At 49.3% G+C, this 143725-nt stretch overlaps 3 protein-coding genes across 7 annotated transcripts in view; 1 reads left to right on the top strand and 2 right to left on the bottom strand.

Annotated features, from left to right (window-relative positions):
• LOC144595713 (anion exchange protein 3-like) overlaps positions 1-39218 on the top strand; it is a 50147-nt gene extending 10929 nt beyond the window's left edge. The window contains exons 4-18 of one of the 2 annotated variants that reach the window (XR_013547531.1): positions 1713-1902; positions 5396-5504; positions 6594-6778; positions 11023-11242; positions 13677-13886; positions 16697-16845; positions 19328-19522; positions 21871-22059; positions 25140-25229; positions 29154-29320; positions 30246-30499; positions 33786-33955; positions 34759-34932; positions 36488-39053; positions 39120-39205. Coding sequence is in view for 1 of the 2 variants with exons in the window: in XM_078403261.1 (XP_078259387.1) it covers positions 1713-1902; positions 5396-5504; positions 6594-6778; positions 11023-11242; positions 13677-13886; positions 16697-16845; positions 19328-19522; positions 21871-22059; positions 25140-25229; positions 29154-29320; positions 30246-30499; positions 33786-33955; positions 34759-34932; positions 36488-36565 (2380 nt within the window). In the remaining variant the exon portion in view is untranslated. Of the gene's footprint in view, positions 1-1712; positions 1903-5395; positions 5505-6593; positions 6779-11022; positions 11243-13676; positions 13887-16696; positions 16846-19327; positions 19523-21870; positions 22060-25139; positions 25230-29153; positions 29321-30245; positions 30500-33785; positions 33956-34758; positions 34933-36487 lie in introns of both variants that reach the window. The other variant, XM_078403261.1, reaches the window with a different exon arrangement.
• Positions 39219-52219: 13001 nt separating this feature from the next.
• catip (ciliogenesis associated TTC17 interacting protein) lies at positions 52220-93143 on the bottom strand. The gene is made up of 16 exons (XM_078404356.1): positions 93133-93143; positions 82815-83092; positions 81699-81782; positions 80514-80597; positions 79422-79505; positions 78080-78163; positions 76272-76358; positions 74376-74661; positions 68733-68918; positions 66649-66704; positions 64074-64160; positions 61933-62100; positions 59478-59602; positions 55798-55874; positions 55424-55512; positions 52220-52460 (listed from the first exon to the last, which is right to left on the bottom strand). Exons 2-16 carry the CDS (start codon positions 83079-83081, stop codon positions 52251-52253), a joined length of 1974 nt encoding a protein of 657 aa, XP_078260482.1. The 5' UTR covers positions 83082-83092; positions 93133-93143; the 3' UTR covers positions 52220-52250.
• Positions 93144-100850: 7707 nt separating this feature from the next.
• pnkd (PNKD metallo-beta-lactamase domain containing) lies at positions 100851-140752 on the bottom strand. Of its 4 annotated transcripts, none has more exons than XM_078403258.1 (9): positions 140580-140752; positions 127853-127968; positions 120988-121100; positions 119623-119681; positions 118477-118569; positions 113138-113301; positions 106709-106795; positions 103854-103969; positions 100851-101679 (listed from the first exon to the last, which is right to left on the bottom strand). In XM_078403258.1, the coding sequence occupies exons 1-9, from the start codon at positions 140732-140734 to the stop codon at positions 101506-101508; spliced, it is 1077 nt and encodes a 358-aa protein (XP_078259384.1). In that variant the 5' UTR covers positions 140735-140752; the 3' UTR covers positions 100851-101505. The 4 variants fall into 4 exon arrangements, with proteins under 4 accessions (XP_078259384.1, XP_078259385.1, XP_078259383.1 ...); XM_078403259.1 differs by lacking the exon at positions 140580-140752 and adding an exon at positions 140342-140391; XM_078403257.1 differs by lacking the exon at positions 140580-140752 and adding an exon at positions 136974-137150.
• Between the last annotated feature and the right edge of the window lie 2973 nt (positions 140753-143725).

Genomic DNA, 143725 nt, shown 5'->3' with positions numbered 1-143725 from the left:
TTGGCGTTGAGGGCAATCTAATTGTGGGGTTCGGGGGGGTAAATATCGAGTAACATACCCGGGAGTGAGTCACGGGCTGGGCTACTATCACGGGTTCATAAGGAACTTCATATAGACAATAGACAATAGGTGCAGGAGGAGGCCATTTGACTGCCATTCAATGTGATCATGGCTGATCATTCTCAATCAGTACCCCGTTCCTGCCTTCTCCCCATATCCCCTGACTCTGCTATCCTTAAGAGCTCTATCCAGCTCTCTCTTGAATGCATTCAGAGAATTGGCCTCCACTGCCTTCTGAGGCAGAGAATTCCACACCTTCACCACTCTCTGACTGAAAATGTTTTTCCTCATCTCCGTTCTAAATGGCCTACCCCTTATTCTTAAACTGTGGCCCCTTGTTCTGGACTCCCCCAACATTGGGAACATGTTTCCTGCCTCTAATGTGTCCAATCCCCTAATTATCTTATATGCTTCAATAAGATCCCCCCTCATCCTTCTAAATTCCAGTGTATACAAGCCTAATTGCTCCAGCCTTTCAACATATGACAGTCCCGCCATTCCGGGAATTAACCTAGTGAACCTACGCTGCCCGCTGAGCCCGCGCTGACCAACGGCTACCCCTTCACACGAGTTCCGTCCCACGCGCACGAGGGTCAATTTACAGAAGCCAATTAACCCACAAACCCGCATGTGTTTGGGATGTGGGAGGGAACCGGAGCACCCGGAGAAAACCCACGCAGTCGCAGGGAGAACGTGCCAACTCCACGCACAGACATTAGCTGCGTGGGTCAGGGTCAAGCCCGGGCCTCTGGCGCTGCGATGCCATCGGCCTGTAACTCACGCCCAGGAATGTGTACATGTAAACATATATACTCCATCTATATACTAAAACTCTCGTTTGTTATCTTGTTTGTGACTGAACTTCAGCCAAAACGGTGTGAATGATCAGCCATGATCACATTGAATGGTGGTGCTGGCTCGAATGGCCGAATGGCCTCCTCCTGCACCTATTGTCTATTGTCTAAACCAGCATCTGCAGTTCTTTCCTACACAAATTGTCCTTTAAATGTTGTTAAAGTACCAGCCTCAACTACCTCCTCTGGCAAATTGTTCCATACACCCACCACCCTCTGTGTGAGAGCCCCTTCCCACAAGCTCTTAATAAGTCTCCCCCCCCCCCTCACCCTCAACCTATTTCCCCTTTTTCTTGATTCCTCTACTTTGGGTAAAATACACTGTGATTCATCCTATCTGTGAGCTACAGGGAGAGGTTGAGTAGGCTGGGTCTCTATTCCATGGAGCGCAGGAGGATGAGGGGAGATCTTATAGAGGTGTACAAAATCATGAGAGGAATAGATCGGGTAGATGCACAGAGTCTCTTGCCCAGAGTAGGGGAATCGAGGACCAGAGGACAAAGGTTTAAGGTGAAGGGGGAAAAGATTTAATAGGAATCTGAGGGGTAACTTTCTCACACAAAGGGTGGCGGGTGGAAGGAAGGAGCTGCCAGAGGAGGTAGTTGGGGCAGGGGATGTCCTAACGTTTAAGAAACAGACAGGTACATGAATAGGACAGGTTTGGAGGGATATGGGCCATACGTGGGAACCGGGGTAGATGGGACGTTGTTGGCCGGTGTGGGCGAGATGGGCCGAAGGGCCTGTTTCCACGCTGTGTCACACTATGAGTCCATGACTGTGGGGCCACTTCCCTTCCAGCCACCCTAACGATGAGAAAGAAGGCGGCTTCTTCCCGCGCTCTGGAACCAGCAGCATGTCCTCCGTTCTGAGCAGCCACCATCTTCACCACGAGCACTACCCCTCCAAAGACCAAATCATCACCCTGCCCCTGATGGAAGAGGACCACGTCGAGACTGATGATTCCAAAACGCCGGACTCCGATTCCCAGGTGAGTCCGACTTCAGTGGGATTGTCTCAGCGGCACCCGGGAGGAAGTGGCATAGAACATGGACGTTAGATCATAGAGCATAGTCCATGGACCATAGAACATGGACGTTAGATCATAGAACATAGACCATGGACCTTAGAACATGGAGACGTTAGATCATAGAACATAGTCCATGGACCATAGACCATGGAGACGTTAGATCATAGAACATAGACCATGAACCATACAATATGGACGTTAGAACATAGAGCATAGACCATGGACCATACAACATGGACGTTAGAACATAGAACATGGACGTTAGATCATAGAACATGGACATTAGATCATAGAACATAGACCATGGACCATACAACATGGACATTAGAACATAGAACATAGACCATGGACCATACAACATGGACATTAGAACAACGCATGGATCATAGACCATGGACATTAGAACATAGAACATAGACCATGGACCATAGAACATGGACATTAGAACATAGAACAGACCATGGACCATACAACATGGACATTAGAACAGAGCATGGATCATAGACCATGGACATTAGAACATAGAACAGACCATGCACCATACAACTTGGACATTAGAACATAGAACATAGACCATGGACCATACAACATGGACATTAGAACATAGAACAGACCATGGACCATACAACATGGACATTAGAACATAGAATATTGACCATGGACCATACAACATGGACATTAGAACATAGAACAGACCATGGACCATACAACATGGACATTAGAACATAGAACATAGACCATGGACCATACAACATGGATATTAGAACATAGAACATAGACCATGGACCATACAACATGGACATTAGAACATAGAACATTGACCATGTACCATAGACCATGGACATTGGAACAGCGCATGGATCATAGAACATGGACCATAGATCACCTCCTGGAAGATAGCGAATGTTATCCCACTTTTCAAGAAAGGAGCGAGAGAGAAAATGGGCAATTATAGACCAGTTAGCCTGACATCGGTGGTGGGGAAGATGCTGGAGCCAATTATTAAAGACGTAATAACGGTGCATTTGGATAGTGGTAAAAGGATTGGTCCAAGTCAGCATGGATTTATGAAAGGGAAATCTAGCTTGACTAACCTTCTGGAATTTTTATAGACAATAGACAATAGGTGCAGGAGGAAGCCATTCGGCCCTTCCAGCCAGCACCACCATTCAATGTGATCATGGCTGATAATTCTCAATCAGTACCCCGTTCCTGCATTCTCCCCATACCCCCTGACTCCGCTATCCTTAAGAGCTCTATCCAGCTCTCTCTTGAATGCATTCAGAGACTTGGCCTCCACTGCCTTCTGAGGCAGAGAATTCCACAGATTTACAACTCTCTGACTGAAAAAGTTTTTCCTCATCTCCGTTCTAAATGGCCTACCCCTTATTCTTAAACTGTGGCCCCTGGTTCTGGACTCCCCCAACATTGGGAACATGTTTCCTGCCTCTAACGTGTCCAACCCCTTAATAATCTTATATGTTTCAATAAGATCCCCTCTCATCCTTCTAAATTCCAGTGTATACAAGCCTAGTCGCTCCAGTCTTTCAACATAGCGGACGTGACAAGTAAAATGGATGAAGGAGAGCCAGTGGATGTAGTGCATCTAGATTTTCAGAAAGCCTTTGATAAGGTCCCACACGGGAGATTAGTGGTCAAAATTAGAGCATATGGTATTGTGGGTATGGTGTTGACATGGATAGAGAATTGGCTGGCAGACAGAAAGCAAAGAGTAGGAATAAACAGGTCCATAAGGCAGCAAAAATAAGGAGGCAGATTATTATCTCAATGGTGTCAGATCAGGTTAAGGGGAGGTGCAACGAGACCTTGGTGTCCTTGCACACCAGTCACTGAAAGGTGGCGTGCAGGTACAGCAGGCAGTGAAGAAAGCTAATGGCATGTTGGCCTTCATAACAAGAGGATTTGAGTACAGGAGAAAAGAGGTTGTATAGGGCCCTGGTGGTATGCAGTTGTATAGGGTCCTGGTGAGACCACATTTGGAGTATTGTGTGCAGTTTTGATCTCCTAATTTGAGGAAGGACGTCCTTGCTATTGAGGCAGTGCAGCGTAGGTTCACGAGGTTAATCCCTGGGATGGCGGGACTGTCATATGAGGAAAGATTGGGAAGACTGGGCTTGTAATCACTGGAGTTTAGAAGGATGAGAGGGGATCTTATAGAGACGTATAAAATTATAAAAGGACTGGACAAGCTAGACGCAGGAAATATGTTCCCAATGTTGGGGGAGTCCAGAACCAGGGGCCACACAGTCTAAGAATAAAGGGGAGGCCATTTCAAACTGAGGTGAGAAGAAACTTTTTCACCCAGAGAGTTGTGAATCTGTGGAATTCTCTGCCACAGAGGGCAGTGGAGGCCAATTCACTGGATGAATTTAAAAGGGGATTAGATAGAGCTCTAGAGGCTAGCGGAATCAAGGAATATAGGGTGAAGGCAGGCACGGGTTACTGATTGTGGATGATCAGCCATGATCACAATGAATGGTGCTGCTGGCTCAAAGGGCCAAATGGCCTCCAATACAAAACATCACCAATCTATGTTGTCCACAGATGCTGGCTGACCCACAGAGTTATTTACAGTGTCTGGGTCTATAGTGTCCGGGCCTACAGTGTCCGGGCCTACAGTGCAATCTGGGCCTACAGTGTCCGGCCCACAGTGTTCTGGCCTACAGTGTCCGGGCCTACAGTGTCCGGGCCTAGTGTCCGGGCCTACAGTGTCCGTGCCTACAGTGTCCGGGCCTACAGTGTCCGGGCCTACAGTGTCCGGGCCTACAGTGTCCGGGCCTACAGTGTCCGGGCCTACAGTGTCCGGGCCTACAGTGTCCGGGCCTACGGTGTCCGGGCCTACAATGTCCGGGCCTACAGTGCCATCCGGGCCTACAGTGTCCGGGCCTACAGTGTCCGGGCCTACAGTGTCCGGGCCTACAGTGTCCGGGCCTACAGTGTCCGGGCCTACAGTGTCCGGGCCTACAATGTCCGGGCCTACAGTGCCATCCGGGCCTACAGTGCCATCCGGGCCTACAGTGCCATCCGGGCCTAATACGGGACAAGGGCATATTAGGACATATGGGCCTATGGGACAAAACAATTTAGCCCAAAATATGGGATGTCCCGGATAATAAGGGACAGTTGGCAACCCTATGTCCTCCAGTGATGCAGACTGACCAGTTGAGAAACTCAAGTGTCTTTGCTTGGTGGTTGAAGTGGGTTTGGGTCTGAAGAGTTTGTGGCTCTGCGCGCTTCCATGTGTACGCTGGTTTAAACCGAAGGTAGACATAAACTCAGCTGAATCCGAAGAAGGGTCTCGACCCCGAAACGTCACCCATTCCTTCTCTCCAGAGATGCTGCCTGTCCCGCTGAGTTGCTCCAGCATTGTGTGTCTGTCTTTTGTGAGCCTCCGTGCCTTTGCGATTTGTCGCAGATGTTTTCCGCTTTGCAGAACACCATGAGGCATCCGTCACAACAGAACGAGAGACACAAGACCAAGTCGGAGCTGAAACTGCTGAAGCAGATCCCGGATAACGCAGAGGCTACAGTTGTCCTCATCGGTACGTTTTCCCCTGTGCCAAAGGAGAAACAACCAACACAATGCTTGCAGTAGGCTCGCGTGGGCGGTCACGGTGGCACAGTTATTATCGTGTGGGCGGTCACGGTGGCGCAGCGGCAGAGTTGCTGCCTTACAGCGAATGCAGCGCCGTTGACCCGGGTTCAATTCTCCCCGTGACCCGCGTGGGTTTTCTCCGAGATCTTCGGTTTCCTCCCGTGCTCCAAAGACGTGCAAGTTTGTAGGTTAATTGGCTTGGTGTAAATGTAAATTGTCCCCAGTGGGTGTAGGATAGTGTTAGTGTGCGGGGATCGCTGGGCCGCGTGGACCCGGTGGGCCGAAGGGGCCTGTTTCCACGCTGAAACTCTAAGCTAAACTAAACTATACCTGTATCAAGGTACAGTTCATTAGTTCATACATCATGGGAGCGGAATTAGGCCATTTGGCCTATCAAGTAGTGGTAGAGCTACTGCCTTACAGCGCCAGATACCCGGGTTCGATTCTGACCAAGGGTGCTTGTCTGTACAGAGTTTGTACGTTCTCCCCGTGACCTGCGTGGGTTTTCTCCGAGATCTTCGGTTTCCTCCCACACTCCAAAGACACGCAGGTTTGTAGGTTAACTGGCTTGGTAAATGTAAAAAGAATTGTCCCTAGTGGGTGTGGGATAGTGCTAATGTGGGGGGATCGCTGGTGGGCACGGACTCGGCGGGACGAAAGGGCCTGTTTCCGCGCTGTATCTCTAAACTAAACTAAACTCGTGATTTTGTAGACCTCAATAAGCTCACCCCTCTGCCTCCAGAGAACTAAATCCCAGCATAACCGAGGAAAGCATTCGGTGCCTGGGCAAATGTAAAAGTTGTCCCTAGTGGGTGTGGGATAGTGTTAGTGTGCGGGGATCGCTGGGCGGCACGGACCCGATGGGCCTGTTTCCGCGCTGTATCTCTAAAACTAAAAACTAAAATTGAGCCTTGATCTGAGAAGTCCACTCTCCGCACAGTTTGCAGAAGGGTCTGGACCCGAAACGTCACCCATTCCTTTTCTCCAGAGATGTTGCCTGTCCCGCTGAGTTACTCCGGCATTTTCCTATTTGCAGGGACCCTGGCCTTCTTGGAGCAGCCGACCATGGCCTTCGTTCGTCTCAGCGAGGGCGTGCTGCTGGACTGCGTCCTGGAGGTTTCCGTCCCCGTACGGTTCATCTTCGTCCTGCTGGGTCCGTCCCAGTCCAGCATGGACTATCACGAGATCGGACGAAGTATCTCCACGCTCATGTCTGACAAGGTTAGCTTCCCATCTCGTCTTACGGTGGCTCAGCGGTAGAGCTGAGGCCTTGCATCGCCAGGCACCCGCCTTCCATCCTGACTCCATTACTCAAGGTCCGACGTCCAGTCAGTGTTCTGGAGCAGTTCCCCAGGCTCACCCCCGGGATGGCGGGACTGTCATATGAGGAAAGATTGGAAAGACTGGCTAATGGCATGTTGGCCTTCATAACAAGAGGATTTGAGTACAGGAGGAAAGAGGTTGTATAGGGCCCTGGTGGTATGCAGTTGTACAGGGCCCTGGTGAGACCACATCTGGAGTAATGTGTGCAGTTTTGGTCTCCTAATTTGAGGAAGGATGTCCTTGCTATTGAGGGAGTGCAGCGTAGGTTCACGAGGTTAATCCCTGGGATGGCGGGACTGTCATATGAGGAAAGGTTGGAAAGACTGGGCTTGTATTCACTGGAGTTTAGAAGGATGAGAGGGGATCTTATAGAGACGTATAAAATTATAAAACGACTGGACGAGCTAGATGCAGGAAAAATGTTCCCAATGTTGGGCGAGTCCAGAACCAGAATAGTCTTAAGAATAAAGGGGAGGCCATTTAAAACTGAGGTGAGAAGAAACTTTTTCACCCAAAGAGTTGTGAATTTGTGGAATTCTCTGCCACAGAGGGCAGTGGAGGCCAATTCACTGGATGAATTTAAGAGAGAGTTAGATAGAGCTCTAGGGGCTAGTGGAATCAAGGGATGTGGTGAGAAGGCAGGCACGGGTTACTGATTGTGGATTACCCCAGTGCACCCTCCACCAGCCCTTGCTCCTTGCGTCTGACATCGCCAGCTCCCTTAGGGGTGCCAACTATCTCACTCCCAAATAAGGGAGAAGGTGACGTCGCCGCCCCGCGCCCCACGTGACCTCACCCAGCCAGTGGCCACGTGCTCCCGCTCCACCAATGGCGGCCGCCCGGGCCGGGAGGCGGGTTGCTATGCAACCTCCGTTAGGCAGCGCCCGGGCCTCCGGGCCTACACTGTCCGGGCCTACACTGTCCGGGCCTACACTGTCTGGGCCTACAGTGTCCGGGTCTACACTGTCCGGGTCTACACTGTCCGGGCCTACACTGTGAAGAGAAAAAGATTAGTTAAAACAAATGTAGGTCCCTTGCAGTCAGAAACAGGTGAATTGATCATGGGGAACAAGGACATGGCAGACCAATTGAATAACTACTTTGGTTCTGTCTTCACTAAGGAAGACATAAATAATCTGCCGGAAATAGCAGGGGACCGAGGGTCAAATGAGATGGAGGAACTGAGTGAAATCCAGGTTAGTCGGGAAGTGGTGTTAGGTAAATTGAATGGATTAAAGGCCAATAAATCCCCAGGGCCAGATAGGCTGCATCCCAGAGTGCTTAAGGAGGTAGCCCCAGAAATAGTGGATGCATTAGTGATAATTTTCCAAAACTCTTTGGATTCTGGAGTAGTTCCTGAGGATTGGAGGGTAGCTAATGTAACCCCACTTTTCAAAAAGGGAGGAAGAGAGAAAACGGGGAATTATAGACCAGTTAGTCTAACATCGGTAGTGGGGAAAATGCTAGAGTCAGTTATTAAAGATGGGATAGCATCACATTTGGAAAGTGGTGAAATCATTGGACAAAGTCAGCATGGATTTATGAAAGGCAAATCATGTCTGACGAATCTTATAGAATTATTTGAGGATGTAACTAGTAGAGTGGATAAGGGAGAACCAGTGGATGTGTTATATCTGGACTTCCAGAAGGCTTTCGACAAGGTCCCACATAAGAGATTAATATGCAAACTTAAAGCACATGGTATTGTGGGTTCAGTATTGATGTGGATAGAGAACTGGCTGGCAGACAGGAAGCAAAAAGTAGGAATAAACGGGTCCTTTTCAGAATGGCAGGCAGTGACTAGTGGGTAACCGCAAGGCTCAGTGCTGGGACCCCAGCTATTTACAATATATATTAATGATTTGGACGAGGGAATTGAATGCAACATCTCCAAGTTTGCGGATGACACGAAGCTGGGGGGCAGTGTTAGCTGTGAGGAGGATGCTAGGAGGCTGCAACGTGACTTGGATAGGTTAGGTGAGTGGGCAATTGCATGGCAGATGCAGTATAATGTGGATAAATGTGAGGTTATCCACTTTGGTGGCAAGAACAGGAAAGCAGACTATTATCTGAATGGTGGCCAATTAGGAAAAGGGGAGATGCAACGAGACCTGGGTGTCGTGGTACACCAGTCATTGAAAGTAGGCATACAGGTGCAGCAGGTAGTGAAGAAAGCGAATGGTATGTTGGCATTCATAGCGAGGGGATTTGAGTATAGGAGCAGGGAGGTTCTGCTGCAGTTGTACAGGGCATTGGTGAGACCACACCTGGAGTATTGCGTACAGTTTTGGTCTCCTAATCTGAGGAAAGATATTCTTGCCATAGAGGGAGTACAGAGAAGGTTCACCAGATTGATTCCTGGGATGGCGGGACTTTCATATGAAGGAAGACTGGATAGACTCGGCTTGTACTCGCTGGAATTTAGAAGATTGAGGGGGGAATCTTATAGAAACTTACAAAATTCTTAAGGGGTTGGACAGTCTAGATGCAGGAAGATTGTTCCCGATGTTGGGGAAGTCCAGAACAAGGGGTCACAGTTTAAGGATAAGGGGGAAGTCTTTTAGGACCGAGATGAGAGTTTTTTTCCACACAGAGAGTGGTGAATCTGTGGAATTCTCTGCCACAGAAGGTAGTTGAGGCCAGTTCATTGGCTATATTTAAGAGGGAGTTAGATGTGGCCCTTGTGGCTAAAGGGATCAGGGGGTATAGAGAGAAGGCAGGTATGGGATACTGAGTTGGATGATCAGCCATGATCATATTGAATGGCGGTGCAGGCTCGAAGGGCCGAATGGCCTACTCCTGCACCCACTTTCTATGTTTCTATGTCCGGGCCTACACTGTCCGGGCCTACAGCGGCTCCCCAGGCCTAATACGAAACTGGGGCAGTCCCGTACGGGACAAACCAATTTAGCCCAAAGTACGGGATGTCCCGGCTAATACGGGACATGTGGCAACCCTAAGCTCACTCCTGGTCCCATCGACCGATGAGTTGCGGGGCGGGTGGGCCGGGCCTATCGGGAGGTCCTCGGTCATCGGATCGCAACAGGCCATTTATTTATTAGTTTGATTGATTGTCACGTGTACTGAGGTACAGTGAAATTTTTTTTTGTTGCAAGTAGACAATAGACAATAGGTGCAGGAGGAGGCCATTCGGCCCTTCTCACCAGCACCGCCATTCACTGTGATCACGGCTGATCATCCACAATCAGTACCCCGTTCCTGCCTTCTCCCCATACCCCCTGACTCCGCTATCTTTAAGAGCTCTATCTAACTCTCTCTTGAAAGCATCCAGAGAATTGGCCTCCACTGCCTTCTGAGGCAGAGAATTCCACAGATTCACAACTCTCTGGGTGAAAAAGTTTTTCCTCATCTCCGTTCTGAATGGCCTACCCCTTATTCTTAAACTGTGGCCCCTTGTTCTGGACTCCCCCAACATTGGGAACATGTTTCCTGCCTCTAACGTGTCCAATCCCTTAATAATCTTATATGTTTCAATAAGATCCCCTCTCATCCTTCTAAATTCCAGCGTATACAAGCCTAGTCGCTCCAGTCTTTCAACATACGACAGTCCCGCCATTCCAGGAATTAACCTGGTGAAGCCAAGTAGAAAGACTATGCGTGATTACAATCGAGCCGTCCACAGTGTAGATACAGGATAAAGGGAATAACGTTTAATGCAAGGTAAAGCCAGTAAAGTCCGATCAAGGACTGCAGATTAGTTTATTGTCACGTGTACCGAGGTACAGTGAGAAGCCTTTATGTTGCGTGCTAACCAGTCAGCGGAAAGGACTACATGATTACAATCGAGTCGTCCACGTTGTACACAGATGCAGGATAAAGGGAATAACGTTCAGTGCAACGTAAAATCCAGTAATGTCCGATTAAAGATAGTCCGAGGGTCACCAATGAGGTAGATGGGAGGTCAGGACCGCTCTCTAGTTGGTGAGAGGACGGTTCAGTCGCCTGATAACAGCCGGGAAGAAACTGCCCCTGAATCTGGAGGTGTGCGTTTTCACACTTCTGTACCTCTTGCCCGATGGGAGAGGGGGGAGAAGAGGGAGTGGCCGGGCAGTGGGGGGTGAGACTGGTCCGTGGTGAGATCTGGAGGCATGAATCTCCAGGGAATGTGTGCTCCTCTGCAGGAGTTTCACGATGCGGCCTACCTGGCCGATGACCGGCAGGACCTGCTGAACGCCATCAATGAGTTCCTGGACTCCAGTATCGTCATCCCGCCCCTGGAGCTGGAGGGCAGGGATCTCCTCAGATCAGTCACCACCTTTCAGAAGGAGATGCTGAGGAAGAGAAAAGAGAGGGAGCAGAAGAAGTCCATGAAGAAGGAGGAAACCCCGTTCGATGCCACAGGTGAGCTTGTAGACAATGTGAGATGAAGTATAACGTAGCAAAGATGAGCGGGAAGCCAGGGGATTGGGACTCTTTTTAAAGAGCAACAGAAGATAAATAAAAAGGCGATACGGGGAGAAAAGATGAGGTACGAAGGTAAGCTGCTCTCAAGAGAGAGCTAGATAGAGCTCTTAAGGATGGCGGAGTCAGGGGGTATGGGGAGAAGGCAGGAACGAGGTACTGATTGAGAATGATCAGCCATGATCACATTGAATGGCGGTGCCGGCTCGAAGGGCCGAATGGCCTCCTCCTGCACCTGTTGCCTATTGTCTATTGAGACAGTGGTCAGCGTCAGGAAGCCTAGCGGTATACATACCCCTCTGCAATGATGGCGCCGAAGTAGAGAACGGGGTAGACAATAGACAATAGGTGCAGGAGTAAGCCATTCTGCCATTCTGCCCTTCAAGCCAGCACCACCATTCAATGTGATCATGGCTGATCATTCTCAATCAGTACCCCATTCCTGCCTTCTCCCCTTACCCCCTGACTCCGCTATCCTTAAGAGCTCTATCTAGCTCTCTCTTGAATGCATTCAGAGAATTGGCCTCCACTGCCTTCTGAGGCAGATAATTCCACAGATTCACAACTCTCTGACTGAAAAAGTTTTTCCTCATCTCCATTCTAAATGGCTTACCCCTTATTCTTAAACTGTGGCCCTTGTTCTGGACTCCCCCAACATTGGGAACATGTTTCCTGCCTCTAACGTGTCCAACCCCTTAATAATCTTATACGTTTCGATAAGATCCCCTCTCATCCTTCTAAATTCCAGTGTATACAAGCCTAGTCGCTCCAGTCTTTCAACATATGACAATCCCACCATTCCGGGAATTAACCTAGTAAACCTACGCTGCACGCCCTCAATAGCAAGAATATCCTTCCTCAAATTTGGAGACCAAAACTGCACACAGTACTCCAGGTGCGGTCTCACTAGGGCCCTGTACAACTGCAGAAGGACCTCTTTGCTTCTATACTCAACTCCTCTTGTTATGAAGGCCAACATTCCATTGGCTTTCTTCACTGCCTGCTGTACCTGCATGCTTCCTTTCAGTGACTGATGCACTAGGACACCCAGATCACGTTGTACGTCCCATTTTCCTAACTTGACACCATTCAGATAATAATCTGCCTTCCTATTCTTACCTCCAAAGTGGATAACCTCACACTTATCCACATTAAACTGCATCTGCCATGCATCCGCCCACTCACACAACCTGTCCAAGTCACCATGCAACCTCATAGCATCTTCCTCACAGTTCACACTGCCACCCAGCTTAGTATCATCTGAAAATTTGCTGAACAGTTAACTGGAACCACTTACTGTCAAAAAACATTTAAAAAAATTCACAAGAGCTGCAAAGATTGCAGAAAGGTGGCTGAGGCAGGTTAGTTGCAGCTGAAATTCTACATTGATAGTGCATCTAGCACGCACTTGAATCTCAAGGCAGAACACACACCATGTGCCTATCTTAGCTCTACCGGCCCGTGCCACTGAGCCGCTCAGAATAAGCTTGAGGAACTGAATTGTGGGCGCAGCCCAGACCATCACACAAACCAACCTCCCTCCCACCGACTCCATCTACACCTCACGCTGCCTCGGCAAGGCCAGCAGCATCATCAAGGACCAGTCTCACCCCGGTCACTCCCTCTTCTCCCCTCTCCCATCGGGCAAGAGGTACAGAAGTGTGAAAACGCACACCTCCAGATTCAGGGACAGTTTCTTCCCAGCTGTTGATCGGCCTTTACTGGCTTTATGTTGAACTAAACGTTATTCCCTTATCCCTTTACAAGGATGTTGTCAGGTCTAGAGGGTGTGAGCTACAGGGAGAGGTTGAGCAGGCTGGGTCTCTATTCCTTGGAGCGCAGGAGGATGAGGGGTGATCTAAAAGAGGTGTATAAAATCATGAGAGGAATAGATCGGGTAGAAGGACCTCTTCGCTTCTATACTCAACTCCTCTAGCTTTCCATTCTCTAACATGCCATTAGCTTTCTTCACAGCCTGCTGTTCCTGCATGCTATCTTTGAGTGACTGATGCACTAGGACACCCAGATCTCTTTGTACATCCCCATTTCCTAGCTTGTCACCATTCAGATAATTCTCTGCCTCCCAGTTCTTGCCACCAAAGTGGACAACCTCACATTTATCCACATTAAACTGCATCTGCCATGCATCCGCCCACTCACACAACCTGTCCAGGTCACCCTGAAACCTCATAGCATCCTCCTCACAGCTCAGCTGCAAATTTGCTAATGGTACTTTTAATCCCTTCACCCAAGTCATTGATGTATATTGTATATAGCTGCGGTCCCAGCACCGAGCCTTGCGGTACCCCACTAGTTACTGCCTGCCATAGTTGTTTTGTGAGTTGCCCCAAACCCGCTCTCTGTTGCTCCCCAGATCTGTGCTTGAATGTGCAGGCGGAGGCTGAGGACGACTCTCTGGAGAGGACCAACCGCCTCTTCGGCGGCCTGGTGCGCGACGTGAGGCGGAGGTACCCGCAGTACCTGAGCGATATCCGTGATGCCTTCAGCTGCCAATGCGTGCCCGCCATCATCTTCATCTACTTCGCTGCCCTCTCTCCGGCCATCACCTTCGGTGGCCTCCTTGGTAACTCTCTCTACCCCTCTCGGGGGGCAGGAGGGCAACATGCACGATGCTGCCCCACTCCTCCCCCCTCCCTCCTCCCTCCCCTCCACTCCCCTTGCCTCTTTCCTCCCTCCCTGCTAGCGTTAATAATATAATAATAATAATAATAATAATAATAATAATAATAATAATAATAATAATAATAATAATAATAATAATAATAATAATAGTCTAGTTATTATTATAATATTATATTATTTTAATAATAATAATATAATAATAATATAATAATAATAATTATAATAATAATAAAATAATAATAATAATAACTAGACTATTATTATTATTATTATATTATTATAATAACTAGACTATTATTATTATTATTTTATTATAATAACTAGACTATTATTATTATTATTTTATTATTAGTAATAATAATAACAATAATAATAATAATAATAGTTATTATTATTATTATTGTTATTATTATTACTAATAATAAAATAATTAGTATCTGGAGAGGACCAACCGCCTCTTGGTATTAATAATATTATTATTATTGTTATTATTATTACTAATAATAAAATAATTAGTAATAATAATAATAATAGTCTAGTTATTATTATTATTATTATTATTATTATTATTATTATTATTATTATTATTATTATTATTATTATTATTATTATTATTATTATTATAACTAGACTATTATTATTATAACTAGACTATTATTATTATTATTATTATTATTATTATTTTATTATTATTATTTTTATTATTATTCCTGTAGGCCTGGACACTGTAGGCCCGGACACTGTAGGCCCGGTTGCCACTGTAGGCCTGTACACTGTAGCCCTGGACACAGTAGGCCCAGACACTGTAGGCCCGGACACTGTAGGCCCGGGTGCCACTGTAGGCCTGTACACCGTAGCCCCGGACACAGTAGGCCCGGACACTGTAGGCCCGGACACAGTAGGCCCGGACACTGTAGGCCCGGACACTGTAGGCCCGGACACTGTAGGCCCGGACACTGTAGACCCGGGTGCCACTGTAGGCCCCGGACACTGTAGACCCGGACACTTTAGACCCGGGTGCCACTGTAGGCCCCTACACTGTAGGCCCGGACAGTGTAGGCCCAGAGCCCCGGGCGCCGCCTGAGGGAGGTTGCGTAGCAACCCGCCTCCCGGCCCGGGCGGCTGCCATTGATGGAGCGGGAGCACGTGGCCGCTGGCTGGGTGAGGTCACGTGGGTCACGGGGCGGTGACGTCACCTTGTCCCTTATTTGGGAGTGAGATAGTTGGCAACCCCTACTCCCCATCATCCTCTCTTTGGCCTTCTCGGTAACTCACTCTGCTCCTCCCATGGTTGGACTCAGCCCTACGTTCCTTCCCCTCCCTCCTCTCTCCCCTTCCTCCTCCCTCCTCTATCCCTCCTCTCAACCCTTCCTCCCTCCCTCCCTCCCTCCCTCCCTCCCTCCCTCCCTCCCTCCCTCCCTCCCTCCCTCCCTCCCTCCCTCCCTCCCTCCTCTCAACCCTTCCTCCCTCCCTCCCTCCCTTCTAGTTTAGTTCAGTTCAGACATACAGCGCGGAAACAGGCCCTTCGGCCCACCGGGTCCGCGCCGACCAGCGATCCCCACACATTAACACTATCCTACACCCACTGGGGACAATTTTTACATTTACCAAGCCAATTAACCTACATACCTGCACATCTTTGGAGTGTGGGAGGAAACCGAAGATCTCGGAGAAAACCCACGCAGGTCACGGGGAGAACGTACAAACTCCGTACAGACAGCACCCGTAGTCGGGATGGAACCCGGGTCTCCGGCGCTGCATTCGCTGTAAGGCGGCATCTCTACCGCTGCGCCACCGTGACCGCCCATAGTCCTGTGACTCTAGGCCCAGTCTAACCTGTGCCATATATTTTATGATCACATTGTTCTACAATCTTGAGAGACGGAGAAACTCTCCAGATTTTAGTTTCGTTTGGTTTAGTGATACAGCATTGAAACAGGCCCTTCGGGTCACCGAGTCAGCACCGACCAGCGGTCACCCTGTACACTAGTTCTATGTTCTCCCACTTGCCCACTCCCTACACACCAGAGGCCACTTACTGTGGGCCAATTATCCACGTCTTTGGGATGTAGGAGGAAACCGGAGATCCTGAAGAAAACCCACGTGGTCTCAGGGCGAACGTACAAATTCCATACAGACAGCACCCGTAGCAGGGATCGAACCCAGGTGTCTGGAGCTGGAAGGCAGCAACTCTACCGCTGGGCGAGCTTGCAAACTCCACGCACACACACACGCACACACACACGCGCACACACACACACATGCACGCACGCACACACACGCACACACACAGAGACACACGCACACACGCGCACACACATGCGTGCACACACACACACACACACGCACTCACATACATACACGCACACATACACACATGCACACACACATGTGCACACACACGCACTCACACAGGTACGTGCACACAGGTACGTGCACACACACACATACATACATACAGACACACACATGCACACACACGCACACACACACTCACACAGACGCACACATACCCACAGACACGCACTCATACACATGCACACACATACGTATAGACACACACATGCACAGACACGCACACAAACACAATGCGCACAAACACTCTTGTGCACACACACACACTGCATGCACACACACAGACACACATACAATCGCACACACGCCCGAGGTCAGGATCGTACCGTGTTCTGCGCCGCTGTGAGTTTGACGTCATGCGCTGTCCTCTCATGAAGGGACCTGCGTCTTTTCCAGGGACAAAGACTGAGGGCCTGATCGGCGTGTCGGAGCTGATTGTCTCCACCTCAGTAATGGGCGTCTTCTTCTCGCTGATGGGGGCTCAGCCCCTGCTCATCATCGGCTTCACCGGACCCCTGCTCGTGTTTGAAGAAGCATTTTACAACGTAAGAGCGTTTACTTACTCTCATTCTGGAAGCGGTTCCTTGTTTGGTTTTAGTTCAGTTTAGTTAAGAGATGCAGCCTTCGGCCCACCCAGACCAGCGATCCCCGACCCCCCCCCCCCACACTAACGGCGGCACTTTGGCGCAGCGGTAGAGCTGCTGCCTCACAGCGCCAGAGACCCGGGTTCGATCCTGACTACGGGCGCTGTCTGTACCGAGTTTGTACGTTCTCCCCGTGACCTGCGTGGGTTTTCTTCAGTTTCCTTCCACACTTCAAAGACGTGCAGATTAATTGACTACGGCAAAAATTGTAAATTGTCCCTCGTGTGCGGGATTGTGTGAGTGTACGGGGTGATCGCTGGTCAGCGCAGACCCGGTGGGCCGCAGGGGCCTGTCTCCGCGCTGCATCTCCAAACTAAAACCAAGTGTTTCTCCAGGCTCTCTCTCCCTCTGGGATATCCCACCTGAGCTGCCACCTTCAGTCGAGTGAGAACGTGGACCACGGCAGCATTTCCAAACTTGCGGCCGGCTGGATACAGTTACAGTTTAGTTTTGTTTATTGTCCCGTGTACCGAGGTACAGTGAAAAGCTTTCTGTTGCGTGCTGCCCAGTCAGCAGAAAGACAATACATGATTACATTCGAGCCGTCCACAGTGTACAGACACATGACAAGGGAATAACATTTAGTGCAGGTAAAGCCAGCAAAGTCCGACTAAGGATAGTCCGAGGGTCACCAATGAGGTGGATAGTAGTTCAGGGCCACTCTCTGGTTGTTGTAGGATGGTTCAGTTGCCTGATAACAGCCGCGAAGAAACTGGCACCTCACCTTTAACTAGACAGATGCCAACTTAGACTCTGAGGAAGGGTTCCAACCTGAAACGTTACCTCTCCATGGACCCACCGAGTCTATGCCAACCAGCAATCATCCCGTTCACCAGCTCAGGGTGGCACAGCGGTAGAGTTGCTGCCTTACAACACTTGAGACTCTAGTTCTATCCTGACCACGGGCGCATAAGAAAAAAAAAACGCAGATGCTGGTTAAAATCAAAGGAAGACACAAAATGCTGAAGTAACTAAGCTGGACAGGCAGCATCTCTGGAGACAAGGAATGGGTGACCTTTCTGTCTGAAGAAGGGTCTCGACCCGAAACGTCACCCATTTCTTCTGTCTGAAGAAGGGTCTTGACCCGAAACGTCACCCGTTCCTTCTCTCCAGAGATGCTGCCTGTCCCTCTGAGTTACTCAGGCATTTTGTGTCTATCTTCGATTCAAACCAGCACCTGTAATTCTTTCCAACACGCAGTGTAGTTCAGTTCAGTTCAGTTACATAAGTACAATCGATCCATACACAAGTCTAGCGGGTAGTGCAGAGAGAAAGCAAAGAGAATGCAAAATATTATATTACAGCTACAGAGAACGTTTCGTGTAGTTTACTGTCACGTGTACCGAGGTACAGTGAAAAGCTTTTGTGTTGCGTGCTAACCAGTCAGGGGAAAGACAATACATGATTACAATCGAGCCGTCCACAGTATACAGACACAGGGTAAAGGGAATAACGTTCAGTGCAAGGTAAAGCCAGCAAAGTCCGATCAAGGATAGTCCGAGGGTCACCAATGAGGTAGATTGTAGTTCAGCACCATCTCTTTAAAGTCCAATTAAAGATAGTCTGAAAATCTCCATTGGTGTAGATGGGCGGTCAGGACCCCTCTCTAGTTGGTGAGAGGACGGTTCAGTTCCCTGATAAGGGTCCCGACCCGAAACGTCACCTATCCATGTTCTCCAGAGATGCTGCCCGACCCGCTGAGTTACGCCAGCACTCTGTGAAACATCACCTATCCATGTTCTCCACAGATGCTGCCCGACCCGCTGAGTTACGCCAGCACTCTGTGAAACATCACCTATCCATGTTCTCCACAGATGCTGCCTGACCCCCTGAGTTACTCCAACACTTTGTGATTCTTTTTTCTCTGCAAACCAGCATCTGCAGTTCCTTGTTTTCTACAAGGGCCTTGACTAATGTACAGGTGAAGGTAGAAACAAAATGCTGGAGTAACTCAGCGGGACTGAAACTGTGAAGAAGGGTCTCGACCCAAAACGTCACCCATTCCCTCTCTCCAGAGATGCTGCCTGACCCGCTGAGTTACTCCGGCATTTTGTGAAACGTCACCTATCCATGTTCTCCACAGATGCTGCCTGACCCGCTGAGTTACTCCAGTATTTTGTGTCTACCTTCGATTTAAACCAGCATCTGCAGTTTTCTTCCCTACACATAATGTGTACAGTGTTAGTGTACAGGGTGATGGCTGGTCGGCGGATAGTTGAGTTGAGTTGAGAGACACAGCGCGGAAACAGGCCCTTCGGCCCACCGAGCGATCATGGTTGCGGGCTGGCAGGTTAAGAGTTAACTCTTCTCTCTCCCGTTTCCTCCCATTGTCTGAACCTTCCCTCCCGTTCCCCACCAACCTGCGACCCAACCCCATCACCAGTTCAGCAAGGACCAGCATATTGACTATCTGACTGGCCGTGTGTGGATCGGGTTTTGGCTCATGTTCATTGTGCTCATCACAGTGGCTTTAGAAGGCAGCTTGCTGGTCCGATACGTCACGCCCTTCACTCAAGAAATCTTCGCCTTCCTCATCTCCGCCATCTTCATCTTCGAGACCATGAAAAACCTGCTGCTGGTAAGTACAGGGACCTCACGAGGCATCCTTAGGCTTGTATACACTGGAACATAGACGTAGGCTTGTATACACTGGAACTTAGACGTAGGCTTGTATACACTGGAACTTAGACGTAGGCTTGTATACACTGGAACTTAGACGTAGGCTTGTATACACTGGAACTTAGAAGGATGAGAGGGGATCTTATTGAAACATATAAGATTATATGTCCGGACAGTGTAGACCCGGACAGTGTAGACCCGGACTGTGTTGGCCCGTTTATTGTAGGCCGGAACAGTGTAGGCCCGGACAGTGTGGGTCCGGACACTGCAGGCCCGGACATTGTAGGCCCAGACAGTATAGGTGCGGACAGTGTAGTCCCGGACAGTGTAGGCCAGGACACTGTTGGCCAGCACAGTGCAGGCCAGGACAATGTAGGCCCGGACAGTGCAGGTCCAGACACTGTAGGCCTGGACGCTGTAGGGCCTGAGGCCCGGGCGCCGCCTAACGGAGGTTGCATAGCAACCCGCCTCCCGGCCCGGGTGGCCGCCATTGGTGGAGCGGGAGCACGTGGCCGCTGGCTGGGTGAGGTCACGTGGGGCGCGGGGCGGTGATCTCACCTTGTCCCGTATTTGGCAGGGAGATAGTTGGCAACCCTCTCGCTGCAGTAGCAGAGTTGCCGCCACACAGCTGCTCCCCGCTAAGCGACAAGAGTAGGAAACGCTGGTGCTGGAGAGGGTCCAGAGGAGGTTTACGAGAATGATCCCAGGAATGACTGTGTTAACATATGATGAGCGTTTGTGGGCACTGGGCCTGTACTCGCTGGAGTTTAGAAGGATGAGGGGGAACCTCATTGAAACGTACAGAAAAATGAGCGGCCTGGATAGAGTGGATGTGGAGAGGATGTTTCCACTAGTGGGAGAGTCTCGGACCAGAGGGCACAGCCTCAGAATTAAAGGACGTTCCTTTAAGGGCGTGCAGCGTAGGTTTAGTAGGTTAATTCCCGGAATGGCGGGACTGTCATATGTTGAAAGACTGGAGCGACTAGGCTTGTATACACTGGAATTTAGAAGGATAAGAGGAGATCTTATCGAAACCTATGAGATTATAAAGGGGTTGGACACGTTAGAGGCAGGAAACATATTTCCAATGTTGGGGGAGTCCAGAACAAGGGGCCACAGTTTAAGAATAAGGGGTAGGCCATTTAGAACTGAGATGAGGAAAAACTTTTTCAGTCATAGAGTTGTGAATCTGTGGAATTCTCTGCCTCAGAAGGCAGTGGAGGCCAATTCTCTGAATGCATTCAAGAGAGAGCTAGATAGAGCTCTTAAGGAAAGCGGAGTCAGGGGGTATGGGGAGAAGGCAGGAACGGGGTACTGATTGAGAATGATCAGCCATGATCACATTGAATGGCGGTGCTGGCTCGAAGGGCCGAATGGCCTCCTCCTGCATCTATTGTCTATTGAAATTTCTTTAATCAGAGGGTGGTGAATCTGTGGAATTATTTGCCACAGAAGGCTGTGGAGGCCAAGTCAATGGATATTTTTAAGGCAGAGAAATGGATAATTGATTTGTAGGGTGTCAGGGGTTATGGGGAGAAGGCAGGAGAATGGGGCTGAGAGGGAAAGATTGATCAGCCACGATTGAATGGCGGATTGGACTTGATGGGCCGAATGGCCTAATTCTGGTCCTATCACTTATGACCTTATGAAAGTGTTTAGGTGAGTGGTGGAACAGAGGTTGAGGGGAAGTTGATGAGAAGATGGGTGGAAAAGAATGGGATTATCATAAAATGGGTGGGATCGATGGTCAAGTCTCAAGAAGGGTCCTGACCCCCAACATCACCGATCCATGTAGAAACATGTAGAAACAGCAGATGCTGGTTTACAAAAAAAGGCACAAAGTGCTGGAGTAACTCAGCGGGTCAGGCAGCATCTGTGGAGAACATGGATAGGTGACGTTTCACAGAGTGCTGGAGTAACTCAACGGGTCAGGCAGCATCTGTGGAGAACATGGATAGGTGACGTTTCACAGAGTGCTGGAGTAACTCAGCGGGTCAGGCAGCATCTGTGGAGAACATGGATAGGTGACGTTTCTGGTCGGGACCCTTCTTCAGACTTCTGAAGAAGGATCCTGACCAGAAACATCACCTGTCCATGTTCTCCAGAGATGCTGCCTGACCCACTGATTTACTCCAGCATTTTGTGAAATAAATACCTTCGATTTGTACCAGCATCTGCAGTTATTTTCTCACGTCTTCATTTGATTCTGGGTTCGGTTCTGACCTCCAGCCGCCATTGGTCTCTGTTGATCGTACCTCTCTCTCTCCCCCCTCGAAACTAAACTCAACTCGACTCAACTGTCCGCAGGTTTTCACTCAGCACCCCCTTCTCAAGGCCTACCCAAACCTCCCGTTCCCAGCGGGCAACTTCACGGAGGAGATGATCGTTCTGATGCAGCCCAACACGGCTCTGTTGTCCCTGGTGCTGATGGTGGGAACGTTCTTCACCGCCTACTTCCTGAGGAAGTTCAGAAACAGCCGCTTTCTCGCGGGGAGTGTGAGTATGGGCGATGGCGACCATCTATTGTCACGTGCAGCTCGGATGGGGGCCAGTGAATGTATTTGTAAAGGAATTGTCACAAAAGCACAGACAAGGTTCGAAAAACCACTCGCTCCTTATACTTCCCCCCCCCCTCCCCCACCGGCTAGCGGTTGCCAACTATCTCACTCCCAAATAAGGGACAAGGTGACGTCACCGCCCCGCGCCCCACGTGACCTCACCCAGCCAGCGGGCACGTGCTCGCGCTCCACCAATGGCGACCGCCCGGGCCGGGAGGCGGGTCGCTATGCAACCTCCGTTAGGCGGCACCCGGGCCTACACTGTCCGGGTTTACACTGTCCGGGCCTACACCGTCCGGGCCTACACTGTCCAGGCCTACACCGTCCGGGCCTACAGTGCCCTGGCCTACAGTGCCCGGGCCTACAGTGCCCTGGCCTACAGTGCCCGGGCCTACAGTGTCCGGGCCCACACCGTCCGGGCCTACACTGTCAGGGCCTACAGTGTCAGGGCCTACAGTGTCCGGCCCTACACTGTCCGGGCCTACACTGTCCGGGCCTACAGTGTCCGGCCCTACACTGTCCGGGCCTACAGTGTCCGGCCCTACACTGTCCGGGCCTACACTGTCCGGGCCTATAGAGTCATAGACTGATACAGTGTGGAAACAGGCCCTTCGGCCCAACTCACCCACCAACAATGTCCCAGCTACACTAGTCCCACCTGCCTGCGTTTGGTCCATATCCCTCCAAACCTGTCCAACTGTTTCTTAAACGATGGGATAGTCCCAGCCTCAACTACCTCCTCTGGCAGCTCGTTCCATACACCCACCACCCTCTGTGTGAAAAAGTTACCCCTCGGAGTCCTATTAAATCATTTCCCCTTCACCTTGAACCTATGTCCTCTAGTCCTCGATTCCCCTACTCTGGGCAAGAGACTCTGTGCATCTACCTGATCTATTCCTCTCATGATTTTGTACACCTCTATAAGATCTCCCCTCATCCTCCTGCGCTCCATGGAATAGAGACCCAGCCTGCTCAACCTCTCCCTGTAGCTCACAGATAGGATGAATCACAGTGTATTTTACCCAAAGTAGAGGAATCAAGAAAAAGGGGAAATAGGTTGAGGGTGAGGGGGGGGGGGGGGGAGACTTATTAGGAGCTTGTGGGAAGGGGCTCTCACACAGAGGGTGGTGGGTGTATGGAACAATTTGCCAGAGGAGGTAGTTGAGGCTGGTACTTTAACAACATTTAAAGGACAATTTGTGTAGGAAAGAACTGCAGATGCTGGTTTAGACAATAGACAATAGGTGCAGGAGGAGGCCATTCGGCCATTCGAGCCAGCACCACCATTCAATGTGATCATGGCTGATCATTCACAATCAGTACCCCGTTCCTGCCTTCTCCCCATACCCCCTGACTCCGCTATCCTTAAGAGCCCTATCTAGCTCTCTCTTGAATACATTCAGAGAATTGGTCTCCACTGCCTTCTGAGGTAGAGAATTCCACAGATTTACAACTCTCTGACTGAAAAAGTTTTTCCTCATCTCCGTTCTAAATGGCGTACCCCTTATTCTTAAACTGTGGCCCCTGGTTCTGGACTCCCCCAACATTGGGAACATGTTTCCTGCCTCTAACGTGTCCAACCCCTTAATAATCTTATAGTTTTCGATAAGATCTCCTCTCATCCTTCTAAATTTCAGTTTACACCGAATTTAGACCCACTGGGGGGAATGTCCCCCCATTGACGAACTGTACACTGCAAGGGCCAGGAAGCGAGCGGGCAAGATCATCTCTGACCCCTCTCACCCTGGCCACAAACTCTTTGAAGCACCTCCCTCTGGAAGGCGACTCCGGACTGTCAAAGCAGCCACAGCCAGACATAAAAACAGCTTTTTTCCCACAAGTAGTAGCTCTACTCAACAACCAAAGTCTGTCATCTCTTTTTGTTCTGGTTTATTTCACTCACATGTTTGAACTATAATGTTGTTATTCTGAATGTTTTAATGTTTTACGCTTTATTCTTAATTGTTTACTGTATGTTCGTCTCGTTACTTGCGAGCGGAGCACCAAGGCACATTCCTTGTACGTGCACATACTTGGCTAATACAATTTATTCAATTCAATTCAATTCAAAATGCTGGAGTAACTCAGCGGGTCAGGCAGCATCTGTGGAGAACATGGGATAGGTGACGTTTCACCGAGTGCTGGAGTAACTCAGCGGGTCAGGCAGCATCTGTGGAGAACATGGGATAGGTGACGTTTCACAGAGTGCTGGAGTAACTCAGCGGGTCAGGCAGCATCTGTGGAGAACATGGGATAGGTGACGTTTCACAGAGTGCTGGAGTAACTCAGCGGGTCAGGCAGCATCTGTGGAGAACATGGATAGGTGACGTTTCACAGAGTGCTGGAGTAACTCAGCGGGTCAGGCAGCATCTCTGGAGAACATGGATAGGTGATTGAATGGCGGAGTAGACTTGATGGACCGAATGGCCTAATTCTGCTCCTATCACTTATGACGTTCTGAGATCCACCAAGGGCACTGAGTGGAGAGGTTTAAGGAGAAGGGGATAAGATTTAAAGTGGGACTAGGGTAGCTGGGAAATGTTGGCCGGTGCGGGCAAGTTGGGCTGAAGGGCCTGTTTCCACACTGTATCACTCTGTGTCTCTATGACTCTACTTCAGACTGAAATATAGAGTTGGGGGGGAGGGGGGGGGTGGAGGGGGGAGAAGAGGAATAAACTGGAGGTGAGAAAAGTCAGAACAAATCATGTTGCAGTTGTATAAGTCTAAGGCATTGGTGAAGCCGTATTTAGAGTAGTGTGTTCTCTTGCCCAGAGTAGGTGAATCGAGGACCAGAGGACATAGGTCTAAGGTGAAGGGGAAAAGATTTATATAGGAATCCGAGGGGTCGCTTTTTCATTCAAAGTTGAGATGCTGTGCCTGATCACCGAGTTCCTCCAGCACTTTGTGGTTTTGCTCCGGACTCCAGCATCTGCAGTTCCTTTTGCCTCCAGCTGTCCCGAGCTGTGTTCCAGGTGCGGTCCCGAGCTGTGTTCCATGTGTTCCATTCCTGTGTTCCAGGTGCGGCGGGCGATCGGCGACTTTGGGATTCCCATTGCGATCCTGGTGATGTTACTGGTGGACATCTCAGTGCCGGACACCTACACAAAGGTAACCGGTCACGTGCCGAGCTGTTAGAGCAGGAAGAGTGTGTGACAATGCTTAGGCCCCTCGCGGTTAGCACAGAGCACGTTGCAAATACGCTTGGGTGGCGCGGCGGTAGTGTTGCTGCCTCACAGCGCCGGAGACCCGGGTTCCATCCCGACTACGGGCGCTGTCCACACGGAGTTTGTACGTTCTCCCCGTGTCTGCGTGGGTTTTTCTCCGAGACCTACAATGACCTCAGAACCCATAGATAGAGCTCTTAAGGATAGTGGAGTCAGGGGTTATGGGGAGAAGGCAGAAATGGGGTACTGATTGAGAATGATCAGCCATGATCACATTGAATGGCGGTGCTGGCTCGAAGGGCCAATGGCCTCCTCCTATTGTCTATTGTCTATAATGGCCCATTGAAAAAATATATATTTTAATGTAAACGGTTCGCTTGCAATCATGTTTTGTCTTTCCGCTGACTGGTTAGCACGCAACAAAAGCTTCTCATTGTACCTCGGTAAACTAAACTCAACTAAATAGGGGTGGAAAGGTAAGGTAAGGTTGGGCAGGCTAGGACTTTATTCCCTGGTGTGCAGGAGGCTGAGAGATGATCTTATAGAAGTTTCGTTTAGAGATACAGAGATACAGCGCGGAAACAGGCCCTTCGGCCCACCGGGTCCGTGCCGCCCAGCGATCCCCGCACACTAACACTATCCTACACACACTAGGGACAATTTTTACATTTACACCAAGCCAATTAACCCACAAACCTGCACGTCTTTGGAGTGTGGGAGGAAACCGAAGATCTCGGAGAAAACACGCGCAGGTCACGGGGAGAACGTACAAACTCCGTACAGACAGCACCCGTAGTCGGGATGGAACCCGGGTCTCCGGCGCTGCATTCGCTGTAAGGCGGCAACTCTAACGCTGCGCCACCGTGACCGCCCTCATGGTGTTTAAGATAATGGGGGGGAATAGATAGGGTGAATTCACAGTCTTTTCCTCAAAGAATATGGGGAATCAATTACCAGAGGACATTGGTTTAAGGTAAGGGGGGACAGATTGGGACCGCTCTCTAGTTGGTGAGAGGACGGTTCAGTTGCCTGATAACAGCCGAGAAGAAACTGTCCCTGAATCTGGAGGTGTGCGTTTCCACACTTCTGTACCTCTTGCCCGATGGGAGAGGGGAGAAGAGGGAGTGACCGGGGTGAGACTGGTCCTTGATGATGCTGCTGGCCTTGCCGAGGCAGCGTGAGGTGTAGATGGGGGCGGTGGAGGGAGGGTGGTTTGTGCGATGGTCTGGGCCACATATTCTTTCTTCTCTTCCCTCACTCCCTCTCTCCCCTCTCTCACTCCACTCTTAGTGCAGTTTTGGTCTCCTTATTTTGACGTCCTTGCAATTGAGGCAGTGCAGCGTAGGTTCACCAGGTTAATCCCCGGGATGGCGGGACTCATATGAGGAAAGATTGGAAAGACTGGGCTTGTATTCACTGGAGTTTAGAAGGATGAGAGGGGATCTTATAGAGACGTATAAAATTATAAAAGGACTGGACAAGCTAGATGCAGGAAAAATGTTCCCAATGTTTGGGGAGTCCAGAACTAGGGGCCACACAGTCTAAGAATGAAGGGGAGGCCATTTAAAACTGAGGTGAGAAGAAACTTTTTCACCCAGAGAGTTGTGAATTTGTGGAATTCTCTGCCACAGAGGGCAGTGGAGGCCAATGACTCTGAATTTAAAAGAGAGTAAAGGGCCTGTCCCACTTTAGGCGATTTTAAGGCGACTGCCGGCGATTGTCAAATTCGTAGCAGATCGCCGAACTTTTCTTTTACCCGACGACAATGACCACGACAATGACCACGACAATGACCACGACAATGACCATGACAGTGACCACGACAATGACCACGACAATGACCACGACAATGACCACGACAATGACCATGACAGTGACCACGACAATGACCACGACAATGACCACGACAATGACCACGACAGTGACCACGACAATGACCACGACAATGACCACGACAATGACCACGACAATGACCACGACAATGACCACGACAATGACCACGACAATGACCACGACAATGACCACGACAATGACCACGACAATGACCACGACAACGACCACGACAATGCCGAGTCAGGTCGAGATTACACCGCCTTCGGAAACATCGCAAAATTCCCACGCTGTCCTAATTTTCGCTGAAATCACTGACATGTCAGTAAGTACTTGAGAGTTTTGAAATAAAACATCTTGCCCGGGTTACTTGAAAACCAAGCTTCACGGTAACAAGGAAAAAAAAATGGATTGACTTCCAGTTTACTAATAGCAGTATTAAAAACATTAATTTAAAAAGTGGTTAAGTGGATTTTTGTGAAAAGTGTGTGGGCATTCTTTGAAAATGTACGGGAGATGCATATCTGGTTTCTGAGTTGCATATCTGGGTTGGGAGCCCACTTTAAATGTAATGGCTGATGGCCATAAACATTGCGAGAATCCCCACGCTTACCTGATCAAACAGTCGCCTCCAATCTACCTGTCAAATGTCCCGACGGTAAATAAATTGGTTGAACACAAGCATTTTATGGTATTTTGAAATGACTTTACTAATTTTAATATTACGTGCTTCTAAATGCATCTAAGAGAAGCTAGCAAACCTGGGGCCAGCGTGCGACAGACAGCGCCCGCAATAAGCTACGATACCTGGCCACAAGCCAGCTGTCGCCGAGAAATTTAAAACCGGATGATTTCTCAGTGACGCGCTGAGATACACTACGATCCTTGCAAGACTCCTCACGATCATGCCCACGACATCCGGCGACAGCCTAGTCACCGGCAGTCAATAGACAATAGACAATAGGTGCAGGAGGAGGCCATTCGGCCCTTCGAGCCAGCACCGCCATTCAATGTGATCATGGGTGATCATTCTCAAACAGTACCCCGTTCCTGCCTTCTCCCCATACCCCCTGACTCCGCTATCCTTAAGAGCTCTATCTAGCTCTCTCTTGAATGCATTCAGAGAATTGGCCTCCACTGCCAATTCCACAGATTCACAACTCTCTGACTGAAAAAGATTTTCCTCATCTCAGTTCTAAATGGCCTACCCCTTATTCTTAAACTGTGGCCCCTTGTTCTGGACTCCCCCAACATTGGGAACATGTTTCCTGCCTCTAACGTGTCCAACCCCTTAATAATCTTATACTTTTCGATAAGATCTCCTCTCATCCTTCTAAATTCCAGTGTAGTCAAGCCTAGTCGCTCCAGTCTTTCAACATAAAATCGCCTAAAGTGGGACAGGCCCTTTAGATTAGATAGAGCTCCAGGGGCTAGTGGAATCAGGGGGTATGGGGGGAAGGCAGGCACAGGTTACTGATTGTGGACGATCAGCCATGATCATAATGAATGGCAGTGCTGGCTCGAAGGGCCGAATAGCCTCCTCCTGCACCTATTTTCTGTGTTTCTAATTTTTTAATCACTCGGGCAACACGGTGGCGCAGCGGTAGAGTTGCTGCCTCGCAGCGCCAGAGACAAGGGTTCGATCCTGACTACGGGCGCTGTCTGTACGGAGTTTGTGCGTTCTCCCCGTGACTGCGTAGGTTCCCTCCCACATCCCAAAGACGTGCAGGTTTGAAGGTTAATTGGCCCCCCTGTAAATTGTAAATTGTAAATTGTCCCTCGTTTGTGTAGGATAGTGCTCCTGTACATGGACAGGACAGGTTTGGAGGGATATGGACCAAGCGCAGGCAAGTGGGACTAGGGTAGCCGGGACACGGTGTGGTCGGCACGGACTCGGTGGGCCGAAGGGCCTGTTTCTGCACTGAATCTTTTCTATGTTTCTCTGTTTCACTCCCCTCCCCCCCTCCTTCCCTCCATCCTCCCTCACTCCCTCTTCTCTCCCCTCCTTTCTCCGCCCGCCTTGCCCGTCGCTGCGCAGAAGCTGAACGTGCCGCTGCATTTCTCCGTCACCTCCCCAGAGAAACGGAAATGGTTCATTCACCCGATGGGCAAGGACAATGGCTTCCCAGTCTGGATGATCTTTGGGGCTGTAATCCCTGCCATCCTCCTCTTCATCCTCATCTTCATGGAGACCAACATCACCACGTGAGTAGGACCGTCGAGCGCTCCCCACGCCGTGACCGCCGCCACCGCCGTCATCCCGCCCCGTCCCCCCGCACGGATCTCACGCTCCCCACACGCGTGACCGCCGCCATCACCGTGATCCCGCCCCGTCCCCCTGCACGGATCTCACGCTCCCCACACGCGTGATCGCCGCGATCACCGTGATCCGGCCCCACCAACCCGCACCAATCGCAGGCAATGCTTTCCACAGTTGAAGGGTCGTGCGAGTGGAGCACACGGCCCTGGAGGCCAAGTCAACGGGTATTCTTAAGGCAGAGTCATAGAGTGATACAGTGTGGAAACAGGGCCTTCGGCCCAACTCGCCCACACAGGTTTGGAGGGATATGGACCAAACATGGGCAGGTGGGACTAGAGTAGCCGGTGTGGGCAAGTTGTGACAAGTTTGGAGGGATATGGATGAAACGTGGGCAGGTGGGACATTGTTGGCCGGTGTGGGCGTGTTGTGACAGGTTTGGAGGGATATGGACCAAACGCGAGCAGGTGGGACTAGAGTAGCAGTGTGGGCGTGTTGTGACAGGTTTGGAGGGATATGGACCAAACGTGGGCAGGTGGGACATTGTTGGCCGGTGTGGGCGTGTTGTGACAGGTTTGGAGGGATATGGACCTAACGTGGGCAGGTGGGACATTGTTGGCTGGTGTGGGCAAGTTGGGCTGAAGGGCCTGTTTCCACACTGTATCACTCTATAACTCAATGCCCTGACTAGTGAAAGGCAATGCTCCCAACATCCTCCTTGCCCACCCTATCATGGTTGCGTGACTCTATGACATGCAACATCCTCCTTGCCCACCCTATCATGGTTGCGTGACTCTATGACATGCAACATCCTCCTTGCCCACCCTATCATGGTTGCGTGACTCTATCACGTGCTTGCCCTTCCGCCCGCAGGCTGATCGTGAGCAAGAAGGAGCGGCGTTTGTTGAAGGGCTCCGGCTTCCACCTGGACCTCCTGCTCATCGGCGTGGGCGGTGGCTTCTGCGGCATCTTCGGGCTGCCGTGGCAGACGGCGGCCACGGTCCGGAGCATTGCGCACGTCAACGCCCTGACGGTGATGAGCAACAGCACGGCGCCCGGCGAGAAGTTCCGCATCCAGGAGGTGAAGGAGCAGCGGGTGACCGGAATGGTGGTGGCCGTGCTCGTCGGTGAGTCATCTTCGTCAGTCACACTCGCACGCTCGGTCGGCACGACATTCGTAGGCGACAACAGGTGACGAGGCTGTCGCCACACGGTCGAAAATGGACACTAAATGCCGGAGTAACTCAGCGGGTCAGGCAGCATCTCTGGAGAGAAGGAATGGGTGGCGTTTCGGGTCAATAGACAATAGGTGCAGGAGGAGGCCATTCGGCCCTTCGAGCCAGCACCGCCATTCAATGTGATCATGGCTGATCATTCTCAATCAGTACCCCGTTCCTGCCTTCTCCCCATACCCCCTGACTCCGCTATCCTTAAGAGCTCTATCTAGCTCTCTCTTGAATGCATTCAGAGAATTGGGCTCCACTGCCTTCTGAGGCAGAGAATTCCACAGATTCACAACTCTCTGACTGAAAAAGTTTTTCCTCATCTCCGTTCTAAATGGCCTACCCCTTATTCTTAAACTGTGGCCCCTTGTTCTGGACTCCCCCAACATTGGGAACATGTTTCCTGCCTCTAACGTGTCCAACCGCTTAATAATCTTATAAGTTTCGATAAGATCTCCTCTCATCCTTCTAAATTCCAGTGTATACAAGCCTAGTCGCTCCAGTCTTTCAACATACGACAGTCCCGCCATTCTGGGAATTAACCTTCTTCAGACCCTTCTTCAGACTGAGAGTCAGGAGATGGGGGCGGGACAAAGATAAGATGCAGATAGGAGACAGGAAGACTGGTGGGAGAACTGCGAAGGGGGAGGGGATAGAGAGGGAAAATCTACCTGTCTCCTGTTTGTGAAGGACGTCCCTTTAGGAAGGAGATGAGGAGGAATCTCTTTAGTCAGAGGGCGGTGAATCTGTGGGATTCTTTGCCACAGACGGCTGTGGAGGCCACAAGTCAATGGGTATTTCTAAGGCAGAGATAGATAGATTCTTGATCAGTGCGGGTGTCAGGGGTTATGGGGAGAAGGCAGGAGAATGGGGTTAGGAGGGAGAGATAGATCAACCATGATTGAATGGTGGAGTAAACGTGATGGGCTGAACGGCCTAATTTTACTCCTATCATTTATGACTTCATGTTGTCCATGAACATGGGGAGAATTGGACCAGAAGTGTAATTTTAGTTTTAATTTAGTTTATTGTGATGTTTACCAAGTTAACTGAACCATCCTACCAACAACCAGAGAGCAATCCTGAACCACCATCTACCTCAAAGGTATCCTTGGACTATTTCTCGAACTTCAAGTCACCTTTGCTTTCCCTCTCTGTCCGTTCCTCCCCCACCCTAGTTCTCCGACTAGTTTCACTGTCTCCTGATTAATTTTACTGTTTGCCTCGTTGTCACCTTCCCCTCAGCCAAACAATTCCACAGATTTACAACTCTCTGACTGAAAAAGTTTTTCCTCATCTCCGTTCTAAATGGCCTACCCCTTATTCTTAACCTGTGGCCCCTGGTTCAGGACTCCCCCAACATTGGGAACATGTTTCCTGCCTCTAACGTGTCCAATCCCTTAATAATCTTGTACGTTTCGATAAGATCCCCTCTCATCCTTCTAAATTCCAGTGTATACAAGCCTAGTCGCTCCAGTCTTTCAACATATGACAGTCCTGCCATTCTGGGAATTAACCTGGTAAACCTACGCTGCACGCCCTCAATAGCAAGAATATCCTTCCTCAAATTTGGAGACCAAAACTGCACACAATACTCCAGGTGCGGTCTCACTAGGGCCCTGTTCAACTGCAGAAGGACCTCTTTGCTCCTATACTCAACTCCTCTTGTCATGAAGGCCAACATGCCATTAGCTTTCTTCACTGTCTGCTGTACCTGCATGCTAACTTTACATGACTGATGCACTAGGACACCCAGATCTCGTTGTACTTCCCCATTTCCTAACTTGACACCATTCAGATAACAATCTGCCTTCCTGTTCTTGCCACCAAAGTGGATAACCTCACATTTATCCACATTAAACTGCATCTGCCATGCATCCGCCTACTCACACAACCTGTCCAAGTTACCCTGCAACCTCATAGCATCTTCCTCACAGTTCACACTGCCACCCAGCTTTATGTCATCTGCAAATTTGCTAATATTACTTTTAATCCCTTCATCCAAGTCATTGATGTATATTGTAAATAGCTGCGGTCCCAGCACCGAGCCTTGCGGTACCCCACTAGTCACTGCCTGCCATTCTGAAAGGGACCTGTTAATCCCCACTCTTTGTTTCCTGTCTGCCAACCAATTTTCTATCCATGTCAGTACCCTACCCCCAATACCATGTGCTCTAATTTTGCCCACTAATCTCCTATGTGGAACCTTGTCAAATGCTTTCTGAAAGTCCAGGTACACCACATCCACCGGCTCTCCCGTGTCCATTTTCCAAGTTACATCCTCAAAAAAGTCCAGAAGATTAGTCAAGCATGATTTCCCCTTAAGTACCCTGGGATGCAGACCATCAGGCCCTGGGGATTTATCAGCCTTCAGTCCCATCAGTCTGCCCAACACCATTTCCTGCCTAATGTGGATTTCCTCCAGTTCCTCCATCACCCTAGGATCTCTGGCCACTAGAACATCTGGGAGATTGTTGCTGATCCAAAGTACCGGTTCAACTCGTCTGCCATTTTCTTGTTCCCCATAATAAATTCACCTGCTTCTGCCTTCAAGGGACCCACATTTGCCTTGACTATTTTTTTCCTCTTCACTTACCTAAAGAAGCTTTTACTATCCTCCTTTTACTTTTACTATCCTCCTTTATATTATTGGCTAGCTTACCCTCGTACCTCATCTTTTCTCCCCGTATCTGTGTCTCTGTGTCTCTGTGTCTCTGTGTCTCTGTGTCTCTGTGTCTCTGTGTCTCTGTGTCTCTGTGTCTCTGTGTCTCTGTGTCTCTGTGTCCCTGTGTCCCTGTGTCCCTGTGTCTCTGTGTCTCTGTGTCTCTGTGTCTCTGTGTCTCTGTGTCTCTGTGTCCCTGTGTCTCTGTGTCTCTGTGTCTCTGTGTCGCTGTGACTGTGTCTCTGTGTCTCTGTGTCTCTGTGTCCCTGTGTCTCTGTGTCTCTGTGTCTCTGTGTCCCTGTGTCTCTGTGTCTCTGTGTCCCTGTGTCTCTGTGTCCCTGTGTCCCTGTGTCTCTGTGTCTCTGTGTCTCTGTGTCTCTGTGTCCCTGTGTCTCTGTGTCCCTGTGTCTCTGTGTCCCTGTGTCCCTGTGTCTCTGTGTCTCTGTGTCTCTGTGTCTCGGTGTCTCGGTGACTCTGTGTCGGTAACTCTCCCTCCCTCCCCCCCTCTCCCCGGCCCGGTGGTCCCAGGACTGTCTGTGGTCATGAGCAAGGTGCTGCGGCTGATCCCCATGGCGGTGTTATTTGGCATCTTCCTGTACATGGGCGTGACGTCACTGACGGGGATCCAGATCTACGAGCGGATGCTGCTGATGTTCGTGCCCTCCAAGTTACACCCAGACCACGTCTACGTGACCAAGGTAAGACCATCCCACCCCCACCCCCACCCCCACACACCACCCTCTGCTCCTCGATACCCCCCCCCCCCCCCACACCACCCTCTGCTCCTCCTTGGGTTTTCTCCAAGATCTTCGGTTTCCTTCCACGCTCCAAAAAGACGTACGGGTTTGTAGGTAGACACAAAATGCTGGAGTAACTCAGCAGGTCGGGCAGCATCTCGGGAGAGAAGGAATGGGTGGCGTTTCGGGTCGAGACCCTTCTTCAGACTGTCCCCGCGTCACGGCACCGCTCCCTCGTGACGTGCGGCTTCTCCTCCTTCTATATCTCTATCTCCGTCACAGCTCCATCTCTCTCCTTCTATATCTCTATCTCTCCCCATCTCTCCTTTCTTTCTCTCCCGCTTTCTCTCTATCTCTACCACTTCCCTCTCTCTCCCTCTCTCCCCCCATCTCCCTCTCCCTTTCTCTCTCTCCCTCCCTCCCTCCCTCCCTCCCTCCCTCCCTCCCTCCCTCCCTCCCTCCCTCCCTCCCTCCCTCCCTCCCTCCCTCCCTCCCTCCCTCCCTCCCTCCCTCCCTCCCTCCCTCCCTCCCTCCCTCCCTCCCTCCCTCCCTCCCTCCCTCCCTCCCTCCCTCCCTCCCTCCCTCCCTCCTTCCCCTCCCTCCCTCCCTCCCTCCCTCCCTCCCTCCCTCCCTCCCTCCCTCCCTCCCTCCCTCCCTCCCTCCCTCCCTCCCCCTCCCTCCCTCCCTCCCTCCCTCCCCCCCCACCTCGCTCCCCCTCCCCTCCCTCCCCCTCCCCCTCTCTAACAGCCTGCTGTTTTCGGTAGGTGAGGACGTGGAAGATGAACCTGTTCACCTGCATCCAGTTGTTCTGCATCGGTGTGCTCTGGGCCATCAAGTCCACCATCATCTCCCTGGCATTCCCGTTTGTCCTGATCCTGACCGTTCCCACGCGACGCTACCTGCTTCCGAAGTTTTTCCGCGAGCAGGAGCTGATGGCGGTGAGTGGAAATGTCGAGGCCTCTTCTCCGTGTTAATTGGGGCAGAATTAGGCCATTCGGCCCATCAAGTCCACTCCGCCACGGTGGCGCGGCGGTAGAGTTGCCGCCTTACAGCGAATGCAGCGCCTGAGACTCGGGTTCCATCCTGACCACGGGCGCCGTCTGTACGGAGTTTGCACGTTCTCCCCGTGACCTGCGTGGGTTTTCTCCGAGATCTTCGGTTTCCTCCCACACTCCAAAGACGTGCAAGTTTGTAGGTTAATTGGCTTGGTGTAAGTGTAAATATTGTCCCTAGTGGGTGTAGGATGGTGTTAGTGTGCGGGGATCGCTGGGCGGCGCGGACCTGGTGGGCCGAAGGGCCTGTTTCATCGCTGTATCTCTAAACAAAACTCAAAAAATCTATCTCTCCCTCCTAACCCCATTCTCTATTCCTGGGACTCTATTCCTTGGAGCGCAGGAGGATGAGGGGTGATCTTATAGAGGTGTATAAAAACGTTGATGGGAATAGACCGGGTGGATACGCAAAGTCTTTTTCTGCAGGGCAGGGGAATCAAGAACTAGAGAGGGCACAGCTACACTTGTCCAACACGTTGGTGAGTCGGGTTGCCAACTTCCTCACTCCCAAATAAGGGACAAAGGGTGATGTCACCGCCCTGCGCCCCGCGCCCCACGTAACCTCACCCAGCCAGCGGCCACATGCTCCCGCTCCACCAATGGTGGCCTCCCGGGCCGGGAGGCGGGTTGCTGCACAACCTCTGTTAGGCGGCGCCCGGGCCTACAGCGTCCGGGCCTACAGCGTCCGGGTCTACAGCGTCCGGGCCTACAGCGTCCGGGCCTACAGCGTCCGGGTCTACAGCGTCCGGGCCTACAGCGTCCGGGCCTACAGCGTCCGGGCCTACAGCGTCCGGGCCTACAGCGTCCGGGCCTACAGGGTCCGGGCCTACAGCGTCCGGGCCTACAGCGTCCGGGCCTACAGCGTCCGGGTCTACAGCGTCCGGGCCTACAGCGTCCGGGCCTACAGTGTCCGGGCCTACAGCGTCCGAGCCTACAGCGTCCGGGCCTACAGCGTCCGGGCCTACAGCGTCCGAGCCTACAGCGTCCGGGCCTACAGCGTCCGGGCCTACAGCGTCCGGGCCTACAGTGTCCGGGCCTACAGTGTCCGGGCCTACAATGCCGTCTGGGCCTACAGCGCTCCCCCGGGCCTAATACGGGACAAGGTCGGTCCCATATGGGACAAACCAATTTAGCCCATAATACGGGATGTCCCGGCTAATTAACCTACAAACCCGCACGTCTTTGGAGTGTGGGAGGAAACCGAAGATCTCGGAGAAAACCCACGCAGGTCACGGGGAGAACGTACAAACTCCGTACAGACAGCGCCCGTAGTCAGGATGGAACCCGGGTCTCTGGCGCTGCATTCGCTGTAAGGCGGCAACTCTACCGCCGCGCCACCGTGCCGCCCTTGGTCGGCCTGGGCGCGATGGGCCAAAGGGCCTGTTTCCGAGCTGTGTGACGTGGCCTCTGGTTTAAACACTCCGTGCTCTCTCTCCCACAGCTGGACTCAGACGAAATACCTCCCAACTTCGACGAGGATGGCCGTGATGAGTACAGTGAGATGCACATGCCCCAGTGATAGAGACTGCAGAGCACCCTCTGGCCACTGCCCCAGTGTTAGAGACCAGAGAGCACCCTCTGGCCACTGCCCCAGTGTTAGAGACCAGAGAGCACCCTCTGCCCACTGCCCCAGTGTTAGAGACCAGAGAGCACCCTCTGGCCACTGCCCCAGTGTTAGAGACCAGAGAGCACCCTCTGGCCACTGCCCCAGTGTTAGAGACCAGAGAGCACCCTCTGGCCACTGCCCCAGTGATAGAGACCAGAGAGCACCTTGTGCCCACTGCCTCACCCCCACCCCCACCCCCACTCCTACCCCCCCTCAACCCCCACCCCCACTCCTACCCCCCTCAACTCCCCTCGTTGGAGACCAGAGAGCACCCTCTGCCCTCTGCCCACTTCCCCAGCACTCACCCCCACCCTCACCCCCACCCCCTCACCCTCTGTCCCACCCCTCCCTCTACCCTCTCCCTCTCTGCCCTCACCACCACCCCCCTACCTCCCTCCCTCCTCACTCTCCCCCCCTCCCTCCCTGTCGTTCCCCCCCCCCACCCACCAAGGCAGAGGGAACAGCCACATCTCTGGGCCCATCTCACTCTCCACATGAGAGTGGGGCGAGGGGTGGGGGAGGGGAGGGGGGAAGAGCTGGATGCGTCTGCCTCATCTGAAGCATCAGGAGATCGCTCTCCCTCTCCCTCTCTCTCCCTCTCCCTCTCCCTCTCTCTCCCTCTCCCTCTCTCTCCCTCTCCCTCTCCCTCTCTCTCCCTCTCCCTCTCCCTCTCTCTCTCTCTCTCTCTCTCTCTCTCTCTCTCTCTCCCTCTCTCTCTCTGGGAGACCGATGATCCTGCAGCCACTATTATTGACTACATTCTACCAACCCGACCTAATGGTTTATTTTATATTTAGCACAATTTTTTAGCTTAAACAGACTAGACAGTAACAACCCCCCCACCACCCCCACCCTCCCCCTCTCCCACCCACCCACACACACACACACGCCTTTTATTAGATATAAAAGTATAACTGAGTGTCTTACAACAAAGTGGTCACCTGTCTCAGATTGTTTCTCCTCAGGTGACCTTAGGGTTGCCAACTATCTCACTCCCAAATAAGGGACAAAAGGTGATGCCACCCGCCCCGCGCCCCACGTGACCTCACCCAGCCAGCGGCCGCGTGCTCCCGCTCCACCAATGGCGGCCGCCCGGGCCGGGAGGCGGGTTGCTACGCAACCCCCGTTAGGCGGCGCCCGGGCCTACACTGTCCGGGCCTACATTGTCTGGGCCTGCAGTGCAAGGCCTACAGGATCTCCTGGGCCTCCAGTGTCCGGGCCTACAGCGCCGTCCGGGCCTACAGTGTCCGGGCCAACACGGTCCGGGCCTAGAGCGCCCCCTGGGACTAGTGTCCAGGCCTACAGTGTCCGGGCCTGCAGTGCCAGGCCTACAGGATCTCCTGGGCCTACACTGTCCAGGCCTACAGCGCCCCCCGGGCCTAATACGGGACAAACCAATTTAGCCCAATATACGGGATGCCCCGGCTAATACGGGACAGTTGGCAACCCTAGGTGACGTGGCCAAGGTACTGGGGGCTGAGATGGGGGGGGCTTCAGATATGCGGTAGGTTCACAGGGACCGATGTAGTAGGTTCCCTGCATCTCCAGCCATGTGTGTTTACACTGAACCCCCATACCTGTAGACATAGAAATATAGATAATAGGTGCAGGAGGAGGCCATTCGGCCCTTCGAGCCAGCACCGCCATTCAATAATGATCATGGCTGATCATCCACAATCAGTGCCCCATTCCTGCCCTCTCCACATATCCCTTGATTCCGTCAGCCCGAAGAGCTATATCCAACTCTCTCTTGAAAACATCCAGTGAGTCGGCCTCCACTGCCTTCTGTGGCAGAGAACTCCACAGATTCACGACTCTCTGGGTGAGAACGTTTTTCCTCATCTCAGTCCTAAATGGCCGACCCCTTTTTCTTAAACCGTGACCCCTGGTTCTGGACCTCCCCCAACATCGGGAACTCTGGACTCGAGATCCTTTTGTGCATCGTTCAGCTGTACTTATTGATTAGTACGGGTGTCGGGGGTTATGGGGTGAAGGCAGGAGAATGGGGTTAGGAGGGAGAGATAGACCAGCCATGGTTGAATGGGGGAGAAGACTCGATGGGCCGAATGGCCTTAATTCTACTCCCATTCCTGATGACCTTATGAAAAAAAAATCGATCACCGCTCTTTGCAAAAAAACAAAATATATATCCAACGTCAAGCCTCGGTAGAGAAGTGGGCAGGTGAGCAGGAGAGGGGGAGAGGGGGAGAGGGGAGGGTGGGAGAGGAGAGGGGGGAGAGGGGAGGGAGGGAGAGGGGGAGAATGGAGATGGGTTGAGGAGGTTTGCTCCTGCACTTGGGAGCAGGTCCACCAATGGTGGTGGAACGACTCAAAAACAAAAGGACACAGAGTGCTGGAGTAACTCAGCGGGTCAGGCAGCATCTGTGGAGAACATGGATAGGTGACGTTTCACAGAGTGCTGGAGTAACTCAGCGGGTCAGGCAGCATCTGTGGACAACATGGATAGGTGACGTTTCACAGAGTGCTGGAGTAACTCAGCGGGTCAGGCAGCATCTGTGGAGAACATGGATAGGTGACGTTTCAGGATGGGACCATTCAGACTGATTGGGGAGGTGTGGAGGGGGGGGGGTGGGGGGACAAAGCTGGAGCAGCTGGGGTGGCGCGGTGGCTCAGCGGTAGAGTTGATGCCTCACAGCGCCGGAGACCCGGGTTCCATCCCGACTGCGGGCGCTGCCTGTACGGAGTTTGTACGTTCTCCCCGTGACCTGCGTGGGTTTTGTCCGGGTGCTCCGGTTTCCTCCCGCACTCCAAAGACGTGCAAGTCTGTAGGTTAATTGGCTTCTGTAAAATGTCACTGGTGTGTGTCGGATGGAACTAGTGTGAACAGATGATCGATGGTCAGCACAGACTCAGTGGGTGAAAGGGCCTGTCTCCGCACTGCATCTCTAAAGTCTAAAGTGGGTCACTACACCATCGGTACGTGAGTGGGTTAACATATGATGAGCGTTTGTCAGCACTGGGCCTGCACTCGCTGGAGTTTAGAAGGATGAGGGGGGACCTCATTGAAACGTCACAGAACAGTGAGCGGCCTGGATAGAGTGGATGTGGAGAGGATGTTTCCACTAGTGGGAGAGTCTAGGACCAGAGGGCACAGCCTCAGAATTAAAGGGCGTACCTTGGGAGGAATGAAGAATTAGTGAGATCACAGGAGAGAGTTGTGAATCTGTGGAATTCTCTGCCTCAGAAGGCAGTGGAGGCCAATTCTCTGAATGCTTTCAAGAGAGAGCTAGATAGAGCTCTTAAGGATAGCGGAGTCAGGGGGTATGGGGAGAAGGCAGGAACGGGGTACTGATTGAGAATGATCAGCCATGATCACATTGAATGGCGGTGCTAGCTCGAAGGGCTGAATGGCCTCCTGCACCTATTGTCTATTGAGTGTGGAGATAGACAGGGACAAGAGAAGGGAAAGTCTCTAAACTAAGGGTGAGGAAGGCAGGCGTAAGGTGTAGCTGGACAGGGAGTGTGGGTCAGAGAGGGCAGGGGGAGGGTGGGCAACAGTAGGTGGAATCGGACAGCAAGGTCATGGGTGGGCTGACGTTGGTCGGAGGTTGCAGGGAAGGTTCACAGCGGAGTCCCCTCATGGCCAGAGGCTGGGCAGAGGGATTTCCTCAGTCAGAGGGTGGTGAATCTGTGGGATTCATCGCCACAGAAGGCTGTGGAGGCCAAGTCAGTGGATTATTTTTACAGCAGAGATGGATAGATTCTTGACTAGTGCTGGTGTTAGGGGTTTATGGGGAGAAGGCAGGAGAATGGGGTTAGGAGGGAGAGATAGATCAGCCATGATTGAATGGCGGAGGAGACTTGAAGGGCCGAATGGCCTAATTCTGCTCCGTTAGAAGGCAGTGGAGGCCAATTCTCTGAATGCATTCAAGAGAGAGCTAGATAGAGCTCTTAAGGATAGCGGAGTCAGGGGGTATGGGGAGAAGGCAGGAACGGGGTACTGATTGAGAATGATCAGCCATGATCACATTGAATGGTGGTGCTGGCTCGAAGGGCCGAATGGCCTACTCCTGCACCTATTGTCAATAGAAACATAGAAAATAAGTGCAAGGAGGCCATTTGGCCCTTCGAGCCAGCACCGCCATTCATTGTGATCATGGCTGATCATCCAAAATCAGTAACCCGTGCCTGCCTTCTCCCCATATCCCTTGATTCCACTAGCCCATAGAGCTCTATCTAAACCTCCTTTAAATTCATCCAGTGAATCGGCCTCCACTGCCCTCTGTGGCAGAGAATTCCACAAATTCACAACTCTCTTGGTGAAAAAGTTTTTTCTCACCTCAGTTTTAAATGGCCTCCCCTTTATTCTTAGACTGTGTGGCCTCTGGTTCTGGACTCCCCCAACATTGGGAACATTTTTCCTGCATCTAGCTTGTCCAGTCCTTGTATAATTTTGTATGTTTCTATAAGATCCCCTCTCATCCTTCTAAACTCCAGTGAATACAAGCCCAGTCTTTCCAATCTTTGTTCATATGACAGTCCCGTCATCCCGGGGATTAACCATGAACCTGGTGAATTGTGGTAATAGACAATAGACAATAGGTGCAGGAGGAGGCCATTCGGCCCTTCGAGCCAGCATCGCCATTCAATGTGATCATGGCTGATCATTCTCAATCAGTACCCCGTTCCTGCCTTCTCCCCATACCCCCGGACTCCGCTATCCTTCAGAGCTCTATCTAGCTCTCTCTTGAATGCATTCAGAGAATTGGCCTCCACTGCCTTCTGAGGCAGAGAATTCCACAGATTCACAACTCTCTGACTGAAAAAGGTTTTCCTCACCTCGGTGGTAGTTGAGGCATTGAAAGTGTGTTAAATCATGAGCAGAATAGGGTCTTTTACCCAGCACAGGGGAATCAGGAATCAGAGAACATAGTTTTAAGGTGAGAGGTAAATGATAGGGGCAATGAATTCACACAGAGAGTAATGGGAATATGGAACAAGCTGCCACAGGAGGTAGTTGAGGCAGGTGCTATAAGAGCATTTAAAAGACACTTGGACAGGTACATGTGCAGGAAGGAACTGCAGATGTTGGTTGAAACCAAAGATAGACACAAAGTGCTGGAGTAACTCAGCAGGTCAGGCAGCGGCTCTGGAGAGAAGGAATGGGTGGCAGAGAGAGGGAGGGAGAGATAGATCAGCCATGATTGAATGGCGGTGTAGACTTGATGGGCCGAATGGCCTAACTGTGTTCCTATCGCTTATGACCTTATGAACTCAGCGGGTCATTCAGCACCTCTGGAGAGAAGGAATAGGTGTCGTTTCGGGTCAAGACCCTTCTTCAGACTGAGAGTCAGGGGAGAGGGACACTAGAGGTACGAAAAGGGACATAGGAGAAAGATATGCAGAAGGACAAATCAAAGACAGCAACGATGATCAGGGAAAGATGGAGCCCACAATGGTCCATTGTTGGCTGTGGAGAAGGTGGATGACGAGTTGTGCAGACTGTGAAACTCAGCAGGACGACAGCGAAACTAGTACGACGACTAGGGTGGGTGAGTGACGGAGAGAGAGAGAGAGAGAGAGAAAGGGGATGCAAGGGTTACTGGAAGTTAGAGAAATCAATATTCATAGTGCTGGGTTGTAAGCTGCAGATTAGTTTATTGTCACGTGTACCGAGGTACAGTGAGGAGCCTTTATGTTGCGTGCTAACCAGTCAGCGGAAAGGACTACATGATTACAATCGAGTCGTCCACGTTGTACACAGATGCAGGATAAAGGGAATAACATTCAACATAAAATCCAGTAAAGTCCGATTAATGATAGTCCGAGGGTCTCCAATGAGGTGGATGGGAGGTCAGGACCGCTCTCTAGTTGGTGAGAGGACGGTTCAGTTGCCTGATAACAGCCGGGAAGAAACTGCCCCTGAATCTGGAGGTGTGCGTTTTCACACTTCTGTACCTCTTGCCCGATGGGAGAGGGGAGAAGAGGGAGTGACCGGGGTGAGACTGGTCCTTGATGATGCTGCTGGCCTTGCCGAGGCAGCGTGAGGTGTAGATGGAGTCGGTGGGAGGTTGGTTTGTGTGATGGTCTGGGCTGCGCCCACAACTCTCTGCGATCACTCCAACAATGTGGCCATCGGTCGAGTCGTGTCGCCAGTGAGTGATTGGTTACGTGTGGACTGTAAAGGGCAGGAAGCCACAGACACCAGGCCACACGGACTCAATACCCCGACCCTGCACTTTCCACTGGATGCATCCAAGTGTGTTTACAATCGTTTCCCCACCTCTGCTCATCCGATGAGCGTTGGGATATTGGGTGCACGGACGTACATTTATAAATTATTTTATTGAGAATAGATGTTAAGAGTTTAAAAAAGAAAATACGCAAAAGGAAGATTGAGATAATTAGTGACTACTCTCCTGGCGTTTGTAATGTGAAAACCGAGATGTGTTCAAACACTTGTATTTTTGTGCCAATCATTTTTCAGATTGTCTTTCCTTCGGTATGTTTCGTGCTGTGACCCAAGCTGGTGCAGAAACCTCTTTAATAAAACCCAGTGTGTTCCACTCAACGAGTGCCCTGTGCTTTGTTCACTGCGGATAAGGTGTTTCAATGCAACAAGCAAGATCTTCAAGGGCACAAAGGGCTAGAGTAATAACTACACCGATCAGCCAAAACATTATGACCACTGACAGGCGAAGTGAATAACATTGATGATCTTGTTACAATGGCACCTGTCAAGGGGTGGGATATATTAGGCAGCAAGTGAACAGTCAGTTCTTGAAGTTGACGTGTTGGACGCAGGAGAAATGGGCAGGAGTAAAGACCTGAGCGACTTTGACAAGGGCCAAATTGTTATGGGCCTGACGACTGGGTCAGAGCATCTGTGAAACGGCAAGGCTTGTGGGGTGCTCCCGGTCAGCAGTGGTGAGTACCGACCGACAGTGGTCCGAGGAGGGACAAACCACAAACCGGCGACAGACAGGGTGTTGGGCGCCCAAGGCTCATCGATGCGCGAGGGCAACGAAGGCTATCCTGTCTGGTCCGAACCGACAGAAGGTCGACTGTGGCACAAGTCACAGACAATGTTAATGGTGGTCACGGGAGGAATGTGTCACAATACACAGTGCATCGCACCCTGCTGCGTATGGGGCTGCACACGGAGGACCAACAGCATATTGGGGCAAGTGGGCATAATGTTTCGGCTCATCTGGTCATAATGTTTTGGCTGATCGGTGTACGATAAACACAAAAAGCTGGAGTAACTCAGCGGGACAGGCAGCATCTCTGGAGAGAGGAACGGGTGACATTTTGGCCGAGTCTGAAGGAGGGTCTCGACCTGAAACGTCACCCATCCCTTCTCTCCAGAGATGCTGCCTGACCCGCTGAGTTACTCCAGCACTTTGTGAATCTCTTTTTTATATATTATGGAAACAAGGATCTGGTTTACATAAAAACGAATCAAAGTGCTGGAGTTCATAAGTCATCAAGGAAGGATTAGGCCATTCGGCCCATCGAGTCTACCTCAGCATTCAATCATGGCTGGTCTCGATTTCCCTCTCAACCCCATTCTCCTGCCTTCTCCCCGAAACTCAATGAGTCAGGCAGCATCTCTTTTCTATAAAGTTCAGCACGTGTGTAAAAAACTTTTTTTTCTCATTTGTTATAATGTTTACAGAGTACTATGTTTACATATTCTGTTGCAAGTAAGAGTTTAATTTAGGTTACAGCGCAGAAACAGGCCCTTCGGCCCACCGAGTCCGCACTGACCAGCAATCCCCGCACATTAACACTATCCTGCACACACTGGGGACAATTTTTACATTTACACCAAGCCAATTAACCTACAAACCAAAGATCTCGGAGAAACCCCACGCAGGTCACGGGGAGAACGTACAAACTCCGTACAGGCAGCACCCGCAGTCGGGATGGAACCCGGGTCTCCGGCGCTGTGAGGCAGCAACTCTACCGCCGCGCCACCTTGCCGCACCACAATTTCATTGTTCTATCTGGGACAATCAAACACTTGTCTCTCTCGGCTCACTATGTCCTCTGGTTCTTGATCCCCCTACTCTGGACAGGGGACTCTGGAGAACATAGACAGGCAATGTTTCGGGTCAGGACCCTTCTTCAAACCAACACCAACCCGAAACGTCACTTATCCATGTTCTTTAGAGATGCTGCCTGACCCACTGAGTTATGGGTGAAAGGCAGGAGAATGGGGTTGAAGCTCAGCCATGATTGAATGGTGGAGTAGACGCGATGGGCCGAATGGCTTCATTGTTCCCCTGTGACTTATGAACTCCAGCACTTTGTATCCTCAGCCCCACGTGACCTCACCCAGCCAGAGGACACGTGCTCCCGCTCCACCAATGGCGGCCACCCGGGCCGGGAGGTGGGTTTCTACGCAACCTCCGTTATGCGGCCTCCGGGCCTACAGCGTCCGGGGCTCCAGTGGCCACCGGGCCTACAGTGTCCAGGCCTAGTGTCCGGGCCTACAGTGTCCGGGCCTACAGCGGCCACCGGGCCTACAGCGGCCACCGGGCCTACAGAGGCCACCGGGCCTACAGAGTCCGGGCCTACAGCGGCTACCGGGCCTGCAGCGTCCGGGCCTACAGCATCCGGGCCTACAGCATCCGTGCCTACAGCGTCCGGGCCTACAGCGTCCGGGCCTACAGCGTCCGGGCCTACAGCATCCGGGCCTACAGCGTCCGGGCCTACAGCTTCCGGACCTAATTCGGGATAAGGGCGGTCCCGTACGGGACAAACCAATTTAGCCCAAAATACGGGATGTCCCGGCTAATACGGGACAGTTGGCGACCCGACCCGACCCACCACCCTCTGTGCAAAAACAAAAACCTGCCAAGTATAACTCCTTTCAACTTTGCCCCTCTCACCTTCAGGCTCTGCCCTCTAGTTTTTGACATTTCTATCCTGGGAAGGCAATTGCATTTATATCAAGAGGTCTGGAATACAATTTATATCAGAGGTCTGGAATACACAAACAGAGATGTAATGCTGAGGCTGTATAAGGCGCTGGTCAGGCCGCATGTGGGATATTGTGAGCATTTCTGGGCCCCGTATCTGAGGAAGGATGTGCTGGCTCTGGAGAGGGTCCAGAGGAGGTTTACAAGAACGATCCCAGGAATGAGTGGGTTAACATATGATGAGCGTTTGTGGGCACTGGGCCTGTACTCGCTGGAGTTTAGAAGGATGAGGGGGGACCTCATTGAAATGTACAGAATAGTGAGCGGCCTGGATAGAGTGGATGTGGAGAGAATGTTTCCACTAGTGGGAGAGTCTAGGACCAGAGGGCACGGCCTCAGAATTAAAGGACGTTCTTTCAGAAAGGAGGTGAGGAGGAACTTCTTTAGTCAGAGGGTGGTGAATCTGTGAAACTCATTGCCACAGAGGTCAGTGGATATGTTTAAGGCAGAGATAGACAAATTGTTGATTAGAACGGGTGTCAGGGGTTATGGTGAGAAGGCAGGAGAAAGGGGTAGGAGGCAGAGATCATCCGTGATTGAATCGCGGGGTAGACTTGATGGGCTGAATGGCCTAGTTCTACTATAACTTGGGAACATGAATAAAGGCTCCCACTGTCTACCCACACTACGCCTCTCATCTCAGCTCTCCCCTCAGTCTCTGACGCACCAGAGAAAATAATCCAAGTGGGTGCACCCTTTCTACGTGACTAACAAACCCTCCAATCCTGGCATCATTCTGCTGAACACACAATGCTGGAGTAACTCAGCGGGTCAGGCAGCATCTGTGGAGAACATGGATAGGTGACGTTTCACAGAGTGCTGGAGTAACTCAGCGGGTCAGGCAGCATCTGTGGAGAACATGGATAGGTGACGTTTCACAGAGTGCTGGAGTAACTCAACGGGTCAGGCAGCATCTGTGGAGAACATGGATAGGTGACGTTTAACAGAGTGCTGGAGTAACTCAGCGGGTCAGGCAGCATCTCGGGAGAGAAGGAATGGGTGACATTTCAGGCCGAGACCCTTCTTCAGACTGATGTCAGGGGGGGGGGCGGGACAAAGATAGAATGTTGTCGGAGTCAGGAAGACTAGTGGGAGAACTGGGAAGGGGGGAGGGGGGAGGGATGGAGAGAGAGGGAAAGCAGGGACTATCTGAAGTTAGAGAAGTCAATGTTCATACCTCTGGGGTGTAAACTGCCCAATTTGTGCTGGGCCTCACTCTGACAATGGAGGATGCCCAGGACAGAAAGGTCAGACTGGGTATGGGAGGGGAGTTGAAGTGCTGAGCCACCGGGAGATCAGGTTGGTTAAGACGGTCCATCTCATCACTCTGGTAAACCTCTTTGGCACAGTCGGGGCATTTCCAGTGTCCTTGAGTTACGGGAGGAGAGTTAGCCCGTTTGACCTGCCTTCTTCCCACAACCTTTGACACCCGCACCGATCAAGAATCTTCCCTTTAGAAGCACCCGATGACTTGGCCTCCACATCCACAAATGAATTTCCACATCTTGGGAAATACGCACGCCCAGGAATTTGAAGCTTTTGACTCTCTCCACCATTAGAAACATAGTTAGAAACATAGACAATAGGTGCAGGAGGAGGCCATTCGGCCCTTTGAGCCAGCACCGCCATTCACTGTGATCACGGCTGATCGTCCACAATCAGTAACCCGTGCCTGCCTTCTCCCCGTACCCCTTGATCCCACTAGCCCCTAGAGCTCTATCTTGACATAAGCAGGATAGTGGGTTCCATGTCCTTGTCCTTCCCCTTCCAAAGTCCACAATCAGTTCTTTGGAACAACGACTGACCTTGAAACCTTGAAAAAAACGTTTTGAAGCTAAATCCAGCCAATTAATTGGCACGTGTATTGTGTGTTGAACACACGTTTTTTTCGATTGGCTTAATTGGTGTTTGTTGAGGGCAGGGAGATCTGGAGACCAGCCTTCAGTTGGAGAGAGCTGCCTGGAGTGGGTTTGCAGTTTGGAGTGGTGTGAAGTGCGGTGAGCCATGAAGTCTGCTGTTCAGTGCCAGAGGCCGTGTGGACAGGTCAGGATCGCGAGGAGGACAACCAGCTTCAAGCCCAAGGAGCGCTACTCCACGTACATCTACAGGAAGCTGAAGCAGGTGGGGACCTCCTTCCCCACGGTTCTCACTGTTGACCAGTCGTCTAGGGTCGACCGCGTTGGGCAAGCTGATCTCCCGGTGGCTGAGCACTTCAACTCCCCCTCCCACTCCCAGTCTGACCTTTCTGTCATGGGCCTCCTCCAGTGCCATAGTGAGGTCCACCGGAAATTGGAGGAACAGCACCTCATATTTCGCTTGGGCAGCTTGCAGCCCAGTGGTATGAACATTGACTTCTCCAACTTTAAATAGTTCCTCTGTCCCTCTCTTCCCCTCCCCCTTCCCAGATCTCCCTCTATCTTCCTGTCTCCAACTATATCCTTCCTTTGTCCCACCCCCCTGACATCAGTCTGAAGAAGGGTCTCGACCCGAAACGTCGCCCATTCCTTCTCTCCCGAGATGCTGCCTGACCTGCTGAGTTACTCCAGCATTTTGTGAATAAATACCTTTGATTTGTACCAGCATCTGCAGTTATTTTCTTATAGTCGTCTAGGGTGTTTGGTCTGTTTTCACCTCACAACCTGGTGGTATTTCACATGGCAGTTGCCTTGTCTTGTTGAGTCTCTGTGTCTGTAACTTTGTTTTTACCTGGACCGCAGCTAGCAATGGCCTGTCCCCTTTATCATTACATTTCTGCATATCTTTCATTTGTTCTCATATCACCATCTATATCTCCTGTGCAAGGAAAAAAAACCCTACAGATGCTGGTTTAAATCGAAGGTGGGCACAAAATGTTGGAGTAACTCAGCGGGTCAGGCAGCATCTCGGGAGAGAAGGAATGGGTGACGTTTCGGGTCAGTCCGAAGAAGGGTCTCGACCCGAAACGTCACCCATTCCTTCTCTCCTGAGATGCTGCCTGACCCGCTGAGTTACTCCACCATTTTGTGTCTATCGTGCTGTTTACGATCGTGCTGTCCACTGTACACATGCAGGATAACATTTTTAGTGCAAGGAAAATCTGATTTAAAGTTCGTCTGAGGGTCTCCATTGAGGTAGATAATAGTTCAGACTGTTCTCTAGTTGTTAAACCTTCAACTAAATGTTATTCCCTTTATAGACACAAAATGCTGGAGTAACTCAGCGGGACAGGCAGCATCTGTGGAGAGAAGGACTGGGTGACATTTCGGGTCGAGACCCTTCTTCAGTCAGTCTGAAGAAGGGTCTCGACCCAAAAAGTCACCCATTCCTTCTCTCGAGATGCTGCCTCTCCCGCTGAGTTACTCCAGCATTTTGTGTCTTTCTTTGGTTTAAACCAGCATCTGCAGTTCCTTCTTGCACATTATTCCCTTTATCCTGAGTCTGTACACTGGATGGCTTGATTGTAATTGTGTATGGTCTTTCCACTGACTGGTTAGCATGCAACGAAAAATAAGCTTTTCACTGTACCTCTGTACATATAAACTAAACATTTATCCACTTCCACAGATGGGGCCCCTAGATGTGTTCCCAGGGTCACACGGAATAATCTCCATAGTTTCTGTGGAAGTTGCTATGTGAAACATGGAGTGATACAGTGTGAAAACAGGCCCTTCGGCCCATCTTGCTCGTACTGACCCATCCGCACTTGGTCCCACCTACCTGTTTGCTCCATTTCCCTCTAAGCCTGTCCAACTGTTTCTCAAACGTTGCGATCGTCCCAGCCTCAACTACCTCCTCCGGCAGCTCGTTCCATAGGGCGGTCACGGTGACGCAGCGGTAGAGTTGCCGCCTTACAGCGAATGCAGCGCCGGAGACCCAGGTTCCATCCCGACTACAGGCGCCGTCTGCACGGAGTTTGCACGTTCTCCCCGTGACCTGCGTGGGTTTCCTCCGAGATCTTCGGTTTCCTCCCATGCTCCAAAGGCGTGCAGGTTTGTAGGTTAATTGGCTTGGTAAATGTAAAAATTGTCCCTAGTGTGTGTGTGTGTGTGGGATAGTGTTAATGTGCGGGGATCGCTGGTCGGCGCGGGCCCGGTGGGCCGAAGGGGCCTGTTTCCGCGCTGTATCTCTAATCCCACCACCCGCTATGTGGGAAAGGTTGCCCCTCTGCTTCATGTAAGGGCTTTTCTCCAGTTTTGCAGGTGCACCCAGACCGTGGCTGTGTTGAGGTTGCGCAGAGGAGCCCGTCCCTCGAGCAGGTAGCTGCAGAGGCCGCCAGGTTGTCCCTCTACGCCAAGAGACGCACCATCACCAGTGAAGAAGTCTGCAATGCTCTCCGCAACTCTGTCCATGCACAATGAGACTGCCGCCGTTGTTCCCCTTCAAACTCCAGTCTGATGCACTTTTATACAATTATTTGTTTCTCAATAAATTTTACTTTTAATATACTGAGTGACTTCTGTGTCTGTACATCGCTGATTGTCCTCTATCATAGGCAGCTAAGGCAGTCTTGCCTACTGTAGACTCCTCTTGCTGCATTTAAAGATGGACAATAGACAACAGGTGCAGGAGGAGGCCATTCGGCGCTTCGAGCCAGCACCGCCATTCACTGCGATCATGGCTGATCTACAAATTGAAGGTATTTATTTCACAAAATGCTGGAGTAACTCAGCAGGTCAGGCAGCATCTCGGGAGAGAAGGAATGGGTGACATTTCGAATCGAGACCCTTCTTCAGACTGATGTCAGGGGGGCGGGACAAAGGAAGGATATAGGTGGAGACAGGAAGATAGAGGGAGAACTGGGAAGGGGGAGGGGAAGAGAGGGACAGAGGAACTATCTAAAGTTGGAGAAGTCAATGTTCATACCGCTGGGCTGTAAGCTGCCCAAGCGAAATATGAGGTGCTGTTCCTCCAATTTCCGGTGAGCCTCACTATGGCACTGGAGGAGGCCCATGACAGAAAGGTCAGACTGGGAGTGGGAGGGGGAGTTGAAGTGCTCAGCCACCGGGAGATCAGGTTGGTTGAGGCGGACTGAGCGAAGGTTTTGAGCGAAACGATCGCCGAGCCTGCGTTTGGTTTCGCCGATGTAAAGATGTTGACATCTAGAGCAGCGGATGCAATAGATGAGGTTGGAGGAGGTGCAGGTGAACCTCTGTCTCAGGCTGTAGAATGTAATGGTCAGTGCGGACGGACTCAGTGGGCTGCAGGGCCTGTTTCCATGCTGCATCTGTAAACTACACTACTAAACCATCCCATGTGTTCCTCCAGCTCCAGCTGTGCCCTGGAGGTTTGTGGATTTACACAACAATACAGTCTTTTCCCTAGAGTTTGGAAATCAAGAACCAAATCAGGGGACATGGGTTTAAGGCGAGAGGGGGACGATTTAAGAGGAACCCAAGGGGCAACTTTTGTAAATTGTCCCAAGTGTGTACGATAGTGCTAGTTTAGTTTAGTTTGGCTTAGAGATACAGCGTGGAAACAGGCCCTTCGGCCCACTGAGTCCGCACCGACCAGCGATCCCCGCACACTAACACAATCCTACACACACTAGGGACAATTTACATTTTATACCAAGCCAATTAACCTGCCAACATGTATGTCTTTGGAGTGAGGGAGGAAACAGGTCTCAGAAAACCCACCCGGGTCACGCACAATCTCCGCACAGACAGCGCCCGTAGTCAGGCGGACACAGCGGGTCAGGCAGCAGCATCTCAATAGACAATAGAGGAGGCTATTCGGCCCTTTGAGCCAGCACCGCCATTCAATGTGATCATGGCTGATCATTCTCAATCAGTACCCCGTTCCTGCCTTCTCCCCATACCCCCTGACTCCGCTATCCTTAAGAGCTCTATCTAGCTCGCTCTTGAATGCATTCAGAGAATTGGCCTCCACTGCCTTCTGAGGCAGAATTCCACAGATTCACAACTCTGACTGAAAAAGTTTTTCCTCATCTCAGTTCTAAATGTCCTACCCCTTATTCTTAAACTGTGGCCCCTTGTTCTGGACTCCCCCAACATTGGGAACATGTTTCCTGCCTCTAACGTGTCCAACCGCTTAATAATCTTATACGTTTCGATAAGATCCCCTCTGATCCTTCAAAACCCCAGTGTTATACAAGCCTAGTCGCTCCAGTCTTTCAACATATGACAGTCCCGTCATTCCGGGAATTAACCTAGTGAACCTATGCTGCACTCCCTCAATAGCAAGAATGTCCTTCCTCAAATTTGGAGACCAAAACTGCACACAGTACTCCAGGTGCGGTCTCACTAGGGCCCTGTACAACTGCAGAAGGACCTCTTTGCTCTCCTTAAGACCCTTCTTCAGACATCACCCATCCCTTCTCTCCCGAGATGCTGCCTGACCCGCTGATTTACTCCAGCATTTTGTGTCTACCTTTGTTTTAACCAGCATCTGCGGGGTTTTTTTCTTATGCACCCGTGGTCAGGATTGAACCAGAGTCTCAAGTGCTGTAAGGCAGCAACTCTACCGCTGCGCCCCCCCCTGAGCCGGTGAATGGGATGATTGCTGGCTGGCATGGACTCGATGGGCTGAAGGGCCCGTTTCCGTGCTGTGTCTCTTTTATATTTAAAAAACAAAAAAGTCCCAGTGTGGTCACAGAAGCAAGTTTAACAATAGTTGGTCGTTGCACATTTCAACACTTATTTAATTAGGACTTAAGTTTCTCTGAAGGGGCTTTTCTTCTTGGAGGAGAGGAAGGAAGATTGTTTGGGCTCGAAGGCGGAGAAGGAGGCGAAGTATTCTGCAGCGAAGGTGACGACATCTTGCGGTTTCCGCAGGAGCACGAACTCCAGGAAGTCAGCCATCATACACTTCAGTTCTGGGTGGTGCCTGATGTAGCTGCTGTAATCTGCCTTCAGTGCTTCCTACAACATCACACACGCGATAATATCACACAGTGCCCATCAATTATTATTTTTTAAAACAAGGATGCAGAAAAGATTCACGACGTTTCGAGATTAGATTAGACAGTCAGTGGAGACAAGACGCTGGAGAAACTCAGCGGGCCACAGTCTAAGAATAAAGGGGAGGCCATTTAAAACTGAGGCGAAAAAAGACTTTTTCACCCAGAGAGTTGTGAATTTGTGGAATTCTCTGCCACAGAGGGCAGTGGAGGCCGATTCACTGGATGGATTTAAAAGAGAGTTAGATAGAGCTCTAGGGGCTAGTAGGCACGGGGAAGGCAGGCACGGGTTACTGATTGTGGATGATCAGCCATGATCACAATGAATGGCGGTGCTGGCTCGAAGGGCCGAATGGCCTCCTCCTGCACTTATTTTTCTATGGGTCAGGCAGCATCTCTGCACAGATGGGTGGGTGAGGTTGGGTTCGGTGGTTAGGGTAGGGTTAGGTTCAGCTTATTGTCACGTGTACCGAGGTACAGTGAAAAGCTTGTGTTGCGTGCTAACCAGTCAGCGGCAATACAATACGTGATTACAATCGAGCCCTTCGCAGTGTACAGATAAGAAATGTTGCTGCAGGAGTAGAGAGTTTAAAGTGTGGAGCGACCGTAATAAGTGATTGTAAATCTGCCGGGAGCACGCAAATGGTCGCCTGCGTTGGGCGCCATCTTGGAGAGAAGGAATGGGTGATGTTTCGGAGTGTGATCCTTCATCAGAATAGTCAACAGTGCTTCATGCAGCGGGGAAACAGGCCCTTCGGCCCACCGAGTCCACACCCACCAGCGATCACTCTGTACACCCGGGTTGTCGGGGGTTATGGGGAAAAGGCAGGAGAATGGGGTTGGGAGGGAGAGATAGATCAGCCATGATTGGATGGCGGAGTAGACTTGATGGGCTGAATGGCCTAATTCTAATCCTACTTCTTATGATCATTCTACACTAACACTATCTTACAAACGAGGGAGAATTTACAATTTGTATCGAAGCCAATTAACCTACAAACCCGCACGTCTCTGGTATGTGGGCGGAAACCGGAGCGCCCGGAGAAAACCCTCGCGGTCACAGGGAGAACGTACAAACTCCGTGCAGACAGCGCCCGCGGTCAGGATGGAACACGAGTCTCTGGCGCTGTGAGGCGGCAACGTTACCGCTGCGCCACTGTGTTGCCGAGACTGGAAGGCTAAGAAGATACTGGATAGGCAGAGACTGTTGCCCCTGGAATGAAGGAAGCAGAGATCTTGTATAAAATCATGAGGGGCGATAGATAGGATGAATGGTCATAGTCTCCCAGGGTAGGGGGGATATAAAACTGGATGGTGCAGGTTTAAGCTGAGAGAGGAAAAATTCAAAGGGGGTGTGAGAGACAAGTTTTTCCCACATAGGTTTGGATATAGAAACATAGAAAATAGATGCAGGAGGAGGCCATTTGGCCCTTCGAGCCAGCACCGCCATTCATTGTGATCGTGGCTGATCATCCACAATCAGTACCCCGTGCCTGTCTTCTCCCCATATCCCTCGATTCTGCTAGCCCCTAGAGCTCCATCTAACTCTTTTTTAAATTCATCCAGTGAATTGGCCTCCACTGCCCTCTGTGGCAGAGAATTCCACAGGTTCACAACTCTGTGGGTGAATAAGTTTTTTTCTCACCTCAGTTTTAAATGGCCTCCCCTTTATTCTTAGACTGTGTGTGGCCCCTGGTTCTGGACTCCCCCCAACATTGGGAACATTTTTCCTGCATCTAGCTTGCCCAGTCCTTTTATAATTGTATACGTCTCTATAAGATCCCCTCTCATCCTTATGTAAGGGCAGCCGGAGTGGTACCACCACTGTTGGCAGCACATTCCAGACTTCACCTCTCTCTCTGTAAAATAAAAAAACTTGGCTTGCTCACTTCCTCTTTGAAGCACTTCCCTCTGGAAGGCGACTCCGGACTGTCAAAGCAGCCACAGCCAGACATAAAAACAACTTTTCCCCCACGGTTGATAGCTCTACTCAATAACCAAAGTCTGCCGTCTCTTTATCGCTCTGGTTTATTTCCACCCACATGTTTAGACCGTAATGTTGTATCCTTATTGTTTTGATGTGGTTATGCTTTATTCTTAATTATTAACTGTATGTTTGTGTCGTCATTTGTGAGCGGAGCACCAAGGCACATTCCTTGTATATGCACATACTTGGCCAATAAACTTATTCATTCATTCATTCATTCAAATTTGAGGAAGGATATTCTTGCTATTGAGGGCGTGCAGCGTAGGTTTACTAGGTTAATTCCCGGAATGGCGTGACTGTCATATGTTGAAAGACTGGAGCGACTAGGCTTGTATACACGGGAATTTAGAAGGATGAGAGGGGATCTTATCGAAACGTATAAGATTATTAAGGGGTTGGACATGTTAGAGGCAGGAAACATGTTCCCAATGTTGGGGGAGTCCAGAACAAGGGGCCACAGTTTAAGAATAAGGGGTAGGCCATTTAGAACGGAGACGAGGAAAAACTTTTTCAGTCAGAGAGTTGTGAATCTGTGGAATTCTCTGCCTCAGAAGGCAGTGGAGGCCAATTCTCTGAATGCATTCAAGACAGCGCTAGATAGAGCTCTCAAGGATAGCGGAGTCAAGGGGTATGGGGAGAAGGCAGGAACAGGGTACTGATTGAGAATGATCAGCCATGATCACATTGAATGGTGGTGCTGGCTCGAAGGGCCGAATGGCCTACTCCTGCACCTATTGTCTATTGTCTATATTCATTCCTTTAAGCTTTGCCCCTCTTTCCTTAAAGCTGTGCCCTCTAGACTTTGACATTTCCAATCTCGGGGGGGGGGGGGGGGGAGTTAATTATTTTGGGTGTAAAGTGGAGAAAACGAGTGGGTTTCTGTAATCTTAAATCCAGCCTGACTGTCGGCTTGGCTTGTAAAAATAGGGAAGAGGTACCGTCTTGTCGATGAATTTGAAGTAAAGCTGCATGTCATCCTCCCAGTTCAGGGGCTTCTTCTCAAAGACTGGCTTGGGGTCGATCACATCTGTGAAAGTTGAGAAACACCACACTTTCGTTCACGGGCGATGGCAGGAAAGCCTCATTAAAATGACGCAAGGGGAAGGATGGATCTGCCCAATGCGGCCGCCATTGGTGGAGCGGGAGCGCGTGGCCGCTGGCTGGGTGAGGTCGCGTGGGGCGCGGGGGCGGTGACGTCACCCTTTGTCCCGTATTTGGGAGCGAGGAAGTTGGCAACCCCCTAGTCAGGTGTCACATGTGACAATAAATGATTCAATCCAATTCACTTTCACTTCCAATTCAACGACGGTACCTGTTTCTTTGATGTATGGTAGTTGCCGCAACCTCATGGTGATGGGGGACCCGACCTGCACCCTGCTCGTTAGGTGCCTGCAAGAGGGAGAGATTGAACAGAGACGTCAGTCGAGAACGAGCAGAAGCAACGTCAAACAAACAGCAACGCTAAGGAAAAATATATAAAGTGCTGGAGGCAACTGAACCATCCTCACACCAACTGCAGAGCAGTCCTGAACTCCCTTCTACCTCATTTCTTGATTAGACAATAGACAATAGGTGCAGGAGGAGGCCATTCGGCCCTTCGAGCCAGCACCGCCATTCACCGTGATCATGCACAATCAGTACCCCGTTCCTGCCTTCTCCCCATATCCCTCGAGTCCGCTATCATTAAGAGTTCTATCTAACTCTCTCTTGAGAGCATCCAGAGAATTGGCCTCCACTGCCTTAGTACGGGTGTAAGGGGTTATGGGGAGAAGGCAGGAGAATGGGGTTAGGAGGGAGAGATAGATCAGCCGTGATTGAATGGCGGAGTAGACTTGATGGGCCAAATTCTACTCCTATCACTTAGGATCTTGTGATTGTTGGTAGGACCCTCGGACTATCCTTGATCAGACTTTGCTGGCTTTGCTGCCTCGCACTAAACGTTATTCCCTTATCATGCACCTCTACACTGTAAATGGCTCCTTTGTAATCATGTGTTGTCTTTCTGCTGACTGGACGCAACAAAAGCATTTTCACTGTACCACATGTGACAATAAACTAAACTGAAACTGAATAAACTAAACTTTAGTAACCTAGCAGGTCAGGCAGCATCTCTGGAGAACGTGGGTATGTAAGTTTCGGGTCGAGACCCTTCTTCAGTCTTATTGCGTGGGGGGGGGGGGGGGGAGTGGGAAAGAAACCTGGAGAAGGGTCCCGACACGAAACGCCACCTATCAATGGAGTCTGGTCTCAGCAAAGCTTAATGGAGATGTGCAGGACAAGCTTTTTTACACAGAGGGTGGTGGGGGCCTGGAACGCTCTGCCAGGGGTGGTGGTGGAGGCAATGTGTTAGCGGCCTTTTTTCAGAGGCTTACAGGCACGTAGAAGTACAACGAATAGGGGGATAGAGGGATCGTAGAGGGCTCGAGGCCCCCGACCGCGGGAGGACAAAGAAGGGACGAGATTGAACTTTTTTCCGCCTTCCATCACAGTGAGGAATGTGGAGGAGTCGCTGTGGTGGATGTTCATGATAAAATGTATTTTGTGTGTCCTGTTGCTTTTTATTGCTATGACTGTACGGCAAATGAAGTTCCTCGTATGTTGCAAAACGTACTTGGCTAATAAAGTACGATTATGATTATTGTGATGTACATGTACAGGAAAGGTTTAGGGGGATAATGAGCAAAAGGTGGGCACATGAGACCATCTTAGATGGACATCTTAGATGGAATTGGAAGTGCTGGGGCAAATGGTAGTTTGCATGACTGTGAATCCATGAAGGTGCTTCAACTTAAGTGTCTGCTATTGAGTACACACAGTGTTGTGACGGGGGTCAATCAGGGAAATAAAGGAATAATGTGTAACATAGAAAATAGTTGCAGGAGGAGGCCATTTGGCCCTTCGAGCCAGCATCGCCATTCATTGTGATCATGGCTGATCATCCACAATCAGTAACCCGTGCCTGCCTTCTCCCCATATCCCTTGATTCCGCTAGCCCCTAGAGCTCTATCTAACTCTCTTTTAAATTCATCCAATGAATCGGCCTCCACTGCCCTCTGTGGCAGAGAATTCCACAAATTCTCGCCTCAGTTTTAAATGGCCTCCCCTTTATTCTTAGACTGTGGCCCTTGGTTCTGGACGCACATAGAAGTGCAAGGGGGGGGGGGGTAGAGAGATCATGTGCATGTATGGGAAAGGTTTAGGGGGATATGAGCCCAAGGTCGGCCAGGTGAGACCACCTTAGATGGACATCTTAGATGGAACTGGAAGTGTTGGGGCAAAAGCTAGTTTCTGCGCTGTGTGACCGTGATTCCATGAAGGTGTTTCATCTTTATTGAGCGCAAACAGTGTTATGATGGGCGTCAGTCAGGGAAATAAAGGAATAATGTGCAGGCAGGAACTGCAGATGCTGGTTTACACCGAGGATAGGCACAAAATGCAGAAGGAACTCAGCGGGACAGGCAGCACGTCCACTAGGCGTAGGCCATCACCCGGTTGCCAAACACTTCAACCCCTCCTCCCATTCCCACACTGAAACGTCGCCCATTCCTTCTCTCCTGAGATGCTGCCTGACCTGCTGAGTTACTCCAGCATTTTGAGAATAAATACCTTCGATTTGTACCAGCATCTGCAGTTATTTTCTTACACTGTCTGTCCTCCACTGTCAGAGTGAAGCAAATGCAAATTGGAGGAGCAGCACCTCATATTTCGCTTGGGCATCTTACAACTCAGCGGTATGAACAATTACTTCTCTAACCTCCAGTAACCCCTGCATCCTCTCTCTCTGTTCCTCCCCCACCCTAATTCTCCGACTAGTTTCACTGTCCTCCTGATTAATGTTACGAAATATGGTGCCTCGTCAGCTTCCCTTCAGCCAACAATGAACCATTCTACATATCCTTGAACATCGTCTGCTTTGATCTGTCATTTCACACCTTACCCTTCCGTATCTCTCGTTTCCCTCGCCCCTGACTCCCAGTCTGAAGAAGGGTCTCAGAGAAACAGAAACATAGGAGGAGGCCATTCGACCCTTCGAGCCAGCATCGCCATTCATTGTGATCATGGCTGATCGTCCACAATCAGTACCCCGTTCCTGCCTTCTCCCCATACGTGTCCAACCCCTTAATAATCAATAAGATCCCCTCTCATCCTTCTAAATTCCAGCGAATACAAGCCTAGTCGCTCCAGTCTTTCAACATATGACAGTCCCGCCATTCCGGGAATTAACCTAGTAAACCTACGCTGCACGCCCTCAATAGCAAGAATATCGTGGAGGTATTTCACTGTAGCTTAATTGGTACATGTGACAATAAATTGATCTTAAATTCTTGAATCTTGAAATATGCTCTGAACTACAATAGACTATAATTGTTATTATTGCACTATTATTGTTTGTTTGTTCTTTATGTGTTCATATGGGTGCATGTATTATGTATGTATGTGTATGTGTATATGTATGTATGTATGTACACAAGCTGAACTTTTCTGCCTGAGCCGCTGAGTTACTCCAGCACTCTGAAACTTCACCTATCCATGTTCTCCACAGATGCTGCCTGAGCCGCTGAGTTACTCCAGCATTCTGTGTAACGTCACCTATCCATGTTCTCCACAGATGCTGCCTGACCCGCTGAGTTACTCCAGCATTCTGTGTAACGTCACCTATCCGTGTTCTCCACAGATGCTGCCTGAGCCGCTGAGTTACTCCAGCATTCTGTGTCACGTCACCTATCCGTGTTCTCCACAGATGCTGCCTGAGCCGCTGAGTTACTCCAGCACTCTGTGTAACGTCACCTATCCGTGTTCTCCACAGATGCTGCCTGAGCCGCTGAGTTACTCCAGCATTCTGTGTAACGTCACCTATCCGTGTTCTCCACAGATGCTGCCTGAGCCGCTGAGTTACTCCAGCACTCTGTGTAACGTCACCTATCCATGTTCTCCACAGATGCTGCCTGAGCCGCTGAGTTACTCCAGCATTCTGTGTCACTCTGGACTCACCCATCAGGTAGGAAGCTGCACTGCCAGCTCATGGGGCTGTTGACCTCCGAGTGAATTGTTCTCTGGATGGTGAGAACCTCAACCTCACTCTTCCCAATCGTCAGCATTTTGGGTCCCAGATTCAGCTGTTCAAAAAAAAGGAGGCAGCATAGGGATATTTACAGTAACACTAGACGACCCGTGGACCCGTCGGGTCCCCGTTGTGACAGCGGGGGTGGGCAAGGGGGGAGAGGGAGCCACTCACCCCGGTCCCGGGCGGCCATCGCTGCGGCCAGCAGCAAGAGAGGAGCTGCCCCATGCTCGGCCCGCCGGCGGCCATCTTCTTTGACCTTTTCCCTGCCGCCGCGCTGCACCATGGGAGGAAGGTCAGGCGCGGGGCACGCCGGGACGGGCGTCGGTTCTCCCGGTGCTGCTGCGCTGGCACGCAGCTGCTGAGACCGGCAACCTTCCCCCAAATGCACAGGTGTGGATACTGGGACCGGCAACCCTCCCGCAACCGCGCAGGTGCACATACTGGGCCCGGCAACCCTCCCCCAACTGGGCAGGCGCGGATACCGGGCCCAGCAACCCTCCCCAACTGCGCAGGCGCGGCTGACGGGCAGCAAGTGGGAGCGATTTATTCAAGTTTATAAAGTGAATGACTTTTAAAATATAACAACAATTTGTACCAAAGGGACGACGGTGAGTAAGGTGGGCCTAAAATTGTGGCCCTATCGTGTACCGATAGCAATTCTTGCTATTGAGGGCGTGCAGCGTAGGTTTACTAGGTTAATTCCCGGAATGGCGGGACTGTCGTATGTTGAAAGACTGGAGCGACTAGGCTTGTATACACTGGAATTTAGAAGGATGAGAGGGGATCTTATCGAAACATATAAGATTATTAAGGGGTTGGACACGTTAGAGGCAGGAAACATGTTCCCAATGTTGGGGGAGTCCAGAATCAGGGGCCACAGTTTAAGAATAAGGGGTAGGCCATTTAGAACGGAGATGAGGAAAAACGTTTTCAGTCAGAGAGTTGTGAATCTGTGGAATTCTCTGCCTCAGAAGGCAGTGGAGGCCAATACTCTGAATGCATTCAAGAGAGAGCTAGATAGAGCTCTTAAGGATAGCGGAGTCAGGGGGTATGGGGAGAAGGCAGGGACGGGGTACTGATTGAGAATGATCAGCCATGATCACATTGAATGGTGGTGCTGGCTCGAAGGGCCGAATGGCCTACTCCTGCACCTATTGTCTATTGTTTTGGCTGTAGTTCAGGAACAAACAAACAAACAAACAAGAGTTTTAGTATATAAATGGGTCAAATGTGGGTAAATGGGACTAGCTCAGATGGGACACCCCGGTTGGCATGGGCGAGTTGGGCCGAAGGGCCTGTTTTCCTTTAGGAGAGTGTTCGTGTGATCCCTGGTCGGCGCGGGCTGAAGATCCTGTTTCCATGCTGTATCTCTAACCAAAATTAAGACGTAAATCTGGTAAATGCAGAGTCTTTCACCAGAGTAACAGAATCAGGAACCAGAGGACGTATGTAGGCTTGAGAGGAGAAAGTTGCAAATTGTCCCTAGTGTATAGGATGGAACGGGCTGATTGCTGGTCGGCACAGACTCGGTGGGCCAAAGGGCCTGTTTCCGCACTGCATCTGTGTCTCAATGTGTAGGAAGGAACTGCAGATGCCAGTTTAAACCGAAGAAAGACGCGAAAATCTGAAGTAACTCAGAGGGTCAGACAGCATCTCTGGAGAAAAGGAATAGGTGACCCTTTCTCAGACTGAGTCTGGGGAAAAGGGGAAAAAGAGATATAGACGGTGATGTAGAGAGATATAGAACAAATGAATGAAAGATATGCATCCGGAGGCTGCAACGGATCGTTGGATCAGCTGAGAAGGTTGTTGGCTGCAACCTTCCCCCCCATTGACGAACTGTACACTGCAAGGGCCAGGAAGCGAGCGGGCAAGATCACCTCTGACCCCTCTCACCCTGGCCACAAACTCTTTGAAGCACTTCCCTCTGGAAGGCGACTCCGCACTGTCAAAGCAGCCACAGCCAGACATAAAAACAGCTTTTTTTCCACGAGTGATAGCTCTACTCAACAACCAAAGTCTGTTGTCTCTTTTTGCTCTGGTTTATTTCACTCACATGTTTAAACTGTAATGTTGCATTCTTAATGTTTTAATGTTTTATGCTTTATTCTTAATTGTTTACTGTATGTTCGTCTCGTTACTTGCGAGCGGAGCACCAAGGCACATTCCTTGTACGTGCACATACTTGGCCAATAAACGTATTCAATTCAATTCAAAAGTAACGATGATCAAGGTGACAGGCCATTGTTAGCTGTGGGCTAGGTGAAAACGAGTTACAGACAATGAGACTCAACAAGACGACCAAAGATGGTGACAGGCTTGTCACAGGATGCCCCGCCTCTAACCTGCAGTTCTGGCTGCGACAATGATCGCGGTACTTACGTATGTGGATGTGGACAGTTGCATTTCGGTGTCGAAGGCCAGAAAGACCATGTTGTCAGGGACATGGTTCCTCTGCGCCATGATCCGTAGTAGCACCAGATTACTTGCTTCCGACACAAAACCTTTCATGTCTGCCAGGCTGAAGCTCAAAGTCTCAGACTTGACACCCTGTGGCAACACGAGGAAAGTGAACAGGGTGATTTACAGTGGGACAAACCAGCCGGCCGACTTTACATTGAATCGATAGCACAGTAACAATCCTAATCACGGACGAAAATCGCACCCCGGTTACTCCCTCTTCCCCCCTCTCCCATCGGGCAAGAGGTACAGAAGTGTGAAAACGCACACCTCCAGGTTCAGGGACAGTTTCTTCCCGGCTGTTATCAGGCAACTGAACCGTCCTCTCACCAACTAGAGAGCGGTCCTGACCTCCCATCCACCTCATTGGAGACCCTCGGACTATCTTTAGTTGTACTTTACTGGACGTTATCTTGCATTAAACGTTATTCCCTTTATCCTGTATCTGTACACTCGATTATAATCAGGTATTGTCCTTCCGCTGGTTAGCACACAACAAAAGTGTTTCACTGTACCTCGCTCGGTACACGTGACAATAAACTAAACTAGACCCACATGCCTCCCGCACTTTGGGACCTTGTATCCACGGAATCATAAGAGTCATAGAGTGGAGAAACTGGCCCTTCAGAACCTCTTGCCTGATGGGAGAGGGGAGAAGAGGGAGTGACTGGGGTGAGACTGGTCCTCGATTATGGCAGTTCTGAGAGGAGATGAAGCAGATCACAGTTAAAGTAAGACATGTTGCTGGCCTTGCCGAGGCAGCGCGAAGTGTAGATGGGGTCAATGGAAGGGAGGTTGGTTTGTGTGACGGTCTGGGCTGCGCCCACAATTCTCTGCAATTTATTGCGGTCTTGGATGGAGCTGTTCCCCAAACCGTGCTGTGATGCATAATATGATAATATGTGATCATATACTTTTTATGGTCTCATCTGTGGAAGTTGGTGGGAGTTGTTGGGGACATGCCAAATTTCCTAAGCCATATATCTATATATATCTGTGTGTGTGTATATATATAGGTATATTCATGTTCTAGGAGCAGAATTAAGCCATTCGGCCCATCAAGTCTACTCTGCCATTCAATGAAGGCTGATCTGCCTTTCCTTTTCAACCCCATTCTCCTGCCTTCTCCCCATAACCCCTGACATCCTTACTAATCAAAAACCTGTCAATCTCCACCTTAAAAACACCTGATGACTTGGCCTCCACAGCCGTCTTTGGCAATGAATCCCACAGATTCACCACCCTCTGGTTAAAGAAATTCCTCCTTTCTAAAGGTACATCCTTTTATTCTGATCCTATGCCCTCTGGTCCTACTCTCCCTCCAGTGGAGCCATCCTCTCCACATCCACTTTATCCAGGCCATATATCCAGGCAGCATCTCTGGTCAGAAGGAATGGGTGATGTTTTGGGTCGAGACCCTTCTTCAGACTATATATATATATATATATATATTCAAATAGCCCTTGCTTTCCCTCACTCTCCATCCCCTCCCTCTCCCAGTTCTCCCACCAGTCTTACTGTCTCCAACTACGTCCATCTCTGTCCCGCCCCCTCCCCTGACATCAGTCTGAAGAAGGGTCTCGACCCGAAACGTCACCCATTCCTTCTCTCCAGAGATGCTGCCCGTCCCGCTGAGTTACTCCAGCATTTTGTCTATCTTATATAAATATATATATAGACATGTGTGTGTGTGCGTATATATATATATATATATACACACACATAGACATGTATATGTATGTATGTATGTATATATATATATATATATAGAGAGATGTGTATGTGTATACGTATATATATATACAGTGTGGGTGTGTATATATACATATATATATGTGTGTGTGTGTGTGTGTGTGTGTATGTATATATATATACACGCACACATCTACACATATATAAATTTATATGGTCTGTGGAAAACCCGAAACGTCACCTTTATATATATATATATATATATATATATATGTGTATGAATGTGTGTATAGATCATGTCAGTAACCCTCTTATCAATGCATATGATAAGAATGCTATAAAGTGTTGGAGGTGACGCTACGATGCCTTACCTCGCCCACGGTGACTTCCCTTGTCATGACGTATCCATCGTCTCCCTTTTTCATGACCGTTTTCTTGGTCAGAGAATGTTCCTTCAGCTGCGGCCCAGGCAACCAAAAAAAACAGATGAGGGAGCTGCCGTCAGCGTGTTTATCCCATTGCAACATAACATCAGACAGCACAGAAATGTGTCCTTTCCACCCACCCTGCCCTTGGCTATCCATCTTGACTATCAGGCAAGGAGGTACACAAGTGTGAAAACAGCCACCTCCAGATTTAGTTCAATACAGTTTCGGGTTAGGGCACGGAAACAGGCCAACCGAGTCCACCCCGCGCATTAACACTCTCCTACATACACTGGGGACAATTTACACTTGTACCAAGCTAATTAACCTCCAGACCTGTACGCCTTTGGAATGTGGGAGCAAACCGAAGATCTCGGAGAAAACCCATGCAGGTCACGGGGAGAGCGTACAAGCTCCGTAGTCGGGATGGAACCCGGGTCTCCGGCGCTGCAAGCGCTGTAAGGCAGCAACTCTACCGCTGCGCCACCGTGACCGCCCAGCACTGATTTAGGGAGTTTCTTCCCAGCTATTAACAGGCAACTGAGCCATCCTATCACCAACTAGAGAGCTGTCCTGAGCTACTATCTACCTCACTGGAGACCCTCGGACTCTCTTTAATCGGACTTTATCGAACTTGAATTTGAGTTTAGTTTTGTTTTGTTTATTGTCACCTGTACCGAGGTACAGTGAAAATCTTTTTGTTGCGTGCTAACCGGTCAGCGGAAGGACAATACGTGATTACGATCGATCCGTCCACAGTGTACAGATACGGGATAAAGGGAATAACGTTTAGTGCAAGCTAATGTCCAGTGAAGTCTGATTAAAGATAGTCCGTGAGTCTCCAACGAGGCAGATGCTCTTTAGCTGCCGTGAGGATGGATCGGTTGCCTGAGAACCTGCACTCTTTATCCTTTATAGGTGCACTCTGGATGGCCTGATTGTCATTACAGAAACAGATGCTCCTCGACTTACAATGCTTTGACTTACGATATTTACGATGGTGCAAAAGCGATCGTAGAAACCGTACTTCGAGTTTTGAATTTTGATCTTTCCCCGGGTAGGTTAGGTGCATTAAATGCATTTTCGACTTACGATATTTCCGATTTACGACGGGTTTATCGGAACGTATCCCCATCGTAAGTCAAGGAGCATCTGTGGTCTTTTCTTTGACTGGATAGCATGCAAACAAAAGCTTTGCACTGTACCTCGGTACACGCGACAATAATAAACTAAACTATGCTGACCCCATTTGCCTGCATCAGGCTTGTAGCCCGCCCGACCCTTCCTATCCAAGTACCTGTCCAAATTATTTAAAACATTGTCATTTTATCCCCCTCCAACATCTCCCCGGGCAACACCTTCCAGACCCTCAGCATCCTCTGTGTGAAAAAATTACCCCTCAGATCTCCTTTCAATCCTCTTTACCCCTCATTCTTCCTCTTTGCTCCACCTATTGTACCCGAGTATGACTTGATTGTATATATGTATGGTATATCTGATCTTTGGTTTAGTTTAGTTTAGAGATACAGCGCGGAAACAGGCCCTTTCGGCCCACCGGGTCCATGCCCACCAGTGATCCCCGCACATTAACACTATCCTACACCCACTAGGGACAATTTTTACATTTACCAAGCCAATTAACCTATAAACCTGCACGTCTTTGGAGTGTGGGAGGAAACCGAAGATCTCGGAGAAAACCCGCGCAGGTCACGGGGAGAACGTACAAACTCCGTACAGACAGCACCCATAGTCGGGATGGAACCCGGGTCTTTGACGCTGCGGTCACTGTAAGGCAGCAACTCTACGGCTGCACCACCGTGCCGCCCAATACATATGTATGGTATATCTGATCTGTTTGAATAGCATGCAAAACCAAGCTTTTCACTGAACTTCATTCCTTCCTTCTCCCTGCTCCCTTCAGACGGAAGATACAGAAGCCTGAAAGCACGCACCACCAGACTCAGGAACAGCTTCTTCTCCACTGTTATCATGCTTGTCTGTGTGGAGTTTGTACTCTCTCCTCGTGACCTACATGATTTTTCTCCAGGATCCACTAGAGCTACTGGCTCACAGCGCCAGAGACCCGGGTTCAATCCTGACTGCAGGCGCTGTCTGTACGGAGTTTGTACGTTCTCTCCGGGACCTGGGTGGGTTTTCTCCGAGATCTTCAGTTTCCTCCCACACTTCATAGACGTGCAGGTTTGTAGGTTAAGTGGCTTGGTGTAAATGTACAATTGTAGGTTAATTGGCCTCTTTAAATAGCCCCTGGTGTGAAGAGAGTGGATGACAAAGTGGGTTTGTATGAATGTAACATTGTGCCCAGTGTGTGTCGAGTTGTTTTGGTGTGCGGGGATCGCTAGTCGGTGCGGACTCGGTGGGCCGAAGGGCCTGTTTCCGAGCTGCATCTCTAAACTAAACTAAAAAACAACATCAACATTATTGCCAACCATTTTAAATTTATAATCCTTATTTTGATCTCGCACTTGGACGTTAACGCCCAGTGTAAAAGGCAGTAAATTACCTTGATGTATTCATGGTGCTGGAGCTCCATTGTTTCAAGGGCACCGGAGACACGAGCTGGAAAATACACCTGCGATTTAGGTTCATTATTGAGACTTTATTACCACGTATCTTTCAGGGCCTGTCCCAGTTAAGCGATTTTTAAAGCGACTGCCAAAGTCGTAGCAGATCGCCTAAAATTTTCTTTCACCCTACGACAATGACCACGACAATGCCGAGTCAGGTCGATACAAGTTGGGGTTTTTTTGTGAAACTAGCACCTGGCTAAGAGATTACACCGTCTTCGGAAACGTCGCAAAATTCCCATGCTTACCCGACCGTCAAACTGTCGCCTCCAATCTACCCGTCAAATGTCCTGACGGTAAATAAATTGGTTAAACAAAACTATCTTTTGGTATCTTCAAATGCCTTTTCTTAATTTAATATTACGTGCTTCTAAATGCATCTGCGACAACCCAGCAAACCAGGGGACAGCGTGCAACAGACAGCGCCCGCAATAAGCAACGATACCTGGCGACAAGCCAGCTGTCGCCGAGAGATTTCTATGTGGAATTTTTTTTCCGTGACGCGCTGAGATCCGCTATGATTCATTGAAGACTCCTCACGATCACGCTCGCCCGCGACACCCCGGCAAACGGTCACACACAGCCTAGTCACCGCCGGCAGTCGCCTTAACATCGCCTAACTGGGACAGGCCCTTTAGTCAGCGAGTAGTTAATCTGTGGAACTCATTGCCACAGACGGCTGTGGAGGCAAGGTCAGTGGATATTTTTAAGGCAGAGATAGACAAGTTCTTGATTAGAACGGGAGTCAAGGGTTATGGGGAGAAGGCAGGAGAATAGGATTAGGACGCAGAGATCAGCCATGATTGAATGGCGGAGTAGACACGATGGGCCGAATGGCCTAATTCTACTCCTATAACTTGTGAACTTGTGTGACATGTCTTTGTTTTGCGTACCGTACAATCCGTATGCAAAGAGTCGCCACGTATAGGGCGCTGACAAAGTCACAAAGTACTCCATGTGGTACAGGCGGCACGGTGGTGCAGCGGTAGAGTTGCTGCCTCACAGCGCCGGAGACCCAGGTTCCATCCCGACCACGGGTGCCGTCTGTACGGAGTTTGTACGTTCTCCCCGTGACCTGCGTGGGGTTTTCTCCGGGACCTTTGGTTTCCTCCCGCACTCCAAAGACGTGCAGGTTTGTTGGTTAATTGGCTTGGCAGAAGTGACCCTGACCTACTGAGTTACTCGAGCATTTTGTGTCTTCCCTTAGTAAACCAATGACTTTAGACTTTTAGAGACACGGCCCTCTGGCCCACCGAGTCCACGCCAACCAGCGGGCACTATCCTACACACGAGGGGCCAATTTACAATTTTGTGTGCGTGTGTATGTATCTGTCTGTGTGTGTGCACACATGTACCCGTTTGTATGTGTGTGGGTGTGCAGGTGCATATGTGTGTCTGCATCAGTGTTTGTGTGCATGCGTGTATCTGTGTGTGTATACATGTATCTGTGTGTGTATGCATCAATGTGTGTGTGTGTGCGTGCTGCGTGCGTGTCCTTCTTTGTGTGTGTGTGCGTGAGTGTATGTCTGTATGTACCCCTGTGTGTGTGTGTGTGTGTGTATGTGTGTATGTCTGTATGTACCTGTGTGTGTGTGTGTGTGTGTGTGTGTGTATGTATGTCTGTATGTACCTCTGTGTGAGTGTGTGTGCACGTGTGTGTGTACGTCTGTATGTACCTCTGTGTGTGTGTGTGTGTGTGTGTGTGTGTGTGTGTGTGTGTGTGTGTGCACGTGTGTGTGTATGTCTGTATGTACCTCTGTGTGTGTGTGTGAGTGTGTGTGTGTTTTTCTCATTTATTGTTTACAGTGTACTATGTTTACATATTCTGTTGTGCTGCTGCAAGTCAGATTTTTCTTCTTCTATATGACAATATAACACTCTTGACACGTGCCCGCGTGTACCTGTGCGTGCGTGCGTGCGTGCGTGCGTGCGTGCAGCAGCTGCAGCCGGGGATGGGAGAGATGGACAATAGCCGTTCCTCAGACTGGGGTGGTGGGGGGGACGGACGAAGGTGACCTACCTGAGATGGAGGTGCCGCAGGGGATGCTGTCGATGGAGCCGTGGCTGCTGGCGTTCACCCCGACCCCGGGCACTCTCTCACAGATGATGGGATGGAAGGAGATGATAAATTCACCTAGTTCAGTGCCCATGTCCGAAACCGTCACCAGGGAATCGGTGAAGTGCATCAACGCCAGGTCGTCCGAAGCTGCAACAGACAATAGACAATAGACAACAGGTGCAGGAGGAGGCCATTTGGCCCTTCGAGCCAGCACCGCCATTCAATGTGATCATGGCTGATCATTCACAATCAGTACCCCGTTCCTGCCTTCTCCCCGTACCCCCTGACTCCGCTATCCTTAAGAGCTCCATCTAGCTCCAACGGATAGTACGGGAAGCGACAGTGACGAGGGACGTAAAGCGGTGGGCTGACCATTCAGAGGCCATGCTGCAGGATGCACTGAGCGAAGTCGACTGGAACATGTTCCAAGCAAGTTCCAGAGACGTAAATGAGTTTGCGGAAGCGGTTACGGACTTCATTGCCACAATAGCCGATACCATCATCCCCACGGTAAGGGTCAGTATCTTCCCTAACCAAAAACCCTGGGTGGACAGGTCTATTCGCGTGGCCTTGAATGCTCGCACCGCTGCTTACAACTCCGGCCTGGCATCCGACAACATGGATGACTACAAGGGAGAGTCCTACCGACTGCGAAGGGCAGTGAAGGATGCAAAAAAGAGGTACCGGGACAAGATGGAGTCACAGATGGAGCAGCAGGACACAATAGACAATAGACAATAGACAATAGGTGCAGGAGTAGGCCATTCAGCCCTTCGAGCCAGCACCGCCATTCAATGCGATCATGGCTGATCACTCTCAATCAGTACCCCGTTCCTGCCTTCTCCCCATACCCCCTCACTCCGCTATCCTTAAGAGCTCTATCCAGCTCTCTCTTGAAAGCATCCAACGAACTGGCCTCCACTGCCTTCTGAGGCAGAGAATTCCACACCTTCACCACCCTCTGACTGAAAAAGTTCTTCCTCATCTCCGTTCTAAATGGCCTACCCCTTATTCTTAAACTGTGGCCCCTTGTTCTGGACTCCCCCAACATTGGGAACATGTTATCTCCCTCTAATGTGTCCAATCCCCTAATTATCTTATATGTTTCAATAAGATCCCCCCGCATCCTTCTAAATTCCAGTGTATACAAGCCCAATCGCTCCAGCCTTTCAACATACGACAGTCCCGCCATTCCGGGAATTAACCTAGTGAACCTACGCTGCATGCCCTCCATAGCAAGAATATCCTTCCTCAAATTTGGAGACCAAAACTGCACACAGTACTCCAGGTGCGGTCTCACCAGGGCCCGGTACAACTGTAGAAGGACCTCTTTGCTCCTATACTCAACTCCTCTTGTTACGAAGGCCAACATTCCATTGGCTTTCTTCACTGCCTGCTGTACCTGCATGCTTCCTTTCATTGACTGATGCACTAGGACACCCAGATCTCGTTGTACTCCCCCTCCTCCTAACTTGACACCATTCAGATAATAATTTGCCTTTCTATTCTTACTTCCAAAGTGAATAACCTCACACTTATCTACATTAAACTGCATCTGCCATGTATCCGCCCACTCACACAACCTGTCCAAGTCACCCTGCAGCCTTATTGCATCTTCCTCACAATTCACACTACCCCCCAACTTAGTATCATCTGCAAATTTGCTAATGGTACTTTTAATCCCTTCGTCTAAGTCATTAATGTATATCGTAAATAGCTGGGGTCCCAGCACCGAACCTTGCGGTACCCCACTGGTCACTGCCTGCCATTCCGAAAGGGACCCATTTATCCCCACTCTTTGTTTTCTGTCTGTCAACCAATTTTCTATCCATGTCAGTACCCTACCCCCAATACCATGTGCCCTAATTTTGCCCACTAATCTCCTATGTGGGACCTTGTCGAAGGCTTTCTGAAAGTCGAGGTACACCACATCCACTGACTCTCCCTTGTCAATTTTCCTAGTTACATCCTCAAAAAATTCCAGTAGATTTGTCAAGCATGATTTCCCCTTCGTAAATCCATGCTGACTCGGAATGATCCCGTTACTGCTATCCAAATGCTCAGCAATTTCGTCTTTTATAATTGACTCCAGCATCTTCCCCACCACTGATGTCAGACTAACTGGTCTATAATTACCCGTTTTCTCTCTCCCTCCTTTCTTAAAAAGTGGGATAACATTTGCTATCCTCCAATCCACAGGAACTGATCCTGAATCTATAGAACATTGAAAAATGATCTCCAATGCTTCCACTATTTCTAGAGCCACCTCCTTAAGTACTCTGGGTTGCAGACCATCAGGCCCTGGGGATTTATCAGCCTTCAGTCCCATCAGTCTACCCAAAACCATTTCCTGCCTAATGTGGATTTCCTTCAGTTCCTCCATCACCCTAGGTTCTCCGGCCCCTAGAACATTTGGGAGATTGTGTGTATCTTCCTCAGTGAAGACAGATCCAAAGTAACGGTTTAACTCGTCTGCCATTTCTTTGTTCCCCATAATAAATTCCCCTGCTTCTGTCTTCAAGGGACCCACATTTGCCTTGACTATTTTTTTCCTCTTCACGTACCTAAAAAAACTTTTGCTATCCTCCTTTATATTATTGGCTAGTTTACCCTCGTACCTCATCTTTTCTCCCCGTATTGCCTTTTTAGTTAACTTTTGTTGCTCTTTAAAAGAGTCCCAATCCTCTGTCTTCCCACTCTTCTTTGCTATGTTATACTTCCTCTCCTTAATTTTTATGCTGTCCCTGACTTCCCTTGTCAGCCACAGGTGTCTCTTACTCCCCTTAGAGTCTTTCCACCTCTTTGGAATAAATTGATCCTGCAACCTCTGCATTATTCCCAGGAATACCTGCCATTGCTGTTCTACCGTCTTCCCTGCTAGGGCCTCCTTCCAATCAATTTTGGCCAGCTCCTGCCTCATGCCTCTGTAATCCCCTTTGCTATACTGACACTTCCGATTTTCTGCCTTTCCATTTGCAGAGTAAAACGGACTATAACTAGCTACAGGTCCAGCACCCCCTCAACCGGAAGTGCTGGCTCCTCCTTAGCTGATGACCTGAACTCTTTTTACGCACGGTTTGAGACGGGTAACACCACCAGCTCGCCGTCTAAAAACAGCACCGAAGGGGCGCTGGCTAGCGAGGCTGGAGGGGGATCCACCGCCGGGGATGTGCACACATTCTCGGTGTCCGAGCATGAGGTGAGGTGGGCTCTGACGCGTGTGAACACGAGGAAAGCTGGAGGCCCAGATGGTATATCTGGGCGAGTACTAAAGTCTTGTGCTACTCAGCTTGCTCCAGTGCTCACCACAATATTCAACCTCTCCTTGGCAAAGTCCGTGGTCCCTGCATGCTTCAAAAGATCCATCATTGTACCGGTGCCAAAGAATGCCTCTCCAGCGTGTTTAAATGACCACCGACCGGTGGCCCTCACCTCGGTTGTCATGAAATGCTTTGAGAGGCTAGTCAAGAAGCACATCTGCGCCCTCCTTCCTCGCAACATGGACCCACTACAGTTCGCATACCGTCCGAACAGGTCCACGGATGATGCGGTCTCCCAGGTTCTACACACCGCTCTCTCTCATCTGGACAGCCAGGGGGGCTATGTGAGGATGCTGTTCATTGACTTTAGTTCAGCATTCAACACAATAGTCCCCAGCAGACTGGTTGAGAAGCTGCTGGAACTGGGGCTTAGCACCCCTCTGTGTGCCTGGGTCCTGGACTTTCTCACTGCCAGGCCCCAAGTGGTCAGGATGGGGGAACACACATCTAGCTCCCTCATCCTGAACATAGGATCCCCCCAGGGCTGCGTCCTTAGCCCCCTACTGTACTCCCTGTACACACATGACTGTGGGGCCAGGTTCAGCTCAAACTCCATCATCAAGTTTGCTGATGACACTGTGGTGGTGGGCCGGATCTCCAACAACGATGAGAAGGCCTACCGGGAGGAGGTGGCTGATCTGGCACTCTGGTGTCAGGACAATAGCCTCCTCTTGAATGTCACTAAAACAAAGGAGCTGATTGTGGACTTCAGAAGGGCTAAACATCCAAGGACGTACACGCCACTGGAGATAAATGGGTCTATTGTGGATAGGGTGAGCAGTTTCAAATACTTGGGAGTCCGCATCGCAGAGGATCTGACGTGGGCAACGCACATTGCCGCACTGGTGGGTAAGGCTAAGCAGCGCCTTTACCACCTTAGACAACTGAGGAAATTCAGAGTGTCGCTGAGGATCCTTCATTGCTTCTACTCTGGGGCTGTAGAGAGCATCCTGTCCGGCAACATTACAGTCTGGTTTGGGAACAGCTCTGCCCAGGACAGGATGGCCCTGCAGAGAGTAGTGCGTTCGGCAGAACGCACCATGGGAACTACACTCGTCCCCCTGCAGGACCTATACATCAGGAGGTGCAGATCCAGAGCAAGCAAGATCATGAGGGACCCCTGCCACCCCAGTAACGGACTGTTCCAGATGCTACGATCAGGCAAACGCCTCCGCTGTCACGCTGTGAAAACGGAGAGGATGAGAAGGAGCTTCTTCCCACAGGCCATCAGGACTGTCAACTTTTATAACCCCAGAGACTAAATTTTTGTCGACACTTTTTGTGCTATGTTTAGTAACTTATTAACTTTATTTATATGCTGTAACTGTAATTATTTTTGTGCACAACCCGCAGGCATTGCCACTTTCATTTCACTGCACATCGAGTATGTGTATGTGACAAATAAATTTGACTTGACTTGACTTGACTAGCTCTCTCTTGAATGCATTCAGAGAATTGGCCTCCACTGCCTTCTGAGGCAGAAAACTCCACAGATTCACAACTCTCTGACTGAAAAAGGGGTTTTCCTCATCTCAGCTCTAAATTTCAAGAGTTATACATCGTGGAAACAGGCCCCTTGGCCCAACTTCTGTCCCTTAAAATATCAAAAGGACTGGACACGCTAGATGCAGGAAAAATGTTCCCAATGTTGGGGGAGTCCAGAACCAGGGGCCACACAGTCTAAGAATAAAGGGGAGGATATTTAAAACTGAGGTGAGAGAAAACTTTTTCACCCAGAGAGTTGTGAATTTGTGGAATTCTCTGCCACAGAGGGCAGTGGAGGCCGATTCACTGGATGGGTTTAAGAGAGAGTTAGATAGAGCTCTAGGGGCTAGGGGAATCAAGGGATATGGGGAGAAGGCAGGCACGGGTTACTGATTGTGGATGATCAGCCATGATCACAATGAATGGCGGTGCTGGCTCAAAGGGCCGAATGGCCTCTCCTGCACCTATTGTCTATGTTTCTATGTTTCCTTCTGGATGGGAGAGGGGAGAAGAGGGAGTGACCGGGGTGAGACTAGTCTGAGAGTCTCCTATGAGGTAGATGGTATTTTAACTTGGCATCATGTGGGGCACGGACATTGCGGGCCGAATGGCCTGTTCCTGTGCTGTACTGTTCTATGTAGCAACCCGCCTCAGGCCTACTGTGTCTGGTCCTACAGTGTCTGGGCCTACAGCGTCCGGGCCTACAGCGCCCCCCGGGCCTAATACGGGACAAATCAATTTAGCCCAAAATACGGGATGTCCCGGCTAATATGGGACAGTTGGCAACCGTAATACTCACTGATTGAAGCCAGGAAATCGATGGCCTCTGGACTTGCTTTGGGCAAGGGTGGTGGAGGTGGAGGTGGTGCTGGTGTCTCCTCCGCAGGCTGTTGTGGGGACGTCTGCTCTTTCTCCGTTGTCGGGCTTGCTGGTTGCTCCTCGGAAGCATCCCGTTCCGAGCCTTTTGCGTCTTCCATGGGTGACCACCCCTTTGGGCTGGTTTCGGCCTCCGGGGAAATGGTCGCCTTGAGGGCCGTCGGCTTCGGAGTGGTTGCCCGCAGTGTCGAATCTCTCGGGGCTGTCACCTAATAAGTCATGGGAGCACAATTAGGCCATTCGGCCCATCGAGCCTAATCTGCCATTCCATCACCACTCATCTATCTTCTCACCCTGTCATGACAATAGACAATAGACAATAGGTGCAAGAGGAGGCCATTCGGCCCTTCGAGCCAGCACCGCCATTCAATGTGATCATGGCTGATCATTCTCAATCAGTACCCCGTTCCTGCCTTCTCCCCATACCCACTGACTCCGCTATCCTTAAGAGCTCGATCTAGCTCTCTCTTGAATGCATTCGGAGAATTGGCCTCCACTGCCTTCTGAGGCAGAGAATTCCACAGATTCACAACTCTCTGACTGAAAAGGTTTTTCCTCATCTCAGTTCTAAATGGCCTACCCCTTATTCTTAAACTGTGGCCCCTTGTTCTGGACTCCCCCAACATCGGGAATATGTTTCCTGCCTCTAACGTGTCCAACCCCTTAATAATCTTATACGTTTCGATAAGATCTCCTCTCATCCTTCTAAATTCCAGTGTATACAAGCCCATAGAAACATATAAAATAGGTGCTGGAGTAAGCAATTCTGCCCTGTGTTCCAGCATCGCCATTCAATATGATCATGGATGATCATCCAAAATCAGTACCCCGTTCCTGCTTTTTCCCCGTATCCCTTGATTCCGTTAGCCCGAAGAGCTGAATCTAACTCAACCCCATTCTCCTGCCTTCTCCCCATAACAAAAGTTCATAAGTTCCAGGAGCAGAATTAGGCCGTTCGGGCTCTATAGCTCTACTCCGGCATTCAATCATAGGTGATCTATCTTCCCCTCTCAACCCCATTCTGTCAATCTCTGCTTTAAGAATATCCATTGTCAAGGCCTTCACAGCCGTCTGTGGTAATGAATTCCACAGAGTTCGCCACAAGAGAACGAATAGGTACCCGGGGGGGGGGGGGGGGGGGGGATAAGGCGGGCGGTGGCAGGCAGAAGATAGGACTGTTTGGTGAGCTTTCTTGGCGGCAAAACGTGGCCACACTTGTGTGCCGCCCTGGTGAGGAATGCTGTGTGATGTGACCGGGTTGTATACAGAAGAGAGAGAGGGAGGGAAAGAGGGACGGAGGGAGAGAGAGAGAGAGAGGGAGAGTGGGAGAGAGAGAGACGGAGGGGGAGAGAGAGAGAGAGGGAGGGGGAAAGAGGGGAAAAAAAAGAGTTTAAAAAATAATAATTTTTTTTTAAAAAATCTTAAAAATAAACATATGGGCGGCACGGTGGCACAGCGGTAGAGTTGATGCCTTACAGCGAATGCAGCGCCGGAGACTCAGGTTCGATCCTGACTACGGGCGCCGTCTGTACGGAGTTTGTACGTTCTCCCCATGACCTGCGTGGGTTTTCTCCGAGATCTTCGGTTTCCTCCCACACTCCAAAGATGTGCAGGTATGTAGGTTAATTGACTGGGTAAATATAAAAATTGTCCCTAGTATGTGTAGGATAGTGTTAATGTGCGGGGATCGCTGGGCGGCGCAGACTCGGTGGGCCGAAGGGCCTGTTTCCGCGCTGTATCTCTAAATCTAAAAACAAAGCATTTCACTGTACCTCGGTACGTGTGACAATAAAGTATCATTGGAATCATTGACCTTTACCTCATCCGCAAACTTGGTCTCTCTGAAGGAGAGAGATGGTTCTCTCGGAGATGCTGCCCGTCCTGTTTCATCCGTCGGCGTTGTCATCTAATGTTCATAAGTGATACGGAGCAGAATTAGCCCATTCGGCCCATCAAGTCTACTCCGCCATTCAATCATGGCTGATCTATCTCTCCCTCTTAACCCCATTCTCCTGCCTTCTCCCCATAACCCCTGACACCCGCACTGATCAAGAATCTATCTATCTCTGCCTTACAAATACCCACTGACTTGTGGCCTCCACAGCCGTCTGTGGCAACGAATTCCACAGATACACTGCCCTCTGGCTAAAGAAATTCCTCCTCATCTCCTTCCTAAAGGAACGTCCTTTAATTCTGAGGCTGTGCCCTCTGGTCCTAGATTCTCCCACTAGTGGAAAATCCTCTCCACATCCACTCGACCCAGGCCGCTCACTATTCGGTACGTTTCAATGAGGTCCCCCCTCATTCTTCTAAACTCCGTACAGACAGCACTCCGTACCAACTCCGTACAGACAGTACCCGTAGTCAGGATGGAACCCGGCTCTCTGGTGCTGCAAGCACTGTAAGGCTAAACCTCTACCGCTGCGCCACCATGGCCGCCCCAGGTCTGCTGTATGATGTGACTGGGTTGTATGTAAATCAAAGCATTTCACTGTACCTCGCTCGGTACATGTGACAATAATGTGACAATAATGTCTGAAGAAGGGTCTCGACGCGAAACGTCACCCTTTCCTTCTCTCCTGAGATGCTGCCTGACCCGCTGAGTTACTCCAGCATTTTGTGAATAAATACCTTCGATTTGTACCAGCATCTGCAGTTATTTTCTTACATAATGTTTCATTGAATCATTGACCTCCTTGACCTCATCCGCGAACTTGGTCTCTCTGAAGATGAGAGATGGTTGTTTCGGAGATGTTGCCCGCCCTGTTGCATCTGCCGGGGTCGTCACCTGATAGGTTCACGAGTCATAGGAGCAGAATTAGGCCATTTGGCCCATCGAGTCCATTCAATCACGGCTGATCTGACTTTCCCTCTCAACTTCGACATGTTGGTCGGTGTGGGCAAGTTGGGCTGAAGGGCCCGCATCCTAGGCGTCGGTGAATGAGGAGGGCCGCCTAGAACGAAGGGGAGCCACGTGGGGATGGGGGCAAGGATGGGGTTAGGGGGGGCTGCTGCCACGAGCGGCGGCAGGCAGGCAGAAGATAGAACTGCCCGGTGAACGTTTGTAACTTTGTCAGTGCCAAAATAATGTTTCATTGAATCATTGACCTCCTTTACCTCATCCGCGAACTTGGTCTCTCTGAAGGAGATGAGAGATGGTTGTTTTGGAGATGTTGCCCGTCCTGTTGCATCTGCTGGGGTTGTCACCTGATAAGTCCATAAGTCACCGGAACGGAATTAAGCCGATTGGCCCATCGAGTCCGTCTTTCCCTCTCAACCCCGACATGTTGGTCGCTGTGGGCAAGTTGGGCTGAAGGGCCTGTTTTCACGTCGTCGGAGAGCGAGGAGGGAAAATCAGAGAGTGGTCGTGGGAGAGTGAGGAGGGCCGTCGGGAACGATGGGGGACCCGGCTGGGGGGGGGGGGGGGGTTGGGGGCTACGTGGGCAGGCAGAAGATAGGACTCGTCGGTGAACCTTTGGAACTTTGTTGATGCCAAAACGTAGCCACACTTCCGTACCGCCCATGTGAGGTCTGCTGTATGTTTTTTTTTTACCGCATTGCGTACAAAATAAAGCATTTCACTGTACCTCGGTACATGGGACAACAAAGTATCATTGAATCATTTACCTCATCCGCGAACTTTGCCGATCTGACAGCCACTATTTCTCTCGGAGATGTTGCCCGTCCTGCTGCATCTGTCGGGGTTGTCTCCTGATAAACTCAAAAGGTCATAGGAGAAGAATTAGGCCAATTGGCCTATCGAGTCTACTCCGCCATTCAATCGCGGCTGATCTATCTTTCCCGCTCAACCCCAGTTTCCTGCCTTCTCCCCAGAACTCCTGATACCCGAACTAATCAAGAATCGTATACACTGGAATTTAGACTTGTATACACTGGAATTTAGACTTGTATACACTGGAATTTAGACTTGTATACACTGGAATTTAGACTTGTATACACTGGAATTTAGCAGGATGAGAGGGGATCTTATCGAAACGTATACGATTATTAAGGGGATGGACACGTTAGAGGCAGGAAACATGTTCCCAATGTTGGAAGAGTCCAGAACAAGGGGCCACAGTTTAAGAATAAGGGGTAGGTCATTTAGAACTGAGATGAGGAAAAACTTTTTCAGTCAGAGAGTTGTGAATCTGTGGAATTCTCTGCCTCAGAAGGCAGTGGAGGCCAATTCTCTGAATGCATTCAAGAGAGAGCTAGAGCTCTTAAGGATAGCGGAGTCAGGGGGTATGGGGAGAAGGCAGGAACTGAAGGGGTACTGATTGTGAATGATCAGCCATGATCACATTGAATGGCGGTGCTGGCTCAAAGGGCCGAATGGCCTCCTCCTGCACCTATTGTCTATTGTCTATTGTCTAATCTGTCCATCCCTGCTTTAAGAATACACAATGACCTGGACTCCGCAATCATCTGTGGCAATGAATTCCGCAGATTCACCACCCTCTGAGTAAAGAAATTTCTACTCGTCTCCTTTCGGAAGGGACTTTCCTTTAATTGTGAGGCTGTGCCCTTTGGTCCGAGACTCTCCCACTAGTGGAAACATCCTCTCCACATCCACTCTATCCAAGCCTTTCATTATTCGGTACGTGACAATGAGGTTCCCCACACCCCATGTCTCCGAGGCAGAGAGTATCACAACGTTTCAGAAACACCTAGACAGGTGCGTGGATAGGATAGGTTTAGAGGGATATTGGGCCGAATGTAAGCAGGTGGGGTTAGTGTTGCTGGAACATGTTGGTCAGTGTGAGCGTTAGCCTGGAGGGCCTGTTTCCACTTCACGGGAGAATGAAGAGAGCTGCCGAGAACGAAGGGGGAACGAGCGGCTCGGTAGCAGGGGGGGTGGGAGGGGGGGTAAGGGGATGGCAACACTTGTGTACTGTATGATTTGACCCGGTTGTATGCAAACGTACATATGACAGTAACGTTTCATTGTATCATTGACCTCCTTTACCTCATCCGCGAACTTTGTCGATCTGACAGACGGTGATTCTCTCGGAGATGTTGCCCGTCCTGCTGCATCTGTCGGGGTTGTCTCCTGATAAACTCAAAAAGTCATAGGAGCAGAATTAGGCCAATTGGCTCATGCAGTTGAGAATCTATGCTATTAGCTGATATAGTCAATTAGAGATATTGTATTTTGTTGTAGTTGAGATGGTTTCTTTTGTTGTTTTAGCTAATATAAAATGAATGCTTATTTTCAGTGGAAAGCAGTAAGATGGATGCTTGTGGCAGAAATGTTATCCTTGGGAACGGAATGTGCTTGTCCCTTTACGAATGATAAGGAGTGTACAGAAGAGTAGGGCCTCTTGTTCTTAAATTACTCCCCCACTCCTCTGTCTGACTGTGTAAGTGCTGTGTATTAAAACAGTAAAGCAAGGTCATGCAGCTCGAGATTGCTCGTGTATAGAGATAAAGAAAGTTTCCTTCTTAGTAACAACTCCTTATATGGGTGCGCATGAAAGTAGGAAAAGTTTTGAATCCACTCTAGGTGAATTAATGCGTTTCTCCAAAAGCATGTGACTTATATTAATGGTTTGGTTTCTGAGCATGTGACCTGTATTAATGATTTTGTTTTCTCTGTACGGGAATTGTATGATTATTCAGACTGAAGATAAAGAACTTGATTTATCACAGTCTCCTCCCCCATTCAATCTCGACTGATCTATCTTTCACTCCCAACCCCGACATGTTGGTCGATGTGGGCAAGTTGGGCCGAAGGGCCTGTTTCCGCGCCGTCGGATATGGGCCAAAAATATGCAGCTGGGACTAGTGTAGATGGGACATATCGGTCTGTGTGGGCAAGTTGGGCCGAAGGACCTGTATCCACGCAGTCGGTGAACGAGGCCAATCACGGCCGATCTATCTTACTCTCTCAACCCTGACATGTTAGTCCATGTGGGCAAGTTGGGCCGAAGGGCCTGTTTCCACGCCGTCAGAGAGTGAGGGGGGGTGGGGGGGGGGGTGGTCAGAGAGCGAGGAGGGCCATGGGAGACTGAGGAGGGCCGCCGAGAACAAAGGGGGACCCAGAGGGGTCCTGCTTTACCTCATCCGCGAACTTTGTCGACCTGACAGATGGTGATTCTCTTGGAGATGTTGCCCGTTCTGCTGAATCTGTCGGGGTTGTCTCCTAATAAATTCAAAAAGTCATGGGTGCAGAATTAGGCCATTTGGCCCATCGAGTCTACCCCGCCACTCAAACACGACTGATCTCTATTTCCCTCCTAACCCTATTCTCCTGCCTTTTCCCCATAACCCCTGACACCTGTACTAATCAAGCATCTATCAGAGGTTCACCTGCACCTCCTCCAACCTCATCTATTGTATCCGGTGTTCCAGATGTTAACTTCTCTACATCGGCGAGACCAAACGTAGGCTCAGCGATCGTTTCGCTCACACCTTCGCTCAGTCCGCCTTAACCAACCAGATCTCCCGGTGGCTGAGCACATCAACTCCCCCTCCCGCTCCCAGTCTGACCTTTCTGCCATGGGCCTCCTCCAGTGTCATAGTGAGGCCCACCGCAAATTGGAGGAACAGCACCTCATATTTCGCTTGGGCAGCTTGCAGCCCAGCGGTATCCTTTTATTGTGAGGCTGTGCCACCTGGTCCTAGACTCTCCCACTAGTGGAAACATCCTCTCCACATCCACTCTATCCAGGCCGCTCACTATTCTGTAAGTTTCAATGAGGTCCACTCTCATCCTTCTGAACTCCAGTGAGTACAGGCCCAGTGCCATCAAACGTTCATAATACATTAACCCAATCATTTGTGGGCTCATTCTCGTAAACCACCTCTGGACCCTAGACTGCTCAGGTAGATGCACAGAGTCTCTGACCCAGAGTAAGGGATTCAAGAACCAGAGAACATAGGTTTAAGGTGAAGGGGGGGGGGGGGGAAGATTTAATTAGGAACCTGAGGGGGGACTTTTTCACACAAAGGGTGGTGGGTGTATGGAATGAGTTGCTGGAGGAGGTAGTTGAGGCAGGTTCTGTTGCATCGTTTAAGAAACATTTAGACAGGTACATGGATAGGATAGGTTTAGAGGGATATGGGCCTAATGTAGGCAGATGGGACTAGTGTAGATGGCTCATGCTGGTTGGTGTGGACAAGTTGGGCCGAAGGGCCTGTTCCCACGCCCTCGGAGACCCGTCGGAGAGCAAGGAGGGCCGCATTTCACTGTACCTCGGTACATGGGACAATAAAGTATCATTAAATCATTAACCTCCTTTACCTCATCCGCGAACTTTGTCGATCTGACAGCCACTAGTTCTCTCGGAGATGTTGCCCGTCCTGCTGCATCTGTCGGGGTTGTCCCCTGATAAATTCAAAAAGTCATAGGAGCAGAATTAGGCCAATTGGCCCATCGAGTCTACCCCGCCATTCAATCACGGCTGACCTACCTTTCCCACTCAATCCTGACATGTTGGTCGGTATGGGGAGGTTGGGCTGAACCACGGCGTTTCCACGACGTCGGTGAATGAGGAGGGACGTCGGAGAGCGAAGGGTGGGGGGGGGGGGGGGGGGCAGCTGCCCCAAGAGGTCCTTCTGCAGTTGCACAGGGCCCCAGTGAGACCGCACCTGGAGTACTGTGTGCAGTTTTGGTCTCCAAATTTGAGGAAGGATATTCTTGCTATTGAGGGCGTGCAGCGTAGGTTTACTAGGTTAATTCCCGGAATGGCGGGACTGTCATATGTTGAAAGACTGGAGCGACTAGGCTTGTATACACTGGAATTCAGAAGGATGAGAGGAGATCTTATCGAAACGTATAAGATTATTAAGCGGTTGGACACGTTAGAGGCAGGAAACATGTTCCCAATGTTGGGGGAGTCCAGAACAAGAGGCCACAGTTTAAGAATAAGGGGTAGACCATTTAGAACGGAGATGAGGAAAAACTTTTTCAGTCAGAGAGTTGTAAATCTGTGGAATTCTCTGCCTCAGAAGACAGTGGAGGCCAATTCTCTGAATGCATTCAAGAGAGAGCTAGATAGAGCTCTCGGGGCTAGCGGAGTCAGGGGGTATGGGGAGAAGGCAGGAACGGGGTACTGATTGAGAATGATCAGCCATGATCACATTGAATGGCGGTGCTGGCTCGAATCAAGCATCTGTCAGAGGTTCACCTGCCTCTAACGTGTCCAACCCCTTAATAATCTTATACGTTTCGATAAGATCTCCTCTCATCTGTCTAAATTCCAGTGTATACAAGCCTAGTCGCTCCAGTCTTTCAACATACGACAGTCCCGCTATGTTTCATGCCTGTCTCGGGGTCGATGACCCTGCTCCGGGTGTCGTGTGTCTCAGGACACCAGCTCTGGACAGGGAGTTGTTTCATCTCTCGGGGGGTCGTTACCTCCTCCCAGGACGAGGTCCCTCCCGATGGAGTAATCTCCTCCGGGGTCTTTCCGCCGGCCGGCGTCGAATCGCCCGTGACTCCTACATCGCTCAGAGACGGCCGCAGTGAGGTGGCTCCCTTGACGGGTCTCTCCTCAGGCGGGGTGGTCTCCTCTTGGGATGAATCTTTACTGGGGGACTGCTCCTCGCTGGGTGACTTCCCCTCGCTCAGGGACAATTCCTCGCTCTGTTCCAACGGTGGGTCCTGAGAATCAGGGGCTGACATTCTTCCACCTGCTGCTCTGCAAAAGAGTTGAGATATCAATCAATGAAACTTCCCGCTGGACACGGTGTGCAGGGCTTGTACATGGTGTGCAGGGCTTGGACATGGTGTGCAGGGCTTGGACATGGTGTGCAGGGCTTGGACATGGTGTGCAGGGCTTGGACATGGTGTGCAGGGCTTGGACATGGTGTGCAGGGCAATAGACAATAGACAATCGGTGCAGGAAGAGGCCGTTCGGCCCTTCGAGCCAGCATCGCCATTCAATGTGATCATGGCTGATCATCCACAATCAGTACCCCGTTCCTGCCTTCTCCCCAAACCCCCTGACTCCGCTATCCTTAAGAGCTCTATCTAGCTCTCTCTTGAATGCATTCAGAGAACTGGCCTCCACTGCCTCCTGGGCTTGGACATGGTGTGCAGAGGTTGGACATGGTGTGCAGGGGTTGGACATGGTGTGCAGGGCTTGGACACGGTGTGCAGGGCTTGGACACGGTGTGCAGGGCTTGGACACGGTGTGCAGGGCTTGGACACGGTGTGCAGGGCTTGGACACGGTGTGCAGGGCTTGGACAAGGTGTGCAGGGCTTGGACACGGTGTGCAGGGCTTGGACACGGTGTGCAGGGGTTGGACACGGTGTGCAGGGCTTGGACACGGTGTGCAGGGGTTGGACACGGTGTGCAGGGCTTGGACATGGTGTGCAGGGCTTGGACACGGTGTGCAGGGCTTGGACACGGTGTGCAGGGGTTGGACATGGTGTGCAGGGCTTGGACACGGTGTGCAGGGGCTGGACATGGTGTGCAGGGGTTGGACATGGTGTGCAGGGGTGTTACACCCCCAACTCTCAATGATGACCAGAAGAACATGGATAATAGACGCAAAATGCTGGAGTAACTCAGCGGGTCCAGCACCATCTCTGGAGAATAGGAATAGGTTACGCTTTGGGTCTCGACCCGAAAAGTCACCTATTTAACTGTATGTTTGTGCTGTTATTTGTGAGCGGAGCACCTGGGCACATTCCTTGTATATGCATACTTGGCCAATAAATGTATTCATTCATTCATTCATTATTTCTATTCTCCAAGAAATGCTGTCTGACCGGCTGGGTTACTCCAGCTTTCACTGTCTGTCTTCAATGTAAACTAGAATCTGCAGTTCCTTCCTACATGGCGAATGGCAGTGCTGGCTTGAAGGGCCGAATGGCCTCCTCCTGCACCTATTGTCTATTGTCTACACACAGGTATATGGATAGTTTAGTTTAGTTTAGTTTAATTTAGTTTAGCTTAGTTTATTTTATAGGTACAGTGAAAACCTTTTGTTGCCTGTGGATTGGAGGGTAGCTAATGTTGTCCCACTTTTTAAGAAAGGAGGGAGAGAGAAAACGGGAAATTATAGACTAGTTAGTCTGACATCAGTGGTGGGGAAGATGCTGAAGTCAATTATAAAAGACGAAATAGTGGAGCATTTGGATAGCAGTAACAGGATCGTTCCGAGCCAGCATGGATTTACGAAGGGGAAATCATGCTTGACTAATCTACTGGAATCTTTTGAGGATGTAACTAGGAAAATTGACAAGGGAGAGCCGGTGGATGTGGTGTACCTCAACTTTCAGAAAGCCTTCGACAAGGTCCCACATAGGAGATTAGTGGGCAAAATTAGAGCACATGGTATTGGAGGTAGGGCACTGACATGGATAGAAAATTGATTGACAGACAGAAAGCAAAGAGTGGGGATAAATGGGTCCCTTTCAGAATGGCAGGCAGTGACTATTGGGGTACCGCAAGGCTCAGTGCTGGGACCGCAGCTATTTATAAAATACATGAATGACTTGGATGAAGGGCTTAAAAGTAACATTAGCAAATTTGCAGATGATACAAAGCTGGGTGGTAGTGTAAGCTGTGAGGAAGATTCTATGAGGTTGCAGGGTGACTTGGACAGGTTGTGTTAGTGGGCAGATGCATGGCAGATGCAGTTTAATGTGGATAAGTGTGAGGTTATCCACTTTGGTGGTAAGAATAAGAAGGCAGATTATTATCTGAATGGTGTCAAGTTAGGAAAAGGGGACGTACAACGAGAACTTGGTGTCCTAGTGCATCAGTTACTGAAAGGAAGCATGCAGGTACAGCAGGCAGTGAAGAAAGCCAATGGAATGTTGGCCTTCATAACAAGAGGAGTTGAGTATAGGACCAAAAAGTTCCTTCTGCAGTTGTATAGGGCCCTAGTGAGACCGCACCTGGAGTACTGTGTGCATTTTTGGTCTCCAAATTTGAGGAAGGATATTCTTGCTATTGAGGGCGTGCAGCGTAGGTTTACTAGGTTAATTCCCGGAATGGCGGGACTGTCATATGTTGAAAGACTGGAGTGGCTAGGCTTGTGTACACTGGAATTTAGAAGGATGAGAGGGGATCTTATCAAAACATATAATATTATTAAGGGGTTGGACACATTAGAGGCAGGAGCATGTTCCCAGTGTTGGGGGAGTCCAGAACCAGGGGCCACAGTTTAAGAATAAGGGGTAGGCCATTTAGAACGGAGATGAGGAAAACTTTTTCAGTCAGAGAGTTATAAATCTGTGGAATTCACTGCCTATGCATGATTACAATTGAGCCGTCCAAAATAATGTTTAATGCACGATAAAGTCCAAGTAAAGAGAGTCCAGTGAGATAGATGGTGGGTTAGGACCGCTCTCTAGTTGGTGAGAGGACGGTTCAGTTGCGTGATAACAGCCGGGAAGAAACTGTCCCTGAATCTGGAGGTGTGCGTTTTCACACTTTTGTACCTCTTGCCCGATGGGAGAGGGGAGAAGAGGGAGTGGCCGGGGTGAGACTGGTCCTTGATTATGCTGCTGGCCTTGCCGAGGCAGCGTGAGGTGTAGATGGAGTCAATGCTCAACCTCTCCCAAGGCACAGCCCCTTGTGTCCTGGCAACATCCTGGTAAATCTCTGAACGCTTTCTAGTTTGACAAAATCTTTTCTGTAACATGGCGCCCAAAACTGAACACGTTATTAAATGTGGCCTCAGCAACGTAATGTTTAGAAGTGTAGCTGCTGCCGCAGTTAATGGCCACAAGGTATCTCACTCCCAATACGGCCCAAGGTGACTTCACCGCCCCACGCGACCTCACCCAGCCAGTGGCCACGTGCTCCCACTCAACCAACGGCGGCCACCCGTCCAGGAGGCGGGTTGCTACGCAACCTCCGATAGGCAAACTCACTCAGCCCCGCTCCCCGAACACACACCGACAGCGGCCCGCAGGCCTAATACGGGACAAGGCGGTCCCGTACGGGACAAACCAATTTAGCCCAAAATACGAGATGTCCCGGGTTATATGGGACAGTTGGCAACCCTACGTCAATGGGACAATGACAAGACAATCTATATAATGACAAGCCACCATAGAGAGCATCCTAACACATGGCATCCCTGTGTGGTATCTCAGCTGCACGGAGGCAGAGAGGAAAGCCCTTCAGCGGGTAGTCCACAGAGCTCAGAAAACAATCAGAACACAGCTACCAGCTTTGGAGGGCATCTACAACACACGATGCCTCAGAAAAGCCACCAGCATCCACATAGACTCCTCACACCCCTGCAACAGTCTGTTCGAACTTCTACCATCGGGCAGACGATACAAGGCCTTCTACGCCCGCACCTCCAGACTCAGGAACAGATTCATCCCCAGGGCCATAGCTGCTATGAACCGGTCCTGCTTAGGACAGCAATGGATTCCACAGATTCACCAGCCCTCTGGCTACAGAAACTCCTCCTCATCTCCTTTCTAAAGGTACCTCCTTTTATTCTGCCCTGGGACATGGGTATTTTGAAGAACCCATAACTTCCTGAAGCAGAGTTAAGAATCGTGGCAAGTGACCCAGAGCTGAGATTTCCTCTATGTCCCTCACCTCTCTCCCCCTCCCTCTATCTCTCTCTCTTCCAGTTTTCCTTTTTTTCTGTCTTCCTCTCTTTTCTCTTTCTCCCTCTCCTTTTCTTTCTCCCTATCTGGTTTCACTAATGATTTCAGGCTATTTTTTGCACCTATTGGATTTATTAATATATTGAATTTTGTTTGTTTATTATATATTATCTAAGTATACTGTGACTGCAGGCCTGTTATGCTGCTGCAAGTAAGAGTTTCATTTTTCTGCTGCGGGGACACACTACAGTTAAAGACTCTTGACTCTGCCTCTCTCTCCTCCCCCTCTCCCCCTGTTCCTCTCTCTCTCCCTTGTTCTCTGTCTCCCTCTCTTTCTCTCCCCCTCTCTGCCTTCTAAAACATTTCAGGAGTTTGAAGACGTGAAGATAGACACAAAAAGCTGGAGTAACTCAGCGGGACAGGCAGCATCTCTGGAGAAAAGGAATGGATGACGTTTCGGGTCGAGACCCTTCTTCAGACTGCGAGAAAGCATTTTATCGGGATGAATCGCAGCTTGGTTTGGGAATAGCTCCATCCAAGACCGCAAGAAATTGCAGCGAATTGTGGATGCAGCCCAGACCGTCACACAAACCAACCTCCCTTCCGTTGACTCCATCTACACCTCACTCTGCCTCAGCAAGGCCAGAGGCGGCCCGGTGGCGCAGCGGTAGAGTTGCTGCCTTACAGCGAATGCAGTGCCGGAGACTTAGGTTCTACCCTGACTACGGGCGCCGTCTGTACGGAGTTTGTACGTTCTCCCCGTGACCTGCATGGGTTTTCTCCGAGATCTTCGGTTTCCTCCCACACTCCAAAGACGTACAGTTATGTAGGTTAATTGGCTGGGCAAATGTAAAAATTGTCCCTAGTGTGTGTAGGATAGAGTTAATGTGCGGGGATCTTAGGGCGGCGCGGACCCAGTGGGCCGAAGGGCCTGTTTCCGCGCTATAAATCTAAAAAAATCTAAAAGCATAATCAAGGACCAGTCTCACCCTGGCCACTCCCTCTTCTCCCCTCTCCCATCAGGCAAAAGGTACAGAAGTGTGAAAACGCACACCTCCAGATTTAGGGACAATTTCTTCCCGGCTGTTATCAGGCAACTAAATCATCCTACCACAACAAGAGAGCAGTGCTGAACTATTATCTACCTCTTTGGTGACCCTTGGACTGTCCATAATAGGACTTTGCTGGCTTAACTTGCACTAAATGTTATTCCCTTATCATGTAAATAGCTTGATTGTTATCATGTATTGTCTTTCTGTTGACTGGGTAGAAGGGTCTCGACCCGAAACGTCACCCATTCCCTCTCTCCAGAAATGCCGCCTGTCCCGCTGAGTTACTCCAGCTTTTTGTGTGCAGCACGCAACAAAAGCCTTTCACTGTACCTCGGTTAGGGGTCCTAACTATCTCACTCCCAAATAAGGGACAGGGTGACGTCACCACTCCGTACCACACACGGCCTCACCCAGCCAGCGGCCACGTGCTCCCGCTCCACCAATGGCGGCCGCCCGGGCCGGGAGGCAGGTGGGTACGCAACCTCCGTTGGGCAGCACCCGGGCCTCCGGACCTACACTGTCTGGGACCTATAGCGGCCCCCGGGCCTAGTGTCCGGGCCTACAACGCCCCCCCGGGCCTAATACGGGACAAGGGCGGTCCCGTACGGGACAAATCAATTTAGCCCAAAATACGGGATGTCCTGGCTAATACGGGACAGTTGGAAACCCCTAACCTCGGTACGCATGATAATAAACTAAACTAAGCTGAACTGAATCAGAATATGTGAGAAAATAACTGCAGATGCTGGTACAAATCGAAGGTATTTATTCACAAAATGCTGGAGTAACTCAGCAGGTCAGGCAGCATCTCAGGAGATGCTGCCTGACCTGCTGAGTTGCTCCAGCATTTTGTGAACAGAATATGTGAAATCAGATCATATTTTAACATTCTCTTTTCAGGAGTTCATTAGCGTGACCTCGATAAGAGATTTCAAAGTGTTGCTGCATGCCTGATGGCTTTCTAATCTTCTGCGTCACTCCTTACAAATGATTTTTGCTGAGGCACAACTCCATGTATTTGAAGGCCTTCCTGGAAATGTGTGTGGGTGTGTTATATATCTCTGCCTATTGAGTAGACAGCAACCTGAGAATCAAAATAATTCCTTCCATGTGATTAGTCACACACATAAAACCAGCTTTCTGAAATTGGTTTGGAGAGGGTGTGCACAACAACATTTTTTTTGCAAATTGCTGCCCAACCTCAAGTAATGAATGTAGTGGCGCCGCTGGTAGAGTTGCTGCCTCACGGTGATAGAGTCACACGTTCGGTCCTGACCTCGGGTGCTGTCTGTGTGTATGTGTGTGTGTATGTGTGTGTGTGTGTGTGTGTGTGGAGTTTGTACGTTCTCCCTGTGACCGTGAGTGTTTCCTCCGGGTGCTCCGGTTTCTTCCCACAGACGCGGCGCCGGTTTGTAGGTTGTAGGTTTGTGGAATTATAGCAGGTTTATGGAGAGCGATATGATACAGGTTTTTTTTTGGATAGTCACGGTTCTGATTTACAGAGAAATTAGTTAATGGATCTTTTCCAGGAATTAGAACTCTCTTGTAACTCAGGGAAGAACAGAGGAGGAGATAAGACTTTTCTCTGCCTTCCATCACAGTGAGGGTGTGCCTGGAGGGATCACTGTGATGGATGTTTGTGTTAAACTTATGTAATTGTGTGTCTTGTGCTCTTTACAATAGACAATAGACAATGGGTGCAGGAGTATGCCATTCGGCCCTTCGAGCCAGCACCGCCATTCAATATGGTCATGGCTGATCATTCACAATCAGTACCCCGTTCCTGCCTTCTCCCCATACCCCCTGACTCCGCTATCCTTAAGAGCTCTATCTAGCTCTCTCTTGAATGCATTCAGAGAATTGGCCTCCACTGCTTTCTGAGGCAGAGAATTCCACAGATTTACAACTCTCTGACTGAAAAAGTTTTTCCTCATCTCCGTTCTAAATGGACTACCCCTTATTTTTAAACTATGGCCCCTGGTTCTGGACTCCCCTAACATTGGGAACATGTTTCCTGCCTCTAACGTGTCCAACCCCTTAATAATCTTAAACGTTTCGATAAGATCCCCTCTCATACTTCTAAATACCAGTGTATACAAGCCTAGTAGTTCCAGTCTTTCAACATATGACAGTCCCGCCATTCTGGGAATTAACCTAGTAAACCTACGCTGCACGCCCTCAATAGCAAGAATATCCTTCCTCAAATTTGGAGACCAAAACTGCACACAGTACTCCAGGTGCGGTCTCACTAGGGCCCTGTACAACTGCAGAAGGACCTCTTTGCTCCTATACTCAACTCCTCTTGTTATGAAGGCCAACATTCCATTGGCTTTCTTCACTGCCTGCTGTACCGGCATGCTTACTTTCAGTGACTGATGCACTAGGACACCCAGATCTCGTTGTACGTCCCCTTTTCCCAACTTGACACCATTCAGATAATAATCTGCCTTCCTATTCTTACCACCAAAGTGGAAAACCTCACACTTATCCACATTAAACTGCATCTGCCATGCATCCGCCCACTCACACAACCTGTCCAAGTCACCCTGTAACCTCATAGCATCTTCCTCACAGCTCACACTACCACCCAGCTTTGTATCATCTGCAAATTTGCTAATGGTACTTTTAATCCCTTCATCCAAGTCATTGATGTATATTGCAAATAGCTGCGGTCCCAGCACCGAGCCTTGCGGTACCCCACTAGTCATTGCCTGCCATTCTGAAAGGGACCCATTTATCCCCACTCTTTGCTTTCTGTCTGTCAACCAATTTTCTATCTATGTCAGTACCCTACCTCCAATACCATGTGCTCTAATTTTGCCCACCAATCTCCTATATGGGACCTTGTCGGCTTTCTGAAAGTCCAGGTACACCACATCCCCCGGCTCTCCCCTGTCAATTTTCCTAGTTACACCCTCAAAAAATTCCAGAAGAGTAGTCAAGCATGATTTCCCCTTTGTAAATCCATGCTGACTCGGAACGATCCTGTTACTGCTATCCAAATGCTCCGCAATTTCGTCTTTTATAATTGACTCCAGCATCTTCCCCACCACTGATGTCAGACTAACTGGTCTATAATTTCCCGTTTTCTCTCTCCCTCCTTTCTTAAAAAGTGGGGCAACATTAGCTACCCTCCAATCCACAGGAACTGATCCTGAATTTATAGAACATCGGAAAATGATCACCAATGCGTCCACAATTTCTAGAGTCACCTCCTTAAGTACCCTGGGATGCAAACCATTAGGCCCTGGGGATTTATCAGCATTCAGTCCCATCAGTCTACCCAAAACTTTTTCCTGCCTAATGTGGATTTCCTCCTGTTTCTCCATCACCCTAGGATCTCTGGCCACTAGAACATCTGGGAGGTTGTTTGTATCTTCCTTAGTGAAGACAGATCCAAAGTACTGGTTCAACTCGTCTGCCATTTCCTTGTTCCCCATAATAAATTCCCCCGCTTCTGTCTTCAAGGGACCCACATTTGCCTTGACTATTTTTTTCCTCTTCCCATACCTAAAAAACCTTTTACTATCCTCCTTTATATTATTGGCTAGTTTACCCTCGTACCTCATCTTTTCTCCCCTTATTGTCTTTTTATTTATCTTCTGTTGCTCTTTAAAAGTCCCAATCCTCTGGCTTCCCACTCTTTTTTGCTATGTTATACATCTCTTTTATTTTTATGTTGTCCTTGAATTCCCTTGTCAGCCACAGGTGCCTCTTACTCCCCTTAGAATCTTTCCTCCTCTTTGGGATAAATTGATCCTGCAACTTCTGCATTATTCCCAGGAATACCTGCCATTGCTGTTCCACCGTCTTCCCTGCTAGGGCCTCCTTCCAGTCAATTTTGGCCAGCTTCTGCCTCATGTCTCTGTAATCCCCTTTGCTATACTGTAATACTGACACTTACGATTTTCCCTTCTCCCTCTCAATTTGTAGAGTAAAACTTATCATATTGTGGTCACTGCCTCCTAATGGCTCTTTTACCTCGAGTCCCCTTATCAGATCAATTTCATTGCACAACACTAAATCCAGAATTGCCTTCTCCCTGGTAGGCTCCAGTACAAGCTGTTCTAAGAATGGGTATGGAGAGAAGGCAGGTACAGGTTACTGAGCTGGATGATCAGCCATGATCATATTGAATGGCGGTGCAGGCTCGAAGGGCTGAATGGCCTACTCCTGCACCTATTTTCTATGTTTCTAAGAATCCATCTCGGAGGCACTTCACAAACTCTCTTTCCTGGGGTCCATTACCAACCTGATTTTCCCAGTCTACCTGCATGTTGAAATCTCCCATAACCACCGTAGCATTACATTTGTGACATGCCAATTTTAGCTCCTGAATCAACTTGCACCCTGTGTCGAGGCTACTATTTGGGGGCCTGTAGATAACTCCCATTAGGGTCTTTTTACCCTTACAATTCCTCATTTCTATCCATACTGATTCTACATCTCCTGATTCTATGTCCCCCCTTGCAAGGGAATGAATATCATTCCTCACCAACAGAGCGACCCCGCCCCCTCTCCCCACCTGTCTGTCTTTTGCTTTATTGTTTATGACTGCATGGCAACGACAATTTCAATTTCAAATTTATTTTTGAAATGACAATAAAAGCAATTTGATTTGATTTGGATTTGCCTGACTGTATTCAAAGACCCAAAGTGCTGGTGTAACTGGGTGAGTCAGGCAGCATCCCTGGAGAACATGGATTATGGGTGACATTTCAGGCTGGGACCCTTCTTCAGACTGATTGTAGGGGGCAGGGGGGGGGAGAAAGTTTCTGTTTAGTTTATTGTCACGTGTACTGAGGTACGGTGAAAAGCTTGTGTTGCGTGCTGTCCAGTCAGGGGAAAGACAACACATGATTACAATCGATCCATTTACAGTGTACATGATACATGATAGGATCGATAAAACTTTATTCATCCCCCATGGGAAATTCGTGCATCTAGCTTGTCCAGTCAGCGGCGCTCCCTCACTGCCCCCCCCCCCCCCCCCCCCCGTCGAACCTTCACCGGCTGCGGCGCTCCCTCACTGCTCACTCGCCCCGCGGCGTTCCCTCGCTCCCCTCCCTCACTGTCCGCGGCGCTCCCTCACTCACCCCGCGGCGCTCCCTCACTGCTCACTCGCCCCGCGGCGCTCCCTCGCTCCCCTCCCTCACTGTCCGCGGCGCTCCCTCACTCACCCCGCGGCGCTCCCTCACTGCTCACTCGCCCCGCGGCGCTCCCTCGCTCCCCTCCCTCACTGTCCGCGGCGCTCCCTCACTCACCCCGCGGCGCTCCCTCACTGCTCACTCGCCCTGCGGCGCTCCCTCACTCTCAGTGGCGCTCCCTCAACCGTCGGCGGCGCTCCCTCAATCGTCTGCGGCGCTCCCTCACTCACCCTGCAGCGCTCCCTCACTCTCGGCGGCGCTCCCTCAACCGTCTGCGGCGCTCCCTCACTCTCGGCGGCGCTCCCTCAACCGTCTGCGGCGCACCCTCACTCACCCCGCGGCGCTCCCTCAACCGTCTGCGGCGCCCACTCACTGCCCGCGGCGCTCCCTCACTCACCCCGCGGCGCTCCTTCGCCCGTCTGCGGCGCTCCCTCTCACTAACCCCGCGGCGCTCCCTCAACCGTCTGCGACGCTCCCTCACAGCCCGCGGCGCTCTCTCACTCTCGGCGGCGCTCCCTCACTCACCCCGCGGCGCTCCCTCAAACTCGGCGGCGCTCCCTCAACCGTCTGCGACGCTCCCTCAATCACCCCGCGGCGCCCCCTCACTCTCAGCGGCGCTCCCTCACTGCTCGCGGCGCTCCCTCACTCCCCCGCGGCGTTCCCTCGCCCGCAAGATGGCGGCATCCAGCGTCGCGCAGGACCCCGTCGCCAAGGCAACTCCCGGCGCCGCCCCCAGAGCGGCCCTCGCCGCGCCTGCCGTCACCAGGGCAACGGGCCTTCCCATCCCCTCACCCACACTCCCATCACCTGGGATCATTGCCCAGCTTGGCCCAGGGAGTCAACACTGGCACTTTTGATTCCACACTGTGTTCCCAAACTGTGTGTACGACTTATGATGTGGGAAAACAGGCCCTTCGGCTCAACTTGCCCATACTGACCCCAACATGTCCCATGCACCAACAAGGCACATTTCTGTTCTGCACATACTTGGCCTATAAACTTATTCATTCATTCATTCAGAGAAGATTTATGAGGATGTTTGCACGACTCAAGAGTTTCTTGGTTTCTTGGTCCTCCAAAATATTCCAAATGGAATTTAAACTGGAGGTCTGAGCTACAGGGAAGAAGTTGAGCAGTGTTGTACTTAAATGCGCGTAGTATAAAAAATAAAGTGGATGAGCTTGAGGCTCAGTTAGTCATGGGCAAGTATGATGTTGTAGGGATCACTGAGACATGGCTACAAGAGGACCAGGGCTGGGAACTGAATATTCAGGGGTACACAACGTATAGAAAAGACAGACAGGTGGGCAGAGGGGGTGGGGTTGCTCTGATGGTAAGGAATGATATTCATTCCCTTGCAAGGGGTGACATAGAATCAGGAGATGTTGAATCAGTATGGATAGAAATGAGAAATTGTAAGGGTAAAAAGACCCTAATGGGAGTTATCTATAGGCCCCCAAACAGTAGCCTCGACATAGGGTGCAAGTTGAATCAGGAGATAAAATTGGCGTGTCAAAAATGTAATGCTACGGTGGTTATGGGAGATTTCAACATGCAGGTAGACTGGGAAAATCAGGTTGGAAATGGACCCCAGGAAAGAGAGTTTGTAGAGTGCCTTCGAGATGGATTCTTAGAACAGCTTGTACTGGAGCCTACCAGGGAGAAGGCAATTCTGGATTTAGTGTTGTGTAATGATCCTGATCTGATAAGGGGACTAGAGGTAAAAGAGCCATTAGGAGGCAGTGATCACAACATGATAAGTTTTACTCTGCAAATGGAAAGGCAGAAGGGAAAATCGGAAGTGTCGGTATTACAGTTTAGCAAAGGGGATTACAGAGGCATGAGGCAGGAGCTGGCCAAAATTGATTGGAAGGAGGCCCTTGCAGGGAAGACGGTAGAACAGCAATGGCAGGTATTCCTGGGAATAATGCAGAGGTTGCAGGATCAATTTATTCCAAAGAGGTGGAAAGACTCTAAGGGGAGTAAGAGACACCTGTGGCTGACGAGGGAAGTCAGGGACAGCATAAAAATTAAGGAGAGGAAGTATAACATAGCAAAGAAGAGTGGGAAGACAGAGGATTGGGACTCTTTTAAAGAGCAACAAAAGTTAACTAAAAAGGCAATATGGGGAGAAAAGATGAGGTACGAGGGTAAACTAGCCAATAATATAAAGGAGGATAGCAAAAGTTTTTTTAGGTACGTGAAGAGGAAAAAAATAGTCAAAGCAAATGTGGGTCCCTTGAAGACAGAAGCAGGGGAATTTATTATGGGGAACAAAGAAATGGCAGACGAGTTAAACCGTTACTTTGGATCTGTCTTCACTGAGGAAGATACACACAATCTCCCAAATGTTCTAGGGGCCGGAGAACCTAGGGTGATGGAGGAACTGAAGGAAATCCACATTAGGCAGGAAATGGTTTTGGGTAGACTGATGGGACTGAAGGCTGATAAATCCCCAGGGCCTGATGGTCTGCATCCCAGAGTACTTAAGAAGGTGGCTCTAGAAATAGTGGAAGCATTGGAGATCATTTTTCAATGTTCTATAGATTCAGGATCAGTTCCTGTGGATTGGAGGATAGCAAATGTTATCCCACTTTTTAAGAAAGGAGGGAGAGAGAAAACGGGTAATTATAGACCAGTTAGTCTGACATCAGTGGTGGGGAAGATGCTGGAGTCAATTATAAAAGACGAAATTGCTGAGCATTTGGATAGCAGTAACGGGATCATTCCGAGTCAGCATGGATTTACGAAGGGGAAATCATGCTTGACAAATCTACTGGAATTTTTTGAGGATGTAACTAGGAAAATTGACAAGGGAGAGTCAGTGGATGTGGTGTACCTCGACTTTCAGAAAGCCTTCGACAAGGTCCCACATAGGAGATTAGTGGGCAAAATTAGGGCACATGGTATTGGGGGTAGGGTACTGACATGGATAGAAAATTGGTTGACAGACAGAAAGCAAAGAGTGGGGATAAATGGGTCCCTTTCGGAATGGCAGTGGGGTACCGCAAGGTTCGGTGCTGGGACCCCAGCTATTTACGATATACATTAATGACTTAGACGAAGGGATTAAAAGTACCATTAGCAAATTTGCAGATGATACTAAGTTGGGGGGTAGTGTGAATTGTGAGGAAGATGCAATAAGGCTGCAGGGTGACTTGGACAGGTTGTGTGAGTGGGCGGATACATGGCAGATGCAGTTTAATGTAGATAAGTGTGAGGTTATTCACTTTGGAAGCAAGAATAGAAAGGCAGATTATTATCTGAATGGTGTCAAGTTAGGAGGAGGGGGAGTTCAACGAGATCTGGGTGTCCTAGTGCATCAGTCAATGAAAGGAAGCATGCAGGTACAGCAGGCAGTGAAGAAAGCCAATGGAATGTTGGCCTTCGTAACAAGAGGAGTTGAGTATAGGAGCAAAGAGGTCCTTCTACAGTTGTACCGGGCCCTGGTGAGACCGCACCTGGAGTACTGTGTGCAGTTTTGGTCTCCAAATTTGAGGAAGGATATTCTTGCTATGGAGGGCGTGCAGCGTAGGTTCACTAGGTTAATTCCCGGAACGGCGGGACTGTCGTATGTTGAAAGGCTGGAGCGATTGGGCTTGTATACACTGGAATTTAGAAGGATGAGGGGGGATCTTATTGAAACATATAAGATAATTAGGGGATTGGACACATTAGAGGCAGATAACATGTTCCCAATGTTGGGGGAGTCCAGAACAAGGGGCCACAGTTTAAGAATAAGGGGTAGGCCATTTAGAACGGAGATGAGGAAGAACTTTTTCAGTCAGAGGGTGGTGAAGGTGTGGAATTCTCTGCCTCAGAAGGCAGTGGAGGCCAGTTCGTTGGATGCTTTCAAGAGAGAGCTGGATAGAGCTCTTAAGGATAGCGGAGTTAGGGGGTATGGGGAGAAGGCAGGAACGGGGTACTGATTGAGAGTGATCAGCCATGATCGCATTGAATGGCGGTGCTGGCTCGAAGGGCTGAATGGCCTACTCCTGCACCTATTGTCTATTGTCTATTGGCTGGGTCTCTGTTGCTTGGAGCGCAGGAGGATGAGGGGAGATCTTATAGAGGTGTACAAAAATCATCAGAGGAATAGATCGGGTAGATGCAGAGTCTCTTGCCAAGAGTAGGGGAAGCGCGGGTTGGAGGACATAGGTTCAAGGTAAAGGGGAAAAGATTTAATAGGAATCGGAGGGGTGACCTTTTCACACAAAGGGTAGATGAAAATTAGAGATGGAAGGGTAAGGTGTGAAAACGACAGATCAAAGCTTACGATTATCAAGAAAATGTAGAATGGTTCATTGTTAGCTGAGCGGTAGATGACAACGAGGCAAACAATCAGTAAAATTTAATCAGGACAGTGAAACTAGTCGGAAAACTAGGGTGAGGGAGGGACGGGGAGAGAGGGAAAGCAAGGATTACTTGAAGTTAGAGAAATCAAATTCATACTGCTGGGGTGTAAGATCCCAAGCGAAACATTGAGGTGTTGTTTCTCCAATTTGTGTTGGGCCTCACTCTGACAGTGGAGGATAGGGTTGCCAACTACCTCACTCCCAAATAAGGGACAAAAGGTGACATCACCACCCCGCGCCCCACCTGACCTCACTCAGCCAGCGGCCACGTGCTCCCGCTCCACCAATGGCGGCCGCTTGGGCCGGGAGGCGGGTTGTTACGCAACCTCCGTTAGGCGACGCCCAGCCCTCCGGACCTACACTGTCCCCCGGGCCTACTGTCCCCCGGGCCTACAGTGGCCCCCGGGCCTACAGTGGCCCCCGGGCCTACACCCCCCGGACCTAATACGGGACAAGGGCAGTCCCGTACGGGACAAACCAATTTAGCCCAATATATGGCTAATACGGGACAGTTGGCAACCCTAGTAGAGGAGGCTCAGGACAGAAAGGTCAGTGTGGGAATGGGAAGGAGAATGAAAGTGTTTAGCATCTGGGAGATCGCACAAGCCAGGCGGACTGAGCGGAGGTGCTCAGCGAAACGATCGGCTATCGTTTCTCCAGCAGTTTGTTTGTTGTTCCAGCTCCGGCATCTGTGGTCTATTGGGTCTGTAGTTGTTTTATTCTGTCTGCCTTTTTTCAGTGTTAATATTTAATCTTTCTTTAAAGAAAAAGACAACTCAATGAATATTGGCTCACTTCATGCTGTATTTTATCTTTTGGTAGTAAAAGCTTCATGTACAGAACATTTTGTAGCCCTAGGCAGATATGTTTTACGATCTATAAACAATGTGTGCATACATTTGCAGTCAGTTTGCTGATCACTCAACATAGAGTGATATAGTGTAGAAACAGGACCTTCGGCCCAACTTGCCCACACCGGCCAACATGTCCCAGCTACACTCTGCCCACCTGACCTCCATATTGGTCCTATCCCTGTACCCGTCTAACAAAACAGTTTCTTGAATGTTGGTTTATTCACAAAATGCTGGAGTAACTCAGCAGGTCAGGCAGCATCTCGGGAGAGAAGGAATGGGTGATGTTTCGGGTCGAGACCCTTCTTCATCTTAAATGTTAGGATAGTCCCAGCCTCAACTATCTCCTCTGGCAGCTTATTCTATACACCACCACCATTTGTGTGTAAAAGTTACCCCTCAGATTCTTATTGAATCTTTTCCCCTTCACCTTAAACCTATGTCCTCTGGTCTTCGATTCACCTACTCTGGGCAAGAGACTGTGCATCTATCCCATCTATTCCTTTCATGAACATAAATATGATTATTTTAAACCCACAAAAACTGAGAACAAAAGGACACAGAGTGCTGGAGTAACTCTGCGGATCAGGCATTATCTCTGGAGAACATGTTTCGTCTAAGGATCCCGAGATGTCACTTATCCACGTTCTCCAGAGATGCTGCCGGACCCAAAGATAGACACAAAAAGCTGGAGTAACTCAGCGGGTCAGACTGCATCTCTGGAGAAAAGGAATAGGTGACATTTCAGGTCAAGACCCTTCTTCACCGAAGGGTATCGACCCAAAACGTCACCTAATCCTTCTCTCCGGAGATGCTGCCTGGGACAGCATTTTTTGTGTCTATCTTCTGTTTAAACCAGCATCTGCAGTTCCTTCCTACACATGCTGCCTGACCCGCTGAGATACTCCAGCACTTTGTGTCCTTTTGCGTAAACCAACATCTGCAGTTCCTAGTTTCTACTCTAAGTTCTGAGAACAATATCTTCCTGCAGGGGAGAATATTTCCAGCTGTTACATATTCTGAAACAGTGAAAGAAAGCATCCCACACAAGAACAAGATATTGCTGAGATAAGGCCTCCAGGCAGTTTAGGTACCGGATTTTCACACCGATGATGGAACTAAACATTCACTGAGATGGTAAAGTTAGACATACAGCCCATTGTACATTGTCCTACAGGGTGACACAGCTGGTAGAGCCACTGACTTCATAGCCACGGACAGCTGTGGAAGCCCAACGATCGCCGAGCCTGCGCTTGGTCTCACCGCTATACAGGAGGCCTATTATAATGTATGACCAAGACTATTAAGCTGTCACCCTCAAAACCAAGAGCACCAATAAAAAGAGAATATATTAAAAGAAAGGCAGCACTGTATGTTGTTTCTTTTTTTTTTTTTCCTAATCAGATGTGCAGCACTTTGGTCAACGTGGATTGTTTTTAAATGTGCTATACAAATAAAATTGACTTGACTTGACTTGACAATGGCACAGTGGTAGAGTTGCTGCCTTAAGTTGCAGGGACTAGAGTTCAAACCAGACTACGGGCGCTGCCTGTACGGAGTTTGTATGTTCTCCCTGTGTGGGAGAACTGCCTGGGTTTTCTCAGAGATCTCCGGTTTCCTCCCACATTCCAAAGACGTACAGGTTTGCAGGTTCATCGGCTTGGTATAAATGCAAATTGTCCCTAGTGTGTGTAGGATAGTGTCAGAGTGTGGGGATCACTGGTCGGCACGGACTCTGTGGGCCGAAGGGGCTGTTTCCGCACTGTATCTATATATTAAACTTAATAAACGCCCCAACAATTTTACATAGGGCCTTCACTGCAAGCACAGATGCTCCGCGACTTACGATGCTCTGACTTACGATATTTCGACTTTACGATGGTGCGCGGCGGTAGAGTTGCTGCCTTACAGCGAATGCAGCGCCGGAGACCCAGGATCGATCCCGACTACGGGCGCTGTCTGTGCGGAGTTTGTACGTTCTACCCGTGACCTGCGTGGGTTTTCTCCGAGCTCTTCGGTTTCCTCCCACACTCCAAAGACGTGCAGGTTTTTGTAGGTTAATTGGCTTGGTGTATGTGTAAATTGTCCCACGTGTGTGTAGGATAGTGTTGATGTGCGGGGATCGCTGGTGGGCACAGACCCGGTGGGCCAAAAGGGCCTGTTTCCGCGCTGTATCTCTAAATTAAATGGGCAGCGAGCCGCCGATTCTGGTCAGCCACGCGATCAAGTGTATTAAATGCATTTTCGACTTACGATAGGTTTATCAGAACATAACCGCCTCGTAAGTCGAGGAGCATCTGTGCTCTACACTTTGTGGGTGTTAATATTTACCTCAGTTTAGTTGATCTCAGTTCAGTTTATTGTCAAGCGTACCGAGATACAGTGAAAAACGTTTGTTGCGTGCTAGTGTTAATATTAATCTTCTTTAAAGGAAAAGACAACTCAATGAACATTGGTACACTTCTTGCATTTGAACTTTTAGTGGTAAAAGCTTCATTTACAATATATTCCTCGTGACTTCACGCAGGTATGTTTGTTTCTCATCATCTATAAATAAAGGGAGAGCATCTTATACACAAGCCCCACAAGGTTTCGAGAAAAAGACATCGAGTAGCAACCCCTGATATCTGAACATATTTGTTCAGGTGCACTTTGTTTCCAAACACACATTTTTCAGTAAACACAGTACTAAGATCTGTTAGAATATTTCCACCAAGGGGAAAATACACAGCTACAAAAGTTTCCCGTTCAAGCAAATGCCAGTGCCAAAATTGTGAAGATAGAATGTTTCCAAGTTTCCGTGCAAAATTTCCAGAATGTTCTTCCCTCACGTTTCCCCTCCATTGGTTGCGTGTTGCAAAACTAATTACGTCTCTGGATTAGTACGGGGTGTCAGGGGTTATGGAGAGAAGGCAGGAGAATGGGGGTCAGGAGGGAGAGATAGATCAGCCACGATTGAATGGCGGAGCAGACTTGATGGGCCGAATGGCCTTACGAACGTCTCCAATACAGAGGGAGGGAGGGAGGGCAAGTGTATGGGGGTGGGGGATAACGAGGGCAGGGGAGGTGGAGGGAAGACAGAGAAGGGCCCCGTTTCCCGAGGACGGTTTGGAACGCTATCTACAATTGAAAATTTCTTTACGCTTTCGGACCTCTTGCAGAACGCGGGACCTGAAGAGCGTCAAGTCTTCGCTGGGTTCCCGCTCCACCCCGAGAGCTTCGTGCAGGATACTGGAATGGGTCCGCAGGAACGGGTTGTACTCCTTCTCCTCACCGATCGTCGAGGGGGACTGGAACAAACGAGAGAGAGAGAGATGACAGGCTTAGAGCGGGAGGCTGAAGTCGGCAGCGGGAAGATTACGCCCACGACCGATGGGTAGGATAGAAACATAGAAAATAGGTGCAAGAGTAGGCCATTCGGCCCTTCGAGCCTGCACCGCCATTCAATATGATCATGGCTGATCATTCAGCTCAGTAGCCTGTACCTGCCTTCTCTCCATACCCCCTGATCCCTTTAGCAAAAAGGGCCACATCTAACTCCCTCTTAAATATAGCCAATGAACTGGCCTCAACTACCTTCTGTGGCAGAGAATTCCACAGACTCACCACTCTCTGTGTGAAGAAATGTTTTCTCATCTCGGTCCTAAAAGACTTCCCCCTTATCCTTAAGCTGTGACCCCTAGTTCTGGACTCCCCCAACATCGGGAACAATCTTCCCGCATCTAGCCTCTCCAACCCCTTAAGAATTTTATATGTTTCTATAAGATCCCCCCTCAGTCTTCTAAATTCCAGCGAGTACAAGCCCAGTCTATCCAGTCTTTCCTCATATGCAAGTCCCGCCATCCCAGGGATCAATCTGGTGAACCTTCTCTGTACTCCCTCTAAGGCAAGAACGTCTTTCCTCAGGTTAGGAGACCAAAACTGCACACAATACTCCAGGTGCGGTCTCACCAAGGCCCTGTACAACTGCAGCAGAACCTCCCTGCTCCTAAACTCAAATCCTCTTGCTATGAATGCCAACATACCATTCGCTTTCTTCACTGCCTGCTGCACCTGCATGCTTGCTTTCAATGACTGGTGCACCATGACACCCAGGTCCCGTTGCATCTCCCCTTCTCCCAATCGGTCACCATTCAGGTAATACTCTGCTTTCCTGTTCTTGCCGCCAAAGTGGATAACCTCACATTTATCCACATTTGCTGGTTTAAATCGAAGGTAGACACAAAATCGAAGGTAGACTCCAAAGACGTACAGGTTTGTAGGTTAATTGACTGGGTAAATGTAAAAATTGTCCCTAGTGTGTGTAGGATAGTGTTAATGTGCGGGGATCGCTGGTCAGCGTGGACCCGACCCGGTGGGCCTGTTTCCGCGCTGTATCTCTAAATCTAAAAAAAAAAAATCTAAAATGCTGGAGTAACTCAGCGGGTCAGGCAGCATCTCGGGAGAGAAGGGATGGGCGACGTTTCGGGTCGAGACCCTTCTTCGTGGTGTAGAGTGGACCAGTTTCCCCACTCACTGCCCAGTTCCTTGGACTCAAATAGATCAGGCCCTGGAGTCCGGGCAACATCCTCATAAATCTTCTCTGCACCCTTCCCAGCTTGACACCATCTTTTCTAGAGCATTATCCACTAAACTGAACACAACAGTGAAGTCTGAAGAAGGGTCTCGAGCCGAAACGTCACCCATTCCTTCTCTCCCGAGATGCTGCCTGACCTGCTGAGTTACTCCAGCATTTTAGATTTATTTTTTTTAGATTTAGAGATACAGCGTGGAAACAGGCCCACCGGGTCCACGCCGACCAGCGATCCCCGCACATTAACACTGAAGCTGCATCATGATTTCTGTGGGAACGCTGGTTTAAATCAAGATCGTCCTGTCAATGGAAGGTTCGAGGCCCCCGACCGCTGGAGAACAAAGACGGGAGAGATTGAACTTTTTTCTGCCTTCCATCAGTGAGGAATGTGGAGGAGTCACTGTGGTGGATGTTCATGCTAAAATGTATTTTGTGTGTCCTGTTGCTTTTTATTGTTTTGACTGTACGGCAAATGACATTCCTTGCATGTTGCAAGACGTACTTATTGACATTGTGATTGTGATTAAATCGAAGGTAGACAAAATGCAGGAGTAACTCAGCGGGTCAGGCAGCATCTCGGGAGAAAAGGAATGGGTGATGTTTTGGGGTCCAAAGACGTACAGGTATGTAGGTTAATTGGCTGGGTAAATGTAAATGTAAAAATTGTCCCTAGTGGGTGTAGGATAGTGTTAATGTACGGGGATCGCTGGGCGGCACGGACTTGGAGGGCCGAAAAGGCCTGTTTCCGGCTGTATATATATGATATGATATGATATGAGACCCTCCTTCAGATTTCTAGACTCGTTCTCCACGCCCTGAACCATGAAGGCACGCAGACCGTATGCCATCTTTATTACAGAAAGACAACCCCACATGTAGATTTGAACTCACAGTGCAGTGGTTCAGATGCCTCTGCTGCAGAACCCATTCCAGCTTTGTGAAGATAGCAGAGTTGTTTGGTTCAACAGAAGCTGCAAACATCAGATTATCCTGCGCATACTCGTGTCCTGGAGGTCAGATCACATACACACATGCGGTTAAAGCACCCGTCAACTTCAAATTACATTAAAAAGAACATCGGACCAGAATAATTCTGGGCGGCACGGTGGCGCAGCGGTAGAGTTGCCGCCTTACAGCGAATGCAGCGCCGGAGACTCAGGTTTGATCCTGACTACGGGCACCGTCTGTACGGAGTTTGTACGTTCTCCCCGTGACCTGCGTGGGTTTTCTCCGAGATCTTCGGTTTCCTCCCACACTCCAAAGACGTACAGGTATGTAGGTTAATTGACTGGGTAAATGTAAAAATTGTCTCTAGTGTGTGTAAGATAGTGTTAGTGTGCGGGGATCGCTGGGCGGCAGGGACTCGGTGGGCCGAAGGGCCTGTTTCCGCGCTATATCTCTAAATCTAAAAAAAAATCTAAAATTCCAAAATAATTCCTAATTTGAGGAAGGACGTCCTTGCTATTGAGGCAGTGCAGCGTAGGTTCACCAGGTCCCGGGATGGCGGGACTGTCGTGTGAGGAAAGACTGGAGAAAGACTGGGCTTGTATTCACTGGAGTTTCGAAGGATGAGAGGGGATCTTATAGAGACGTATAAAATTATAAAAGGACTGGACAAGCTAGATGCATGAAAAATGTTCCCAATGTTGGGGGAGTCCAAAACCAGGGGCCACACAGTCTAAGAATGGGGTGGGAGCTGCTTTACATCCTCCTCGTCCACCCTGGGTAGTTCTACGGAATTGGCAACATTTGCAGCCAAACGTCAACTACGGTACTTGGAGTGAGGGGGTATGGGGAGAAGGCAGGAACGGGGTACTGATTGAGAGTGATCAGCCATGATCGCATTGAATGGCGGTGCTGGCTCGAAGGGCTGAATGGCCTACTCCTGCACCTATTTTCTATTGAAGCACCAATTGCCACTTGTCAAAGAATAAAGGGGAGGCCATTTAAAACAGAGGTGAGAATTTTTTTTTCTACCTAAAGAGTTCTGAATTTGTGGAGTTCTCTGCCACAGAAGTCAGTGGAGGCCAATTCATTGTATAAATTTAAAAGAGAGTTAGATAGAGCTCAAGGTGCTAGCGGGATCAAAGGATATGGGGAGAAGGCAGGCACGGGTTACTGATTGTGGATGATCAGCCATGATCACAATGAATGGCGGTGCTGGCTTGAAGGGCCAAATTGCCTCCTCTTGCACATATTTTTTATGTTTCTATGACCAGAATACGGCCATTCGGCTCATTGCGGCTGCTCCACCATTCTATCACGGCCGATCTATCATCGTCCGACGCTCCAGAGAAAACAATCCAATCTTGTTCAACCTCTCCTAAAAACAAATACCCTCTCCTGTAAAGTCTACTACTAAAGCAACAAAGGAGTTTTTCAAAACTAAAAAAATGGTCAATTCTCGAGTGGCCAAGCCAATCACCTGATCTGAACCCAATTCAGCATGCCTTTTATATGCTGAAGAGAAAACTGAAGGGGACTGGCCCCCAAAACAAGCATAAGTTAAAGATGGCTGCAATACAGGCCTGGCAGAGCATCACCAGAGAAGACACCCAGCAACTGGTGATGTCCATGAATCACAGACTTCAAGCAGTCATTGCATGCAAAGGATATGCAACAAAATACTAAACATGACTACTTTCATTTGCATGACATTGCTGTGTCCCAAACATTATGATGCCCTGAAATGGGGGGGGGGGGGGGGGGGTGGGGGGCCTATGTATAAACACTGCTGTAATTTCTACATGGTGAAACCAAAATGTATAAAAAGGGCCTTTAAAATCTGACAATGTGCACTTTAACCACATGTGATTTTTTCTATCACAAATCTCAAATTGTGGAGTACAGAGGCAAATAAATAAATGGGTCTTTGTCCCAAACATTATGGAGGGACATTATGTATGTCCTCTGGTTCTCTATTCCCCAACTCTGTGCAAGAGAACCTACCCGATCTCTTCCCTTTCATGATATTGAACATCTCTGTAAGATTTGAACACCTCTGTACGGTGGCACAGCGGTAGAGTTGCTGCCTTACAGCGAATACAGCACCTGCGACTCAGGTTCGATCCTGACCACGGGCGCCGTCTGTATGGAGTTTGTACGTTCTCCCCGTGACCTGTGTGGGTTATCTCCGAGATCTTCGGTTTCCTCCCACACTCCAAAGATGTACATGTATGTAGGTTAATTGACTGGGTAAAATGTAAAAATTGTTCCTAGTGTATGCAAGATAGTGTTAATGTGCGGGGATCACTGGGCGGCACGGACTCGGTGGGCCGAAGGGCCTGTTCCCGCGCTGTATCTTTAAATACTTCGACATTTCCACCCCAGGAAAAATCGCCCCACATCCTCCTGCGCTCCAAGGAGTTGATGGGCGGTCACGGTGGCGCAGCGGTAGAGTTGCTGCCTTACAGCGAACGCAGCATCGGTGTACTACGGGCGCTGTCTGTACGGAGTTTGTACGTTCTCCCCATGATCTGTGTGGGTTTTCTCCGAGATCTTCGGTTCCTCCCACACTCCAAAGACGTACAGGTTTGTAGGTTAGTTGACTTGGTAAATGTAAAAATCGTGTGTAGGATAGTGTTAATGTGCGGGGATCACTGGTCGGTGCGGACCCGGTGGGCCGAAGGGGCCTGTTTCCATCCTGTATCTCTAAACTAGAGTCCTAGACTGCTCAACCTCTTGGAGAAGGTGGGGAGGGGATGCGGGACGATGACCGTACAGACCCTCACGCTCGCCCCGTTTACCTGGCCACAGTAGCGTCTCGTCCCCCAGGGTGCCCACGACATCCAGCGAAGACAGCATCAGCGAGGAGCTGCCTTCGAAGATCCGACCTGCGAGGGGATACACAACCAAGAGGCTAGTGGCGGTGGTGAACAAGGCGCACATACTGACACATGGGCATGTCTCCGCGGGAGATCCATGCGCTCTCTCTCTTCACACCAGTTTATTGAATGAATGAATGAATAGGTTTATTGGCCAAGTATGTGCACATGCAAAGAATGTGCCTTGGTGCTCCGCACGCAAGTAACAACGCAAACATACAGTAAACAATTAAGAATAAAGCATTAAACAATTAAAACATTAAGAATGCAACATTACGGTTTAAACATGCAAGTGAAATAAACCAGAGCAAAAAGAGACAACAGACTTTTGGTTATTGAGTAGAGCTACTACTTGCGGAAAAAAGCTGTGTTTATGTCTGGCTGTGGCTGCTTTGACAGTCCGGAGTCGACTGCCAGATGTCGCATGCACTGAGTTACAGTGTTACGTGCCATGCAGTCAGCAGACTGGGCGATCGTTTTACTGAACCATCAGTCTGCCTGGACCTACCTGATCTCCCATTTGCTAAAAAACTTTAATTCTCCTTCCCATTCCCACACTGACCTTTCTGTCCTGGGCCTCCTCCATTATCAGAGTGAGGCCCAGCGCAAATTGGAGGAACAGCACCTCATATTTCGCTTGGGCAGCTTACATCCTAGTGGTATGAACATTGATTTCTCTAACTTCAAGTAACCCCAGCATTCCCTCTCTCTCCATCCCCCCACCCAAGCTGCACCAGCTTCGCCCAGCAGACAGCTAACAATGGCCTGTTTCCTTTATCATCGTTACTTCTTTACACATCTTTCATTCATTGTTCTTTTTCTCTCTACATCTTCGTCTAGATCTCTCGTTTCCCCTTTTCCCTAACTAGTCTGAAGGGTCTCGACCCGAAACGTCACCCATTCCTTCCCTCCAGCGATGCTGCCTGTCCCGCTGAGTTACTCCAGTTGTCTTATCTTTGGTTTAAACCAGCACCGGCAGCTCTTTCCTACACACAATGACTAACCAGCCTGACCCACAGAGTCTTTGTGCTTTTACGTCATTCAGCCTGGGAACAGGCCCTTCGGTCCACCTTGCCATGCCAACCAATTTGTCCCACCATCACCCACATGCCTATCCCGCCTGCCTGCGTTTGGCCCATTTCTTTTCTATAAATGTCTTTTCTATAAATGTCTATCCATGTACCTGTCCAAATATGTCTCTTTATAGACACAAAATGCTGGAGTATCTCAGCGAGACAGGCAGCATCTCTGGGGAGAAGGAATGGATGACGTGTCGGGTCAAGAGCCTCCTTCAGTGGAAACCCATGCGGTCACAGGGAAATCACACAAACTCACAAATCGCACCAGAGGTCAGGATCGAACCGAGGTCTCTGGCGCTATGAGGCAGCGGCTCGACTGCTGCGCCACTGTGCAGCAGTGGTTGTGAACGGAATTCCCAGGCAAACAACCATTATGGCCGGTCTGAAAGCGTCAGAGAGGAGAGTGTATGAAATCACGGGGGAATAAATGGGGGTAGATGCACAGAATCTCTTGCCCAGAGTGGGAGAAATCGAGGACCAGACGACATAGGCTCAGGGTGAAGGGTAAAAGATTTAACAGGAATCTGAGGGGTAACGTTTCCGACACAAAGGGTGGTGGGTGTATGGAACGAGCTGCCAGAGGAAGTAGTTGAGGCTGGGACTATCCCAGTCTGTAAAGGTCGGGAAGTTGGAGAGAGGACGACCATTGGCTGAAAGTAAGTACCTGTTAATAGTGGTAGAAACGGCAGTTTAAAAAGAGCGCCAATAGGGCACTGTTAATCAGTCTGTAAAGGTCGGGAAGTTGGAGAGAGGACCACCATTGGCTGTAAGTGAGTGGGAATTACAGTGTAATAAGTCAGTCAGAAGAGAATTCGTGGATTGGTTGATCATTTAAGTGAGAAGTCTGGTAAATTGGACAATCAGGCAATTTAATTGGTGATATAAGCAAGACTTGCAAAAGGGTGCAGCCCAGTGAGGGAAGTGCCCTGTGAGAAAAGTGCAAGTCTTTGGCTGCGAGTCTTCGGCGAGGAGGTTACAATTGTTTTAAGCCAGACACAAGGTAATGGCGGAAAAGTTGGTGCAGTGTGTTTCCTGCAGGATGTGGGAAGACAGGGGCGTCGCTGGAGCTTCTGGGAGCTACACCTGCAAGAACTGTGTCCAGGTGCAGCTCCTGAAGGGACGTGTGGTGAAGTTGGAGAGGCAGTTGGATGACCTCAGGGCCATCCGGGAATGGGAGAGTTTCCTCGACAGGACTTATTGTGAGGCTGTCACGCCAAGGGTCCAGGTCGAGCGAAGGTGGGAGACTGTTTCAGGGGGGAGACTGTTTCAGGGGGGAGTGGACGTGGACGTGGACTACAGGAGACCCCAGTGGCTGTGCCTATTGCAAATAGGTATACCCTCTTGGGAACTGTCGGGGCAGAAGACGTTTCCAGTCCGAGTGGCGGACCTGTTGGCAAGGATACTCGACAGGGGAGATCGAAGTCAGGAAGAGCCGTAGTGGTCGGTGACTCCATCGTCCGAGGGGCGGACAGAAGATTCTGTGGCAGCAGGAGGGACTTGAGGATGGTCTGTTGCCTCCCTGGTGCCAGGGTTCAACACATCACGGACCGGCTTCAGAAAATCCTAGTGAGGGAAGGCGATCAACCTGAAGTCGTTGTGCATGTGGGCACGAATGACGTCGGGCGGAAGAGGAAGGAGGTGCTACAGCGGGAGTTTAGAGAGTTGGGAAAAACACTGAGAAGTAGGACGTCGAAGGTGGTTATCTCTGGACTGCTACCAGTACCTCGTGCTGGTGAGGCCAGGAACAGAGAAGATAGAGGGTATGAATTTATGGCTGAGGGGCTGGTGCAGAGAGCAGGGATTTAGATTTCTGGACCACTGGGATCTCTTCTGGGCTAGGGGTGACTTGTACAAAAGGGACGGGTTACATCTTATCAGCAGGGGGACAAACATTCTGGCAGGCACGTTTGCTAGTGTGACACCTGTGGCTTTAAACTAAGTAGTGGGGGGGGAGGGGTTAACAAATTGTGAATATGAAGATGAGGTAAAAAAAAAGGGAATACAGGAGATATTGCAAAAGACTCTCGGAAGAATGGGAACAGAAGTTCTAGAGGGGAAAAGAAATTAAGGGCAGGGCCAATTGTGACCGATGTGAGAGGGGAGGTAAATACAGAAGTTAAAGAGTTGTACTTAAATGCGCGTAGTATAAAAAATAAAGTGGATGAGCTTGAGGCTCAGTTAGTCATGGGCAAGTATGATGTTGTAGGGATCACTGAGACATGGCTACAAGAGGACCAGGGCTGGGAACTGAATATTCAGGGGTACACAACGTATAGAAAAGACAGACAGGTGGGCAGAGGGGGTGGGGTTGCTCTGATGGTAAGGAATGATATTCATTCCCTTGCAAGGGGTGACATAGAATCAGGAGATGTTGAATCAGTATGGATAGAAATGAGAAATTGTAAGGGTAAAAAGACCCTAATGGGAGTTATCTATAGGCCCCCAAACAGTAGCCTCGACATAGGGTGCAAGTTGAATCAGGAGATAAAATTGGCGTGTCAAAAATGTAATGCTACGGTGGTTATGGGAGATTTCAACATGCAGGTAGACTGGAAAATCAGGTTGGAAATGGACCCCAGGAAAGAGAGTTTGTAGAGTGCCTTCGAGATGGATTCTTAGAACAGCTTCTAAGCCTACCAGGGAGAAGGCAATTCTGGATTTAGTGTTGTGTAATGATCCTGATCTGATAAGGGGACTAGAGGTAAAAGAGCCATTAGGAGGCAGTGATCACAACATGATAAGTTTTACTCTGCAAATGGAAAGGCAGAAGGGAAAATCGGAAGTGTCAGTATTATAGTATAGCAAAGGGGATTACAGAGGCATGAGGCAGGAGCTGGCCAAAATTGACTGGAAGGAGGCCCTAGCAGGGAAGACGGTAGAACAGCAATGGCAGGTATTCCTGGGAATAATGCAGAGGTTGCAGGATCAATTTATTCCAAAGAGGTGGAAAGACTCTAAGGGGAGTAAGAGACACCTGTGGCTGACAAGGGAAGTCAAGGACAGCATAAAAATTAAGGAGAGGAAGTATAACATAGCAAAGAAGAGTGGGAAGACAGAGGATTGGGACTCTTTTAAAGAGCAACAAAAGTTAACTAAAAAGGCAATACGGGGAGAAAAGATGAGGTACGAGGGTAAACTAGCCAATAATATAAAGGAGGATAGCAAAAGTTTTTTTAGGTACGTGAAGAGGAAAAAAATAGTCAAGGCAAATGTGGGTCCCTTGAAGACAGAAGCAGGGGAATTTATTATGGGGAACAAAGAAATGGCAGACGAGTTAAACCATTACTTTGGATCTGTCTTCACTGAGGAAGATACACACAATCTCCCAAATGTTCTAGGGGCCGGAGAACCTAGGGTGATGGAGGAACTGAAGGAAATCCACATTAGGCAGGAAATGGTTTTGGGTAGACTGATGGGACTGAAGGCTGATAAATCCCCAGGGCCTGATGGTCTGCATCCCAGGGTACTTAAGGAGGTGGCTCTAGAAATAGTGGAAGCATTGGAGGTCATTTTTCAATGTTCTATAGATTCAGGATCATGGCACATGGTATTGGGGGTAGGGTACTGACATGGATAGAAAATTGGTTGACAGACAGAAAGCAAAGAGTGGGGATAAATGGGGCCCTTTCGGAATGGCAGGCAGTGACCAGTGGGGTACCGCAAGGTTCGGTGCTGGGACCCCAGCTATTTACGATATACATTAATGACTTAGACGAAGGGATTAAAAGTACCATTAGCAAATTTGCAGATGATACTAAGCTGGGGGGTAGTGTGAATTGTGAGGAAGATGCAATAAGGCTGCAGGGTGACTTGGACAGGTTGTGTGAGTGGGCGGATACATGGCAGATGCAGTTTAATGTAGATAAGTGTGAGGTTATTCACTTTGGAAGTAAGAATAGAAAGGCAGATTATTATCTGAATGGTGTCAAGTTAGGAGGAGGGGGAGTTCAACGAGATCTGGGTGTCCTAGTGCATCAGTAAATGAAAGGAAGCATGCAGGTACAGCAGGCAGTGAAGAAAGCCAATGGAATGTTGGCCTTCGTAACAAGAGGAGTTGAGTATAGGAGCAAAGAGGTCCTTCTACAGTTGTACCGGGCCCTGGTGAGACCGCACCTGGAGTACTGTGTGCAGTTTTGGTCTCCAAATTTGAGGAAGGATATTCTTGCTATGGAGGGTGTGCAGCGTAGGTTCACTAGGTTAATTCCCGGATTGGCAGGACTGTCGTATGTTGAAAGGCTGGAGCGATTGGGCTTGTATACACTGGAATTTAGAAGGATGAGGGGGGATCTTATTGAAACATATAAGATAATTAGGGGATTGGACACATTAGAGGCAGGAAACATGTTCCCAATGTTGGGGGAGTCCAAAACAAGGGGCCACAGTTTAAGAATAAGGGGTAGGCCATTTAGAACGGAGATGAGGAAGAACTTTTTCAGTCAGAGAGTGGTGAAGGTGTGGAATTCTCTGCCTCAGAAGGCAGTGGAGGCCAGTTCGTTGGATGCTTTCAAGAGAGAGCTGGATAGAGCTCTTAAGGATAGCGGAGTGAGGGGGTATGGGAAGAAGGCAGGAACGGGATACTGATTGAGAGTGAGCAGTCATGATCGCATTGAATGGCGGTGCTGGCTCGACGGGCTGAATGGCCTACTCCTGCACCTATTGTCTATTGTTTAAGAAACCGTTAGACAGCTACATGGATTGTACAGGGCCCTAGTGAGACCGCACCTGGAGTACTGTGTGCACTTTTGGTCTCCAAATTTGAGGAAGGATATTCTTGCTATTGAGGGCGTGCAGCGTAGGTTCATTAGGTTAATTCCTGGAATGGCGGGACTGTCATATGTTGAAAGACTGGAGCGACTAGGCTTGTATACACTGGAATTTAGAAGGATGAGAGGGGATCTTATCGAAACGTATAAGATTATTAAGGGGTTGGACACGTTCGAGGCAGGAAGCATGTTCCCAATGTTGGGGGAGTCCAGAACTAGGAGCCACAGTTTAAGAATAAGGGGTAGGCCATTTAGAACGGAGATGAGGAAAAACTTTTTCAGTCAGAGAGTTGAGAAGGCAGGAACGGGGTACTGATTGAGAATGATCAGCCATGATCACATTGAATGGAGGTGCTGGCTTGAAGGGCCGAATGGCCTCCTCCTGCACCTATTGCCTATTGTCAAGTTTGGAGGTCAGGTGGGACTCGGGTGGCTGGGACATGTTGGCCGGTGTGGGCAAGTTGGGCCGTAGGGTCTGTTTACTGACATCGTGGCACTGCGGCACTCACCACAGCCGGAGAGGAAGACCAGATCTCCGGAGAAGAGGCAGGCTGGACTGTTGTGCGGCTCCCCGTCCAGGACGTAGATCATGTGACCCACCGTGTGGCCGGGCGTGAAGAGAGCCTGGAACCGCAGATTGCCCACTACAATCGTCTCCTTGTCCAGAATGGGGCTGAGGAGAAAACCACCATTATTCAACCACTCGAACCACGGCCATATACTCTCCGGTCAGGGGAAACTTCCCGCCTGGCCTGTTAGCCTCAATAGACAATAGGTGCAGGAGTAGGCCATTCGGCCCTTCTAGCCAGCACCACCATTCAATGTGATCATGGCTGATCATTCTCAATCAGTACGCCGTTCCTGCCTTCTCCCCATACCCCCTGACTCCGCTATCCTTAAGAGCTCTATCAAGCTCTCTCTTGAATGCATTCAGAGAATTGGCCTCCACTGCCTTCTGAGGCAGAGAATGCCGCTGTAATAAGAAACGTGGGGTGTCAGCCTTTTTCAACGATGCCCCCAAGCTGTGGAATACCCGACCCAGGGCTGTGAGAGACGCCCACTCAGTTGAGATTTTTAAACGGCAGTTAAAAACATTTCTTTTTACTCAAGCTTTTAACTGATTTTACTTCCTTTGTTCTTTTATCTCATTGTATCTCAAAAATCTTTGTACTTGTACAATGACAATAAAAGATATTGTATTGTTTATTATTTTACACTCCCAATTTTACATTTTATATCAATCTGTGCTTTGTAAGCCTATGTCCTTGCTGTTTTAAATTGTATCTTTGTTTAGACAAGTTTGTTTTTGTGGAAAGCACTTTGGGCTGCATTAAAAGTGCTATATAAAAGTTATTATTATTAAATGGGTATAATTCTTATTCATCGTCGAGACCAAATGGAGATTGAACACCTTCGGAACCTGTGACATTCTTTGCTACAGAAGGCTGTGGAGGCCAAGTCAATAGATATTTTTTTTAAGGCAGTGATAGATTCTTGATTAGTTCGGGTGTCAGAAGGTATGGGGTGAAGGCAGGAGAATGAGGAGAGATTGATCAGCCATGATGGAATGATGAGCCGAATGGCCTAATTCTACTCCTATCACTTATGACCTTTGCTCAGTCCGCCCGATCTCCCAGTTGCTAAACACTAATTCTCCTTCCCATTCCCACTGACCTTTCAGTCCTGGGCCTCCTCCATTGTCAGAGTGAGGCCAGACGCAAATTGGAGGAACAGCATCTCGCATTTCGCTTGGGCAGCTTACAGCCCCGTGGTACAAACATTGATTTCTCTAACAAGTAACCCTTGCATCCCGTCTCTGTCCATCCCTCCCCAAGTCATACCAGCCTCAAAGTCATCTTGTTGCGTCTCATTGTCTGTAACTTGTTTTCAACTAGTCCACAGCTACCAATGGCCTGTTTCATTTATCATCTTTACTTTTTTGCATATTTTTTTGCATTTGTTTGTTCTACATCTCTCTATATCACCGTTTTAGAAGGATGAGAGGAGATTTTATCGAAACATACAAGATTATTAAGGGGTTGGACACGTTAGAGGCAGGAAACAAGTTCCCAATGTTGAGGGAGTGCAGAACTGAGACGAGGAAAAACTTTTTCAGTCAGAGTTGTGAATCTGTGGAATTCTCAGGATCAAACTCAGGTCTCCGACGCTGTAAGGCAATAGCTCTACCGCTGCGTCACCGTGTCGCCCTTTGTGTTTTCTTGCACTATAGTTTTCAAAAAATTAATTGAACATCTTTTTCTTTGTTTATTATATTAGGTATGGAGTGCTATATTTACAAACCTGTTGTGGTGTTGTTGCTGCAAGAAAGAATGTCATTGTTTCAATAAGTTTGTGTAGGAAGGACTACAGATGCTGGTTTACACCGAAGACACAAAATGCTGGAGTAATTCAGCGAGACAAACAGCAGCTCTGGAGAGAAGGAATGGGTGACATTTCAGGTTGAGAACCTTCTTCAGACAATGTTCAGTGGCAATAAATTCATGTGATAGGAGCAGAATCAGTCCATCATCTACTCCGCCATTCAATCGTGGCTGATCTATATTTCCCTCTCAACCCTATAACCCCTGACACTCTTATTAATCAAGAATCTGTCAATGTGCGCATTAAAACTATCCATTGACTTTGGTCTCCCCAGCTGTCTGTGGCAATGGATTCCACAGATTCACCATCCTGACGAAAGAAATTCCTCCTCATCTCCTTCCTAAAGGAACGTCCTTTAATTCTGCGGCTGTGCCCTCTGGTCCTAGACTCTCCCACCAGTGGAAACATCCTCTCCACATCCACTCTATCCAGGCCGCTCACTATTCGGTAAGTTTCAATGAGGTCCCCCCTCATCCTTCTAAACTCCAGCGAGTACAGGCCCAGTGCTGTCAAATGCTCATCATAACCCACTCATTCCTGGGATCGTTCTCGTAAACCTCCTCTGGATCCTCTCCAGAGCCGGCACATCCTTCTTCAGATATGGGGCCCCAAAAGCACTCACACTACTCCAAATGCAGTCTGACCAAGCGCCTTATGGATCCTCGGCATTACATCCTTGTTTCTCCTCATGTTGAACTGATCTGGGGAGAGCTGTGACAATCTACAAGCTGGTAGAGCTGCTGCCTCACAGCACAAGAGGCATGGGTTCAATCCTGACCTCAGGTGCTTCATATCCCTCCGTATTTTAGACTCTTAAACACCACTATTGTATCTGCCACCACCACCACCCCCGGCAGCCTCAGGATCTCCTTTAAACTTTGTCCTAATTTGAGGAAGGACGTCTTTGCAATTGAGGCAGTGCAGCGTAGGTTCACCAGGTTAATTCCCGGGATGGCGGGACTGTCATACGAGGAAAGATTGGAAAGACTGGGCTTGTATTCACTGGAGTTTAGAAGGATGAGAGGGGATCTTATAGAGACTTATAAAATTATAAAAGGACTGGACACACTAGATGCAGGAAAATTGTTCCCAATGTTGGGGGAGTCCAGAACCAGGGGCCACACCGTCTAAGAATAAAGGGGAGGCCATTTAAAACTGAGGGGAGAAAAAACTTTTTCACCCAGAGAGTTGTGAATCTGTGGAATTCTCTGCCTCAGAAGGCAGTGGAGGCCAATTCTCTGAATGCATTCAAGAGAGAGCTAGATAGAGCTCTTAAGGATAGCGGAGTCAGGGGGTATGGGGAGAAGGCAGGAACGGGGTACTGATTGAGAATGATCAGCCATGATCACACTGAATGGTTGTGCTGGCTCAAAGGGCCGAATGGGCTACTCCTGCACCTATTGTCTATTGAAAAAGGGGTATGGGGAGAAGGCAGGCATGGGTTACTGATTGTGGATGATCAGCCATGATCACAATGAATGGCGGTGCTGGCTCGAAGGGTCAAATGGCCTCCTCCTGCACCTATTTTCTATGTTTCTATGTTTGTCACTCCCACTTGAAAGTTGTGCCCTCTAGACTTCAACATTTCCATCCCGGGGAAAAGGTCCTTAATGTTTGAAATGATCCATTTTCCAGAACCAGGGCCTTCCAAATTGATTTTTGTTTCTTTTTGCATTGACAATAAGCAAAAGTATGACGAGGCTTAGTTTTGTTTAGTTAAGTTTAGTGATAAAGCATGGAAACAGGCCCGTCGGCCCACCGAGTCTCTGGCTCTACCACTACGCCACTGTGCCGCCCACAACCAAGGTCTGCAATCCGCAGATTTCTGCAACCAAATTCAAGTGTTCTGAGAACTTGCAGACGAAGGCAGCAACTGCTGGCTTCCGATTGCGAAAGAGGACGTTACTGCCCAGCTGTCGCTGGTTAGCAGTAATAGACAATAGATGCAGGAGGAGGCCATTCGGCCCTCCGAGCCAGCACCGCCATTCAATGTGATCATGGCTGATCATTCTCAATCAGTACCCCGTTCCTGCCTTCTCTCCATACCCCCTGACTCCGCTATCCTTAAGAGCTCTATCTAGCTCTCTCTTGAATTGCATTCAGAGAATTGGCCTCCACTGCCTTCTGAGGCAGACAGAAAGCTCCCACTGTCTGCGGGCCTTAGTTGGGGCTCGCTAAGCCAAGAGCATCTCGGCTGCACAGTGACTGACGCTCTCTCAGGGCACTAGCTTTTACTAGCTGCTCAGTGCAGACTGTGGCTCAGAGGAATGTAATTAAAGCCAGATGCACCTTGCTTCCCTGTGCTCATCTCAGCCGTGGCAGCAAGGCCGGGCGGGTGTGGGAAGGAAGAGAGACACTGTGGCTAGTTTAGTTTAGTGTGGAGATGTTCTTCTTTCTTTCGAGTCCATCATCCATGTTTCAAATGTTACATCAAGCTTGTGGCGACAATCAGTGGGAGCCATCACTTGTAAAACAGATGGTGGTTCCAGAATCAGCTCGGGACACTTCCAGTTCCAGCCCTGCGACGTGGGCGCTTCTGCTATGGGGCTAGTTTGGAGATACACAGGCCCTTCCTTCGGCCCACCGAGCCCATGCCAACACCCGCGATCCCCGCACATACACACTAGCCTACACACACTAGGGACAATTTACCTTTATACCAAGCCAATTAACCTACAAACCCGTATGACTGGAGTGTGGGAGGAAAACGGAGCTCGCAAAGAAAACACACGCAGGTCACGGGGAGAACGTACAAACTCCGTACAGACAGCACCCGTGGTCAGGATCGAACCCAGGACTCTGGCGCTGTGAGGCAGCAACTCTACCGCTGCGTCACCATGCTGACCCTACTGGTTGGAGGTGCCACTAGTGGTGAAGCCCATATCTTCTTGCAACGCCCAAAGATGTGTGAATTACAAACGTGACTCTGAAATGGTCCGGGTATATGGCGCTTATACACCGATCAGCCAAAACATTATGACCACTGACAGACAGACTTTGACAAGGGCCATGTTGTTATGGCCAGGTGACTGTGTCAGAGCATCTCTGAAACGGCAAGGCTTGTGGGGTGCTCCCGGTCAGCAGTGGTGAGTACCGACCGACAGTGGTCCGAGGAGGGACAAACCGGCGACAAGGCTCATCGATGCGCGAGGGCAACGAAGGCTATCCCGTCTGGTCCGAACTGACAGAAGGTCGACTGTGGCACAAGTCACAGAAAATGTTAATGGTGGTCACGGGAGGAATGTGTCACAATACACAGTGCATCGCACCCTGCTGTGTATGGGGCTGCACACGGAGGACCAACAGCATATTAGGCAGGTGGGCATAATGTTTTGGCTTATCAGGTGATAATGTTTGGGCTGATCGGTGTAGCTTAGTGCAGAGCTGAACAGAACCCGCTCAATGGCGATGCAGTAAGCTAACTTCCCCCTTCCATCCCACAGGAGTTCCCATCTCCCATACTCACTCTGTGAGGGCAGGAATATTATCTCTGGAGGAACCATAAATTCTGCAAGTTTTGTGGATTTTCTTCAGTACCTTGTTTCCACCACTATGATCCCTACAAAAGTATTAAAGGAAAAAAGGATTAGAAAAAGAGAAAAATAAGAATATTCCTCATGATGTTCACAAAATAGGACTATTGGATTCACTTTATCCAACAGAAAAAGGTGAAAGAGAAAGAGAGAGTAGGGAGAGAGAGAGAGAGAGAGAGAGAGAGAGAGAGAGAGAGAGAAGAGGTAGCAGGTAGATAAGGTGGTCAAAAAGGCTTTTGGCACTTTGGCCTTCATCACTCAGTATTGAGTATAGAAGTTGCAGTTGTATAAGATCGCATTTAGAATATTGTGTTCAGTTCTGGGCACCATGTTATAGGCAAGATATTGACAAGCTTGAAAGGGTTCAGAAAAGATTTACGAGGATGTTGCCAGGACTAGAGGGTGTGAGCTACAGGGAGAGGTTGAGCAGGCTGGGTCTCTATTCCTTGGAGCGCAGGAGGATGAGGGGTGATCTTATAGAGGTGTACAAAATCATGAGAGGAATAGATCGGGTAGATGGACAGTATTTATTTCACAAAATGCTGGAGTAACTCAGCAGGTCGGGCAGCATCTCAGGAGAGAAGGAATGGGTGATGTTTTGGGCCGAGACCCTTCTTCAGACTGATGGACAAGAGTCTTTTACCCAGAGTAGGGGAATCGAGGACCAGAGGTCATACAGTGGGTTTAAGGTGAAGGGGAAAAGATTTAATAGGAATCCGAGGGGTAACTTTTTCCACAGAGGGTGGTGGGTGTATGGAACAAGCTGCCAGAGGAGGTAGTTGAGGCTGGGACTATCCCATCGTTTAAGAAACAGTTGGACAGGTACAGTATAACAGTATAGCAGTATAACAGTACATGGATAGGACAGGTTTGGAGGGATATGGACCAAGCGCAGGCAGGTGGGACACTAGGGTAGCTGGGACATTGTTGGCCGGTGTGGGCGAGTTGGGCCGAAGGGCCTGTTTCCACACGGTATCGATCTGTGACTAAGAGAAAGAAAGAGAGGAGAATGAGAGAGTGCAGAGAAAGAGACAGACAAAATAAAAAGCTGAAAGAACCGCAGGCAGCTCACAACTCACCAGTGCTTGTGCGTAGTGAGAATTGCTTCCAAAGTTACACCCTCTTCCTCAAGACATGCCTGAAAAACATGTAGGAAGAATAACATACAAAAGGAACTACAGATGCTGTTTAATACGGAAAAGGACACGCACGGAGACAAGTCGATCGTTTCGCCAGACACTTGCACTCTGCCTGCCAAAGGCATTGTAGATCACCTGCATTGAGGGACCAGCCCTTTTAGATCCACACAGCTGATGGAGCCACTGCCTCACAGCGCTCATCATCACCGGCAGTCACTCGAAACGAGGATGACTGTCGTCTCCATAGGGTCGGACGCCTGTGCGTGACTTTGTTTAACGTGGGGAGACTGGTGCACAGACATAAAACCGCACGGTCCTTGACAGATCTGGGTCAGGATCCAGTGGAGTGGAGTCCAAGACGACCGGGGACCCTTTCCTGCTGCAGCCTTCATCCATCCACCTTCCCAGCCGTTGTGACGCTCCCACTAACGTCAGTCATCATCCCCCCTCCTCCTGTTCCACCGTTGAGGTCTTGGTTGGATCGCTCTTTGTCAGGGACCTCCCTCCCCCTCGACCTTACCGCCATGGGTGACTCTACCAGGAGCGTAGCCCCAGACGGCATCGCTCTCAGGACCTCACAAGCTTCTCCACCATGACTAGGTGACAATCCAAGGAGAAGCTCATAGCGCTAGAGACCCAGGTTCAATCCCGACCTGCGGTGCTGCCTGTGTGAAGTTTGCAAGTTCTTCCTATGACCGCGTAGGTTTCTGCCCACACCCCCCAAAACGTGCGGGTTTGTAGGTTAATTGGTTTCGGTAAATTTCCCCTCGTGCGTAGAACTAGTGTGAATGCAACTGAACCATCCTAGCTCATTGGAAGCCCTCGGACTATCTTTAATCGGAATTTTCCTTGTACTATCACGTTACTCCCTTTATCATGCATCTGGATGTAAATGGCTCGATTGTAATCATGTATTGTCTTTTCACTGACTGGACAGACAATAGACGATAGGTGCAGGAGTACGCCCTTCGGCCCTTCGAGCCAGCACTGCCATTCAATGTGATCATGGCTGATCATTATCAATCACGCAACAAAAGCTTTGCACTGTACCTCGGTACACGTGACAATAAACTAAACTGACGGTTGGTATGGACTGGTGTCAGGAGGAACTGCAGATGCGGATTTAAATTGAAGATAGACACAAAAAGCTGGAATAACTCAGCGGGACGGGCAGCATCTCTGGAGAGAAGGAATGGGTGACGTTTTGGGTCGAGACCCTTCTTCAGACTGGACTGGTGGGCTGAAGGGCCTGTTTCCACGCTGTGTCTCTACACTAAACACACAGACAGACGCACAGTTGCTTACCTGGATAATGTCTGGATCTGCAGGGTCAATGGCGACCGCAAGGTTAGAGGCCACATCCACGATCAGGTAGCTGTAATTGTCAGACAGAATCGGGACTGGAAGGATTTTCAAACCTGCAAGTTAAAAAGTGAAGGGATGGGGACACAGGGGCAGAAAGCTAAGGTTTATTATTGTCACGTATACAGAGGTACAGTGAACCACTTTATAGACAATAGGTGCAAGAGCAGGCCATTCGGCCCTTCGAGCCAGCACTGCCATTCAATGTGATCATGGCTGATCATTCTCAATCAGTGCCTTCTCCCCATACCCCCTGACTCCGCTATCTTTAAGAGCTCTATCTAGCTCTCTCTTGAAAACATCCAGAGAATTGGCTTCCACTGCCTTCTGAGGCAGAGAATTCCACAGATTCACAACTCTCTGACTAAAAAAGTTTTTCCTCATCTCCGTTCTCAATGGCCTGCCCCTTATTCTTAAACTGTGGCCCCCGATTCTGGACTCCCCCAACATTGGGAACATGTTCCCTGCCTCTAACGTGTCCAATCCCTTAATAATCTTATACGTTTCAATAAGATCCCCACTCATCCTAAATTCCAGTGTATACAAGCCCAAAATTGTAAATTGTTCCTATTGTGTAGGACAATGCTAGCCCGGCTAAATCGCTGGTCAGTGCAGACTCGGTCAGCCAAAGGGCCTGCTTCCATGCTATATCTCTGAAGTCAAAAGGACAGTGCTCCTGAACTGCAGCTAAAAGCAAGCTGGTTGCACAGGGGAAAGCTAGGCCTGATTATTGCCCTCACTCCCCACCTTCCTTGCACGAGCAGCAGCCAGCATGGAGCAGTGCTTATAGAAGGACTTGCACTGAATCAGCATCTTCTCCCCAGGTCCCAGGGCACTCTCTAATTAAGAACTTAAACAGTGTTTACAAAACACTGCACAGGCCCACGGGCTACAAGGAGACTCAGTTGGGAATTTCCTGCAGCTCTGCATTCAGAACTGCACTTAGGGGCGGCACAGTGTCATAGAAACATAGAAAATAGGTGCAGGAGTAGGCCATTCGGCCCTTCGAGCCTGCACCGCCATTCAATATGATCATGGCTGATCATCCAACTCAGTATCCTGTACCTGCCTTCTCTCCATACCCCCTGATCCCTTTAGCCCAAGGGCTACATCTAACTCCCTCTTAAATATAGCCAATGAACTGGCCTCAACTACCTTCTGTGGCAGAGAATTCCACAGATTCACCACTCTGTGTGAAAAAAAACTTTCTCATCTCGGTCCTAACAGACTTCCCCCTTATCCTTAAACTGTGATCCCTTGTTCTGGACTTCCCCAACATCGGGAACAATCTTCCTGCATCTAGCCTGTCCAACCCCTTAAGAATTTTGTAAGTTTCTATAAGATCCCCTCTCAATCTTCTAAATTCCAGCGAGTACAAGCCGAGTCTATCCGGTCTTTCTTCATATGAAAGTCCTGCCATCCCAGGAATCAATCTGGTGAACCTTCTCTGTACTCCCTCTATGGCAAGAATGTCTTTCCTCAGATTAGGAGACCAAAACTGTACGCAATACTAAAGGTCGTCCTTTTCCTCTGAAGCTGTGCCCTCTGGTTCTCACTCGAGCCCCTGTAGTTCCCAGCGTTCCCCAACTTGCCCGTGGACACCGCATGCTCCCTCTCCAGGGGGCACCCGGGCACACAGGTAATTCCGGAGAGGGGGAGGCAGTCTCTTGGCTGCCTGGGCCCATGACCCATGAATGGCCAGCTTGGTCAGGCACGTACCACACATTGATTTCCAATATTTGCATTTGCTTGTTGAATTCCACAACCAACTTGAATTGTTTCTGTTCGTGCCAACCCCGTGGGTCTTCCTGCTTGTCACAACACACCACAGGCTGTTCTCGGCAAGCAGAAATACCCATTCACAAACTGTCTTTTCTCACCGGCATTGAGTTACAAGGCTCGAGCTGGGGATGAGGCACCAATGTGTGGGAAAGAACTACAAATGCTGGTTTACACCGAAGATAGACACAAAATGCTAGAGTACCTCAGCAGGACAGGCAGCATCTCTGAAGAGAAGGAATGGTGACGTTTCGGGTTGAGACCTTTCTTCAGTCTGAAGAAGGGTCCCGACCCGAAACATCACCCATTCCTTCTATCCAGCAATGCCGAGTTACTCCAACATTTTGGGTCCATCTTTGATGAAGCACCAACTGTGGATATAAATTTGCATTGAAGAGTGATACTAACTTAATGTTTTAATGTTTTGTGTTTCATTCTTAATTGTTTACTGTATGTCGTGTTGTTACTTGCGAGCAAAGCTCCAAGGCAAATTCCTTGTATGTGTACATACTTGGCTAATAAAATGTATTCAATTCAATAACAGAGTAACAGAGTAAACTGGGGAGGGCAAAGAGATAGCAGCTCCCTATCACTTACATCGATTGGCAAGAAAATACCTAATTTAGACTTTAGAGATATAGCGTGGAAACAGACACGCGGGCGGTCACGGTAGTGCAGCGGTACAGTTACTGCCTTACAACGAATGCAATGCTGGAGACCCGGGTTCCATCCCGACTAGATGATGTCTGTACAGAGTTTGTACGTTCTCCCCGTGACCTGCGTGGATTTTCTCCGAGATCTTCGGTTTCCTCCCACACTCCAAAGACGGAGGGAGGGATCTTCCCGTCAATGTGTTAAAAGGACCGGACAAGCTAGATGCAGGAAAAATGTTCCCAATGTTGGGGGAATCCAGAACTAGGGGCCACACAGTCTAAGAATAAAGTGGAGGCCATTTAAAACTGAGGTGAGAAAAAAAAAAAAATTCACCCAGAGAGTTGTGAAATTGTGGAATTCCCTGCCACAGAAGGCAGTGGGGGCCAATTCACTGGATGAATTAAAAAAAAGAGTTAGATAGAGCTTGAGGGGCTAGTGGAATCAAAGGATATGGGGAGAAGGCAGGCACGGGTTATTGATTCACAAAATGCTGGAGTAACTCAGTAGGTCAGGCAACATCTCAGGAGAGAAGGAATGGGTGACGTCTCGACCCGAAACGTCGCCCATTCCTTCTCTCCTGAGATGCTGCCTGACCTGCTGAGTTACTCCAGCATTTTGTGAATAAATACCTTTGATTTGTACCAGCATCTGCAGTTATTTTCTTACACTACAGTTTATTGATTATGGATGATCGGCCATGATCACAATGAATGGCGGTGCTGGCTCGAAGGGCCAAAAGGTTTCCTCCTGCACCTATTTTCTATGTTTCTATGTTGTAGTGCCTGATCAAGCTGGCCATTCATGGGTCACAGCCCCAGGCAGCCAAGAGCTCTGTTCGAGCAGACTGCCTAATCCTCTCCGGGGTTACCCTGCGAGCCCGGGCGATCCCTGGAGAGGGAGCATGCGGTGTCCACGGGCAACTCAGGGACCGACCGCTGGGCACTACAGCGACTCCAGACGGCACCAGCCCTCAGAAGGAAAGGATGACCTTTAGAACGGAGATGAGTAGGAATTTCTTTAGCTAGAGGGTGGTGAATCTGTAGAGTTCATGAGCACAGACAGCCGTGGAGACCAAGTCCTTGGGTGTTTTTCTAAAAGCGGAGATTGAAAGACTTTTTAATTAGTTAAGGTTACTCAGAGAGGGCGGGAGAATGAGGTTGAGGGAAAAATAGATCAGCTGTAATCGAATGGCAGACTAGATTTGATAGGCCGAATGGCCGAATTCTGTTCGTATGTCTTATGAACTTACGAGTGCATTTTAGATTAAAATGTTAACATTTTGCCATGATATATACACACATACATATACATGTGTGTATATATTAATTTATTCACAAAATGCTGGAGTAACTCAGCAGGTCAGGCAGCATCTCGGGAGAGAAGGAATGGGTGACGTTTCGGGTCGAGACCCTTCTTCAGACCCACGGGGTTGGCACGAACAGAAAGTGTCTGAAGAAGGGTCTCGACCCGAAACCCTTCTTCAGTGTCTGAAGAAGGGTCTCGACCCGAAACGTCACCCATTCCTTCTCCCCCGAGATGCTGCCTGACCCGCTGAGTTACTCCAGCATTTTGTGAATAAATCGATTTGTACCAGCATCTGCAGTTATTTTCTTATACTACTGTGTATATGTTAATATCATGGCAAAAAGTTAACATATATTCTCAGACCGTCAATCCATATATATATATATATATATATGGATTGACGGTCTGAGAATAGCGTTGTAGCTGTCATTTAGTACATCTAGTAAACCCACTTTTGTAAAGCAAAACAAAAGAAACATTATCAGCGCTGGTCTAAACAACGGGCGTTGGTTTGCTCTGGAGCAGGGCGTAATCTTCAGATTCCAAAGACTTGATTCAGCGTTAGAAAAATTGTTTATACATCTATAATAAAAACAGAAAGTGCTGGAAATTCTTAACATCTGTGGAGAGAACAACAGATTACGTTTCAGGAACCTTGTAGCCAGAACTGGATCATTAACTGGATTTCTCGTTCCGCAGACATTGCTTAATCTGATGAGGAATACACACATTCTGGCCTTAACGTTTATAGTTTCAACATCTGTAATGTTTTTTTTTTTGCCTTTCCATTCCAATCAGAATCTGATGTTGACAGATTTAGAGCTTATTTCCTGCAATATACACAAAATGCCGGAGTAACTCAACTGGTCAGACAGTTTAATTTGGAGATACAGCGTGGAAACATGCCCTTCAGCCAACCGAGTGTGCACTGACCAGCAATCCCTGTGCATTAGCACTACCCTACACACTAGGGACAATTTACAATTTTTACGAAAACTTCTCTAACTTCAAGTGACTCTTGCTTTCCCTCTCAATCCCCCCCCCCCCCCCCATCCTAGTTCTCCGACCAGTCTGACTGCCCCAATTAAAATTTATCTCTGTATGCTTCATTGTCACCTTCTTCTACACCGATCAGTCAAAACATTATGATCTGATGAGCCAAAACATTATGACCACCTGCCTAATATGCTGTTGGTCCTCCGTGTGCAGCCCCATACTCAGCAGGGTGCGATGCACTGTGTATTGTGACACATTCCTCCCGTGACCACCATTAACATTTTCTGTGACTTGTGCCACAGTCGACCTTCTGTCGGTTCGGAGCAGACGGGATAGCCTTCGTTGCCCTCGGGCATCGATGAGCCTTGGGCGCCCATCACCCTGTCTGTCGCCGGTTTGTGGTTTGTCTCTCCTCGGACCACTGTCGGTAGGTACTCACCACTGCTGACCGGAGTTTCGGAGATGCTCTGACCCAGTCATCTGGCTATAACAATTTGGCCCTTGTCAAAGTCGCTCAGGACTTTACTCCTGCCCATTTCTCCTGCATCCAACACATCAACTTCAAGAACTGACTGTTCATTTGCTGCCTAATGTATCGCACCCCTTGACAGGTGCCATTGTAACAAGATAATCAATGTTATTCACTTCGCCTGTCAGTGGTCATAATGTTTTGGCTGATCAGTGTAGCTAACAAAGATCTATTCTACATGTTTCTTGAACTGCGTCCCCTTTGATGTCTCATTTTCACACCTTACTCTTCCTTATCTCTGCGGCTCCCTCTCCCCTGACTCCCAGTCTGAAGTGGGGTCTCGACCCGAAATGTCACCCACTCGTTCTATCCAGAAATGCTGCCTGTCCCGCTGAGTTACTCCAGCATTTTGTGACTATCACAAACCAGCATCTGCAGTTCCTTCCTACCGATGTCCAAGACACCTCACCGGGCTTTTGACTCTTTGATAACTTTTGGTTTATAGACAATAGACAATAGGTGCAGGAGGAGGCCATTCGGCCCTTCGAGCCAGCACCGCCATTCAATGTGATCATGGCTGATCATTCTCAATCAGTACCCCTTCCTGCCTTCTCCCCATACCCCCTGACTCCGCTATCCTTAAGAGCTCTATCTAGCTCTCTTGAATGCTCCCATTCCCTCATCTTTACGTTCAGTTTTAATAAGACCAAGTGGAACCGTTGGGCCCAAACCTCTCCTGCATTGGTGCAGCACCCTGTCCTCCCCCCTACCCAACCCCCCCCCCCCTCCACTCTCCCTTCTCCCCCCTTCCATCCTCCCCTCCTTTTAAACTTAAAAATGTGAATAACTTTAAAAATATAACACCAATTTCAATAAAACTACTTGCATTATCACTAAAGTGACAATGGTGAGTAAGGTGGGCCTAAAATTGTCGTGCTATCGTGTACCGTTTTGGCTGAAGTTCAGTCACAAACAAGATTACAAACGAGAGTTTTAGTATATAGATTCTCTCAGTTTCCCCTCCTACTTATTTCCCGCAATCTCACCTTCCAACAATCAGACTGCAAATGTCCAATCAACCCAAAGGCAACGTTTTAAAGAAATGCATCAAAGGAAAGCCTGGATAAAGTGGATGTGGAGAGGATGCTTCCACTAGTGGGAGAGTCTAGGACTGGAAGTCATAGCCTCAGAATTAAAGAACGTTCCTTTAAGAAGGAGATGAGGAGGAATTTCTTTAGTCAGAGGGTGGTTAATCTGTGGAATTCATTGCCACAGAAGGCGGTGGAGGCCAAGTCAGTGGATATTTTTAAGGCAAAGATATATAAAAAATTGTCACCCATTCCTTCTCTCCACAGATGCTGCCTGACATGCTGAGTTACTCCAGCATTTTGTGATACCTGCGATTTGTACCAGCATCTGCAGTTATTTTCCTACATAGATAGATTCTTGATTAGTACAAGTCTCAGCGGTAATTGGGAGAAGGCAGGTTGAATGGGGTTGCGAAGGAGAGATGCATCAGCCACGATTGAATGGCCTAATCCTGCTGCTATCACTTCTGAAGTGGTGTGGAGAGGTGTGGCAAGACCAGAGTTAGTTGACACTTACCATCAATGATCATCGGACACACAATGGAGTGGCCAGTGGGATAAAGCTCTCGCGTCCTCTTCAACAGCTTTTTGTGAAATATGTAGCCGAGTCTGGTCTTCGCGTACAGCGAGTATCTGCAAAAGAGCATCGAACGTTAGCATAAAGAAAGGGAGGGGGAGGTTGTTTGAGGGGGGGGGGGGGGGGGGGGAACTCACTGGGTGGGGGAAAGAGGGGGTCATGTTAAAGGATTATCTTTACACATCTTGCCAGTGGGACAGTAGACTAGCATCGCTTTCGGCTCTCCTACCTACCGATTTAACTTCCAGATTAACTGGAGTCCTGCGCCAGCACTCCCAAGTGCCAAGATGAGGGTGAAGCAGGATGCCTGGTGCCCACCTGCTGGGGTAACTCAGCGGGCCAAGCAGCATCCCTGGAGAGAAGGAATGGGTCGAGACAGACAGAGAGAGTCAAGGGAGAGGGAGTCTCGATATGTGGAGGCGGTAAGGTCAAAGCAGACGATGATCAAGGAAATGTGTAGGAAGGTACTGCCACTGCCATTGTTGAGAATGATCAGCCGTGATCACATTGAATGGCGGTGCTGGCTCGAAGGGCCGAATGGCCTACTCCTCCACCTATTGTCTATATGCTGGTTACACTGAAGATGGACACAAAATGGCAATAGGTGCAGGAGGAGGCCATTCGGCCCTTCGAGCCAGCACCACCATTCATTGTGATCATAGCTGATCATCCACAATCAGTAACCCGTGCCTGCCTTCTCCCCATACCCCTTGATATCACTGGCTCCTAGAGCTCTATCTAACTCTTTTAAATTCATCCAGTGAATTATTGGTCTTATTGTTGAACTGCGGGTAATTTTTCATTTCACTGCACATTTATGTGTATGTGACAAATAATTTGACTATTGAATCGGCCTCCACTGCCTTCTGTGGCAGAGAATTCCACAAATTCACAACTCTCTGGGTGACAATAGGTGCAGGAGGAGGCCATTCAGCCCTTCAAGCCAGCACCGCCATTCAATGCGATCATGGCTGATCACTCTCAATCAGTACCCCGTTCCTGCCTTCTCCCCATACCCCCTCACTCCGCTATCCTTAAGAGCTCTATCCAGCTCTCTCTTGAAAGCATCCAACGAACTGGCCTCCACTGCCTTCTGAGGCAGAGAATTCCACACCTTCACCACTCTCTGACTGAAAAAGTTCTTCCTCATCTCCATTCTAAATGGCCTACCCCTTATTCTTAAACTGTGGCCCCTTGTTCTGGACTCCCCCAACATTGGGAACATGTTTCCTGCCTCTAATGTGTCCAATCCCCTAATTATCTTATATGTTTCAATAAGATCCCCCCTCATCCTTCTAAATTCCAGTGTATACAAGCCTAATTGCTCCAGCCTTTCAACATACGACAGTCCCACCATTCCGGGAATTAACCTAGTGAACCTACGCTGCACGCCCTCAATAGCAAGAAGTTTTTTTCTCACCTCAGTTTTAAATGGCCTCCCCTTTATTCTTAGACTGTGGCCCCTGGTTGTGGACTCCCCCAACATTGGGAACATTTTTCCTGCATCTAGCATGTCCAGTCCTTTCATAATTTTATACGACTCTATAAAACATTCCTCATATGTTGCAAAACATACTTGGCTAATAATGATTGTGAAGAACCCCTCTCATTCTTCCTCACATGAACGAGATTAATCCCCCCCATCCCAGGGACTAATCTGGTGAACCTACGCTGCACCCTCAATAGCAAGGACGTCCTTCCTCAAAGTAGGAGACCAAAACTGCACACAATACTTCAGATGTGGTCTCACCAGGGCCTTATACAACTGCAGAATTACCTCTTTACTCCTATACTCAAATCCTCTCGTCATGAAGGCCAACATGCCATTATCACAGGGATGGGACCAGTCTTAGCAAAGTTAAATTATTGACATTTTGGGCATGGCGTCTTCTGACTTCTCCACGCCTCAGAAACAATGCACAACTCCCTACGTATTGTCAACACAACACACATCAACTCCATGCCAAGGACTCGTCATCTCACATCTGCGTGCGGCCCAGGCCAGGAAATACCAACAGGGGTCAACTATAGAGTATCCGGAGAACACCGGCGTGGTCATTGGGAGAACATACAAACTCCACACAGACAGCTCCAGAGGTTAGGACCGAACCTGGTTTCTGGCGTTATGAGCCAGCAGTTCTACCGGCTGTCTACCATAAAAGGTATTCCTTTCACATAAATCTGATGATTTTTGTGGTCTCCTTACTGAGACCAGTTCTGAATTCCAGACTTAATTAAATGAGTTTCAATTCACCACTGTTGTGGTCGGAATCTAACTAGAGAGTCACAGCATGGAAAAGCCCTTTAGCCTAACTTGCCCACACTGGCCAACATGTCCCACATGCCCGTGTTTGGCCCTTACCTCTCCAAACCTGCCCTATCCATGTACCAATCTAATTGTTTCTTAAACAATAGACAATAGGTGCAGGAGTAGGCCATTCAGCCCTTCGAGCCAGCACCGCCATTCAATGCGATCATGGCTGATCACTCTCAATCAGTACCCCGTTCCTGCCTTCTCCCCATACCCCCTCACTCCGCTATCCTTAAGAGCTCTATCCAGCTCTCTCTTGAAAGCATCCAAACGTTGGGATAGTCCCCGCCACCACTACCTCCTCTGGCAGCTCATTCTATACACCCACCACCCTTTATGAGAAAAAGTTACCCCTCAGATTCCCATTAAATCTTTTCCCCTTCACTTTAAACCTATGTCCTCTGGTCCTCGATTCACCTACCCCAGGCAAGAGACTCTGTGCATCTAAGAGACACACTGTGCATTGTATCTTGGGATTTTTCATCCAAACCTCCATATTAATGACCATGTAACACAACCATACTCCAATTACGTGCAGTCCATGCCAACACACGTCCTTGTTCTCAACACATATTGTGACAGGAACCTTGTAGAGAATGTCCGAGTGAAAATGACAACCTTGCACTTGTGTAACATAACTACCACTTTACCAGACCGCACTATCAACCACAAAACCTTGAAAGACAACCAGATTCAGGAACAACGCGGCACGGTGGCGCAGCGCTAGAGTTGCTGCCTTGCAGCGAATGCAGCGCCGGAGACCCAGGTTCGATCCCGACTACAGGCGCTGTCCGGACAGAGTTTGTACGTTCTCCCCATGACCTGCGTGGGTTTTCTCCGAGATGTTCGGTTTCCTCCCACACTCCACCTATATCCTTCCTTTGTCCCACCCCCGACATCAGTCTGAAGAAGGGTCTCGACCCGAAACGTCACCCATTCCTTCTCTCCCGAGATGCTGCCTGACCTGCTGAGTTACTCCAGCATTTTGTGAATAAATAGGTATGTAGGTTAATTGGCTTGGTAAATGTAAAAATATTGTCCCCAGTGGGTGTAGGATAGTGTTAGTGTGCAGGGATCGCTGGTCGGCGCGGACTCGGTGGGTCAAAGGGCCTGTTTTCGCACTGTATCAATAAACTAAACTAAAACTAACAGCTTCCCCTCTGATTACTGAACAACCCCCCCCCCCCCCATACAAGCTTGGTTGCAGTCCGGATCTTCCAACCTACCTCATTGCAGACATTGGACTTTTCCCTCTAACTGCCAGGCTAAGTTGTAACACAAAAATCTGCACTCTGGTATTTTTCTCTTCGCTACTACCTGTTGTATAAATGATTATTCCTGTGCAATCTGACTTAATTGGAGAGCACGCAAATAAAAGCCTTACACTATCTTGGTACATGTGACACCAATAAACAAAACCTTAATTAAGTATACCACAAATAGTATAATTGAAGTGTCCAGAGATTTGAACAAACTCAAAATTTAAATTTGATGTCAGACAGGGGTTGCTGCCTTACAGCGCCACAGGCCCGGGTTCAATCCTGACTGATATGGAGTTTGTACATTCTCCTGTCTCCCCAAACCACAGCGTATAGGATAGCGCTAGCATAAAGCGATCGCTGGTCAGCACAGACTTGGTGGACCGAAGGGCCCGTTTCCTTGCTGTATCTCTAAAGTATAAAATCACGAGAGGAAAAGATCGGGTAGATCTTTTCCACAGAGTCGCTTGCCCAGAGTGGGTGAATCAAGGGCCAGAGGAAATAGGTTTAAGGTGAAGGGGAAAAGATTTAGTAGGAATTCGAGGGGTAACTTTTTCCACACAGAGGGTGGTGGGTGTATGGAACAGGCTGCCAGAGGAGGTAGTTGAGGCTGGGACTATCCCAACATTTGAGTCTGAAGAAGGGTCTCGACCCAAAACGTCACCAGTTCCTTCTCTCCCGAGATGCTGCCTGACCCGCTGAGTTACTCCAGCATTTTGTGCCTACCTTTGATTTAAACCAGCATCTGCAGTTCTTTCCTACCCAACGTTTAAGAAACAGTTAGACAGGTACATGGATAGGACAGGTTTGGAGGGATATGGAACAAACAGGCAGGAGGGACTAGTGTAGCTGGGATATTGTTGGTCGGTGTGGGTAAGTTGGGCCGAAGGGCCTGTTTCCACTCTGTATCACTCTAGTAAAGTCTGAAGACAGCGGCACATGGGTGATGGGTGAAGAGGACAGGTGGACAGCAGGGTCATGAACATCTGGTGGGCCTGGTGGGTATGGCAACCTGCCGGAAAGGAAGTGGGCAAATGGGACTGGTGTGGACGAGCATCCTTGTCAGCATGGACAAGTTGGGCCGAAGAGCCAAGGATCTACTGGAAACATCCTCTCCACATCCACAGGGTCACCAAAACCACCTTCAACATCTTCAAAAATACATGACTAGTACTGGGCATTGATACTACAACACCTACCCTGCACAATCCAACAAATTTAACCGTTTGGTTTCAGCATGTAGCCAGTCCAAATGGAACAAACAGGCAGGAGGGACTAGTGTAGCTAGGATATTGTTGGTCGGTGTGGGTAAGATGGGCCGAAGGGCCTGTTTCCACTCTGTATCACTCTAAGACTCTAGTAAAGTCTGAAGACAGTGGCACAAGGGTGATGGGTGAAGAGGACATGTGGACATTTATTTCAAGAGGGCTAGAATACAAAAACAGGGATGTAATGCCGAGGCTCTATAAGACACTGGACAGGCTGCATTCGGAGTATTGAGAGTATTTATTTTTAGTATGGCTGTATGGTAAATCGAATTTCACCGTACCTTCATTGGTACATGTGACAATAAACTGCCCTTGAAACCTTGAATTATGGGCACCACATCTGAGGAGGGATGTGCTGGCCCTGGAGAGGGTCCAGAGGAGGTTTACAAGAATGAACCCAGGAATGAGCGGGTTAACCTACGATGAGTGTCTGTCGGCACTGGACCTGTACTCGCTGGAATTTAGAAGAATTAGGGGGGGGACCTCATTGAAACGTACCGAATAGTAATAGGTTTGGATAGAGTGGATGTGGAGAGGATGTTTCCATTAGTGGGCGAGTCTAGGAGGTCATAGCCTCAGAATTGAGGAAAGTGATGAGAAGGAATTTATTTAGTCAGAGGGTGGTGAATCTATGGAATTCTTTGCCACAGAAGCCTGTGGAGATCAGGTCAATGGAACTTTTTAAAAGTAGAGATAGATTCCTCATTAGTACGGGTGTCAAGGGTTATGGGGAGAAAACAGGAGAATGGGGTTAGGAGGGACAGATAGATCAGCCATGGTTGAATGGCAGAGTAGACTTGATGGGCCGAATGGCTAAAATTCTGCTATCACTTATAACCTCCCTCTTCCTAGTTCTCCAACCAGTCTGACTGTCCCCCTGATTACACTGTTTGTTTTGTTGTCACCTTCTCCTAGCTAACAATAATCTATTCCGCAATTTCCTTGAGCCTCATTTTCATGTCCTACCCTTCCTTATCTGTCTCCCACTCCCGACTCTCAGTCTAAAGAAGGGTCTCGAACAGAAACGTCACCCATCCCTTCTATCCAGATGCTGCCTGACCCGTTGAGTTACTCCAGCATCTTGTCTATCTTCAGTGTAAACCAGCATCTGCAGTTCCTTCCTACACATTTAGTTAGTTAAGTTTATTGTCACGTGCAGAGATGTACAGTGAAAAGCTTTTGTTGCGTGCAACCAGTCAGTCAGTGTTGGTCTGTGGCTAATTGGCCTCTGCAAATTGCCTCTAGTGCAGGGAGTAGATGAGAACGTGAGATAACATAAAACTAGTGTGAACAGGCAAACCGATGGTCGGTGTGGACCGGATGAACCAAAGGGCCTATTTCCAAGCTGCATCTTTCAACCTTTCCTGAGAAAGCAGGCCCAACCTGCTTACAAGCCAACACCTATATCCCAGAAATCAGCCCAGTGAATTGCCTGCCATACCCTTTCTTAAATAAAGGAGACCAAAACAGCACAGTGCGCCAGGTTTGGTCACACCCAAGCCATGTACAGCTGGAGTAAAACTCTCTTACTTCTGTACGTCACCTTATTTGCATCAAATGCCATTTGCTTCTCTAATTACTTGCTGCACTGCTTGTTAAACTTGTATTTCAAGTGCAAGATCCCTTTGTTCCACTGCTTTCTGCTTATCTATAATTAAGAACAGAGAATGTTCTGAACACCCAGCTTTCAGGCAGGTTCTACTGAAAAACAAACAGAAATAATAACTGTGTTTGGTGACCCTTCACCACAGAAAACGCACACCCCCAGATTCAGGGACAGTTTCATCTCAGCTGTTTTCAGACAACTGAACCATCCTATCACCAACTAGAGAGCAGTCCTGACCTAACATCTACCTCATTGAAGACCCTTGGACTATCTTTAATTGGACTTTGCCTTGCACTAAAAGTGATTCCCTTATCATGTGTCCATACACTGTAAATGGCTCGATTGTAATCATGTATTGTCTTTCTGCTGACTGGTTATCACGCAACAAAAGCTTTTCACTGTACCTCGGCACACGTGACAATAAACTAACCGAAACAATGGTCTTAGATCGAGGAAGTTCAGCATGTCCCCAATAACTCTCACCGACTTCTACAGATGCACCATAGAAAGCATTTTATCAGGATGCACCAGAGCACAGTTTGGGAACAGCTTCATCCTAGGCCACAAGCAATTGCATCGAGTTGTGGACGCAGCCCAGACCATCACACAAACCAACTTCCCATCCATCGACTCCATCTACAACACACTGCCTCAGCAATGCCAGCAGCATAATCAAGGGCCAGTCTCACCCCAGTCACTCCCTCTTCTCCCCACTCCCACCAGGCAAGAAAGAGGTGTAGAAGTTTGAAAATGCAACCTCCAGATTCAGGGACAGTTTCTTCCCAAGACAGACACCAAAAAGCTGAAGTAACTCGGCAGGACAGGCAGCATCTCTGGAGAGAGGAATGGGTGACATTTTGGGTCGAGACCCTTCTTCAGACTCGACCCGATACGTCACCCATTCCTTCTCTCCAGAGACACTGCCTATCTCCCCCCCTCCGAGTTACTCCACCTTTATGTCCATCTTTGGTTCAAACCAGCATCTGCAGTTCCTTCCTACAATTTCTTTCCAGCCGTTTTCAGGCAAATTAACCATCCTATCACCAACTAGAGAGCAGTCCTGACCCAACATTTACCTAATTGAAAACCCTTGGATTATCTTTAATCGGACTTTACCTTGCACTAAACATTATTCCCATTATCCCGTCTCTATCTGTACGCTGCGGACAGCTCAATTGTAATCATGTATAGTCTTTTACTGACTGGATAGCATGCAACAAAAAAGCTTTTCACTGTATCTTGCTTGGTACATGCAACAATAAACCAAACTAAAGAATGGTCATAGACTATAAACATTAACAGTTCTCTCTCCACAGATGCTAACTGACCTGCTGAGTTCTTCCACCATTTTCTGTTACATTTACCTCATGTGTGCCAAAATATAGTGGAAAACTTTACTTTGCGGGCTATCCAGACAAGTCTATCGGTAGTGCAAAAGAAGAAAAAGAATGCAGAATATACTGTTACAGCTGCAGAGAAAGTGCAGATAGAAAATGTGCAATGAGGTTGAATGGAAGATCTGGAATCCACCCCTACCATATGTCATCCATTCCTTCTCTCCTGAGATGCTGCCTGACTCGCTGAGTTGCTCCAGCATTTTGCGATACCTACCTTATGAGAGATCAGTTTAAGACTCTAATAACAGTGGGAAAACTGTTGTTTTTGAATCTCCAAAAACCTTAAGTTTATGTAAACTTCTGCTCGACAGGAGGGCGAATAAGAGAGAATGATCATGGTGTAGGAACTACTAGTTTACACCGAAGATAGACACAAAATGTTGGAGTAACCCAGCGGGATGGCAGCTTCTCTGGAGAGAAGGAATGGGTGACGTTTCAGGTCAAGACCCTTCTTCAGACTGAGAGTGGGGAGGGGAGAGGGAGACAGAGATAAGGCATCCCTCCACAACCTCCTGGTTAACATGTCCCTTCCCACCCACACCAGCCCCCTCTCCAGTCACCCATTCCTTCTCTCCAGAGGTGCTGCCTGTCCCGCTGAGTTACTCCAGCATTTTGTGTCTAACCAGGGAGTGAGTGGTGCTTACTACATTGGTTACTTTCTCGAGGCAGTGTGAAGTAGTGATCAATAGATTGATTAGTAAGGGTGCCAATGGTTACAGGGAGAAGGCAGGAGAATGGGGTTGAGAGGGAAAATGGATCAGACACAAATGCGAATGATCAGCAATGATCACGATGAATGACAGTGCTGGTTCGAAGGGCCAAAGAGCTTACTCCTGCACCTATTGTCTATTGAATGGCAGAGTAGATTTGATCGCTGAATGGTTTAACTCGGCTCCAACGAGTCTCATGTTCGGGGGGGGGGGGGGGGGGGGAGAATGAGGGATAAGGTTATTAAATTACCTTGTAAATAATTAAATACTGTTCGCTGCAGTACACACAAGTTACAACAGCCATCTGTAACTGGCCTATTTATCCCTTCTCTCTATGAACCATTCTCTATCCATGCTCATTATATCCCCCCCCCCCCCCCCCCCCCCAACACTATGCTCGCTTAATGGAAGCTTATTGTGTGCAACTTGACCACCTAGCTCGTAGTGCCAGAAAAAATACACCGATCAGCCAAAACATTATGACCCGATGAGCCAAAACATTATGACCACCTGCCCAATATGCTGTTGGTCCTCCGTGTGCAGCCCCATACGCAGCAGGGTGCGATGCACTGTGTATTGCGACACATTCCTCCCGTGACCACCATTAAAATTTTCTGTGACTTGTGCCACAGTCGACCTTCTGTCGGTTTGGACCAGACGGGATAGCCTTCGTTGCCCTCGCGCATCGATGAACCTTGGGCGCCCAACACCCTGCCTGTCGCCGGTTTGTGGTTTGTCCCTCCTCGGACCACTGTCGGTCGGTACTCACCACTGCTGACCGGGAGCACCCCACAAGCCTTGCCGTTTCAGAGATGCTCTGACCCTGTCGTCTGGCCATAACAATTTGGCCCTTGTCAAAGTCGCTCAGGTCTTTACTCCTGCCCATTTCTCTTGCATCCAACACATCAACTTCAAGAACTGACTGTTCACTTGCTGCCTAATATATCCCACCCCTTGACAGGAGCCATTGTAACAAGATAATCAATGTTAAATGGTCATAATATTTTGGATGATCAGTGTACTTCATTAGCTTTGGAACATCCAGCAAAGAAAAGGCATTGTGCAACTGTATTTCTTTAGTTTCACTGCAATCCAGCTCAATTATTCTTTTGCGTTGGTTCCAAGCATTGCACAACCCAAATGAGATTTGGAGGCGTTGGCCACAGAGATATGCATTGCATGGAGCAGCCAAGTGTTCGCCGTGGCCAAGTTGGAAACACTACTTGCGAGATCAGATGCTCCAAATTCTTGTGCACAAAACTAGTTCTGCTGATTGCTGAGGAAGAGCTGCACTGGTGGGGGGGTGCCATCTTCAGAAGTGAATCTAAATCGGACACGTTAGAGGCAGGAAACATGTTAGCGGCACAGTAGCGCAGCGGTAGAGTTGCTGCTTTACAGCGAATGCAGCGCCGGAGACTCAGGTTCGATCCTGACTACGGGTGCTGCACTGTAAGGAGTTTGTACGTTCTCCCCGTGACCTGCGTGGGTTTTCTCCGAGATCTTCGGTTTCCTCCCACACTCCAAAGACGTACAGGTTTGTAGGTTAATTGGCTGGGTAAATGTAAAAATTGTCCCTAGTGGGTGTAGGATAGTGTTAATGTACGGGGATCGCTGGGCGGCACGGACTTGGTGGGCCGAAAAGGCTTGTTTCCGGCTGTATATATATGATATGATATGTTCCCGATGTTGGGGGAGTCCCGAACCAGGGGCCACAGTTTAAGAATAAGGGGTAGGCCATTTAGAACAGAGATGAGGAAAAACTTTTCCACTCAGAGTTGTGAAACTGTGGAATTCTCTGCCTCAGAAGGCAAAGGAAGCCAATTATCTGGATCTTTTCAAGAGAGAGTTCGATAGAGCTCTTAATGAAAGCGGAATCAGGGAATATGGGGAGAAGGCAGGGACTGGGTACTGATTGTGAATGATCAGCCATGACCACTGTGAATGGCGCTGCTGGCTCGAGGGGCCGAATAGCCTACTCCTGCACCTATTGTCTATTGAGATTCTCGACACACAGGAGACTGCAGATAGAGTCATAGGCAGAGAGTCTTACAGCTGTGAAACAGGCCCTTTCAAGTCCAACATGCCCACACCGGCCAACATGTCCCAGCTACACTAGTCCCACTTCCCTGCATTTGCCCCATATCCTTCTCAACCAATCCTATCCTGTCCAATGCTGGAATCTTGAGAAAAACAGGAGGAACTTAGACTGCAGCAAGAAAATCTTCAGGCTGCATTTTCAGCACATTGGCCTTCATCAGTCAGAGTATTGAGCATAGAAATTGAGAGGTAATGTTAGAGTTATAGAACTCAATGGTGAGGCCACATTTAGAGCAGTGTGTTCAGTTTTGGTCACCATGTTATAGGAAAGTTTTTATCCAGCTGAAAAGGGTGCAGAGAAGATTTACCTGGATGCTGTCATGACTCGGGGGACTGAGCTAAAGGGGGAGGTTGAGCAGGCTAGGACTTTATTTCTTGGACCTAGGAGAATGAGGGATGATCTTTATAGAGGTGTGCAAAATCATGAGGAATAGATTGGGTAAACACAGTCTTTTGCTAAAGCAGGGACATTGAGGACATAGATTGAAGGTAAGAATAGGTTTAATTTACCTAAAAATTTAATTTAATTTTTTTTTAAACAAAGGGTGGTGGGTGCAGCCAGAGGTAATTATCATATCATATCATATATATACAGCCGGAAACAGCCGCCCAGTGATCCCCGTACATTAACACTATCCTACACCCACTAGGGACAATTTTTACATTTACCCAGCCAATTAACCTACATACCTGTACGTCTTTGGAGTGTGGGAGGAAACCGAAGATCTCGGAGAAAACCCACGAAGGTCACGGGGAGAACGTACAAACTCCGTACAGTGCAGCACCCGTAGTCAGGATCGAACCTGAGTCTCCGGCGCTGCATTCGCTGTAAAGCAGCAACTCTACCGCTGCGCCACCGTGCCGCCGTACAATTGAGGCAGGTACAATCGCAAAATTAGACAGATACATTGATATCCAAGGAACTGATGCACTACAATGTTTGAACTGTATTCTGCACTCTGTATCTTCCCTTTTGCTCTTGCTATTGTACTTGCGGTTGAACTGATTGTATCCGTGTAGGAACTGCAGATGCTGGTTTATTCTGCAACTTGCTGCAGCCTCTACACTTAGAGATACGCAGCCCACAAATAAAAGTGTTCCCGGGGACGTGACAGGCTCTAAACCAATACAACTGCTTCTGCAACTTGCTGCAGTCTGTACACCAGACACGCAGCGCACAAAAAAAGTGCCCTCGAGGACGTGACAGGCTCTAAACCAATGCAACCTCTTCTGCAATTTGCTGTAATCTCAGCACTAAAGACTGGCAGAGAAAAAGAAAGTGCTCCCGAAAACGTGTAAGGCTCTAACGAAACGCAACCTCTTCTGCAACTTGCTGCAGTCTCTACACTAGATGCCCACAAGCCCATAAACAGAGGGCTACGGAGCGGACATGAAAGGCGCCAAAGAAACGCAAACTCTTCTGCAACCTCTGCATTAGATGCCCACGACCTAAAAAGAGAGGGCTGTGGAGGACGTGAAAGGCGCCAACGAAACGCAACTTCTTCTGCAACTTGCTGCAGCCTCTGTATTAGATGCCCACGACCTAGAAAGAGGGGGCTGCGGAGGACGTGAAAGGCGCTAAGGGAATGCAACTTCTGCTGCAACTTGCTGCCTGCCCATTAGATGCCCACGGCTCATAATCAGTAGGGTGTGCGGAGGACGTGAAAGGCGCTAAGGGAATGCAACTTCTTCTGCAACTTGCTGCAGCCTCTGCAATTAGATGCCCACGGCTCACAATCAGAGGGCTGCAGAGGACGTGAAAGGCGCTAACGAAACGCAACTTTTTCTTCTGCAACTTGCTTGCAAGCCACTGCATTAGATGCCCACGACCCAGAAAGAGAGGGCTGCGGAGGACGTGAAAGGTGCTAAGGGAATGCAAACCACCGTCCTCCGGGACGCGCTTCTTCTATGCACCGGCGCAGCTCGCGACCCCCGGGGATCCCGGGGCGGCCGGACGGACGCATGCGCGGTTCGCCCTCTCCCATCTCTCCCCTCTCCCCCCCCCTCCTCGACACTTACGCGATCCTGAAGAGCGGCTTCTCGGTGCGAGCCATGAAGAGGCTGCGAGCGGCGGGCCAGCGGCGGAGCCCCCAGCGCGGGCAACCTAAGACCAGCAAGGTGAGCGCGCCAAGAGCCAACGCTGCCAGGCCGCAACCGACAGCCAGGCCTAGCATTACAACGACGCCCGCCGCTCCTTGTATGGCAGGGGGGGGCGGGGGACATGGCCATGACAGACAAGGGCGTCCACGAATCACATGCCTCATCCCGCCCTCCTTGTATGGTGATAGGCGGGGACAAATGATCATGACTGACATCGCTGCCAGCGTATCAGCAGCGGGAACCGCCTACGTCCCGCCCCCCTGCACCTCCCTGTATGGTGGTAAGCGGGGACGTGGTCATGACTGACACCGCTGCCAGCGTATCACTAACGGGAACCGCGCACGTCCCGCCCCCTGCAGCTCCTTGTATGACAATGGGCGGGAGGACATGTCCATGACTGACGCGGGCGTCCGCGAATCACACGCCTCGTCCCGCCCTCCTTGTCGCTCCTTTTAAGGCAGTGGGCGGGATATGGTGCCGATTGACGTGCGCGTCCGCGTATCACAAGCGAGGATCGCGTACGTTCCGCCCTCCCCGCCGCTCCTTGTATTATAGTGGGCGGGACATGGTCATGACCAAAGATACTAGAGGTGCCAGATAAACCATTCGACCCTACAATACAATACAATACAATACATCTTTATTGTCATTGTACAGGGGTACAACGAGATTGGGAATGCGCCTCCCATACGATGCAATAAATTAATTAGCTAATCAGTATTAATTTAAACAACCCAATGAAACAAATTAGAAATAGTTTTAAAACAGAATAAAGTGCAAGTAGGTCTGTGCCGGTTCACTGTGCGATGTGACCATCCGGCTCAGCAGGACCGGTTCATGACAGCTATGGCCCTGGGGATGAAGCTGTTCCTGAGTCTGGAGGTGAGGGCGTAGAAGGCCTTGTATCGTCTGCCCGATGGTAGAAGTTCGAACAGACTGTTGCAGGGGTGTGAGGAGTCTTTGTGGATGCTGGTGGCTTTTCTGAGGCATCGTGTGTTTGTAGATGCCCTCCAAGGCTGGTAGCTGTGTTCCGATGGTCCTCTGAGCTCTATGGACTACCCGCTGAAGAGCTTTCCTCTCTGCCTCCGTGCAGCTGAGATACCACACAGGGATGCCATGTGTTAGGATGCTCTCTATGTAGAAGGTCGTCAGCAGCTGTTGGGGTAGACCAGACTTTTTCAGTTTTCTCAGGTAGAACAATCATTGCTGCGCCTTCTTGGCCAGCGCAGCAGTGTTAATGGACCATGTTAGGTCCTCTGAAATGTGTGCCCAGAAACTTGAAGCTGGACACTCTCTCCACACTGATCCCATTGATAAGGATCGGAGCCTATTCCCTGTTGTGTGATCTACGGAAGTTGATGATCAGCTCCTTGGTCTTGGAGGTATTTAGGGACAGGTTGTTATCAGAGCACCAGTCCGCCAGATTCTGCACCTCCGCTCTGTAGTTTGTTTCATCACCGTTGGTGATCAGCCCGATCACCGTTGTGTTGTCTGCAAACTTGACAATGGTGTTGGTGACAAACACAGTCGTGTGTGAAGAGGGAGTAGAGCATGGGGCTCAGAACACAGCCCTGTGGTGTGCTGGTACTCCGGGTGATAGTGGAGGACTTGTGCGGGCCCATTCTCACTGGGCCCGTAAGCAGGTCATGGGTTGAGTTCAGCGCCATTTTAGTAAGTAGATTCTGTGATGTTAGACTGAGCAGTGTTCACAACTCTGCGTTTTTCAACAATTATTTTTGTTCAACTTCTTGGATAAGTTGACATTTGACATTTATAACTATTTCTTGAAGAGTTCCAGCTTCGTGATCTTTAAACTTTGGATGTTACTGATTTTTGCACTAGAGATCCACTCTGTATCAGGCCAATTGATCATATTGTTCTGATCTGTTAAATTGATCATATTGTTCTGAACTTGTATATGAACTGTTCTTTGCTTTCTCTGTTAATTTTAATTTCACCTCCACGAGCTGTTTATTTTTGTTTTATTTTTAAAAGTAATGGAAGCAGAGATTAGGCATTTGCAAACAATAGAACTCTACTGTATCCACAATATAATTGAAAAGACATTTAACTTTATACTTGGAGCCAAGTAAATTTGAATTGGTGAATTGATTAGTTAAAAACCCTTGACTTAGATGAAGAGATTTAAAGTAACATTAGCAAATTCCTTCTCTCCTGCGATGCTGCCTGACCTGCTGAGTAAGGGGATCTTATTGAAACATATAAGATTATTAAGGGATTTGACATGCTAGAGGCAGGAAACATGTTCCCGATGTTGTGGGAGTCCAGAAGCAGGGGCCACAGTTCAAGAATAAGGGGTGGGCCATTTAGATCGGAGATGAGGAAGAACTACTTCACCCAGAGAGTTGTGAATCTGTGGAATTCTCTGCCTTAGAAGGCTGTGGAGGCCAATTCTCTGGATGCTTTCAAGAGAGAGATAGATAGAGCCCTTAAAGATAGTGGAGTCAAGGGATATGGGGAGAAGGCAGGAACGGGGTACTGATTGTGGATGATCAGCCATGATCACAGTGAATGGCGGTGCTGGCTCGTAGTCCATTGTTGGCTGTGGAAGAGGTGATAACAAAGGGATATGGACAGTGAAACTAGCAGGACTACTAGGGTAGGGGAGGGACAGAGAGAGAGAGAGGAGTACTTGAAATGAGAGAAATCAATATCCATACCACTAGGTTGTCCATAAGTTTAGAGATATTATGTTCCTTTATTCGTCCCACACCAGGGAAATGTACAGATGAGCTTGGATGGGATAATGGTGTTTAACACAGAGCTGTAGTCTATGAATAGAAGTCTGACGTAGGTGTCTCTCTTATCCAGGTGCTCCAGGGATGAGTGTAGGACCAGGGAGATTTAGTTTAGTTTAGAGATACAACACGGACACAGGCCCTTCAGCCCATCGAGGCTGCGCCGACCAGCGATCCCCGCACACTTACACTATCCTAAACACACTGGGGACAATTTACAATTATACCAAGCCAATTAACCGACTAACCTGTACGTCTTTGGAGTGTGGGAGGAAACCGGGGATCCCGGGGAAAACCCACGCAGGT

Source organism: Rhinoraja longicauda, chromosome 8 (assembly GCF_053455715.1).
Source record: "Rhinoraja longicauda isolate Sanriku21f chromosome 8, sRhiLon1.1, whole genome shotgun sequence".
Taxonomy (NCBI): domain Eukaryota; kingdom Metazoa; phylum Chordata; class Chondrichthyes; order Rajiformes; family Arhynchobatidae; genus Rhinoraja; species Rhinoraja longicauda.
Note: the sequence above shows the minus strand (reverse complement) of the source record. Positions and strands in the feature narration are given on the sequence as shown.

Bases quoted from the DNA above. Each gene is read 5' to 3' on its own strand.
- catip (XM_078404356.1), bottom strand. From the start codon at position 83,081: ATGTCAGCCCCTGATTCTCAGGACCCACCGTTGGAACAGAGCGAGGAA. The intron at 55,875-59,477 runs GTGAGTCCAGAG...TCCCTCTTGCAG, and splicing joins TGCAGCTTCCTACCTGATGG to GCACCTAACGAGCAGGGTGC. The intron at 52,461-55,423 runs GTACCTCTTCCC...GTGATGTTGTAG, and splicing joins TCAAATTCATCGACAAGACG to GAAGCACTGAAGGCAGATTA.
- pnkd (XM_078403257.1), bottom strand. From the start codon at position 137,149: ATGCGCGAGGGCAACGAAGGCTATCCCGTCTGGTCCAAACCGACAGAA. The intron at 113,302-118,476 runs GTGAGTATGGGA...TTTTCTCCTCAG, and splicing joins AATATTCCTGCCCTCACAGA to CCCCATTCTGGACAAGGAGA. The intron at 106,796-113,137 runs GTGAGTGCCGCA...ATCCCCTCGCAG, and splicing joins GGTCTTCCTCTCCGGCTGTG to GTCGGATCTTCGAAGGCAGC.